The 124,750-nt window shown below is 39.1% G+C and overlaps 1 protein-coding gene, 1 long non-coding RNA gene and 1 pseudogene across 5 annotated transcripts; 1 reads left to right on the top strand and 2 right to left on the bottom strand.

Moving 5' to 3' along the window:
- The first annotated feature begins 10,380 nt into the window (after positions 1-10,380).
- Prkacb (protein kinase cAMP-activated catalytic subunit beta) lies at positions 10,381-102,955 on the top strand. 4 transcript variants are annotated; one of them, XM_036189962.1, is made up of 11 exons: positions 57,337-57,476; positions 57,957-58,068; positions 71,397-71,458; positions 73,285-73,413; positions 77,559-77,657; positions 78,636-78,718; positions 81,138-81,264; positions 82,465-82,560; positions 85,172-85,294; positions 95,023-95,187; positions 100,586-102,955. In XM_036189962.1, the coding sequence occupies exons 2-11, from the start codon at positions 58,062-58,064 to the stop codon at positions 100,709-100,711; spliced, it is 1,017 nt and encodes a 338-aa protein (XP_036045855.1). In that variant the 5' UTR covers positions 57,337-57,476; positions 57,957-58,061; the 3' UTR covers positions 100,712-102,955. The 4 variants fall into 4 exon arrangements, with proteins under 4 accessions (XP_036045852.1, XP_036045855.1, XP_036045853.1 ...); XM_036189959.1 differs by lacking the exons at positions 57,337-57,476; positions 57,957-58,068 and adding an exon at positions 10,381-10,949; XM_036189960.1 differs by lacking the exon at positions 57,957-58,068.
- Positions 99,257-99,817, bottom strand: LOC118585419 (annotated as a pseudogene).
- A 6,678-nt stretch (positions 102,956-109,633) lies between the features above and the next one.
- On the bottom strand, positions 109,634-111,757 carry LOC118585134. Its single transcript, XR_004945149.1, has 3 exons — positions 111,714-111,757; positions 111,461-111,644; positions 109,634-109,801 (listed from the first exon to the last, which is right to left on the bottom strand). It is a non-coding gene; the product is annotated as an uncharacterized LOC118585134 (long non-coding RNA).
- Between the last annotated feature and the right edge of the window lie 12,993 nt (positions 111,758-124,750).

The following is a 124,750-nucleotide window of genomic DNA, read 5'->3' as shown; positions in this document are numbered from 1 at the left end:
GTGAGTGTGCTGTGATGTGTGTGTGTGTGTGTGTGTGTGTGTGTGTGTGCACTTTCTTTGGAATTATAAAGAACATTAATTGTACAAAGTACTGTCTTTTCAATAGAGTAGTGAGAAAACTGGATAGCTATATACAGACAAATAAAAGTAGACATCTATCTCTCACCAGGTACAAAACTCAACCTCAAATGGATTAAATACTTAGAGGCCAGGCTTGATACTTTGAAATTCCTAAAAGAAAACAAAGATAAAATTCTTTAAGGCATTGCAATTGGTAAGGATTTGGGATTAGGAGATGCAAACCCAAAGCATTAGAAACAAAGAGAAAAGTAGACAAATGGGATGTCATCAAGCCATAAACTTCTCAGGAAAAGAAGCAATCAACAATGAAAAGAGACAACTTACACAATAGGAGACAATACTTTCAAACTATACATTTGAACAGATATTATATAAATAAACTCAATATGAAAATTTATAATATATAAACCCAATATGGAGTATAAAATAAACTAAAAGTTCAATCATAAAATCAAATAATCTGATTAAACAATGGGCAATAGACTTAAATAAAGACTTCTTTAAAAATACAAATGACCAGCAGGCATATGGGTAAAATGACTAACAGTAACTAATTATCAGAGAAATGCAAATTGAAATGAAGTATCATCTCATTCAAGGATGGAAAGTTATTATTAAATCTAACAAAGTTACATGATGATGAGGATGTGGACAAAAGGGAACTCTGGAACACTGCGGTGGGATGCATCTTAGTACTGTCATTATGTAAAACAACATAGAATGACATTAAAAATTTGAACTATCACTATCATGTGATCATGTAATTTCACTACTGGGTACACATCCAAATAAAAATTACATTGATATGCTAATTACAACTGTACTCCATATTTATTACTATTTACAATAGTCAAGAAATGGAAAACAACTTAACTGTCCATCAGTGGATGGATGGAGAAAGATGGTACAACATTTTCAGTAATGAAAGAGCACAAAATATTTGTCCCATGTGACAACATGTATGTTGGTTAGTGATGACTGCCAACTTGATGGAATACCTTGGTTTACTGTCATAGGCTCTGCTGGATTTGTACATTTATACTTGCACAGTGTTTTCAGGTGTGACTGGCTTCACAGTTTGAAACTATTTAAGGGAAGGGAAACAGGTAGGATACAGGGCAAAGTCACCCCTCCAGAAGAAATCTTAACACCTATAGTTCTGTATCATCTGGGGGTGGTGGTGGTGGAGAGACTATGTGGATGCCAGTTTATGGATTACATGAATGAACATAAATGCCTTGCATAGTATAGGGCCCAAGGTAAAATTCAACAGTACATTCCCTGATGATTCTCCAAATTATACACACACATACATACACACAAAGGAGGTGGTAAAAATACACTAGATGAATCTAGTACTGACTCCATAAGTTCAGTATGAACCTAAAGGCTTGCACAGGTTTCCTGCTCATGGCTGTATTAGGACTGCTGATCTAAGGCAATAAATAGAACATGGCAGTGCTACTTCATTAAAGTGAATGTAAGGATCACATCAAAATGTGTAAACATCAAAGCACATGGAGAACACACCTTGTTTTCTCCTCCTCCTCCTCCTCCTTGCCTTTTGAGACAGGATCTCTCCACATAACTCCAGCTGTTCTAGAACTTGCTATGGAGACCAGTTGGCTTCCAACTCAGAGATCTTCCTTCCTTTGTCTCCTGAATACCAGGATTAATGGTGTGTACCCCATGCTGGGTTCTAGATTACATTGTCTTAAAAGGCAAACTGTTCTGAGTCCACGTAAAATATTAATAGATGTGGATAGCACTTAATTGTGAATTATTGTTTTGATAGCGATGCTTGTGGTTTTGTAGACCAGAAATCAACCGACTACCAGGCATTTAACTTTCTGTAAATAGTTAACCCTAACCCCAAATACATGGATTGGCAAATCAAACTTTCTTAGTTATATATAAACTTTTGATTGGCTTATATTTTTCCATGGATCCCTCTGATTTTCTTCCTCTCATCAATTTCTGTTCTTTGTTCCTGGTATCTTATGATTATTTCTCTACCATTCTTTCAAGTCAGAGGTTACATAATCATCTTTATCATCTTGTTCAGAGCACCCTCAAAGACAAGGATGCTGCATGTAAGAGAACTTAAACTGAAGAACTGTGGGTGACCTTGAGTGCTGCCTTGGAAATACCTTAGAATCCTATGCTATGTCTGCACTGTCTGCATTGGCTGTATCACTACACAATTTGACACCTTACATCTTGCTAATTCTTTTGTTTCCTCCCCTTAGAGTGATTCAGTTCTTTCTGGTTGCTCCTAAACTTGCATAGATGCTCATGAAATAACCCTTTATTACGACAGTTTATCACTCTTAACAGAACAATTGTGGTTTCAAGTAGCACGTAGTATAAACTATTTTCAAATTAATAGAAAAGTAATTGTCAATTTCAAAGTAAAAAAAAGGAACACTACATTTATTTTCTATAAGGGTCATGTCATATTATGTAGATTTTATTCAAACAACCATTTGAGCTTTCAGGTCAGAAACCAAGAAGGCATATTTAACTTAATTTTTATTAATAGCAATCAAAAGAATTGTTTATTTACCAGAACAATTTAAAACAGGGTTGAAAGTACTTCCAGTGTTTATCCTCGCTGGGTTTCTGAATGTTAAGAATTTGTAGTGTATCCACAATGCTGTGAAGTTCACTGACCATTGGCTTTGGGTCTTAGGTCCTTGGTCAATTAGCAAATCATTTATCTTAACTTCCCTTGAGTCTATTTTCAGAACCAAGTGAAACAGATCAAACTGTGGTACTAGCATAGGAAATTATCACAAAACAATACTAAATTCTTACAGCTTGGTGGGTCAGAAGTCTTACCCATATCTCTGTTATAGAATATTATTTTAAGGTAAGTTACTTTTATTTATGTTGCATTTGTTTAACTCTGTGAAACTGTGTTATTGTGCCTGTCTAAAACACCTGATGGGCTAATAAAGAACTGAATGGCCAATAGCAAGGCAGGAGAAAGGATAGGCGTGGTTGGCAGGCAGAGAATATATAGAGAAGAAGAAAATAGATGGAGGAATGAAAGGAAGTAGTAGCTAGAGCAGGAGAAGGACTCCAGGGACCAGCCACCTAGCTACACAGCAAGCCACAGAGTAAGAGTAAGATTTACAGAAGTAAGAGAATGGGAAAGGCCCAGAGGCAAACGGTAGAAGGGATAATAAAAGTTAAGAAAAGCTGGCTAGAAACTAAGCCAAGCTAAGGCCAGACATTCATAATTAAGAATAAGCCACCATGTGTGATTTATTTGGAAACTAGGTGGTAGACCTCCCAAAAGAACAAAAACGATAGCAGATCTCCTTGGAATAACATCATTGTTATGTCCATAGGGGCATACATGTTTCTGAATATCTCCAGAGAGAAGTCATCCTTTGTTTTCCCCAGCTCCTAAGGGCTATTCCTATTCTGTGGTTCTTATCTTTTTCCATCCTGAAAGTCAGAAGAGGTGCCTAGTCCTCATGTCACACCATTCAACACATTCTTCTGCCTCCTGACCTACTTTTAAACAGCCTTTGTGATCACATTGTACCCACACGGATAGTGCAGAATAATGTCCTATTTTTTCTAACAATAACTAGAGATCTTAATTTCCCCGTCATTGAAGACATAATACTCACAGATTCTAAGAATCAATATACAAACATTCTGGGAACACATTAATATGATTTCCATAGAGGTAACAGCATATTTCTTTTATCTTTAACTTAAAACAACAACAACAAAACAAAACTATGACATGATAAAGTCAGGCTCATATGGGGGAAGGAAGGGCCACTCCAAGATAGTTCCACTAACACATCCTGGTGACTTTTGTGTTGTTCAGTTTCATTCCATCTTTTTCAGGTAATGGGAAAATCCTCCTCCTCCCCTGATGAGTCATCGTCTTCTGGGTAAGGAAGGGAAACTTCAGCCTTCAGGCCAATAGAATTTCTCCTTATTCATTAAACTGTGGCAAAGAAATAAGACTGAAAAGGGACGAGGATGGTTGTTCTGTTTTTGTTTTAGTCCCTTGGCTGAATCAACAGAAAGCACCAAGCAGCAACTGTAGCCGGAAGTTTCTCCAGTCCTGCCCTGCCCACAGTCAGAACGAATCTCTCCTACCTTCGTCCCACAGCCTCTTGCTCCCAAGTAAACATACAAAGGCTTATGTTACTTACAAACTGCTGTGGATATCGCTCCGTGTAAATAAAATTCTGATTGGCCAGTGGCCAGGCAGGAAGTATAGGCGGGACAAGAGAGAAGAGAATTCTGGGAATAGGAAGGCTGAGTGGAGAGACACAGCCAGCCACTGCCATGACCAGGAAGATGTAAGGTAATGGTGAGCCACGAGCCACGTGGCAAAGTATAGATTAATAGAAATGGGTTAATTTAAGATAGAAGAAGTAGATAACAAGAAGCCTGCCGCGGCCATACAGTTTGTAAACAATGTAAGTTTACTTGGTTGGTTCTGAGCATCTATGGGCCTGGCAGGTGAGAGAGATTTGTCCTGACTGTGGGCCAGGCAGGAAAACTCTAACTACAACAAACTGTATGGCCTATGGGTCAGACTTCTTGCTAGCTAGCTTTTATTACTTAACCCAACCCATTTCTATTAATCCATATGTTGCCACATAGCCATGGCATTCTTGTTGCTTCTTGGGCGTGGGTGGCAGGCTGGTGTCTCTCCCACTCTCCCTTTTTCTCCTTTCTCTCCAGTTCCAGTTTTTCTGCCTTGCCATTGGACAAACAGTTTTATTTATCAACCAATCAGAGCAACACATACTCATAACATACAGAAAGACATCCCACAGCACGTTAGCATTTTAGAGATGCCTGGTTCTTCAGCTTTTGCAGCTGCATAGCTTTCCAGAAAACATCTTTGTGTACAGGCCACTTCCATGAAGACCTTTCCTGACCTCTTCTGCATTTGTTTGACTATGAACTCCTACCATGGGCTCCTTTTCTGACCCCCCTTTTTTCCTCTTCTGTTTTATAGCACTCTACTCTTAGTTACTGTGATAGTTTGAATAGAAATGGCCCCATAAACTCATGTGTTTGAATGATTGGCTCATAGGAAGTGGCACAATTAGGAGGTGTGGACTTCTTGGAGGAAGTGTATCACTGTGGAGGGTCTGGGCTTTGAGCACTCATATATGTTCAAGCCAGGCCCAGTGACACAGTTCTCCTTCTGCTGCCTGGGGATCCAAATGTAGAACTCTCAGCTCCTTCTCCAGCACCATGTCTGCCTACATGCTACCATGCTTCTCTCTATGACGACCACTGACTAAACCTCTGAAACTGTAAACCAGCCCCAGTTAAGCAATTTTCTTTATAAGAGTTGCCATGGTCATGGTGTCTCTTCACAGCAATAGAAACCCTAACAAAGACAACTCCACTATACCACATTCTCTTTATGATTATAAATTCATAGAGTGGGCCAAACTTCCACCTTTGGCTTTGGTGAAAGAAAGGCTCCCAATAGAAAAGCTGAGAATTCATGAAAGGTCTTGCGTTAAGTTTGGGGATTTGACAGAGCAGTAGAAATTTTGCAAGTTTAGGCATTATCTTTGTTCTGGTGATACAAGTAAAAAATACACAGCCCAACAATCTCATGTGTACTTTCTTCAGATACATTTGTGAAATCAGAACATCCAAATCAAACATAAACCTTTTCTGAGCATGTTACACATGGGAAATGACAAATATATTGGTTTTCCATCTCCCTCTGGCTTCTCTTTTTTCCCAACATTCTGAGTTTGTGTACTAGTGCTTCTGCAAAAATGACATGCCATAATTCCATTTGGACTTTAACTATTGTTTTCTTCTTTGTTTGAGCAAATTACTTAATCATAGCCAGCTATCTTAACTTCCTTTTCTTGAAAAAATGAATAATAACCTTGGATAATAAATTAATCTTGAACAATAGTGGTCTAATTCTGACTAACAAGAAAACTTTATAGTGTCTTAAAATTATCTGAGCAATTTTCATGTTTCTAACTTATTATAAAATGACTTCTTCATTTGGTAAACATCATTATGCCTTGTATCTGATAATCAATTTGATATCCTTTGGTTTAGGACATAACTACACAATGATGAAATATTAGATTAAGTGAATTAAGATTCATAATAACTATAATTCTGTGATGACTAAATAAGTCCCTGTTTATACTTATGTGATATAAAATGATAGAACAGCAAAACAGCTTGGCCATACAAAGAATGACCCATTTGTTTATCCAGCCTGGTAAAAGAAACAAACAAACAAAAAAAGACAAGTGTTTTTTCCTTTGTATACATCATGTTGGAGGAATCTGTATTTCAAAAAATTCTTAGCAATCAACTAAACAATGTAAGAAGTTGGCATTATAAATAACATCTAGAATATAAATATGCATTTACTATTTTTTTCCTTTTTTCTCACCCCTGAGTCAATGGAACCTGGGGGCAGAAATGTTCAAGCCTCACTGTTCCTAAGCCATATTTCTCATCTGTAAGATAGACAATAAAATCTTAGCTGAATCAGGATTGAGGTCATGGTTGCTTTGTACAATGATGAAATACAAGGTACTGTTTCAGCACTTACCAACTGAATGACCTTTCCCAAATTACTTAATCCTTTTCAGCATCTATTTATTTGAAAAAATTCAAGTAATATGTATTATACTATATATATATGTATATATATACATATATATATATATATATATATAAAATTTCATATATAAATACGCTCCTTTGCTTTGGTAGGTTTTGTTGTGATGATGATATAAAAATGACAAAAATGATTTTACAAAGAATTTTAAAAACAAGGAAAAGAATTTCCAAAGCAGTTCCTACTGTTTTCCCCTACTACACAGCACCACATGCTCACAGGTTAGTAACAATATGTTATGGATGGAAATAGTCTTTCTCTGCACAACCCATTTCCTACTGTGATGGCCCATAGAGAAGCAAAGTACAAGTTTAACCCATGCTTGACTATGGTATAGCAAAGTGATTAGTAGCCAAAGACAGCAAGTGTTCCATTCTTCAATCATCCAGACTAGCTGGACTGCTAAAGATTTTTGCTATTTGTAGAATTCATAAAAATCTGATTATAACATAGTCTCTTATCTAGCACATGAATAAGGGATTCTCATAGAGAATGCTTTTCTAATTATCAAAAGTAACATGTATGCAATTATAAGTGATTATTAATAGTAACTAGCAAGTAACCATACTTTACTTGTAAAGCATATTTACCTAGAATACTCCTACTGCCCCTGTAAAATATGTATATATGTCCAATGACTAGCTGGAATGATAAAAGTGACTATGTATAATTTGACAATTTCTTTACCATTATTTCCAATCATGGGTCTCTAATAATAGGGCAGACAACAATTTAGTAAATCACGATGACTAAGTGAGCAGTGTAAACAAACAATGATGATAAAGATGACAAACATTCAAAATTGCTCATCATATTTTCTGTATTATGAACAAATTATTTACTTTACTATTTAAAATGGACAGAAAGAAGGGAGATGTCTCTTTTTTGCAAAGCTCAATCTTTTTGATTTACTTAGGGTATACATAACTTCCTTTCATGTATGTGTATATGCATGTTCACATGTATAAGATACAACTGTGTGTCGAAGTGTGTGTGCACATGCGTGCATGTGCAGATTCAAGACTGATGGCAGATGTCTCCCTCCATCGTTTCCTCTTACATAATGAAGAGTTCATGGTTTCCACCCTCTGGCTACCCTAGTCTGGCTAGTGAGCTTTCTCTCGGGACTCTACCCCTCCCTCCAGCACTGGTAGCTAGCAACCCTCCCAACTTTACTTATGTTTGAAAAATCACATTTTTTTCATTATTTATTTTTGTTCATGTGCACTCATGGTTTTGCCGGCGTGTCTATCTGTGTGAAGGTGTCAGAGCACCTGAAACTGGAACTACAGTTATAAGCTGCCATATGGGTGCAGGGAATTGAACCCAGGTCCTCTGGAAAAACAGCCAGTGCTTTTAACCGCTGAGCCATCTCTCCAGCCCTTCATCTAACTTTTAAGCAGTTGCTAGAAATAGAAATCTGCTTCTCAAGCTTGCCAAGTAAAAGCTTTACCTGATGAGCCATCTTTTAAGATCCCACCTTTCTAACAGGCGTCAATGGTCTCCTTTCCAAATGAATGATTTACTAAATGGATGGCTTCTCTCTTATTAGAGACTCATGACTGAAAATAATGTTAAAGAAAGAGAGAAATTGCATACACTTCTATCATTTAACCTAGCCTTCAGACATGAACATATTTTAAAAGTCAACATGATGGGATCAGCATGAGTATTCTAGGGGTCTAGGAAAATCCTTCTCAGAACAATGTGCATAAAATTTAATGTGTATGTGGTTTGTTACTGCATTTTTAAAGTATACAAAACAAAACATCACACCCACAAAGCTAAATGTAACTGGAAAAGGTATGAGACCTCTGCATGTCAACACCAAACCTCACATCACATTGTCTACTTGCCTCTCTGAGACAGGGTCTGTGTAGCCCTGGCTGTGCTGGAACTCACTATGTAGACCAGACTGACCTCAAACTCACAGAGATCTATCTGTCTCTTAGTGTGGGATGACATGTCTGGTCCACTTCCTTCCTTATTATTGTTATTTTATTTGTATTTAATGGAAACTCAGAAAACAATAGTAAGTATTCTCAAGTAAACTAATTAACTGTCTACTTTTTCAAGTCAGTGGAATTTCATATGGAGGGAATATAATTCACCACAACATCCAGTGTCTGACTTACAGTATAAATAACAAGTCACACCATTGAGCCCAGCTGTCTAGCAAAGGGACAGGACACTCTTGCCTATCCCACCTTGGATCTTTGTGGCTTCTTTGGTTGGACCTAGGACCATAACAGAGCTGACTGACAAGAGAAACTGGAAAGTTATTAACTTGACAAGTACATGAGGATCCTTGCAGAAAGTGAAGTCTAAAGAAGTGACTGATATAGTGGTTTCATACTTCTTAGACAAATACAAAATTTGGGAAGGTCTAATTGGACTAATACATATGTTGATAATGTAATTAAGTTCTAGGGATGCCCTTCAAACATACATCTGTGGGAGTATGTTTGAGAGTTATATCAGAGTACGTTTATTCCAGTTCATTGTGGCCCCAATTAGAGTGTCAATGATTAACGTTACTTCTTGTCCTTAGTATATAAAGGATACCTTCCCAAAACAGTATGGCTTGCTATAATGAAAGGGGACGAATGGTCTGTTCTGAGGATATAACTCTTCAATTTATTTTAAATTGAAATAATCAATATACCAATCTGGCATTTCTGAGATGGTATGTTTTTACCTTCTTCATTTCAAATTCTTCTAATTAGGTAATAGTTGTGCAACCTAGGATAAGTCCTTTAACGTCTCTGGGCCTCAGTTGGATCATAAGTAAAACAATAATGGTAATACTACATTTTCATAGGGACCTTATGAGATTAAACGAGTTATTCTTTGTATAACTCTTAGAATGCAACATACCTGGTGTGCATGCTTGGTAATTTAATATAATTGACAGTAAAAAATAGAATGATTTTGTTTAGAATCTTCCAGTCACCGTTGCCTTTTTTTCCAGTAACAAAACTTTAAAAAAAAAATACTGAGAAATCTCCTCAGCTTACTTTCCAGTTAACAGCCATCCACCCATTAAAACCAACTGTGCTTGGTGTCCTGAAGACTAAAAATAAATTTACATGTTTCCTGCCCTTTCAGAAATTAATCTTTCTGTTCTAAATTTGGATTGTATGCTTACATAGAAAAGTTCAAAAGAATACAGAACAAAAACTGCTAGAGGGGTATGTAATTACCTAATAGGCTCACTGAAAATTCAAGTATTCTAAGATGCATAAAAGCGCAACAAACAATTGGGAATGTGTTTATTTTGAAATCTGCACATGAAGCTGGTAACTGCGACGATGCACAGAACAGTACTTGAGTAAAATTAGTAACATTTCCACTTAGGACATTGGTGGGACCACGGAGTGCGGACTAGGGAAGGAATAACCTGTCAAGAAGTAAGTGGACCTGGTGGTGTGCTGGGAGCATACCTATAAGAGCGAAGGAAGAAGCTCCAGTTAGAGTTGGGAGCTGATGCTGACCTGAGGATCAGCAGGGTCCACAGGATGCAGAGGGGAGCAGGCAGGGTTCCTCCTGCCACCTAGAAGGATCTCTCTTGTGCGGAACCCGCGCCACCCGGAAGCAGGAGCAGGCCGAGCCCAGGGTCTGTGCCCCCCGCCCGGTTCTAGGGCACCGGATGCCTCGCCGAGGAAGGATTCGCAGTCCTTCCAAGCTAACGGTTTTCATGTCTCTCCGCTACCTCGGGAATGGCCTCGGAGCTCAAGTCAAGCAACCGCAGAGAGCTATCGATCACCGCTCCAGCCGGGCATAGAGGGACTCCGGCCCGCCGGGGGGCTCGCGCCGACGTCACTTCCGGCGCGCCCGCCCGTTCGCGAAGAGACGCCGGGCTGGAGGTCGCGCTCCGAGTGTGCGGCTACCGAGGACGCGCGGTGCCGGGGGCGCGCCTGGAGGGCGGGCTCGGGAAGGGGGAGTGTCTGCGCGCCGCCGCCACCGCCACAGTGTCTGTCGCTGCCGGGGAGCTCTCCGCATCTCTCTCCCATCTCTCTCCCCGACACCTGGCTGCTCCGCGCACCCAGACGCCGTGCTCCTGGGTCTGTGGGAGCTGAGCCAAAGCGGGAGTTGCTGCAGACTGCGGGGCGGTGGGACGGCCCCGGTCCCCTCCCCTCCGTCACCTCTGCTAGCCGGGTCATGGGGAACACTGCAATCGCCAAGAAAGGCAGCGAGGTGGAGAGCGGTGAGTCGAGTTGAAGACCGGGGCTGGGTTCCCGCCGGATGGGCCGCGGTGCAGCGCCCCGGGCCGGAGTCCTCCAAGGCCGCGAGGCACCGGCCAGGCCTCGCAGCGGCGCCCCTAGCAGTTCCAGGGGCCCCGGAGACCGGCCGCCTTCTTCTCTGTCCCCTCCCCCACTAAGGCCTGGGGCTGAGGGCCAAGCGCCGGGGCTCATTGGAAAGAGGGAGGGCGGACTGAGCGGTCCCTGTGATTCCCTTTCTTACTAGAGCAAGGAGGACTGCCGCGTTCTGGAACGCTTCCCCAAATATGGTCCTTGGAAAGAAGTCCCTTTTGTGATCGCATCCTTTGGCTCTTCTCCCTTCTCCCAGCGCCCCAAAACCCTGACCCTCTTTTAGGGAGCTACAGGTAGTGATTTTGGGTTAAGTTGGCTCTTTCTCCTCCATCTCCTGGATCCATCCCAATCTTACCACAAGGTGAGTGCTGGTGTAGGTCTCCAAAGGTGACATTAACCCTCAGCGTTGAAGGATCTATCTTAAATCCTGTTGATTAGAGCTGACAACCATAAACACAAGCAGCAACTTTTATTCATTCGAGAAAAAAAAAATAGTTAGGTTTGCTTTTACTCTAGACATCCAGGAATGTGTCAGGGTGCCTGTAAAACTTAAAGGTCTTTCAGAGTTGAAATGCTTCCAGACACGGTTGGTTGGTTTCTTTTGAGAGCAAGCATTCAATGCAAGTATTCAGTACTTTACATCAAATCTCAAGATAAAAAGATTGTGGAAATTGAATTTCTGTTTGGCAATATGGTTTTATATATAAGCACATACATATATCTATATACACGTATAGTGTAATAGGTTGTGAAGGAAAAAGTGTGTGCCATTGTAGGGTTCAATTAGATTTTATAATTCAAAATAATTAAAGGTACTTGCTGTTTGTTACATTGCCATAGGTAAATGGCATCTCAGCACTTGAAGTAAACCTGACGATTAGTTCGTTTATGTAAATAATATCTCCCATTGTGTCTGTGTCTATAGCAGAAGAATGAAGCTAACCTTGTAATTATCTTGAAGCGAGCAGCTTTTGGTCTATATGAATAAAGCGAATAGAGTTGACTGAAGAGGGCCTATCTATTTGTTTCTTGTAATGTAAAAAACAGAGCCAGATTTTATGGTTTATATTTCATCGATAAGGTTTGTTCCAGAAAGTTACATGAACAGCGTACAAACTGTTAGTGAGCATGTGACACAGAGACTTTGAAAAGCCAATGCAGAAGTAGGACTTCCATGTTCTTTATTAATTGTGCAAATGTAGTGCCTAATTGTACTGATTCACAAAGGATGAAGCATGACAAAGTTTTATACCCACTTGTCATTGCTGTTTCCCTATTTCTCTTTTGTACAATGTATATAATTGTGTTATGAAAATATGCTTGATAGTTCAATCAGCCCAATGATTTTCTTAGTAAGTGCTTATACAGTTCTTGTGTTTTTAATGGTAGTCCACTCTCCTGTAATCTATATATTTCTGCTACTAAGCTTCCAAACCAGTTTTCCCTTAGACAGTGTTAATTTAAACTGGTAGCTATGACAAAATCTTGTGTAAGTTTATTTATAGAAACTGAAGATCATTATACTAGTTTGAAAAAATGTGGAATGTCAAACTAAGATAGCAAACATTATCTCATAGGAAGATCATATGAGACTTGTGGATTGGCTTTTGTGGTTTCCTTTGGAGCAGCATTAGCTGATATGTGTTGATGTTCTTGTGTAGCGAAGAACTTGTGTTATGTTTTAAAGCTTAATGACAGAACATGTCTGATCATTACATACGTCACTGTTCTGTGTACTTTTCAAATGAATTACTCTTACAATTTTGTGGCTCAAAATTTGAATGTAATTATTTAAATTTCTCATGATACACAGAATAAACTTCTAGAAATATACATGATCTTAAGAGTTCAGGCAGTACATTCATCCCGTCTCAAGGCTCAAGTGCTAGACCTCGAGGAAGGTAGGGTTGAGGTCCTGTTATTAATAGTAAAGCACAGCTCTGATGCTCTGACTACATCCTGCATCCCTAAATAATTAATCCATCTTCTTTCAGAATATTTACCAGGTGTTTGGCGTTTAGTTTTGGACCCTGTGCATAAAACATTAAAATTTTACTATCTAGTGTCATCTGTCAGGTAAAATGTAAGCACTAACATTCTGAAAATAAAATTAGAACTCAGAAAATTATCAGTAGGGAAGTATTTGATTTGAAGAGCTAACTAAAGATATGAAGGTAAGATTTTTGGTTTGACGAGGAATAAGCCTCCCACAGACAGGTAATTCTAGAGCTTAGTTCTAAAAATACTCCCAAAGAATGAAGCTGGGCATAAAGATAAATGAGAAGGGATTATTGTGGTATTTCATTTTGTTGGCTTTTTTGTTTGTTTGTTTGTTTTAGCTTTGACTATCTGGGGGCTTGTGTTGTAATCATTAAAACCTTCCCCCTAAACTCACAAAATTAAAGGACTCCATTCTGATCTCCACAACTTCTACAGATAAATTAATTTGAGTTCTTCAGAGAATAGGGGTGTTTCAAAGAACAACTTTTGCCATTATATATTTCTCCTATGTGTTTTTAAAATTACTCTTGAAATAAATGCCTTTCAAAATTTGAGTGTACTTATTTAAACATCAGTTAATACACAGAACCATAAACTTTTAGAAACAAAAGGCCTAGAGTCTCAGAGATGTTTTCAATCCTTGTAATTCAAGAGGGTTTTAATTTGAATTAAGTATTTTGCTCACATAGCCTTAATAATACAAAACCACATGCTTTTCTTTTAATCTGGGAGGCATAGGAAGTTAGGTAAGCAGTAGTGACACTGTGAGACTTTTCCTCAAAGAAAGAGGAAGAGAAAAAAGACCTTGAAGGTCAATAGAAATTAATCAGAGAAAGTCATTAAAGGAACAGGTTCAACAAATGCAAACTTCTTAATATTTTTTGAGAATTAGTGAGTGTCTATTTCTCTAGGTGCTTTGCACTGTCATACATATCTTTTCAAATCCTATGGAGTGGTTCCAATATTTGTTATTTTCAAAAAATGGGAAAAGAAGTGATGTATAACTTGTTTAAGCTGCATAGTAGCTGATAAAGGAGTGACATTTGAACTTAGGCAAGCTGTCTCAGAACCTGTGATCCCAAGGGGTTATGCTGAGCAATCTGAGTATCCTTGCAAAGTCAAGTTCAGGACCCACAGAACAGCTTACACTTTGTTTCAATTTATCAGTTATATCACATTGTGGCTGCTTTCAATGATGACTTTATTTGGATCTTCTAAGTTTCTGAAATAAGAGAGATTATCTTTCTTGCCCCATTCTCTGGATTCATGTCATCATCTGTAAATTGAAGGGCTAAATTACCTTGCAGGTATTTCATTTTCCATGTGGTAAAAATTCTGAATTAACCATATATAACTTTATATCCTTAGGTCCTTCATTGCTGTATGTTTGTTTATTACTCATTTCTAAATGTGTACCTTACATTCCTATTAGGTAGCAAGCCAAAAAGTCATTTGAATTTGTTTAGAATTATTAATTATTATTATTATTATTATTATTATTATTATTAATGTGTTTAGAATTTTGTATCTTACTATGATTTCAAATAGTTCTATCTAACCCAGCTCCTATGATAATAGACATGTTCTTCACTTACAATGCTAAGTGAAGTGGTTTCTGCCCAGATGCTACTGAGAACTTAAAATGCAGCTGCTGCCTCTGAAGAACTGAGATTTTACCTTGTACTTACCTAATTGGTATTTGGTGTATTGACAGGCCATGTTTTTGACAGAGCTGTCTTTACATATAATAAAAATGCTATTCCTTCTTTCTCTAATTTTGGTAATTTGGTAATCATGAGTGTATTTAGAGGAACAAAATTCTAGACTTACGTTTTCCTCAAAACTGTCAACATTTCTTCTAAATAACAATTTATAAAGTTGGTGAACAATTATGGTTTAGTAATTTGTATATACTCATGAAGTTTCTTGAAGTTCCTTTTGTTGGTACTTAGTAATAAATATAAGAAAGTATACTTAAAGTTGAAAAATTTGTCTGGGATCAAATGTTGACAAGAAATGAATTTAGTATTCTCTTGCATCTTCCTTATGTCTTAGAATTTTTTATTTATCACATTGATTTTAAAAGGATAATTAGAAGCAGATTCTCAGTATATTATCAGAGGTATTTGGGAATAGTCTTGGGTTTGAAAAAAAAGTCAAATATTGAACTCAGTTTTGATTGATAACGCATATGATCTCATTTAGTTCTTGATTTTTAATTTTGCATGGATTACTGTTCAGTACTACCTCCTGTTTGGGAATCATTTTTCCTGTTCTGTGAAGGCTCCTCACACAGGACACAGACAGATTGTTGCCTTTGCTGGCAGCAGGATAATGGGGAAGCATGAAAGCCAGCTTAGGAAAGTCGGCCATGGTGGAGAGGCAGAGGCAGCCCTGGAGAAGAGTGTAGGTAAGCTAGAGTAGCTGTTAAGATCCTCACAGACAGTTACAAGTTAACCACAGTTAATTCTGATACTTGATTGAATTAACAAAATAAAGTAATTATTATAATTTATACGATTAAGAATATAGGCATAGACTAATAAATGCTGGCATAGATTTATGGCCAAATTTCCTCAGGTAAATATAAATTTCAGTGAAAACTTATTTTAAATAGAAAACTATAGAATTTACATATGATAAATATATGTACATCAGTACTGTATTATTTACTGGAGAGTCAGCTCAGTGGATGAAGTGTTTAGTCATGCAAGCATAAGGACTTGAGTTTCCATCACCAGAACTCATGGGAAGCCAGGCACAGTAGTGTAATTTCAGTTCTTTATGGGGGGGGGGGCAAGACAGGAAAAACCCTGGAAGCTTCAGCTTATCTGGTGTACTCTGATGCAAACAATAGAAACTTATGTCCAACAAGGTTGTTGAAGACTAACAGCTGAGGTATTCCTTTGATCTTTATATGTGTAGCCATACTCACATACATACCACATTCATGTACATGCCTCCAACAGAAGTGGTGGCACGCACCTGTAATACCAGTAATAGATAGACTAGGGCAGGAGAATCATGAATTAAAGGCTAGCCTGCCTTATATCATGAGAAACCTGAACACAGACATAAAACACTGTATATAATATTTTTCCTTATCCTTCCATTCATTTATTCAGTACACAGAGGTGAGCCAACATGTGTTAGAGTATATGTGATGAGACTGTAAGTATAAGGATTGGTTATATTCTCAAAAAGAAAGACAGAAAGCAACAACAAAAATATTATCTCATAAAAGGTTAGTAGAGGAGCCAAGAGAAGGAATGGTCTCTTCCACTGGGATGAGGTAGATGAGATTCAAAAAAGACTTTCAAAGAGATGGACCTGTAGTGGGATACTGAAAATGAGAAACATCTATGAGAGGGATTATAGGAGAAATTCAAAGGAGAGGAAGAGCATAATGTCAAGGTTAGGAAGTAAATCGTTATAGCTAAATGGTAGTTTATGTATGATAGAGGTTGTCTAAGGGAAGAACTGAGGAAAGGGCAGAGGCCACCTCGTGGGAAGACTCAGAATGGGAGCCTAAAAACAACTGTTAGAGACTCTGAAGTCAAGGAGGGAGAGAGATGTGATACAGTGTGGATTTTCACAATAAATCATTGGCCTTGATATGGTCATTTAGCTCCAGTGTCCTTTAGTGTAGTGTATGGGATTCAGGCAATGAGTTTCTTTATGAAAGACAGTATTTTGTCATAAATTAGATTGACTGTTCTATGTTTAAGCTACAGTTTTGGGAGTTAGATTTGGAATTTAAAAAAAAAAAGCACCAATTAAATTTACTATACTAGCTTAGTTGAAATGAGTTCTGCCTTAGAAATTCAATGTAGATGCCATGTCTTAATTGGGCTTGCTACAGCAAGCTAGGAATGTCACACTTTATGGTAATATTCCAGATTCACATGCTGACTCTTTTGGTGACTTCTGAAATTTTTGTTTCTTTTAAGGCAGTTGTTGAATTTCAGTCTGAAAGTTTATGGTAAACCTGACTTTTCTTTTTCATTTTTTTTTATTATTAAGAGATTTTCTATTCATGTTACTTACCAATCACAGATCCCCTCTTCTCCTTCCTCCTGCCCCTCCCAGCCTTCCCCCATAACCCACAACCCACCTCCCATTCCTACCTCCTCCAAAACAAGGTCTCCCATGGGGAGTCAGCAGAGCCTGGTACATTCAGTTAAGGCAGGTCTAGGCCCATCCTCCCTGCACCAAGGGTACACAAAGTGTCCCACCATAGGCACTAGGTTCCAAAAAGCCGCTTCATGCATCAGGAACAGTTCTGATCCCACTGCCTGAGGGTCCCCTAAACAGTTCAAGCTAAACATCTGTCTTGCCTATCCAGAGGTTAGTCTAATACCACAGGGGCTCCTCATTTATTGGTCCACAGTTCATGCATTTGCAGTAGTTTGGCTGGAAAAACAAAAATCTCAGGATAGCTAAAAGAATCCTGTACAATAAAGCAACCTCTGGAGGCATCATGATCCCTGACTTCAAACTCTACTATAGAGCTATAGTAATAAAAAGAGCTTGGTACTGGCATAAAAACCAACATGTGTACCAATGGAATGGAATTGAAAACCCTGACATTGATCCACACACCTATGAACACCTGATTTTTGACAAAAAAGCCAAAACTATACAATGGAAAAAAGAAAGAATCTTCAACAAATGGTGCTGGCATAAATGTATGTCAATATGCAGAAGATTGCAAATAGATCCATCTCTATTGCCATGCACAAAACTCAAGTCCTAATGGATCAAAGACCTCAATATAAATCCAGTTACACTGAACCTGATAGAAGAGAAAGTAGGAAGTAGTCTTGAACACATTAGCACAGGATATCACTCCCTAAATATACCACCAGTAGCATAGACACTGAGAGCAACAGTTAATAAATGGGACCTCTTAAAACTGAGAAGTTCTTGTAGGGCAAAGGACATGGTCAATAAGACGAAATGACAGGCTACAGAATGGGAAAAGATCTCCACCAACCCCACATCTGGCAGAGGGCTGATCTCCAAAATATATAAAGAACTCAAGAAACTAGATATCAAAATACCTAACAGTCCAATTTAAAAAATGGGCTTTAGAGCTAAACAAAGAAGTCTCAACAGAAGAATCTCTAATGGCCGAAAGACATTTAAGGAATTGCTCAACATCCTTCGTCATCAGGGAAATGCAAATCAAAATGACTCTGAGATACCATCTTACACCTGTCAGAATGGCTAAGATCAAAAACACAGAAGACAGCTTCTGTTGGAGAGGATGTGGAACAAGGGGAACACTCCTCCACTGTTGGTGAGAGTGCAAACGTGTACAGCCACTTTAGAAATCAGTATGGCAGTTTCTCAGAAAATTGGGAATCAATCTTCTTCAAGACCTAGGTATACCACTCTTGGGCATATACCCAAGGAATGCTCACCTATGTTCATATCAGCATTGTTTGTAATAGCCAGAACCTGGAAACAATGTAAATGCCCCTCTACTGAAGAATGGATTTAAAAAATGTGGTACATATACACAATGGAGTACTATTCAGCAAACCTGTCTTTTCTATGTAGATTTCATCCTTAAAAATTAAGACAGTGTTTGAGGTTTGACTATTTTATGGTCTCACTTTTTTGTCATTCTTTTTTAGTAGGTGCCCAGAGAGATGCAGGAGACTGTGTAAGCCACAGATTTGAAAAAGTGTGCTAGTCCAGGTAGTCCTTTACAGGGGCTGGCTCTGCTGGTAATGTAGTTCCTTGAATACCAGTTCAGCTTCCCTGTAGATCAGGAGTCATGTGTGTTCATAGGGGAGATTATGTTGCATCTTCAGTTGTAGTTCTGAGATAAATTACCTTGCAACTCAGACTTACACAAAAAATACTCATATCTATCATTCATTCAGCCCTTTGATCATTCTCAGTCAGTACTTACTGTCTGTTTCATACCAGGTACTGTGCAAGGCATAGATGCAACTAAAAGTGAGACTTGATACTTGTTCACAACTGTTTATGGTAAGGTGTAGGGCATGCGGGCCTGGCTAGGGCCGAAATGAAGCATGGGAATTTATATAGGGAAGAGTGCAGAATTCCTGAGTAGTCTATAGTTGTCTGTTGAGTTCTGTTTTAAAATGTAACACCTGTGTTTGCAGCACCCCAGCTACCTTGTTTTCCCGGTTGTTTTCTTTACTGGACAATGTGATCTGTGGGGCATAAACAGTATCTATCATTAAGTATGTGTTTAAATACAAATCTATTTTATTTTAAATAAAAAGGCTTACACAGCTTTCCCTTACAAACAAACTAATTAACTGGATTGCTGAGCAAAAGCAAAGCAAGACTCCATTCTGTTTTGATTTGTATTTGAGGGCACGTAGAAAGACACTATTTACAACAACAACAACAACCTGACCTTTCCTGAGGCCTATTATAGAAATGTGAGCAGTGTAAATGAAGCTACCATTACTGAATTGTTATAGGGTTGTTATAGGTCATACCATGCTACCTGTACATTCTGAGATTACACACATACCTACCAGTATATTTGGGAAGGTTGCTGTAACATAGTTACATGTGAGTCCGTGGCAGGCAGGTTGATGGAAGAAGAGTAATTTGGAATGAGTTTTACAGACAGTTTAGAAGAAAGTACTAGCCTCCTCTAAATTACCATGTAATGATCGAAAGATACTGCCCAGGAGTCCTCCATTTCACTTTGGTTCATTTCAGCTTTGTGAGTGCATAGCTGTTTGAGCCATCTGCTTATAGAGCAACCCTACCACAGAGCATTAACACACAGATACCCATCCCTTCAATGTCTGCATTATCTACGCCATATATTGAATATTGAATAGAAACACAAATGGGCAAAAGTCTTCTGAAACTGCCAAAATCTGTAGTTACAGTGGAACTAGAGGGGAAGAGCCAGCAAGAGAATGAAAATAAGCAAATATTCATGTGCAGGGGATGTGGTTCAAGTGTCTGGACTTAAAAACAAGTCCCCACAGAAGCTGCTGTCATGGAATTTCCAGAATATTTACTATGCATCCCAATATGGACCACAAAAGTCCTAATCCAAATATCTGAAAACTACAGTTATGGGATACTAAAAATCAGTGGTTCTCAACCTTCCTAATGCTATGATCCTTAATACAGTTCCTCATGTTGTGGTGACCTCCCAAACATAAAATTATTTTGTTGACACTTCATAACTGTATTTGCTTCTGTGAAGAATCGTAATATAAATATCTAATATGCAGGATATCTGGTATTCAACCCCCAACATTACCAGGACCTACAAGTTGAAAGCTGCTGCTATCAATGCTCACAGCAGTCAGAAAGAGAAGGAGGAGTATCATCCACTACACAAACTAGTTTGTAGTGTAACCTCTTTAGCAGCTAAGGGATCAGTAAAAGCCATGGAAGTGCCAGAAGTACTAAAAAGTGCTAAACAGATGATGTGTACAAAACAGTTACAGGACTTCATGGCTAGGAAGTTTTCTAGACAATAAAATAACTTAATAGATTGGTTTACCATTACATGTAGCAGATTTTTTAAAAAATATTTACACATATTTATCACATACAGTGATAACAAAATTACAAGGCAGAGAACAAACACAAAATCAAGACTTTACTGTAGTTTCAACAGCATCTATCCCACAATGCTAAAAGATGTTAACTTTTCTTTAAATGGCTCTCTTCGGTTTATTGCATGATAGACTAGTCCTTGTTAAAAGTAGACTCTAAATGGTTACATTACACAAACTGTGAGAGTTTTAAACCCGTGGCAAGTGACAGAAGGGAAAATTCACTCATTACAAGAAAATCCTCACTTAAGCATCAGAGTGCTACCGGCACTTGAAACCTGTGTACATCCAGCTGGGCATCCTTAGCCTGCCCAGTCTATCAGGAGCGGACATATGTTCTTAATCTGGTAACCCCGAAGTTGATTTACATTTATGGAAATGCTCAATCACAGTACCATTGCAGGCAGATTTCTTAATCACCTTCACTAGTTTGTTTTTAGTGTAATCATCAATTTCTTGGTCAGAATTGAGGGTCTTCCTGATGTTTCTCTGTTAAATTCTTACATGGACATAATCCTCAGTGCCAGCAGGAAGCAGGTCATCACCCTTATTTGCATCAACAAAGGCATTGAAAGAAGAGCTTCTGGATAGTGGATGTACCACATGATTCCTTTTCCTTGGTGGAAATAGCCTGCAGAAGGCTGCTGTGGAGAAGGGGGTGGGCACAGTATCAGCAAGCATAGGTACTCAAAGGGGAAGACAGCTGAGTTCTAAGAAACGTAGACCTGTTAATTTCGTTAACTAGGAAACTGTCACTCATTGTTTATAAGTCACTTACTAGTTGTATGATCAGACCATGTTGAATTCTCTTCCTTTACATGCTGGAGATACCTACATAGTCAGCTTTCTGCACTCTGATTTTACAAAGCTCTTTGGTAGTTTGGACTTCATTAAAGTCACTTATTGAATCCCATACCTCTCCGTATGACTAAAATTGCCATCTTCATCATATGGAACCAGAATCTAGCTACCAGAGCTGCAGGTAGTGTAATTGTGATGAACTTCCACTCTGACCTCCAATAACCGTTTTAGAAGCTTTTATGCTGAAACTGTGACTTTCAGTCCCTGCTGTAATAGTCTGCATTCTGTCTTCACTTTAGATAAGTAGTAGAGGAGCTATTGATGTAAATCGTTCACATGGCTCCTAAAGCACTGTCACAAATCCTGTCTGAGAGTTGTGGCTCTATCTATATCCTCTGGCTGGGGGGATGCTCACTTGCTCCTTGTGGCTACATCTACATCTTCTGGCTGGGGCGGGGGGGGGGGGGATGCTCACTTCTTTCTGTAAGTGATCAAACTTAAAGGAAGTTTTGTTTTATAGAGTTAAAACTCTGAGATTGCACACATCACTGTGCTCTGTCATCCAAGCCTGCTCTGCATTTCCCCTCTATCTTCATGGGTATTAACTGACCCATGTTATACTAGGCACTTGTGCCCCTTTCAGGGGAGATTGTCACTATTAAGTAGGAGCTAGACATTTACTACTTCATATTTCATTAAACTCTGGGAGTGCATAGGTGATGAATCTAGCAGCTGTGCCTAAGGTTCCTGAGGGATGGAGTCTATCATGGTGGGAAAGGCATGGTATGGCTGTAGGTCCAGCAAAATGACTGATGACAATTTCATCCATACAAGAAGCAGAAAGCTCGAGTTGTTGGCTCATGTTATGGAGAAAACTAAATTCATGCATGGTTTAATGGGTAACAGAAATAGGAAATTCAGGGGCTGGAGAGATTGCTCACTGGTTAAGCGTACTTGTGCTCTTGCAGAGGACTTGCGTTCAATTCCTAGCACCCACATGGTATCTCAGAAACATTTGTAACTCAATTTCCAGAGGGTCTGTCATCCTCATCTAGCCTTCACAGGCACCAGGCATGCATATGGTGCACAGACATTCATGCATGCAAAACACCCGTGTACATACAGTTTTTAAATTAAATTCTATTTTGGAAATGTTTATAACTCCCACCTGTTTACCCTCTCCCCCCACCATTTGGGGGGTACTCTACTACATTGACCATTTGGGGATAATAGCTACTTTACCTGATGTGATTGTCTTTCTTTGATAGAGAACAGTTTAATGTGTCAAAGCCATATCACTTCTTTTAAAGGTGTGTGTGTGTGTGTGTGTGTGTGTGTGTGTGTGTGTGTGTGTGTGTGTAGGTGCCTATGAAGCTCAAAAATGTCAGATCCCTCTGGAACTGGAGTTATAGGCAGTCTTGAAATGGATGCTGGAAACCTAACTCATATAATCTCTTAACCACTAAGCCATCTCTCTAGACCCCAAATTACAACACTTGAATTGGGAGAAGAAAATTGGTCTTAGGAAGGTAGGTAGATACTAGATTAGAACAATTGTTGCCTTTTGAAAACTCCTCCTTTTTAGGCATCCATCACCCATCTGTACTACTGCTACCTCTTGTTGCTGTTATTTTAATCTTTGTCTTGCTTGCTCCTCATTTACCAAAAACATGGACATCTCACTTACAATCTCTTCAGTTCTTAAGGCCTGTATTCATTTGAGTGGTTTCAAATTCTGGGTGGATAACCATCCATCATCATTAGGTCTCACAAATCTGGCTTTGTTATCTGTAAACTCCTTCTTTGTCATAATTTGGATACCTCATTTCATCAAGAACCTTGTCGTATTCATGAACTGCTCCATAATTGCCTGTCTGTGTAGCTATCATTCTTTGAACACAGTGCCTTTTTTCTGATTGCCTTTAAAAGGCTCTTATCTACTCATCCACTAAGCCTCTCACTTCATTTTCCTTCTTAACCAGTCGAGATGACAGGGTACCCAAAAGCCTTTGCAATTCTTATTATCATATGTGCTTGATAAAACCCAACTCTGAGAGACTCAGCTATCCTCCTCCTCCATGCTGTCAGCCAAGAGTTGAGCACTTGAGAAAGCCATGCAGAAGGTGCTATAAATCCATTGTTTTCTTCAAGTGGGCTGTCAGCATAATGACAGTTTACCACAGTCCCTGAACTACTCTCTCACTCTTCGTGGTTTCTGTTTCAGTCTTCTGTCTGCCTTTTCCACTGTCTTCCTCTTCTAGAATAATCATGTCTCATGTGTCACAGTGAAAATCATATACCAGATGGGAAGTCACGTATGTTCATAAGAGAGAATATGTTTCATCTTCTCCTTGAAGTTCTGAGCTATTTTATATTGACCTATTTAGGAATGTTGGTAATTCTGTTAATTATAAGTTGTGTGTGTGTTTGTGTGTGTGTGTGTGTGTGTGTGTGTGTGTGTGTGTGTTTGTGTGTGAGTGAGTGTGTGTGTGTAGCATTAGATTATTTTTATTGTTACTGTTGCTGTGTCAGAATACCTAGAACTTACAAGGAGGAAAGATTTGTTTTGGGTCATGGTGTCAGATGTAGCAGGACAAAACTTCACCTTGTAGCCCGAAAGCAGAAGGCTATATAGGAAGGCTCAGGATCTCAATGTCCTTTCAGGAGTGTTCTTCTAATGACACCTTTATCTGATTAAAGAAGGTCTATTCTTTTTTTGACCTATGCAAATTGTATATTGTGTCTCTATCATGTACATATATGTATATAATCTCATATACACATGTGAGTATATAATATTATTACTTATATGTATAAGACTCTGTACATATATAATAGAGAATGGGTGTCCTAGTTAGCTCAGCTCTCAGATATAGCCAGAGTCGTTTGGGGATTGCCCATATCCGATTGTCTTGTGGCTTATTTGTAGAAGATTGTCTTGATAGATGATTGATTGCTATGTGAGGGTCCAGCCTACTGAAGGTGGCAGCATCCCTGAGCAGGTGGAACGGCACTACAAGAAAGCTGTTGGCGCACAGCTAGAGAGCAAGCCTGCAAGTAGTATTCCTCCATGATTCTTGCCTATAGTGCCGTGCCTTGAGTTTCTCTCCTATTTCCCTCAATGATGGACTGTGACCTGCAAGTGGAAGCCTGTGAGCCCATTGCTTTCCAAGTTGCCTTTGGTCACGGTGTTTACATAGCAACAGAAAACAATTTAGAACAATGGATAATCTATTCAAAGTTACTTTTCAGCTATGAGTTTTGAATGTTAAACCAGTATTTCACATTTAGGAAAAGCTCAGCTTAGTTGGGAAATACCATTTTGTATCCTTTCTGTAGAAGTGAGTTTAGTTTGCTGAAGTTTTCCTATATATTTAGATATTTATGACATTTTCTTTGACTTATATCTTCTAATATTTTGTTTTCAAATCTTTCTTTTTTTTAGTTTAATTTCATTGAGATGAGAATGTATTTTGAAAGACTTTCATTCTTAAAATTTTTGGACTTGACATATGAGCCACTATATAGGGTATAATTATTTCTGGTAAATATCCTGTTGATTTTGAAGAATATATTTGCTGTACTTACGGCTTACATTCTTCTCCCAATCCTCAAACATCGCACAATTTTAGGTAACGTTGGTCACTATGTGGGTCAGTATTATTTATTTTTATTGATTATCTTTTAATCTGTTAGTTATAGCTAAACATTTAAAGTATCTCACTGGGTCTGTGTGTTTCCTGCTGGTCTGCCAAATTTCATTTTAAATATATAAATTCTGTACTTTAACATGATGATTTTGGGATTTTTTTCTGTTGGTTATTTGGGGTCTTTGTTAAACTTCCTTCTTGAGTTTGTCAGGCATTAGGTTTGTTCACCCATTAATTCTTACTAGCATATATATGACATACTTTTCCTAATAATCTTTAAGCATCTCAATACTTACATGTAAGAACTATGCTAGAATAATTGAGATTTTGCTGATCAACTCTTTAACAATTTTTGTTTTCTGCTGTAGTTTCTTTATAGACTGAAGTATCCGCTAATATATTTGGTTTCTGCTTGTCACTTGTTTCTGTGGTTTTTGTCATAGATCATTTTCTCACTTTGTTTCAGATCTTCCTGTTCAACGCTTTGTGTTCATTTGTTGGTTTTAAGTTGGGCTCTTCTCAGTTTCTCTAGACATGACTTAATACACTGTAATATAAGACTATTACTTCATAAATTCCAGTAAGTATTGAGAGCCATGCCATACTGTTGGTCACCCATTTCTAGAATCTTAGCTGTATTTTTAAATGTATTTTAATTCTACATATAATTAGAATTCCATCATTGTTATGGTTATTCTTTGCCATTAACTGTTTGGATACTGGGGATAAAACCTGTAATAACATACATTGGTCCCTCAGGTCTGTTTCCCAAGCAGCAGCTGTCTGTCAAGGTCCCTGAGCAGCAGAAGATACTGGCAGTGGCCACAGCAGGAAGATCTGGGACTCTGCAGGACAGATCTTAGGGTCATTGTGTTTTATCAGTAGGCTGCAATGTCAGGTCTTGAGTCTAATACTTGGAATAGTTTGCAGCCATTTTTGACATCTTTGCCGCCCTCTTTTGTTCATTATTCACAACGTGATCTGTTGGTTAAGTTTGCTCATGTGTGATTTCAAACCATCTATAATACGTATTTCTTTGATTGAAGAAATTGATGTAGGCTTTTTTCCCCTCATAACTTAAAAATAAACTTATAAACAGAAATCAGTTAATACTTAAAAAAGTAGAATAATGTAAATTATTCTTGATTTTGGAATTAAGGTTTTGTTGTTACTGTTTTTCATTTCAATTTGCAAACACTTACTCAAAGGACTGAAGCAGACAGTGTTGGGAAATACCTGTAATCCTGTCACTAGGGAGACAGGAGTCAGGGGGACCACAAGTTCAAGGTCTAGTGAAGTTATATAATAAGATCTTCTCTCAAAAAAAAAAAAAAAAGAAAGAAAGAAAAAATAACTCTCAGTAATTTGAGAGCAAAGGTAGTAAGATTGACTTTAGACATCACAATGTCCAGAATCTCAAATACTGTAATTATACTTTGTCTTTGTCTCTGCCCCTGTCATCTTTGTCTTAAAATACTAATGTGACCTTTCCCGTTACTCAAAAGGTGGAGCTAAAGTAGCTCACACACTGCTGTCTGCTAACAGAAGTCTGCAGACAGTATAGAGGGGCTCACAGTACGCGGCTTAATTTGTATCTCAAACTTTAGCAATAGAGAGCCCAGGAAATGTACTTTATAGCTTTCCCGCTTCTACCATCACAGGAGAAGGGAATGGTGTGGGGCATTCACCGAATGCTCCACCTCAGAGGCATGCTACCATTGTTCATATAAATGAAAACACAGCTTTGAACCAAAAAGAGACACCCCAGATATCATCTGTCCCTTTTGTCAGTCTCTAGATATTTGTTCATGTCATTTCCTCATGATACTTACCGTGATTTCTTGCATTTCTGGTAAGTTGAAGCTTCCATAATCATACCTTATGTAAAATTATTGAGGGAAGCAGAAAAGGACCTTGGTATTTATATAAACAAGCGAATATGTACATACACGCAAAACTGAGAAAGTACTATTTATAGGTAGCTAATACAGTCATCTTGTTTGGGAATTGCTGTTATATTTATAACTTTATCATTGATCCTATGTTCCCACCAACAGTGTATAAGATAGAATGCTTTGTCATAGTAGTAGTTCAGACAGTTACTCTTAAATCATTGAGAATTTGGTAGTGTTTCCTGATAAATCCATCTTAAGCTGAAAATATTTTAAGTAAGAATGTGTTGAGCACTATGATCACTTAACAACACAGTGTATGAGTATCATGTATCATGTAGTAGATTGGAAGCAGGACCTCACTTCCATTGCCCAGCATCTCAAGAACGTATCTTAATGCATATTACCAGCCTGGAAAACAATGAAAATTCAAAATTTAAAATACCAGTTTCTACTGAGTGTGTATTACTTTTACGCCCTTATAATTTGTACCTTGGTCAATCAAGAGTCATCCTATTGGACTGCTGAATTCATCTGTTTTTGTCATCAATATGGAAATTACCAGATGACACTCTCAAGATTGCATGGATCTACAGCATGCTGCACATCTCCTGCATTTTATAGTAGGAGATGGTGCTTCACTGCTGAGTCACCCAAAGATAGGAACTCCTCTAGCCTACTATTTCAGTGAAATGAGGCATCCAGAACACCCAGGTGGCACTTTCAACTTTGTGTTAAGGAATTTATTATGTCTCCCTGATAGAAGCCATCTCTTCTGAGGACTCAGCTTTTTAAACATCAGAGGGCATAATTACAGGGCAGAAAACACTTTTTTTCCCAGTGGATAAGTACATTTGGTGCTATATTCCAGTGACTCTAACATGCATAATTTTTTTAGCATTAGGTGTTTTGGTATTAGACTGCTTTCTAAACCTCATAGTTTTATAGATATGGTCAACCAAACATCTGTGACAGACTTGTCATTGCTGTATACACAGATACTGAATCAGTATCCACAGCTAGGAAGAAAACATAGGAAGTGGTAATAAAGCCATGCAAGAAAAACTTCAGCAAAAAAAAGAAAGAAAAGAACAACTTTAGCACTGAATGTTTGAATGTTTATAATAGTTTTATGTCATAAAAGATAATAATTATTGTTGTAAAAACTTAGCAATGACTGAGTCACAGAATGATTCAAAAATTAGATTCTGAATGTAAAGGGAATTCTTGAGTATTTTTGTTGAATTTTTTTTCATTGTATTTGTGTTCTAGAGCAATATAAAAAGTTATATCAAAGTCTAAAGAGTTCTCAGTAACTGACTCTACAATTGGAATTAGTAAATCCCACCATGGTTAAATCACTAGCTTCTATTTTCTCTTAGCAGTGCATGAAGTAATAAGTCTCAGAATTTCCAATCTTAACTTTAGTGATAGAGTATCTGCCATTTCTGTCTCCAACATGTAGTCCCCAGATACATTTTTGCATTTGAAGAAACATCACTATTTTCTGGTCCTTGGTAAGTTTCTTTCTTATGTGAGTTTTAAGATTTCAGAGCATGTCAGGATTTCTTGGTAATAACTTATTTTAAATTAATTTTGAATTATAGTGTTCATTAATCCTTATCTTTGTTGTTCTACTGACCATTGAGGTTTGTGTGTCTTCGTCATTGTTAATCATCTGTGTCTGTTATCAAACGATATAAAGATGTTGTTCTAACATGTTCATATTATTTTTCTTAAATTGATATAACCAAGTGTGTATTCTGTTTGGAATTTTGCCCTACTTAATACTTTGATATGATCTGCAAACTTCTTATGATTAGCTTTTCTATGCAAGAATATTGATGGTTTATTAATCTGTGGCTCATCTTCAATAATCTGACATTTCATTGTGTTTTTAATTTAAACTTTTATTTGAGTTTTTCATATGTAAATTATACTCATGCACATTCAAATTAGGCCTTGGTAACTTACACTTTTCATCAGCAGTTCCAAAGCGTCTTCTCAGTTAGAACTCAAATAACCTCTTCCATCTCAGTTCCCCTGCAGAATGCTTTAGCTATTCCCTTTGTACTTGGAAAAATGGACAGTGTGAAGCAGAGAAGTCCAGTTAAAGTATTGTGTGTTATCAGAAACTCCTTTTGAACATAGTGCCAGAGTTAGAGGAGACCTGAAGTTTCTTCTTTAGTTGTCTCTGCATCAGTGTTTCTATCTTCTTTCTAGAGGCAGCCTCTCCTCTGGCTGCCTTCCCTCTCTATTTCCACATGACACATGTGTCTCTCCCTGGGACTGCCAGTGGGCCCTGTCAGCTCTTTGATTCCACTACTAGGTAGAGACTGCTTTGTCCTCCATGTAGTGCTTAAGTCTGATAGATTTGGTGAATCCCCTAAAACAGACCCTGGCTCCTGTGGCCCTGGAGGTCACCATTGCCCTTTGGAGCCCTCAGGTGAGACCTGTTGAAGCACCTGCTCCCCTAAATACTGCTGCAGACCTCACAACCACCCCTGTCTAGTTAGGGTTTCTGTTGCTGTGAAAAGACACCCATGACCACAGCACCTCTTATAAAAGAAAACATTTAATGGGGGTAGCTTACTTACAGTTAAGAGGTTTAGTTCATTCTCATCATGATGGGACATGGAGGCATGTAGGCAGACAGGAAGTGGTCTGAAACACTAGGTGTGGCTTGAGCATTTATGAGACCTCAAAGCCCACCCCCATAGTGGCACACTTCCTCCAACAAGGCCATACCTACTCCAACAAGGCCACACCTTCTAGTAGGGCCTCTCCCTATGAGTTTATGGGGTTCAGTTACATTAAAACTACCACAGCCCCCTACTAGCTATTTCCTTCTGGACCCTTCAATCTGGCTTTATGTAAACTGGCTGCTGTTGGCAGGTCTAGTTTTAAATTCTCCCAGTCTGTCTCTAGGTGGTTCCATCCCTACCAAAGAGCTGTTAGCACCCGTGTTTTATTTTCAGATGAAAAAATTACATGAACTACTTTAATACACACTAGTGTCTTAGGTATCTGTTCATTGGTTTTCAGTATTAGTTTTCACCTTGATGTTTGCAATTGAGCAAAAACTTCTAGGGTTTGTGTGTTCTAGGCCCTATAGGAATCAGCAATGCAAAGACAGGTGGTATTTGAAGAAAACTATAATTAACCTTATTAAAATACTCAATATAAAATCAACTTTTCTTAATAGTATGAAATTTTATAAAGGATTTTACCTTACTGTTGCTCATACCCACTATCAGCCTTACCACGTAAAATATGTTAAATGGCATATAGCATTTGTAGTAATTCTCCAAGGAATTCTTAGTGAGTTCAACTGCAGTATTGGAATGATATGAAGGATGTGAGAGGGCCTTATTTTTCTTAGCTTTGTATAAATAGGTTTCTGGGAGCAGGAAAATGGAGATTAGCCTTTTGATAGGATGGTCTATGTGAGAGTTTTATAACATGATTTGTGTACATCAAATAATGTTCTTGTGTATTCCTAGCATATCATCTGGAGATGGTTCTAAAATTGTGTTTTTCATCTGTTGTTCAAACCTACAGAAATGAAAATAGAATTTTGGAGATTTGAATTTCAGTTCTACATAGCCCCATTCTGCCATCTTCTGGTTGACTCCATTTCTTATACTGCTGTGAGCTAAGTGTTATCTAATTATTCCTATCATGGCACCAGGTTTTTTATTTGGTGGCTGAGATACTTCAGATGGGGGTCAGTTTAAGGTATAACCTCATTCTCACTGTGAGCCTCAGAGTCTCAGACTCACTTATTTCTTGGTTGTAAATGTGCTAGAGTTATTAGAAGAGAATATATGGTAGCACATGGGGCTGTTTATAGTATAGCATATACTCATAACTACTTTTGATGTTTCCATAATCCCAAAGTTCCATCAGGTGTCACCTGATATGAAAACTATTGTCAAGTTGGTAGCCGTTTATCACAGTCTCAGTAAGAAAATAACTTGGAAATAATATAGAAATGAAAATTAGTAAAGTCATTAAAGCCTTCTCCTAGAGAAACTAATGTGGTCATTTCTTGTTAGAACTTTAAAATAAAATGAGAATAAACTTAGAAAATATTAGTGCTTTTTATCCCTAGTGTCATGGCATGTTAATGTGTTTTCACATTTCCAAAGTATTTCCAAGTTACTAAAACATTAGGGGAAAGAAAAGCTGAGGGCTTAGCTTTGTGATTAGAGTACTTACCTAGCAAGTGGGTGACATAGACTCAGTCTTCAGTCTCCATCCAAAAAGAAAAGAAAACTTGAAAATGCTGTTTATTTAAAATAAATTGAAAATAGTGGAGTTCCTAGTACCCTAAAGTAGTTGAAAATATATATGCTATAGTGAGAACTAATAAATTCCCTTGGGAGCTGAACAGATAGTTCGCTCTATCAAGTTTGAAGACATGGTTTCAATCTCCAGAATGAATTAAAAAACAAACAAACAAAAAACAGGACATGGTGATACATGCTTGTAGTCCTAGCCCTGGAGAGATGGTTGGATCCCTGAGACTTAGTGGCTGGCCAGTCAGCCTAGCCTGCTTGGATAGTTCCAGGCCACTGAAAAACTTTCCTATGAGGGACACTGGAGGTTATTTGTTGGCCATCACATGTACACATACATATGTGTACACTTACACAAACTTGCACTACCAGTCAAATACCTAAGTCTAAAGCTTGCCCTTAGGCACATTGTCAGGAGCTCTCCTCTGCTGCCTTGTTTCACTAGTGCTACAAGGGTCTGGGAGAGAAAATTTCCTTTCACTTCTGTTTCGGGTATTTAGAGAACCCCTCCATGGTGTTGCCTGGCCATAGTCTTGGCTATTGAGTTGGTAAATGAGCTAGAAGTTTCTCACCAATGTAAAGGGCTTCAAAATGTTTGATGAAGATAATCCTGTGTCTGCCATAATCTGGAGTTTCAACTTTCCATACTTTATTGTTCTGATGCTAGAATCTCATTTTCCCAACTCCTTTCATTTCTCCTGATTCTTCCCAGGCTTGGAAACATGACTTCTTGCCATGTAATTGCTCTTCTGCTTCCAATGAAGAACATTTTCCCGTTAAAAGCCAATGTGATCAGCTCAGGGCACCTGAATAATCTGTCTGTTTTAGGGTCACATGTCACTCACCTCAATTTTATCTGCAAAAGCTTTTTGCTAAGCATTGTAACATACTGACAGGTTCCAGGGGTTCACGGAACTAGTAGGAAGAACGGAACATGCTACTTTCCAGAAGTGTGCTGTTTAAATCCCAAGTATGGCTTTGAATCAAAGCAAGAAATTGAATTTACAAACATGGCTTAGGAAAGGACATGTTCAGATTGGCAGATTATGTTCATAATGTTGTTTTAAGATATGACTAGGTGACTTGGACTAGATAGAGGCCTGTTGAAGGTTGATGATAATGCTTGATTATTGTGCTTGGGTTTTGGAGGCCGTTGGAAGTCATTTGAGTTTTTCTTTGGAATGAGAGAATATTAACCAAGATTATAAACTGTTTTTTGACTACTATACTTTGAGATTTATAGTTGTCTGTTATGCTAGGCATTAAGGAGCTGAAAAGTATGGAGAGTGATTGTGAAAATTTGTTTAGTTGAAAAGTCTCTTACATGTTAAATAGTAATTCTTCACTAGTAACAGCATTACCATTGTTCAGAGTTGTTTCAATAGAATTTATATAAAATTACATTTTGAAAGGAATATATTTGTGTAATTTTTTTAAAAAGATTTTGTTGTATATGTATGAATATTTGTATGCATGAGTACCATGTGTGTGCCTAATTCCCACAGAGGCCAGAAGAGGGCATCAGAGTTACAGGCATTTATGAGCTGCCCTTGGGTTCTAGAACCCGAGCCTGGGTCATTTGCAAGTACTTTTAACCACCTGCCCTCTCCAAGCCTATGTGTGCAACTTCCTGTACATAGTCTGTGACAAAAACACTACCTCTTGATTGGGTTTATTTTAAAAAGTATATGTGTTAATTCTACACTGAAATCATACTGAAAGTTGAGAATTTTTAATTTTTAATTTCTAAATCAGTTATCAATTTACTAAAAGAAAAGATGAGATTGGCTTCTAGTGTTGATTAATAAGATGAAGTAAGTTCACATCATCCTATGTCTCCCGCCAGAATACATAGAGTAGCAATGGAAACACTTTGAAGAGTAAATGACAGCAGGCAATTGGGCAGGGAAACCAAACATGCCTGGAAAGAGACAGGCATGGTGGTGAATTTCATGGTTTTAAAATCTCTCCACTCCCCAAACACACCTTCCAGTTTATACTCTAGGCAACCTGGTCCCAACACTGTGTAGTGGGTTTCTACAGAATCTACTCCAGAAGAAAGGGAAGGATAGGGTGAGTGATACTTTTCTCCTGATCTCTCCTCAAGCGAGGTGCACACTAAAACACATGATTGAAACTTCTGTCTCGAGTAGCAGTGCACAACTGTGTAAAACAAAGAGAATGGAGTTAACACAGGACTCCTTGCAGTAGAGCAGAGGACATTTGTTATTGCTAATAATGGAAAAGTAATGCAAACAGGGAGAGACCCTTCAGCACTATGATTCATTGTAAAAAGTTGTAACATGTGTGGGCACCAGTGTCTGCAAGGGAAGATGGTTGATCATTGATCCAAGTTTGTGCTGTCCATATGTCTGGTTAAGATCTGAAATGTATGTCTTAAGTTCATGTGTTAAAGGCTTGTTCCCAATGTCACCATATTGGGAGGTGAATGGATCATGAGGGCTGTGACCTCATTAATGGATTGATGAGTTCATAGTTTAGTGGACTATTGGGAAGTGATGAAAACTTTAGGAGTTGGAGCCTTAGGAACTAAGAAATTAGGGGATTGCCTTTAAAGGGTATATCTTTCCCCAACCCCACCGCCCTCCTCAAATCTTTCTCTCTTTCCTGGTTACCACAAGTTGGCTTTGCTCCACCATGTCCCCCACCTAGATGTTCTCCCTGACCTCAGGCATAAAAGCACTGGACCCAAATGTCTACAACTGAACCTCCCTGAAACCATGAATCTGTATGTGTTCCTTTGTAATATATTCCATATATGTATGCAATACACATACTTATTCCTTTACATTGCTTATCTCAGTAATCACTGTGGTTTCTGTGACTTCTTTATATCCAGTCATTTCTTAACATGTTTAGTGATGGAACATGGACTAACACAGCACCTTACTAAAAGAGAGCGATATGATGTTTTTTTAAAACTGAACTTAGATTAGATAAAGATGTAAATTGAGAAATCTAAGTCAGCCAGTGCTCAATCTTTCTAAAAATTTGAGCAATCATGTTGAGAGGACAATGAATGAAATTATGTGAAATTAAAGTTAAAACAAGAAGAGGCTGAAAAGGAGGGGGAAAATAAGGTAAAATAGAAATAGTTACAAAGAATAAATATGAATCTATGTCAAGGATCACTTTTAAGAATGAGTCAATGCACCAATTACAGGACAGGACATTATCAGGATAGATTAAGATGAGACTCAAATACAAAAGCAAAAGCAAAATCCAACTGTTATTTTATCTAGGAAACCCACACTAAATACAGTCCGATGGATACAAGGGGAAGAGAAACACTACCTTACAATCACTAACATAAAGGAAGTAGGAATGGCTACGTTAGCCTCAGAAATTACCTCAGAACCTGAGATTGAGAATGATCAAGGACAAAGGGGTATTATATACTTATGATCAGTCAGCTTTCATTTGCATTTCTAAGAGAGCTGAAAGGAGCATCACAAACCCTTGATCGCAGTCAGGGACTCCAGCACTGCTCTTAAAAACTGATCAGGCAGGTTGAATCCCTCAGTGTATTGATCACCTGAGTAATGATGACAGTCAGCTCCATTCAGTTGACATGGATAGACTGTTTGATTCAGTAACAACAGAACATCAGCCCACCCCATCCCACTATGTGGAATGTTCACCAAAAAAACTACATTTTACTCCAGAAATCAGCTTAGCAAACTACAAACAAATGTTACTCAAAGTATTTTGTCATACCACAGTGGACTTTTAACTAGAAATTAATACTAAAAAGCCTCTAAATATTTGGAACTTAAAGAGCAAACCCCAGTAATAATGAGCATACCCATTTCCCTGTCTTGGTTTCAAATATTGTAGTCCAGTAAAAGGGAAACATGGGCCTTGGAGAAAGTGCTGAATGTAGGACTTGGGCAGGGGTGAACATGGGACAACTGAGTGCTTGGGTAAGTGAGGAGGTGTTCAGACACGTGCATGTTTAAGCATACATACATAAGATGAGGGATATGACAGGGACACAGAGGCAATCAAAAGAGCGTCCAGTGGCAGAGTATAAATAAGTAACATGTTGAATTAAAGCCCAAAATGTAAATATACAAGTTAATGACAGTACATTAATGGGGGCCAAGATTCGAATTGTCACGCAGAAGAATTATATTTAGCCCTTAGGGAGGTAGAGTGTAGCTCCTTAAGTGTGTTGTGCACAGTGACTTCCTTGCAGAAGATTGCAATATAGAAAGCATGGGTGAGAGAAGAATTCTAACTGTTCATTACTAGCTACATCTGATGGTCAAAGCTTCTGCAGTTCTAAGTTATATTGATGCATAAACTTGATATAACATGATATAAAAAGCTGAGTGTCTTAGCCATCACTCCAGACTAATCACAAAAGCAAGAAAATTCTGATGAGGGAAATTTTTCAGTATAGGTGATCAATGCTTCCTAAATTAGTGAGGAAAAAAAATCTAGAGATTGTTACAGCCAAGAGAAGCATAAAGAGACATGAGAACTAAATGTAGTGTGGCATCCTGGGTGGAATCCTGGAGCAGAAAAAGATACTATGTAAAATCAATGAACTTTTAATTAACTGGTTACCTTTAGTGTGTCATTCATTATTGATTGATTAATTATAAAAATACACTGTAAATGGATGGTTCTTTCTGCCAGTTCCCAAATAACCATGCTTGGTACTTTTTCTCAGAAGGGCTTTATCATCTTGCTTCCTGTGCATCTGGCTGGTGACTCCATGACTCCACCTTTCTTCCCATCATTCTCAGTTTGGCTTTCCCGCCTAACTTCTTGCTTAGGTACTGGCCAATCAGAGTTATATTAAACCAGTTTGAGTGACAAACCTTTACAGTGTCCAAGAGGATTGTTCCACAGCAATCCACTACATAAAAGCAAAATATCAGTAAAACTGGAGAGTGAGAATTTATGCAACATTATACATTTCAATCTGTTATAAAAATAAAATCTTACTTTAAAGAAAGAAATTCTGTTTATGTAAAAGTCTGTAAAATGCAGATTGTCTGTATTGTGTAAGGCACTGCTTGCCTGGGGATTTTGAATGGCATGAAAGAGAAATAGTGGAGAAGCATGAGAAAAGTTACAGAGGTGATGGATATACTCATCTTTGTTGTGGATCTGATCTCACTATTGTATGTGTATATCAAGACAATTGAAACTAATGCATTAACCTCAAAGATGAGTAATTTCCAGCATGTCAACTCTATTCATTTAAATTTAAGGGGTAAAACAGAAAAGAAATTGTAGATCTAATTCCAGTTATGCCAATAATTACATTAAATGTAACTGGCCATATAAGATCCAGCATTGTGCTGTTTTCTTCTCCATTAAATACTTTGAAGATGATTATTTAAAATTAGGAGAACTTGGGAGAATATATCATGTAAACACTGTCATGGTTAACCATAACTTGACAGAATCTAGCATTACCTAGGTAACAAGTCTTTTGTCATGTTTCTGAGGAAGGCTCTAGTTGATTCTATGCAATCCCCATCAAAATTCCAATGGCATTCTTCACAAAAATAGAAAAAATAATTTAAAATTTTAATTTTTTCCTTTTAAAAAATTTATTATATTTGTGTTTTACACATCAGCCATGGGTTCCCCTGTCCTCCCCCCTTTCCCTCCAGCCCCTCCCCCCCATTCCCATCTCCTCCAGGTCCAAGACTCCCCTGGGATTCATTTAAACCTGGTGGATTCAGTACAGGCAGGTCCAGTCCCCTCCTTCCAGGCTGAGCAAAGTGTCCCTGTGTAAGCCCAAGGTTCCAAACAGCCAGCTCACGCACTAAGGACAGGTCCAGGTCCCACTGCCTGGATGCCTCCCAAACTGTTCAAGCTATTCAATTGTCTCACTTATCTAGAGGGTCTGCTCCAGCTGGGGGCTCCATAGCCTTTGGTTCATAATGCATGTGCTTCCTTTCATTTGGCTATTTGTCCCTGTGCTTTTTTCAATCTTGGTCTCAACAATTCACACTCTTACAGTCCCTCCTCTTTCTCAACAATTGGACTCCTGGAGCTGCACCTCGGGCCCTGCAGAGGATCTCTGCATCCACTTCCATCAGTTATTGGATGAGAGTTCCAGCACGACCCTTAGGGTGTTTGGCCATCTGATCACTAGACTAGGTCAGATCAGGCTTTCTCTTGACCATTGCTAGCAGTCTACAGAGGATGTATCATTGTGGATTTCTGGGGACCTCACCAGCACTCTGCCTATTCCTGTTTTCATGTGGTCTTCATTTATCATGGTCTGTTATTGCTTGTTCTCCCTTTCTGTTCTTGATCCAGCTGGGATCTCCTGCTCCCCTAAGCTTTCTTTCCCTCGAACCTTGCCCTTCATTACTCCCACTGTCGTCCAGGTTGTTCATGTAGATCTCATCCATTTCTCCGTCGTTGGGTGATCCTTGTGTCTTTCCTAGGGTCCCGTTTTCTAGGAGTTGTGTAGCAGTCTAGTCATCTTTGTTTTACATCTAGTGTCCTACTATGAGTGAGTACATATCATGTTCGACCTTCTGAGTCTGGGTTACCTCACTTAGGATGATTTTTTCTAGATCCATCCATTTGCCTGCAAACCTCATGCTATCATTGTTTTTCTCTGCTGAGTAGTACTCCATTGTGTATATGTACCATATTTTCTTTATCCATTCTTCAGATGAAGAGCATCTAGGTTGTTTCCAGGTTCTGGCTATTACAAACAATGCTGATATGAACATAGCTGAGCAAATGCCCTTGTGGTATGATTGAGCATTCCTTGGGTATATGCCCAATAGTGCTACAGCTGGGTCTTGGGGGAGATGGATTCCCAATTTTCTAAGGAAGTGCCATATTGATTTCCAAAGTGGCTGTACAAGCTTGCATTCCCACCAGCAGTGGAGGAGAGTTCCCCTTGTTCCACATCCTCTCTATAGCCCATTTCTTAATTGGACTGTTGGGCATTTTGATGTCTAATTTCTTGAGTTCTTTATATATTCTGGATATCAGCCCTCTGTCAGATGTGGGGTTGGTGAAGACCTTTTCCCATTCTGTAGGCTGTCACTTTGTCTTGTTGAGCATGTCCTTTGCTCTACAAAAGCTTCTCAGTTTCAACAGGTCCCATTGATTGATTGTTTCTCTCAGTGTCTGTGCTACTTGTGTTATATTTAGAAAGTGATCTCCAGTGCTAATGCGTTCAAGACTACTTCCTACTTTCTCTTCTATCAGGTTCAGAGGAACTGGATTTATGTTGAGGTCTTTGATCCACTTGGACTTAAGTTTTGTGCACGGCGACAGATATGGATCTATCTGCAGCCTTCTACACATTGACATCCAGTTATGCCAGCACCATTTGTTGAAGATGCTTTCTTTTTTCCATTGTACAGTTTTGGCTTCTTTGTCAAAAATTATATGTTCATAGGTGTGCGGGTTGATGTCAGGGTCTTCAATTCGATTCCATTGGTCCACATGTCGCTTTTTATGCCAGTACCAAGCTGTTTTTATTATGGTAGCTCTATAGTAGAACTTGAGGTCGGGAATCGTGATGCCTCTAGAGGTTGTTTTATTGTACAGGATTCTTTTGGCTATCCTGGGTTTTTTGTTTTCCATATGAAGTTGAGTATTATTCTTTCCAGATCTGTCAAGAATTGTGTTGGTAATTTGATGGGGATTGTGTTGAATCTGTAGATTGCTTTTGGTAAGATCACCATTTTTACTATGTTAATCCTGCCTGTCCATGAGCGTGGGAGATCTTTCCATTTTCTGACATCTTCAATTTCTTTTTTCAGGGACTTAAAGTTCTTGTCATATAGGTCCCTCACATGCTTAGTTAGAGTAACCCCAAGGTATTTTATATCATTTGTGGCTATTGTAAAGGGTGATGTATCTCTGATTTCCTTCTCAGCCTGTTGGTCTATTGTATATAGGAGGGCTACTGATTTTATTGAGTTGATCTTGTATCCTGCTATGTTGCTGAAGGTGTTTATAAGCTGTATCAGTTCCTTGGTTGAATTTTTGGGGTCACTCATGTATACTATCATGTCATCTGCAAATAGGGAAAGCTTGACTTCTTCCTTTCCAATTTGTATCCCCTTAATCTCCTTATGTTGTCTTATTGTTCTGGCTAGAACTTCAAGTACTATATTGAATAAGTATGGGGAGAGGGAACAGCCTTGCCTTGTTCCTGATTTTAGTGGTATTGCTTTGAGTTTCTCTCCATTTAATTTGATGTTGGCTGTTGGCTTGCTGTAGATTGCCTTTATTATGTTTAGGTATGTTCCCTGTATTCCTGATCACTCCAAACCTTTATCGTAAAGGGGTGTTGGATTTTGTCAGATGCCTTTTCTGCATCTAGTGAGATGATTATGTGGTTTTTTCTTTGAGTTTGTTTATATGGTGTATTACATTGACGGACTTTTGTATGTTGAACCACTCTTGCATCCCTGGGATGAAGCCTACTTGATCATGGTGGATAATAGTTTTGATATGTTTTTGGAGTCTGTTTGCCAGTATTTTATTGAGTATTTTTGCATCAATGTTCATGAGAGAAATCGGTGTGTAGTTCTCTTTCTTTATTGCATCTTTACAAGAATAACCAAAATGCTCCCTAAAAGAATATCGACATGCTGGAATTGACTTCAGCCCTACAACAATGAAATAGGTAGAAAAATATATGCATCTGGAAACTATCAAGTTATATGTTGGTCTCAGACAAATAGTGTATGTTCTTCTCATAAGGATCCTTGTTTCCAATGTCTCGTGTATGTTTGTATGTAGGAATGAGTGTGAGTATAGGCTACGAAGCTAGAAAGGCGACCAGGAGATGGGGGAAATGTTGAGAGAGTGAGGAAGAACAGAATGTGACAGGAAAGCATGGAGGTGAAAGGGAAAGGAGATGTAAGATGGGGTGGTGAGTGTAGAGGAGGCAGGAGAATCAGGAGTGCAAACTTTGTTTGAAAGTACCATAATGAAATCTACCTGGACATGCTGGCTAATTTTAAAATTAAAACAAAGGCCAAATATTTAAACAAAATTCAGGCTATAGAAGATAGTAAACAGCACTGTTTCATTAGTGCTCCCTAGAAGGACAGAACCAATATAATGTGTATATATACTTTAAAGGGTATGTGTTTGATTGGCTTAAATGATAGGGACTGAATCAACGATCATCTGCACTGAAGAGAAACAGCTGGATTCACTGTCCAGAAAGCCCTAGGTCTCAGTCATCCCGCTCCAGTGCTGGAAGCAGAAAGCTGCCTGAAAGTCAGTGGTATTAAGTCCATGCTAAATGGCTGCAGAAACAGGCATCTGATGTGAGCCCAGTAGGTGCGCTCAAAAGGGACTTTGCTGGCCTGTGCTCTTCCTGTAACTCCTTTCTCATCTGGCTGTCAGCTTGTGGGAAAGCACTGCCACATCCCCTGAAGATCTTCCTGCCAGACACTATTCCACATCAGTTTTGTAAAAATTCCTTCATAAATGTACAGGGGGGCTTCAGTCGTATTAGACGTCTCTTAATTAATCCATGTGTGTACATGTACACAGAGAAATAGACAATTCAGTTGTACTATAGCTATTGAAGAAATTGTATTGGTATTTGTAATCTTTGAATGGAAACAAAACTTTCCTTGCCTGTGTAGTTTCACAGGAAAGCGTCTCCAACTTTTAATGGAAAAAATGAGTTTTTTCAGAATCTCTTCTTGAAAATGGAAGACATACATCTCAACTTACTTTATGAATTCACATCATCCTGCTTCCAAAAACATAGACAAAACTGAAAATAAAACTGTTAAGTAGTGTCTGTTTTAAACATAGACACAGAAATCCCTAAAGAATTATTAATAAATTAAATCCAGTAGTATATAAAAAGAGTGGGGGTTGTTTCTCCTAGACTGGTTCAGACAAAAGAATTGAAATCATGTGATCACATCAAACAGTTTCTCTTTAAGTCGTCCTTAAAAACAGGAGGAAATTTATTAGCTCAACAAGGAACAGCTACCAAAATTTTCTCTAGAGTTAGCACAGTAAATGAAGAAAAACTTTCTTCCCAAGACATGAAGGAGGACAGAGTTATCCTGTGCGCTCTTCTCTTGTTGAGCATCGCCTTCAGTATGGCAAGGAAAGCAAAGGTCCAGAAATCTCAGGGAAGCGCCATCCAAAACTGAGTTAAATCTGTATGGAAAACCCCAAGAAATCTACATAAAAAAGGTCAACTATTCAGTGTCAATATATAAAAGCCAGCAATGAACAATATAAAATATTTGAAAGTATCACAAAAACATTCAAAATTGATATGTTATGTTCTGTTTTAATACGCCATAGTATGTGTAATTCCATGTTTTTATGCACCAGTTAAAAGCAAATTTAAACCTTTATAAAGGCTTGAGTATACATCTACCAAATTATGTGTAAGTTCTTCATATAGAAAACTGATTTGAAAAAAAAAAATTATACACCCAAGGTTAGTGCCAGGAAACTCTGGGATCACAGACTGATTTTACAGAGTTAAGATGTTATTTCTCTCATTGAGCAACATTTCAATAAAACCTTACCGTGATTATGTTTCTAAAGATGAGTAAATTGATTTAACCCAGGGTTTACACACACACACACACACACACACACACACACACACACAGGGTGGGGGGAGAAATGTGTTGAAACAGGGAAATGATCGGCTGAGAGTTGGAAGATTCACACCATATTTCAGTTGATTAGCATGACACAGGTGAAGGGCCCGACACAGGTAGATCAGGTAGCAGACCAGGGCCCAGAGGTAGATGTGCACAGAGGTGGCCACTTGATTTTGACAGTGCGAATGCAGTTTAGTTGTTAGTGGATGTGTAAACTGTGGCCAATCCACACAGTGGAATACTTACTCATTGAAGGTGACATATTCAGATTATATGGATATATGTCAGTTACTGTGCTGTGCTAAATGAATTTCACAATGCGCTGTATAGAGCCACTTAGATAACATGGGAGAAAAGACAACACTATACTCTCAAACTTTTATTTGAGGAACAAGATCATGGTCATGTCATTTGTCCTCCATGTGAAGGCAGCATCATTACATATTAAGTATGATTCCATGTCTTCCTTAATCTTCAAACTTCTGTGCATAATTTTGCTTGGCACCAGCATGGCTGTAAACATAGATAAGGACAACAAAACTGAAGAGCTACAAGGTGACCATCTAAAGGAAAACATGCCCATGGCAGAGTCTTGGATCCCTGAAGGGAGATCCAGCAGCCTGCCATGTCTACCCCTCTCACCTCCCCTTCGCACCCATAAGAGACTGCAAGTGACCTGAAAGGTGTCTCTGGAGAATCATGCTCATGCAACCCAGCACCTCAGAAGTGAGGCTTAAAACATCTGGATGACTCTGGGCAAGTTGCTATGGTTTGTACGTGTGTTTCATGTTGAAATGGGGATTGGCGGCTGAGCACAGTGCTGTAGTGCTGCAGTCTCAGCACTCGGAGTCGGAGATACAGCCTCAAATCCCAGGCCAGCTTGAGCAACGTAGCAAGGTCCTGTCTAAAAATACAGTCTTTGAAATGTCTGCTAATATGTCTCAGATGGTACAGTACTTGTTTGGAATGTGGGAGACCCAGGTTGAATCCCCTGTTTGGGACACTGGAGTGGGTGGTGGGAATCACATAATATTGGTGCTATTACTCATTTGTAAAGATTTTATGGACCTTAATGTCATAGTGCAGATCTCATGTATGGTAAAGTGCTTAGCAAATATATCATTAATATTTGATATTAAATATAAGAAACATGGATGCGTGCGTGCGTGCGTGTGTGTGTGTGTGTGTGTGTGTGTGTGTGTGTGTGTATTACATCTCACAGCTATCAGAGCAGGTTCAGCTATGAAAACTGCTGTTGTTTCTTGTGGTTCCATTTTGGTTGGAGCTGCAGTTGTTTCTTTCAGGCAGTAGATGCCAGTAGAGGTCTTTTTCAATAAAAAGCAAATCCTCTGAGCACCTCCGTACCAATAGCTTCCTGGGCACATTACCAAGAGAAATAGTTCAAAAATTGAATATTCTACATTCTGCATGGTCTTTTAAACAAAAGGAAAGTCTTATTTAAGTAAAAGAAGAGAAAAGCTTTCAAACAGCATTTTCAAGATTCTTAGTTTGTGGATTTTACTTTTTTGCTATAATAATTTTATATCTTATATGTTTTAGTTAAACGAATTTCAGTGTTCTTGTTCGAAATGTAAGACTTCTGTATTTAAGCAGCATTAACCGTAAGTCTGGCTAGCTGTCTGTTCAAAGTGAATATGGGCCAGCTGAAATGTTATACTTGGTTGTGTTTGACAAGGAAACACCATGGGTATCTGGGGAGGCCAGAGAAGCAGAGATGAGTAATTGTTGATGCTGATTGAAAGCAGGGGCAACAGGAATGATTTTGGAAATCTGCTTTTGCACTTAATAAGCACAAAAGCATGAAGACAAACTTTGATTGTGCAAAACTATGCAAAGTCCAATAAGTCACTTCTGTTGTTATCTCTACATAAGTTACTTAGTGTTTGCTAGTTTATTTACAAATATGGTCCTATTGTAAATAATATTTTCTAGTATCCAGTGATTTTACTCGACCTTTAGAAGCTAACAGTGAATACTGCAGTTACATGTTTATTGATCTTGTAATAATGTGCATTGCACTTAACAAATCCAGGTAAGACAGCAGGGACATAGGTTGATAAACGGCAAATATTAATATGAAATGATAAGGGCAGTGGAAACAGGAGAACAGTTTACTTTTCTAAGAGTTGTGTAGAAGTGCTATGCTGACAAGGTGACATTGGTGGTGAGCCTGATAATGAATAGAATTCTGTTAGGAGAGCAAGTCAAAGAAATTCAAAGTTTTTATCCATTTTTGCCTACTGGTCACTGTGTGCTCTCAACACTTTTAAACACTGCAGGCTCCCAGTCTGTCTGTTTTGTGTAAGACATTACCAGGTATCAATAAATCACTGATTATACACATTTGATGATTTTTTAGAGAAAGGTACACATTTTAAGGTTAGTCATATAGGTCCTGTTGTGTACCTATCTATTCTGATTGTATTACACTATATCAATCCACTTCGGAGTTTTTCCATGGTGAGTTCACAGCTCAGAGTTTCCCCAGCAGACCTGCTTGTGAACCTGCATGTGTGTTGCCATAGTTTAATTACATTATTTTTCCTGCTTATTTGTCTTACCATTTTGGTTCCTATTTATTATATTAAAACAACTAATGGGAAATATGGACTGTTATTTTCAGAAAGATTTTTTTTAAAAGTCTTTCCCTTTATTTTCCCTCTTTCCTGTATTTGAACTTCCAAAGGAAAAAAAACCACACATCCCTGACACAGATGTTATCAAAAGGCAAACACTAAAAATCCTTGTTAAATGCCATCGAGTACCCTTTATCCTGAAGACCGGAGATTTTAAATTTTCTTCATTGTAGGTGATGTTTCTAAGAGATCGTTGAATCAGAAGATGAAGGAAGCAGCAGTTTAGTAGGAGTTTAACATTCATCAAACAATTGGAAGGAATTATTTTTCTCTGAATGAAAATTGCTTAATGTGGCTAACGGCCTATAAAATTACAACTTATGGTTGCTATATATCTTCCATAATATAAATATTTTTTCCAAATGTTAGAATGTTTTGAAATTTACTATTTATAGACAGGCACATATCCATAAATAAATTTGATAAGCAAAAATGGTAAGCTAAATTTCTGTAATTCCCATATGTATTAAACTTAAGTGCATAAATTAGCAACTTTGAGTTCTTTAGAATTAGTTCAGGTTTTTTTCTTAGTTATGACATGTTATCAGTTGTTTTTCGAAAGAGTCTTGTCACATCTATTCATACCAATTTTGATGGAAAGTCAACTGCTTATGAAGATTCATAAAGTCTGTATACCAGCTGACTTCCTGTAAGCTAATTCTAGCATGTTAATATTTGGCCTCTGGTTACATGGGGTTGTAATACATGTTTAACTAGTTTCCCATATTTTGAAAAATTCTTTTTACCCTGCTCTATATGTAAACCTTTATAGTTACTATGCTCACTCTCATGCATATTACTATCAGAATAGTAAAAATCTAGAGCCTTTTAGCAGATATTGTAAGTTTTAAAGTGTGCATCTCTAGCTGAGATGAAAAGTTTCACAAAGGAAGGCTCAGTACTGTGCTGTTTTATATTAACAGGAAGCAGCAGCAGTAGTGGTTTGTAAACCCTGCAGACAGGAAGTTTAACTCATGCAGAGCTCTTAGCTTCTTGGTAGGAAGTTGAGCTCCCTCTGGAACCATTTGCAGTGACTTTAAGGTGTAAATGCACGTGAATGGCAGCTTACACAGAACTGTCCTGCGGCCAGCACACCGGCACACCCACCGCCCTGCAGAAACTGGAAGGCTTTGCCAGCCGACTCTTTCACAGGTGCTCCAGAGGCACGGCTCCTGACCAGAGGGCGGCTCTGGAGGATGGTAGCCTCCGGGCCTCTGAGCAAGCTGCCTTATGGGACAGATCAAGTAAGTGGGTTTTGAACTGATATGCAGTAATTCGCAGCTGAAGTACTTGAAGTTTCAGGATGAAGCACATGAACCCAGTTTTGTCTATTGTTTATGATTTGCAGAAGGACATTTTTCAAGGTGGTGAGAATTCTGTAAAAAATTAACAAGTTGAGCTGAATCATGTGTAGTTCATTTTAAAAAAAATTATATGACTACCTAGGTCAAATATCAATGATTAAATTGTCAGTGGTATTCTTAACAATTTCTAATATATGTCACTGTATTTTTTACTTTTTATTCTAAGGTTAAAAACAAATATAAACAATAATACTTTTAAATTTTTTTACTTATAACTTTATATTTTGAATGTGACAAATTTGTTTACAGTTTGGGTTTGTTGCCTGTTTTGTAATGCATATGTGAAAGTTATTTCAATTATTACAGAAAAATCTTCTAAAATAAAAGTAAATTATTAATCTATGTAAAATTTTACATTTGTTACATGATAGACATTAAAATCTTTCATATTTGCATTTTACATCATGCATAACTATGACTAGGTTAAACAAGTTGTGTATTGTATTACATTTCTTCAGGACCTGTTAAAATGCTCAGAGGTACTGTTTTGCTAAAATGACTTAGCAGCTTTGATGGCATGAAGTTTAAAGGCTGAATTTCACATATACACAGCACTGGTACCTCCATTTCCCACATTAGCTAGGATTCCTTCCTAAGGAATCCTCCCTGTGGTTCAGGAGAGGCAATTACCCTGGGCATTATAGCTTTTTCTCGTGTCATCAAATAGAAGTAGAATTTGCCTCTTTGTATTCTTGGATCCCAAAGCAGTTAAGGAAGAAAACTCATTTTTAAAATAAAAATATATGTGTAGATGGCTGTGGAAAAGATTAGGCTCTGTTTTACTGCATCAGAATTGTTTTTAAACTCCTTGAAGCTACTCTAGGAAGAAAATGAAAAAGCATGTTTTTGTACAAAACTACCTTCATTCAACATACTCTCATTTTCTCTCCCTCTCTCTCTCTCTCTCTCTCTCTCTCTCTCTCTCTCTCTCTCTCGTGTGTGTGTGTGTGTGTGTGTGTGTGTGTGTGTGTCTGTCTGTCTGTCTGTCTGTCTGTCTGTCTGTGTGTGTGTGTGTGTTTTCACACAAGATTTCCTGCCTCAACTTCCTGAGTGCTATGGTTATAAACCTGCACCATCATATCCAACTTTTCAAAAGATCTCACTACTTCGATTTAATCTTCACTAAAAATTCATGAACTGCTAAGAACTGGAATAACAGCATAGGATCACAACCTTCTTTGTGACAAAATCTTGATGGCCCCGCTGCCTGCTCTGTAAATTACAGTCTTCTAAACCCTTTTGGAGATAATTTTATTCTTTAAAGGTATTTTTAATTTCAAACAAGGAACGGGTAGAGTTGATTTTCTGCTTTTGGAACAAATACAATGGGATTTAATCAGAAGTTATGTTTGAATTTGACTGAAGGGCTGTAAATGTACAAGACCTGCATACTTTCTGTAATGTTTTTAAGTGCAACGATAGAATACAGTACTGTGACATGATTTCTTGTAGAAAAAGACTCAAAATGCTGGGTTTTTTCTCTATCGAAAAGAAAAAATAAAGATGGTGGCAGGATCATGGCATCCAGATGCAATTATGACCCAGTGTTGTAGCCCTGAATAATGAGCTTGGGTAGGAAATAGTTAAGAAGCAACTGAAGTTCAGTACATGTTCCTCCACCCTCTTCTCCTTTTCATATCCTCAAAATATTCTGATAGTCCCCCTGATTTTGTGTAAGGAGGAACACAGTAGGCGTGCGCTCTTGGCTGTTGACGTAGACGAGAAAATGCAGAGACTAGAAACTGCAATCCTGTCATTTCTGTGCTCTGCATTTATTTATTTTGTGTGATGAACACATTTTTTATTCAATTGTGTGTGTGCTAACAAAGAGCTTTTAAAACTTGTTTAGGGGTGTGGGTGGAAACGCGAATGTGCAGAAGTTGGAGGACAGCTTGGAAGAGTTGGTTCTTTCCTTCCCGTCATGTGGGTCCTGAGGTCAGGGACAAATACCTTCTTTCCCTTTGAGCCATTCTCACCTGGCCAAGGAGAAGCTTTGGACAAGAACAAGTGTTCAGGCAAAAAGCACTGTTGGCAGCTCCTTCTATGGAGTTCACTTGCAGGGCTTGTTTGAGCAGAAAAGGGACAACCTGAGTCTCCTGATACACCAGGAGAGCCTTACCCCAATGTGCTATAGTAAGAAAGTCAAGTGTGGGAATCACACTTAAGAATTAGGTTCATGGACTGTTGGGTCAAGATTGAAGGCTAATTTAGGCAAACATGGTTTTGGTTTTTGAAACAGGTTTTTTGTTTGTTTATTGGTTGTTGTTGTTGTTTTTAATGTGGCAGCTCTGGTTGACTTATAGGACTCACTATGTAGCCTAGGCAGGCCTCAAATGTGCTGAGATCCTGCTTCAACCTAAGGATAATAGTCGTGTCCCTTTCCTTAGATGGCAGATATAAAATGTGATAAACTTTAATCAGAGTTTCTCTCTTCTCCAGGAACATTATCTGTGGGAGTAAATAGAGAGCATAAGCTACAGAGTTGTTTCTATAGGTTTCAGTTTTAACTACCAAATTAACATTAATTCCTGACTAGTAACTTAAAATATGGAATAGCTATTTCCATGCACACTGAAGTACATCAAGTTCAAAGTAACAACACAGAGGAATTCTGCTTTTTATCCTGACTCAGAATAAATGGGGTTATTGACATCCATTGGCTTGTCTTCCTTAGAAAATTTACTGTATTTCCCTTTTAAATCATTTTTATTATAATTGCAGTTATATAAAATTGAAAGTAAGTGAAGGTTTGATTGTTGTGAGCATTGATTTTCACACTTAACAATGTCTAAGCTGCAGCATTTTTAAAGAGCAAATGCGTTGATACCATCCAGCTTATTACCTGGTCAATTTCTATGGTGTCTATAAGTTCATTTTAATAAGTGTATATTTAAATACTGTAGTGAATAAGTAAATGATTTAGGATATGAATTTCCTCAAAACTAGATAGCTAGATTGACTGTAATAGACTAATTTATCACTTTTACTTTTTGTTCTTTTCTGTAACAGGGTTTCTCTATGTAGCCCTGACTGTCCTGGATCTCACTCTGTAGACCAGGCTGGCCTAGAACTCACTGGCTCTGCCTCCCAAGTGCTGGGATTAAAGGCATGAGCCATCACCACCAGGCTCCTTCTGAAGCTCTTTAAACCCAATATGTTAGGCCTTTGAATTTGTATAATTGTAACTTCTAAATTGATTTAACTCTTTTTCATTCAGCAACTATTTTATGAGCTGACTGATTATAATCAGTTTCTACTCATATGAAAAGTATTTTTGAATATTTATTATATCATTGTTTGTTAGCTGTGATTATAGGGGTCATGGATAGTGCTCAGGGTTAAGAGCACTTGGTGTCCCTGCAGAGCCTTCAGATCCCAGCACCCATGTGTAAGCTCACAACTGCCTGTAATTCCAGTTCCAGGAGATCAAAAGACCTCTTCTGGCCTTCTTAGGCATCAGGCACACATGTGGCGGTGCTCATACATATATGCAGGAAAGCATTCGTACACATAATATAAAAATAAATCATTTTTAAAACTATGAATATAAAGATTTGGGGGGAAATTAGATAATTTTTACACTCAGAAACAAGAGTAAAAGTAGCAGCCAGAAACAATATAATATTTAAGGCACACAAATATGCAGAATGTTGGTCTGTAATAAAAGGAAGCCAATACAGAGTCTCTATTTCTCACCCCCACCCCATATCTGTGTATGTGATGCTAAGCATATAACTCAGGGAAATGAGCATGGTAGGTAGGCAAGCAATATTTCCAGCCCATTTACAACATTTTTTTTAATGGAAAATCATAATATAGTGACACCTTAAGATAAAAGAGTCAAAAGAATTTGAAACATGCAATTCAAAAGTTAATTTGCTTATTCTTCTAAAAGGAAGTGATATCGCTAGCATAGTTTTCTGTTTGTGTTCCGTCTTTAATTCAGGCTAACACTTTTATTACTATGGTAAGTAATAGCCAGATAGTGAATTTATTCTCATTCTCCTCTCCCTTTCTCCCTTTCTCCCTTTCTCTCTCTCTCTCTCTCTCTCTCTCTCTCTCTCTCTCTCTTCTCCCCTCCCCCTCTCCCTCTCCCCTCTGACCCCTTCCCCTGCCTCCTCCTCTTGCCTCTCTTTCTGTCTCTCTCACTCTCTCATTTTTCCAGCTAGGTTTCTCTGTGTAGCCCTGGCTGTCATGAAACTAGCTTTGTAGACCAGGCTGGCCTGGAACTCACAGAGATCCTCCTGCCTCTGCCTCCCATGTGCTGGAATTAAAGACACCCCACCACTATCCATCTGTGAATCTCCTTCTTAACAGTATTTGTTCACAATACTCTGATGGGAATTTCCTTTTAGATTTCTTCCAGTGGTGAGATTTGTTAATGTTAATGTTTCTTTCAGATAACAGCTCTTAACAAGACTTCCAGGGCACCATGTTCCTCCATCTTTCATTCTTGCTAGCATTCACGATTCCTTTCTTCATATTCTCTTCATCATCCTCTCTCACTTTTAGTAAGACTTATGGAGTTGGAGTTGTGTTTCTGTTCATCCTTGTGTTATGTCTGTCTGTACAGTTTGATTTTTAACTCCCTAGAGGCATAAAGAATGTGGGTTTATTCTGACATTGCTACCCTGTTCTCAATAAATGCTTTATTTGCTGTCTTAACATTTTATAGTTTTTAGACTTATGTTAATGGATTCTTTCTTTGTTATTTATTATTTTTGCAGTGTCTTTGAAAGGTTTATGGTTATTCACTTAAAAATATGAAAATACTCTCACCCAACCCTAGCAAATACTGTATTTCAGAGCCCAGGCACTTTCTGCTGTTACCTGTGCATTTATATTATGATTTGTAATAAGAGTTCAAATAATCAACAATTTCATTTTCATCACATCTCTTTGTGTCTAATCTCCCACTCTTCCCTCAAACTCATAAATACTCAGCTACTTCCTCTTTCTATTAATTTCTTTTCCTAGATGTTTTATATCACTGGACTTATATAGCATTTAGCATACTGCTTCTGACATCTTTCATTTATGTGCAGAATGTAGCAATAGTTGCTGTGTTGTGTGACTAGAACACATTTGCTTTATCTGTTCTGTTCTGTTATTGACTAACCCACGCATTAGTTCTCGATTTTTGGTTATTTGGACAATATCATAAACGTTTTTTAAAAAAAAAGTTTGTGCAGACAATTCTTTTTGTTTTTGAGTAGATATATAGTAGACTAGGTATAAAATAATGGTGTCATGCATTTTTATGTTTTTAAGAAATAGCCAGCATATACTCTCAAAGTAACTGTATTATTTATAACTTTACCTGTAACGTAAGAAGAGTCCAGTTTCTTCATATGTTCGTCAGGACTTGGTATGGCCAGTCTCTTGGAGGTTTGAACTGGTATTTCACAGGGTGGTTTGAACTGGTATTTCACAGAATGGTTTCAGTTTCTGTATGCATAATAACTAGTGGTATTGGTTTATTTTTATAGTCTCAGAAGCCATTTGTGTATCTGGTTTGGATACTTGTATATTTAAATATTTTTTCACTTTCAAAATTAAATTGCCTTCTTTTTATAAGTCTTAAGAATCCATTATATATTCTGAATCCAGATTCTTTTGAAGGTTTGTAATTTGCAAATATTTGCTCTCAGCTTCCGACATGTCTCGTCATTCCTTAAAATGACATCGTTGAAGAAGGAAAGTTTGCCACTTTAATGAAGTCAGTTTTATCTGTTCCTTTCCTTTGTGTACTGTACCTTTTGTGCCAGGCCTTAGGAAGTCTTTGTCTTACCAGAAGTTAGTCATGTTTTTAATTTGTACTTTCTCCTACAAATCTGTCTTTTCAGTTTTATATTTGATGTGAAGTATTGAGTGTGTTTGTGAGTGTGTGTGTGTGTGTGTGTGTGTGTGTGTGTGTGTGGTTTTTATTACTTCATTTGTTACAAAAACTTTCTTTACTTCATTGAACTATTTTAATTCCTTTGTCAAAACTCATTGACTCTCCAAGTATAGGTTCCTCTGTGAATCCTCAGCTCTGGGCCAGTGAACTATGTATGTTTGTTTTTATGCCAGCCACATTGATTTGCTCACTATGAGTTTAAAGTAAGTTTTGAAATTAAGTAGTATAATTCCTCTAATTTTGTTATTTTACTAAAATTATTTTAACTATTTAAGGGCTTTGTCTTCCCATATAAATTTCTTGATTAGCTTGTCAGTTTCTAAAGAAAAGCCTGCTGAAGTTTCTGTGGATACTGTGTGGAATCCATAGGTTAATTTGTGGAAAATTGTCATCATAACAGTAACATGCCTCTCCATCTCTTTAAATGGTCTTTATCTTCTGTGGTCCACATGTCTCTGTGAGTTCATATCTAAGTACTTTATTTCTACTAATTCTCTTGTGAATGAGACTTTATTAATTTCAGTTTTGGATTCTTTCCTGTTCTTTAAATTATTTGTATAGTTTTTGTTTAGAATTCTCTTTGGGTCATGTTGTCTTCACATAAAACGTCTTCTATATGTGAGTGTTGTATTGTCCTTCATCATTCCTGTAGCTAGCCGTAGTCTGTGCAGGTAAGTGTTCTCTGTGCCCGTCTTATGGGAAAGACTCCATCTCTCCCTGTCAGATGTGATGTTGGACCACTGCAGTCTTCTCTCCTCATCAGTCTGAGAAAGTCCCATCTAGTCTTGCTTGTTGAGAGGATTTTAGACTTCTGGAGTTTATGGGATGCTGCTGCTGCACATGCTCGTGGTCATGAGGTCGGTCCTTTGTTCTATGAATGTATTTTACTAATTGATTTTCAGTGTGGAACTATCTTGCTTCCTGAGATGAGCATACATGGTCATGGAGTATAATTCCTTCAACAGACTTGCAGGCATCTTTGTGTCAGTGAAGTACGCTGATCTGTAGTTATGCTTAGGTCTTTGCCCAGCTTTGCTTTCAGCCCTCATAACATGAGTCACAAGTGCTCTTTGCTCTGAATTCTGTATATTCTGAAAACTCTGTGCTTGTTAAAATTGGTATTATATTTGACAACTTCATGGTATTCATTCATGAACCCATTTGAATTTCAACTTTAAGTTATGGGGAAAAAACTTAACTATTTTAGTACTTTTATGTGTCTATTCGTGATTTCTACTTCTTTCTGGGTTAGTTTTTGATCATTTGTATTTGTAACTTTCAAATAATTTATCCATTCATTCAACTTAGTTCTGGTAATATGTACTTTTTACTAATTTATCTAAGTCATATGCTTGGCATGTATCTTAGTTACGGTTTCTATTGCTGTGAAGAGACAACATAACCATAGCAACTCTTATAAAGAAGACATTTAATTTCAAAGGTTCAGGCCATTATCATCATGGTGGAACATGGTGGCATACAGGCAGGCATGGTCCTGGAGAAGCTGAGAGTTTTGCATATTAATATGCAGGTGACAGGAAGTAGCCTGAGACACTGGGCATGACTTGAGGGTATGTGAGACCTTGGAGTGACATACTTCCTCCAACAAGGCCATACCTACTCTAAAAAAAAAGCCACACCTCCTAATAGTGCCACTCCCTTTGGGGGCCCTTTTCTTTTAAACCACCAGAGAATGAAATTGCAATCAATAATGGTTTCTTATATTCTTGTTTCTCTAGTCTCTGTGATGATACTGGTTTTTAGTCTTTAATTCAATAATTAGTATTTATGTCATATTTAAACGTTACTCAGTCTAGCATTACTGTAGTTCTATATTGTTGGTGAGACCTGCATTTTTAAATCACTTTTGTATTTTCAATTTTATTAATCATTTCTTCCAATTTTGTTAGTTTCCCCCTTAAGAAAGCAACAAAATGGAAGAAATTACCACTTTGGGACTTGTTAGTCAACCCATGATCTTGTATTTTCATAGTTGGTTCATAGCTGGTAACAGAGTTCTCTGAGGTTGTGGCACCTCTTAGACATAGGAAGCATGTGGCCAGCATGGATCCCCAGGAGCATCCCAGAAATGATTGTAGGTTGTTTCATTGCTGTGCAGAACATTTACTTATTTCCCTTGGGAATTCTTTGTGATTTGAGGATTTCCAAAATCCTTCTGTTGTTGATTCTTTAATTATGCTCTTAAAAATTATTGACTGTATGCATTTATGGGTGTGTGTGTGTGTGTGTGTGTGTGTGTGTGTGTGTGTGTATGGTATGTGCATATTATTGCACAGATATGGAAGTCAGAGAACCAGCCAGTTACAGAGAGTTGGTTTTCTCTGTCCACCTTGTGGAGTTTGAGGATAGAACTCTGGTCATCAGGCTTGGTACCAAATGCCTCACCCTCTCGGCTATCCATCATATGAGCCCTTAATTATACTTGATAAGAGAATGTATTTTTAAAAAATTGACTGAGCCTTTTGAATTAATTCACTTACTGTATTACATATGAAAATAGAGCATTTCCATCTACATGGTAAAAGAATCACATTCTGTTGACTTTGGATGCTGTATTTTATGGATTGTGCAAATTTAGTTTGTCCTTCCTCACTTTCTGTCTAGGTTTTCTATGATTTATTAAGAGAGTTTTGAAATCACCAACTCTAGTCATGCTTTGCATTCTGAGTTTCAGTGACTAGTGACCCACCTCTGTGGTAGTAGTTCCATTAGATCATAATGGAAGTGAAACATTCATATTGCTCAGTGATACTATAGCTGTCCTAATTCCATAGTTCACTGCATTGTTCCTGCGTTTATAGAAATACTACCGTCAACAAATCTCCTGCTCCGACAGTTGTATAAAGGGGCAACACATATAATTGTAGACCTACACAGTGTTTGGTCATGAGAGTAAACTGACTTTTTGCTGGCTTACGTGATTTTGCTGCTATGCTGTTTATTGTTATTTTAGAACAAATCCTCTGTTTATGTGTTGAAAGAGTCTATTCTGAAGCAGTACACCAGGTTCTGTGACAAGCAACCTCATATGGCTCCTTTTGGTTTTTAATGTTTATCTGATAACAATCTACTTTAGGATATAACTGACATAATTTCTAGTAAAATAGAACTTCTTTGCACTAATATAATAAATTTATTGTCTAAATATGATGTTTTCATATAAATTGCATTTGTACCTTTTGTAAATTCATACCTAGCAGGTTTAAAATTTGATACTCAGCACTACACACCCTCACATATGTAAGACTATGTATAACCATTATGTGTGTATCTATGCACACATGTGTATACATACATATTTCCATAGTGGGTTGTATTTTCCTGTAGTCAGCTTACCCTGTTGTGGTTTTCACTAGCGTCTGAACTCCATGTGCATTTGCACGACAGCTTGTGTCCTCTGTTGTGGTTTTCACTAGCGTCTGAACTCCATGTGCATTTGCACGACAGCTCGTGTCCTCTGTTGTGGTTTTCACTAGCGTCTGAACTCCATGTGCATTTGCACGACAGCTCGTGTCCTCTGTTGTGGTTTCCTTTGGGAATGTTTAGGTTTCCTTTGTGGGAAGTAGTTTTCCTTGATACACAGCTCTTAGCTGACAGTTCTGTTTCTTATTTCTTGTAGCGTTTTCTATGGATCATTTCACTGTTTCCTGGTCAATCTTCTTTCTAAAGAGAAGTCAACACTCACTGTATTGCTTTTTCCTGGGACATGAGCACTGACTTTTCTCTTCCTGTTTTAAGATTATTCACTTTATTTTTATTTTTCGCTGAATATGAAGTGTCTAGATGTGGGTCTTTCTGCTTGACCTAGTTAGCATTAGCTTAACTCTTTGCTTCACTTGGCTCACGGACTATGAGTTATCATTGTTTTTTCAAATTAGGGCACTTTTAGTTATTATTTCTTTAAACACTTTTCCACTCTTTCCTCCTGGCTCCTGTTAGATGTGTGTTACGCCTTCAGTATTAAGTATATTTCTGAGACTGTTCACTTTTCTTGATATTGTTCATATTTACAGTCTATCTTCAACTCACGTTTACAGGTTAGATCTTTTTTCTTTCTGAAATGTGATGTTAGCATTATAGTGAGTTTAAATTTTTTGTATTGACTTGTCAGATCTCTACTTTCTGTTTTTCATATTTCTCTTTCTGTATTGAAATTTCCATCTGTTGTATCGTTCTTTAAACAGTTCCCCTTCATTTCATCCAACATTTTACTAAATGTTTGCAAATATTTTCTAAATTGTACATAAATCCCATTTCTGGGACACTTTCTGTTGACTGCTTATTCATCTCATTATGAAGCATATGGGTTTGGGTAAAAACCGAGTCCTTAAAATGAGATATTTGTATTGCTTGTATTTGGCTTAATTTTTTTCTCCAAGAATTGTTCTTTTTATTTCTACATCTTTAATCCAGTTTGTGGACTTCATAGTTTGTGTCCTGAGTCCCGGAAGTCAGTTGATATATACTATCAGAGGTCATACTGGTGGGACTGTGTATAGATGAGGAAGCACACGTTTGATCCACAGTAGCTTCAAGTTTTGGATCTCAAATGGGGTTATGATGTCCTGTGCATCCAAGGACTTTGAGAACATTTCATTCCTTTCTGTCTTGTTGCCATTTTCTTCCTAAGTCTCTTGCTGTACCCTCAGTCTGCTGTCCATCCTGCCAGGGCATCAAGCTAAGGGAGCTGGGCATTTTCCCCAACAATTCCTCACAGCTTGCTTCTTTACTGATAGGGTGACATTGTGGGGCTTTGGTTTCCTCCAACAGTGCAGCCCCTAAGCCTTCCAACCAAACTGGAGGGATCTGAGTGGACAAGAAGAGCACAGATTTCAGTGTTCTTACCCAGAGTCTTGTGGTGCCTCCTGATGCCTCTCAACTTTCTGTGCTTGATCTGTACCAGAGCAGTGAACCTCATTTCCAACAATTCAGTCCAGCTTGCTAGTTGTTTCTTGGAGCAAGTCCCTAACTGGATGTCCATCACCACAAGTCCTGCCTCTGCTGGCAACTTTAAAGGAGCAGATTCATCTGCTAAAGTTCTGCCACATGGACGTGGTTCTGTAGGCCCTTTGTATCATTAGTGGTACAAATCTTAGGTCTGTTGAGACTAGAATCCGCTCATCATCCTATCCAGCCTACCCACTTAACCGTACAGTCTATCCTCAGAGTCCTGTTTAATAGGAGGAATGTCACATGTTGCCAGTAAATGTCACAATGGTTGCCAGTAAATTTGTTGTGTTGTCTTTAAAAAAACAAACAAACAAACAAACAAGCCAAAAAAAAAAAACCTGGTTAATATCAGATACTTCATGCTGAATTTAATGGGAATTTACAAGTGTTATTCCCTAATTTTCCTTTATAAAAGCAGGTTGTGGATAGCACTATATTGTGCCTTTCCCGGATACAGAATGTTGAAATGGTTAACATTTGTGCTGCAGTATAGCTGCTTTTGGCTCGTGAAAAATGAAAGCCGTCAGCGATCTGGGCAGTAAGATTCATCCCCAGTAGTCACTAGCAGCGGCACACAGCACTTGAGTCTCAGTGAGGTCCGCAGCTAGCAGTAGGAGCTGCTGTAATGAAAGGCGTTTAGGTGCAATCATTCTGCTGTTTGTTCCTCACCGCATTCAACATGGGATTGTGTGAGTATTTAAAGAAAAGGGCATTTAAAAAATACCTTTAAAAGGTGTATAAAAGGGCTAGTTCAGTGCTTAAGTGTATAGAATGTCGTCATTTGGAGATCATGTTGCCCTAGAATAAAAAGGCATTTTGTTTTGGTTCATTAAAGCTTTAGGAAAGCTACCTCTTGGTTAGAAGGAAACTGATAATGCTGGTCTAATGTTGCCGTGGTAACAACTTGTGCTGTTACAGTTGAGAATATCGTATACATCCTGGTTCACATTTTCTCCCTGCCATTTTGAGTTATTCTGGAGGTATATGAAGGAAGCTAGGATAGCTAGCTTAGGAAAAAAAGAAAAAAAAAACTAACCGTGGTTACATAAAACATCTTTGGCATTATCCTCTTGTCTAGGGGTACCTCCTACGGGGCATTTAGGCTTTGCTTCTGGGGGCTTTTCTTTTTAAAACAAAAGAGAGCTCTTGATTTTCTGCTCCTGCTCCAGCATATGTGTTTACACCATCGGCTCTGCCTCCAGAGATTAGCATAACTCCCTTTGCTGCTGGGCTGTTGTTCTGAGCAATATGCTCTGGAGAGGTTGGCTGTCATCATGAATGGTGAGTATGGTCTCGGAGACTCTTCAGCTCTCTCTCTATATATATATAGATATATATTTTAAATATTTAACTCAGAAGGAAAAGGTATTTATGTAGAGGTGGTTATAAAAGCCAGAGCTGTGGTAAATGGCATTTGTGTTGATGCTTTTAAAGTAGGCATTATTGTGAAATGCCTTTAAAAGCCATTAAGAACTATAAACAATAACAGTGTTGATAGCACCAGCATTCCATTTCTGATTTTCTTTATGGTTTGATTTCTTGTATTCACTACCAATGTGGTTGACTGTGTTGTAAATTAATAAGTAGAAGACCCATACACTACAAAGAGGTTATTTTAGAATATGATGCTTGAAATCATTATATTTAACTTGACTTTAATTAGTTTTGTCATCCAAATACTATTTTTTGTTGGCTTCTTTTGGGCTATATTTTTAAAATACTTATACTGAAAATAAGATGCTGCCAAAATTTTATTGATTTTTGGGGTGGTTACTTTTAATTATGATTGGTTTATAATAGTGAATTAAGGATGAAATAAATATATGTATTTGGGGGCTTTGTTGATATTATTTTGGAAAAATGATTTATGAGACTAAATACATTTGTGAAAATTAATCTTTTGCTATGATTATTCATTTTTTCAAGCGTGTCCAAAAGTGATTTTATTTATTTTTTCGAGAAAATCTGCTGTAGTATATACTGCAGCTTATCACAGAACAGGAGCTGTTCACTTCAAGCAAACCTGCAGCTAAAAATAGACATGCTGCTGTCAGAGTGAGTGTTTGCTCAGAGCATCACTCATTAGCATCTCTGCTGAGGCAGAAAGGGCTGGTCCAGGTGTCACTTATGGGGAGCATTATGTGCCTTGTGATAACAAGGTTCACACTTAAGACATTTGGGATTAGATTCTAGGTCAGAAAGATTTGGGATTTTGTGGTATAGATAAGAAATTCAAAGCCAAGGAACCTTTCTTCCATAAATAGTGATGACTTCATTGTAATTAGGAAATGTTCCTTATCCTACTGCAATAAAGCTGTTCACATTATAGAGTGGCATTTGATACACAAGGGGCTGTTTTACATGCAGAATATTAAAAACTGACTGGATAATTATGTTCTTGTTTCCAGAGTAGATATTTCTGATCTAGCCCTTGAAATTTGGGCTGATACTGTGAAATCAGTATGTTGACATTTCTTACAATTTCTACAAATATGAAACTGCATAGACCTGGTTATGTTGCTTTTTATTTAGTTAAATAAAGCTGTGTTTCCTTGGAAAGCTTGAGTATAACCTTAGAATCTTTAGCAACCACTGTAGTGTTGTGGGGAATCTTAGAGTCTGATGTGTTTAGCTGGAGACATTGCTGCTGTTTCTTGTTTGTTTTCTTTTTCTTTCAAGAAAGCTATGGGTTAAAGAGTAGGTCATGGACTTGATCATAGATGCCTTCCCTTCCAGCCTTTTCTGCCGCACTAAGTGTGGTAAAACAAATAGATGTTGGCTTTTTGAAGAATGTTCAACCTCAAATGATTTCACTCATGCTGTGACTGAATTATCTAGCTATTTCAAAATATGAAAAATTACAAGAGAATGTGGCTTCATTAGTAATACTAATCAAATGTTGGGCCTTTTTTATCTGAAATTACAATGTATTTATGTCTGTTGTACACACATAGCTATGTTTGTGGAAATAGCTGTAAAGCTGTCCCTTTCTACTTCCTGATAATTAGAAAGCCATCTTCTCTGGAGATCTGGCTTTGGTCCTCTCAGTGCTGTGTTCTCTGAGTGATCTCATCCATGCCCACGCCTCAGTCACTACCTGAAACATCCATTTCAAAAGACAGTTTTCTCTTTCTCTCTTAACATCTGTTTGTTCCATCATCTTGGGTCCATGTTTCTGTTAATGACCCCATAATCCATATGGGAAATAAAAGCCAGAATCTTAGGGTTGTTTATAACTTGTTACCCCTGGTTATGTATTGAATCATTTAGTTCTATTGATTGTACATCAGGAGTCTTCTCCAGACCCAGTATCACCAGGAACTCCTTTGGAGCTGGTCACTCTGTCTCTCTCCTCAGCACCATTTTCTGACTAGTTAGCTGTTCTCCTCCCAAGCCTCCAGCGTCATGTCTCTTCAGATGACTTTCCACACTGATTCTTAAATTGAAATAAGTCCGTTTCTTAACCCACTGTGAAACTTGAAATTCTGTAATTGCCGCTGAACTAGAGATTGAACTCCTTAGCAGGCCAGGAGAGATCCACAGCCTTCCTTCCTGGCCTATGCATCAGGGATGAGTAATCTTCCCTATTTATATTCTTTGTAGAAATCATGAGAATCACCATAGCTTTCAGTACATCCATTATAAACTCTGAAGGTGCAAATGTGTGATATGTAACAGTATTTTATTAGAAGTGAGTTTCTGACCTCTAGACCTGGAACTTCTTGGTGAAAGCCTTCATTTGGCCATATGGATGCTTCTAATAGTTATTCTAGTATCCCAAGTGAAGCAAGGAAGCCGAGTTAGGAGGCTAAGTGAATAACCAAGTAATACACACTTGTTATGAGTCTGAACACTTTGGTTACATTACCAGTGAAAAATATCAGCTGTATGAGCTGTTTCAGAAAATACATCATCACAGTGTTCACATGTCCATCTTGAAACATAAAGACAAAAATGATCAAGAAGCTATAATGTACTCATCTACTCTTTCGTCTTTCTAGCATTTAAAAACTGCTCATAAATGTAAAAAGAGCCTTTACCGCCCCTAATAAATTTTTTCATTTGGTGAAGATTTTCTCTTACTAGCAAGTTTTGTGAACAAGTTCTAAAGGAATTCTCCCAAAATTCTGTTGAGTTACAAAAGGCCCTTTGACCGGAAGACAAGGGAGCCTCCTCAGACAGGCAGAACCATACAAGACACGGGTGTTGTCAGAATGTTGAGCTGTTGAGTCCCAAGGCAGAGGTGGAACTAAGCTCTGATGAGGCCCAGCATTTGGGCTGGTGAAGGAGCCTGGAATCACAACACCTATCTCGGTTTTTATAAGATCACATGGCTTTTTCATTTCCTTTGTCTGATATGCTGTCATCACAGCATATAGTGTAGGTTTCTGTGCTGTTTGTGCAAGATGGAGCTCAGTCATCTGTCAACAGAACCAGCATCACACTATTAGAATGCCATGTGAAGAACGGAGGATGGGGAGCGTGCAGAAAGTGAGTTAACAGGTGCTTGGTTGCAGCTAGATAAGGGAAGCAAGAGCTGGGGTTCTAGTCACAGTAGGGTGGCAAGAGATGATGACTCCGTATTGTGTTAGTTCATTGTGAGAAGATGTCTTATGTTCTCATTACAAAAAATAAGCCATTTGAGGAGACAGGTAAGCTCACCCTGACTTGCACATTATACATTGTATCCATAGAAACATCTCATGGCATACTGTAAATATGTACAAATTTTATGTGTCCGTTTAGAAAGGTGTTCTAGGTGAGCTTGCTTCTTGGTCCAGCTTAATTAAGGGTGAATCTGAAGAAGAAATCTTGATCTTCTATGGCTCCCAGAAATGCTGCAGACCTAAACAGGAATAAGCAGCTGGTTAATTTAACTGAAAATGTAAGAACAAAATTATGAAAGCAGTGTAGGAGCCCTCCAAGTGAGGAAGGGCATTTTCCCAGAATGTACTAGACCAGATGATGACCACACTCTAAGTCTGTTTTACTCTGGATTATTTGCCTTCAAGAAAGAGAAACAACCCTTACCAACTTCCCAGGATGAGGCTTGTGGGAAAGGCTACCCTTTGCTTTTGTACTCCATCAGCTCTGTTGGGACGGCCAAGAATTTATTAGGTCATTGCAAATTGAAAAGATGGCCTTTTGTTTTCCTCATATGACAGAACTCTCCCTTGATGTGCCTGGCATCAATACCAGCAAGTTTACCCTGTAGTCCTGAATACTTACACATTTTCTTTATGTTGTTGTATACTTATGTTTTGCCTTATGTGTGTGCACTGTGTGTATACAGTGACCAGAGACCAGAAGAAGGCATTGGATCCCTGGGAGAGAGAGTTTAGATGGTTGTGAGCCTTCATGTGGGTGCTGAGAACTGAACCTGGGTCCTCTGCAAGAACAGCCAGTGTTCTTAACTGCTGAGCCATCTCCAGCTCCTACAACCACTGAAAGTTGCTGGATTATTTAATAATGTATGTGCATACAGACAAAATAGCACCTACAATAGAAGGTGGGAGGTCAAAAGAAAAACCAGCTACCTTCTTTTAGATCATGTGTGAAGAAGATTTTAAAAGCTTCCCATAGTTTATGGAGATAAACAAGCAAAACAACAATGGAGCCTATAAAATAGGGTTATACAGTCTTAAAGGATAAAGTCACTGCCTTCAAGAGAAAGAAAATGAACTTATATTTAGAAATATTTGTTTAAAAAAATACAGAGATCATCTGAATTAGTTCTTCAATATTTCAAGTGAATACGAAAATGGGCAGAGGAAATCAAATAAACCCACAAGGACTGCAGAGATGGTTCAGCAGTTATGAGCCTTTACTGCTCAGTCATAAGTACCTGAGTTCAAGTCCCAGCACCCACATTGGAGCATACAATTTCACCTGTAACTCCAGCTCCCAAAGCACACTTATGTGTACATGTACTCATACATACATATTTGCATACACATTCATAAATAAAATAAATCTTTTAAGAAAACAGCAGAAGACTAGGATGAAAAGAAGGGGCTGAAAATCAGGTAAGAATAGAAAAGAAGCATAGTGTTGTGATAAGGAAAGATTCTAAGAAAATGTACCTGGTGCTTGAAAGTAATGAGCAGGCTGCATTAGATCAGGGGATCCCACAAATGGCCGTGGTCGGAAAGTAAATTAGCTAGTCTGATAAGCCCTTCCAGGATATGGAGGAAATGAGCAAGATAAGAATTTTTGGTGGACAGGCTGGAGAGGTTGCTCTGTGAGTAAGAGACCTTGTGCAAGCATGAGGGCCTGAGCTTGGATCCCAGAACCCACATCAAAGCTCAGCATGGCATCATGTGCCTGTAACCCCCAAACTGAGCAGAGACAGGTAGCCAGCCATTATAGCCAAAACAGCTTCCTTGTGGTTCAGAGTGAGTCTATCTCAAAGCAATAAGGTGAGGCTGAGAGCCTTCACATGCACCTGCACTCACACTCACACATATATACATCTCTCACAAATAAATAACAAATATGGGGGAGGACAGGTGTGGTAGTGCAGTCTGCAACCTAGGTTCAGACTCTACAGCCAGAAACTGCCTCAAAATGTACAGAACAGCAACTGTGCAGCAAAAGTGAGATTGACTCAGAAAACAAACAAGGAAGCCTGTGACGTGAGTACCGTGTTATATAAGAGTAGGTCGTTCTACAGATTCATTGAGCAGTGTTCACACAGGACATAGTAACGATAGAACAGTTTCTGTTGTTGTTTACTTGTTTTTAATTAATGGAGAAAACAAACTTTTTGTTTTGGTGCCAGGGACCTCCAGCACACACGACGTACCACTATGCTAATACAGCATGTAAAACTTCTTAAAGAAAAGTCTGAATGTGCCAATCAGGAGCAGTCATTGTGCATTGACAATTGACGAAGGTACCAGCACCATGTGCTTACTGGTGGCAGTTTTGAATTTTAAGGGAAACAAATCAATCTTCAAATATCTTGGTCTGTACATCTTAAAATCTCTTGTGAAGCTTTTCTGATAAGGAAAAACAAACAAAACAACAACAAAAACTTAGAATTGGAGGCCACACAACTTGGAGCTCCTTCTAAGGGAGGAAAAATGAAGATCCAGTACCTCAGGATGCTGAAGGCTCTGTAGCAAGCATCCTGTAAGTCAGTTCTAAATTCACAGGAATTAAAAGAAATTCCCAAGGGGGAGGGGAAAAGGTGGGAAATGGAAGCAAGATTTTCATACCTTGTGGTATTCCTTATTTTGTTCTTTCTTTTTTTGTGGGGGGGGGGGGGGGGAGTGGGATGAGTGGTGAGACAGTCTCCTTATGTAGTCTCATTATGTAGGTCTGGCTGTCCTGGAACTGACTGTGTCGACCAGGCTGGCCTCAAACTCACAGAGACCCGAGTGCAGGGATTAAAAGTGTGCACCACTATGGCCAGCTGAGGACATTCGTGTTAAATGTCCTCACAAAAGAGAAGCCAGGTCCTTCCATCTGTACAGCCTGGGATTGTGTGATTAGGACTCTGGAAGAGTCTTCCCAGTGCAGTATGAGGTAGGAAACTGACTCGGCTCACATCTCTCCGCTTGAGTGCCTGGGTCAGGGCTGGGATATGTGTGTGTTCATTCATATGGGATGTCTCTTCTGTGAAGTCATCATCAGCTGCTTTCCCTAAGGGAGGCTTCAGGATTTAATGTATATTAATTTTGTGGTCTAAGGAGCTGCTAATAAAACACTGGGGGCAGATCCTGGCTGGTAACACTCAGACCAGCAGAAACGAGTACAGAGCCTCTGCTAGGATTTGTCCTTCATGTTTCCTGCAGAAAAAAGCAATAGTCAAGCTTTTATTCACCACCTTAGAACAAAACGCCCACACTTGTGAGAGTCTGGGCCTTCATGAGAGTATCACATGGTAAGATCTCAGAGATTAGAGTCATTGTGTGGATCACCATTTACCACTGGAGACAAGGAGAAATGAAAACCATATATGCCTCTGAGTCTCAAAATGCATAAAACAAAACTGACCTATTTGGGAGAAATTATAAAATATAAAATTTATGGATTATATAGAGATTTCTTATCTAGTAATCACAGAATAAATATTGATTATAAAATTGATTCTATACTTAAGCATATTCAACAAATTCCAAAGACATGAGATATATTTATTTATTTATTTACTTGTAGTCTTGGACATGAAGTAATTGAGTTCAGACGATAAAGGCTCATTCATAAACACAAATGTGTTTGCTTATGGATTTACAAAATTCCAATAACTCATGGACCAAGAAGTAACTTAAATAATTAAAATTTAACTATATATTGAAATGTATGGAGTGTGGCTCAAGTGGATTTTGAGATACATTTTAAGATAGATTGTGAAGTGTTCAGGAGAAGAGCTACAGAAGCAATTGTGTTGGTGCAAGTCCAGTGTGGGTAAAGAGCACAGAAGGAAGCGGCAGACAGGAGTGAAGGGCAGCAGAGTAGAAATACAGAGAAGAGCTCCATCTTCTGATGGGGAGCCAGCCATCACTTACATTACAGTCTTACTCATTTCATTTACATCCCAACTGAAGTTTCCCCTCCCTTTGTCTCCCCATTTTCTCCTCCCCCCTCAACCTCCTTCTTCTCTGTTTCTGTTCAGAAAGGGGCAGGCCTCCCGTGGGTATGAACAAAGCATGGATGTCCTATCAAGTTATGGTATGACTAAACTCCTCCTCTTGTATTGAAGTTGGGCAAGGAGAGCCAGCCAAAGCATCAGGGAAGCCCCTGCTGATGGAAAACAGTTTTAAAGAAGAGATTAAAACCATACCCATTTATTCAAGCTGAGGTTGTGGATTCTAAGATCACAGTGAGAGTCTCTTGAATTTTCTGTGTAAACAACCGTACATCCCTATGCATAAGGAGAGCTCTGGCCTTAACCTCCTTGTCTCACTGTTATAACTAATAGTGCAATGATATAGAGAAGCAATGGGAGTGGGTGCCTTTCTCCTATTGTCACTAAAGAAAGGACGCTCCCAGGTTCATTCTCCTTGCTTTCTCTCAAAGGCATTAGACAAGGGTTGGGGATTTAGCTCAGTGGTAGAGTGTTTGCCTAGCAAGCACAAGACCCTGGGTTCGATCCTCAGCACAAAAAACAAAAATCAAAAACAAAGACATTGGATAAGTGAATTTCATGCCTTTTATACAAGATCACCTCGGCCTGGGATGTCCTCTCTTCCAACCTCACCTGCCAGAGGACTCTGTCCTTGGAGATTGAACACAGATGTCTCCTCCACGGTGCTTCACCTCTGTCCAAGAACCTCTGGCAAACTCTAACAGACCTGGACTTTTTTCCAAGACGGTTTTTCTGTCTAACAGCTCTGGCTGTCCTGGAACTCACTGTGTAGACCAGGCTGGCCTCAAACTCACAGAGATCAACCTGCCTCTTCCTCTGCCTCCTGAGTGCAAGAGTCAAAGGAGTGTGCCATCATGCCCAACTAACACTTTAATGTAAGGAAAATTAGCATGAAACAAATTTTGGCATCAAATAGTAGTTGTTAGTTTTATTTCTTGATTCTTTGAAGTGTATTATTTGAATATGTACAGTCAAATAAATGAGTTTTTGCATTAACATTTTATTTCTACAAATATTGTTTTAGAAATATATTTTAGAAACTGTTTTAGAAAATATATAGACATGACTTTATTCTAACACTACTTTATGAGTGTATTTTAATCATCATTTATTTTATCATTTTGTACACAAGCTTCATCTTCTTCAGACATATCTGGTAGGCAACTCCTTTTTAATAAAACAAATGTTTACTTTAAAACTTTCTGTTCAGTTGTTTGTAAATTTTTATTTTTCTCATAGTTTGATTTTATTATTTTGGCTTAATAAAATATTTTTGTAAGGAATGATTTAATTTTATGTTGGATTTTTATAAGATCATACAGGTATTGTAGTCTTTGTATGATACTTTACAGATAATAAATAGAACACCATTTGAAACAGAGAAGGTTGTAATCGAGACAGAAGACAAGAATGTGTATCACTTAAGATTATCAAGGTTGATGAGTAGCTTTTGAAAAGATACAGTGTTACAAATTTGAGTGAAACAATATTGTAGTTGTACATTTGTCCAGGAAGTGTATATTCTGTTGGTTCTGTTTTCTAATATATTTGGACTGAAAGTGGTCCTTTCGTTGTGCAACGTGTCATAGGGGAGATGAGATGCATCTACTTAGAGACTCTAGAGTTCAACATCTATAGCAATGTTGTTGCATTTTCAGTAGTAAATCTACACATTCTGCACATGAGATGCTCTTGATAACATCTGGCAGTTAGACCTTGGCATAGTGTGACTCACAGTGTGTCACGATAGATAAGCAGCTATCAAATCTAACAACGCCTTGTGGATTTGTTTAGTGTCGCCACTGAAACATTCTTGTTCATTGTAAAGCTATGTGAATTGCATGGATAAAATGATTCCATACTTGAAGTTTTAGTTAAATATCCTCTTTAAAATGAGCTTTAATCTGACTTTCAAGTTGTGGCTTGCTTTCAAGTAATGTACAAAAACATCAGTGTGGGAGAAAAGAGTAATAAAGAAATGAGTATATTTTTCTGTATTTGTGGAAATGCATGATTTTCTTTGGTTATGAGAAAAGATAAATTAGATATGAAACTTTAGACACACAAATATAGGATAGATAGAATATTTTCTTTAATTTTGCCAAATATAAATAGACTAGATATTATAACTAATTCTTGCTTGATAAATGTTTTGTTATAGGTAATTTTACTATATTAAAGTTAAACGTTGCCTTTTTGATTAGACAGAAAAGAGGAGGTACTGCGGGATGTTCTGTATGCTGTGAATGTGTTGCTCTGATTGGTTGATAAATAAAACACTGATTGGCCAGTAGCCAGGCAGGAAGTATAGGTGGGACAAGGAGATGAGAATTCTGGGAAGAGGAAGACTGAGTCAGGAGATGCCAGCCTGCAGTCCAGGGAGCAGCATGTAATGGCACAAAGTAAAGCCACGGAACATGTGGTGACATATAGATGAACAAAAATAAGCTGAGTTTAAGTGTAAGGGCTAGTCCATAGTAAGCCTGAGTTAATGGCTGAGCGGTTTTAATTGATATAAGCATCTGTGTGTTTGCTTGGGGAACACGAGTGGAAGAGATTTGTCCTGACCGCCGGCTGGCTGGGACACAGGAAATTTTCCAGCTACAGACTTGCTTTCAAGAAATGTACAAAAACATCAGTGTGGGGAAAAAGAGTGACAAGAAATAAGTATATTTTTCTGTATTTGTGGAAATGCATGAGACCTGTCTCTTATTGCATCTTTCTTCATCCCTTGGAAAGGTGAATAATGAGAACAAACCCTGGGTGAACATATAGATTCCTTTGGTATGCTCTTCTAGAGTGTAACACGATAGACTCTAGATAACAAAAATTGAAGAGAAAAATCATTTCATTTGGGTAATAAGTAAAATTGTAAATGAATAAATTGAGGTTTAGGTGTGCTATCTTTTCTACCTAGTTTGCTCCATTATTAAATGATACAGAACAAAATACACTTGCAGAAAACCCTTCCCTGAAGTGTTTTTCCTAAGGGTAGTTGTTAGAGACTGTCTGAAGCTTTGCTGAAGGTTCCTGTGGTCACACAGGTAGAACTGCTAGTCTTGTGATGTACCAGGTTCTACAAACCATCAGCCTGCCGCACTGGTTCAAATGGTTAAGTTTCTGTGTGGATTATATAGTGAACAGAAGGAAGCTGAAGATTGAGAACCGCACAGTCCGTGCTCCATGACACTTTGGATTGAATGGGGTACAATGTATGAGTCTGCCTGTCTCCCCACCTCTCATTTTGTTACCTATTAATATGTAGCAATGTTGGAAATACCCATAGAAAAACAGTTAGAACTTAAATCCACCCATATCTGAAAATAATAAAATCCATGACAAATACATGTTCTGGATTTTCTATTGTTTAAAGATATAAAATATTTTATTTTTGTCATTTTTAGTTTGTAATATAAATATGTATGTATATGGCAGCTATTTTATCAAGAGCTGATTATATTTGTCTTTGCATATAAATAGTGCACATACATACTAGCAATTCCATATTTGTACATATTGTATATGATAAAAGCATGTTTCAGGAACAGAGTCTTCTTCATGGTATTATTTAATGATATTATAATTAATGCATCCCTAATTCCAACGGGAAATGCCTTTCTATGTTAAAATGTTACTGAAACTTACTATTTTTAATCATGTGTATTATACATATTGATAATGGTTTTCCCACACAACTTTTCTGTGGTGTTTGCTTCCTCCAGTATGACTTGTCAGTGAACTCAAACTATTGATGAATATTGGGAATATTTCCAATCACTTTTATTATCAGATTAACAAGAATACTGAGTAGCAACAGAGGTCTTTCTCCTAGCTCATCACCAAGAAAGGAGAAGTTGTTTTTCAGCTCTGACCTTTGTCCTGTACTCCCACTTCTGCTGACCGACCGATCAGTGTTGTTTACCTTCAGGTCTGCTCACTGTAACATGACAGGGGCTGGGGCAGGACACTCGAGGGTCTCCTTCCTTTCCCCAGTCTGTCTAACTCAGGCAGGAGTCTGCAGAGTTTACACCATAACTTGCACAAGTTCTATATATAAATGAGAACGAAAATATTTTTCAGAAGAAATTAGAAATATATTTTCAGAATCACCAGTGTGGTTTCTCAGAAGCCACAGTTGTATGTTCCAACTTATTTTGTTTTTAATTTAACTTACAGCCATCACTTCCAAGTCATGGCCATGTGCAGACATCTCTATTACATGCAAAAATAAAATAAAATAAACAAATAAATCTTACTTATAAAACCAGCTTTCCTGAGCCTCGGATGAAGCTCAGTGGAGAGCACCTGCCAGTTATATGCCCATGTTGGAGTCCTGGAGCACAACAAACCACCCCTCTTCAGGGGCAGCCAGTATATTCACTTCCTGAAGATCATGCTAAATCTCAAACCAGGATCCAAAACCTCTTGACTTTTCCAGTCCTGGAATGTATTAATTCACATGCTGATAATCAGGTGCAACAGTAAATACTGTTGTGGTACATAAGGATCCTAACTTTGAAAGTTAATTTTCTCTAATTTTTTAAAATAGGTATTTTGGAAATATTGTATAATACAATTCTTAAAACCTAAAAAAGTAATATTCCCAGAAATGCATGAGCCAGTGTTCTTTTTAAACAGCTGTCTACTATTGATGCTTTTCAGCATCATATTGAAATGGCAAAACAGTTAGAATGCCAAGCACCATTTTGGTTTTTGCTGGGACACATGTATGCTATAGAAAAAGTGAGAAAGAATAATTCATACCACAAGATGCCTCAGGTTCCCACTGCTCATTCTAAATCTGTTTTGTTTTATTTTGGTTTTTGTTATGATAGTTTTGTGGTTTATTTGCTTGAGACAGAGTCCTCTCCCTGTAGACTAGATTTGCCTGGGACTCACTGTGTAGCTCATACATACTGGCTGGTCTGAACATACTACAGTGCACCTGCCTCAGCCTTCCACATGCTGGGATTATAGACCTAATCAGCCATGTCTAGCATAACTGTGGCTTTAGTCCAGCCCATTCATTGTTTCTAGAGGCTTCCCCGCATCTTACTGTTCCCTGGCTTTCAGTCCTGTCCTCTAGCCTTGCTGCTCCATTGAGTCCGACATTGAGCAAAAGAGAAATAGTAAAGTGATCTTGTACGATCCAATTGTATTTTCATTTTTCACATAAAACGTAAGAAGACTATATCAAAATTTAAAAAAATGTTTACAATTATTTGTTTCTAAAGCATAGAAATTTGTTTTAAAAACAAAAGCCCTTGTTAGTAGATTTGTGGGAGGAGTGTATAAACAGGGCATACTCTGAAATGACTCATCTTTAGTTAACAAATTTAACAATATAAACCACAGTGCTATACAAATACAGCTGTTATTAACCATTATGTTAACACCAGCTTTTGTTTGGCTTTATTTTCATGTAAATTTTAAATCAAACATTCAGATTATTTTCGATACAAGTTCAGAGCTAGTTTTTAAGTAGTTTGGATTATTTGGGTTTTATGGGTTTGTGGATCCTGTAGCTGTTAGTTGGGCTTTCTCCTTTGCTCTCTGCTGATAGAGAGCACAGATGTAAAGCACAGATCCTGTAGTGGGAACTGCCCTTCACCACAGCCAGTTGTTCTTGAAACCCATAGGCCAAGACATGTGACTATCCTCAGCTTGTGTTTCAGACTCCGTTAATACCATTTCCAGCTTAGTAACACTCACCTTTTTGTCCTGGATTGATATCTTTTAAACAACTTTCAGATACGTTTCCTGGGACATGGGTGTTATTAGGTTTGAAGTTAGCAGAGTAGTCCCTATGTAGAGTAGTATTTGAGGCTCTTAGAAGCTGGAGCCACTCAGTAGCTCCCTGTGCATCACATTGATGGACACACTTGTCCTTACTTGTCCTACAGTTGCTCACATAAGGATATAGAGCCATATAACCACATGTCATATGTCTTTTTAATGTGATACAAGCGTTCTTACAAGACCATCTATTTTCTTTTTTTTTTTTTTTTTTTTCCAGTGAAAGAATTTCTAGCCAAAGCCAAAGAAGACTTTCTGAGGAAATGGGAGAACCCTCCCCCGGTAAGGAAACTGTGTTTTCTGTGATTCACAGTACCTGTGTTAAATGCAATCACAATTCTTGCTTACTTATTCTACTCCAGAAAGCTTAGTTTTTAAGTGTTATTAGTAAGCATATACTATGGTGGAAATTCTATCCTAATGCTGTGATGTCATATGTTAATTGATAATCTTAGAGATAGATACCTCTGTTGAAGAAGCTACCAACTTCGTCTAGAATCCCTAAAGGGCAGATAGGTTGATGGTTGTTGTCTTGTTTCTTGGCACAGTCCTGGGAATTGAACATAGGGTCTCACATATCCTAGGCAAGTTCTTTACCACCAATCTGTATGCCAAGACTGTTGTTAAATTATGATACTAATTCCAAATTGCATGATAGAAGCTCAATATGTTCTGAAATACTAATTTTTAGTTACACAAGTTGTCACATGAAATATTAGAAAGGGGGCAAGGGAGAAGGCATTCTTTTATCATATGAAGAAAAGCAGTGATCAAACATAAAGAAATGTCCTGTTGAACACTGTTTGTTCCCACTAATTGAGTATGGCTGTATTAACCATTGCAACCCACCTGTGTCAGTAAAATAAAAAGTTAGATGTAAAACCACAACAATAATTCAGTCAGAATTATGAAGACTTTTTCTTCTTTGAGTTCCCACAAATGTGAAATGAACAATGTCACAACAATTTTATAAGCAAGGTTTACTGTTGTTTTCCTTATGTAATAATGCAACTAGAAACTAGGATGTATCTCTAAAGCAACATTTCCTTTACTGTGGAGATTCAATTACTGTGGTACACTCCTGCAGCTGTCCAGATCTGTCACTTGTAGAAAAGTTATACCACATCAGGTTTTGCTTAAGCTAAACACTGCAGATTAAGCCTTGGAAATATTTTTCCAAGGTTTTCATGAGTGTCTTCATAATGAAACCTATTAAATAGATGGGTCAGCAATTACTACTTGTTGCTAGCACATAATTTGTTCCTAGTAATTTTCGTTTTATTGTGGCAGCAACAAATTTCATGGATTGATGCCTCTAATTCTTTGCTTCTATGCACTAGTCAAAGTCAGACAAACATGTTTGCTGGTAACAAAACAGCTACTCGAGGAGGAGAAGGATCTGGTTACTGTTCTGAGACTTTAGCTTTGCTTCTTTGTGGAATGAAGACTTCTCTCCTTCCTGATGTAGGTGATGCTAGGTTATTACCGCATCAGGAGAAAGCCTGGGACTGCACAGTTCTGAGGATATTGCCTAGTTCTGTGGATCTAGCTCAGGCTGTTATCTAGCTGTACAGCTGCTCTGTAGTTCACTGGCTCTTATTTCTGTGGCTGATGTCTGGTTGTTGGCCTAACATCTAATTCTGTAACTATATATAAAGACACAAAGAATACCACTTTCCCTGAGGTATGAAAACTGATCTCTCAGTTTGCATTTTATACAACTATTTACAGGTGTTCTGTGACCATATACATTGTTTGACTGTGGGTTTGTAACTCTTAAGATGTACAAGTAGTTCATTAGCTGTGTTAGGAAATCATAGTGGAATTGAAATATGACCATTTATGTTTTAGTCAAGGCTTTTATTTACTTCATTATTTTTATACTCCATTTTACAAAATTATTCTCTTATTATTGGACTTTTGTTATTCAAAGGAGAATATAGAATGAATAACCTGAAATATGAAGAGTGTGTATATGTGTTATTTCCACATAGATAAGCTACAAATTAAATTATCCACTATAATTATATGACACTGAGTGATAATAATTGTAGCCCTGTGGGAATTTCTAATTTAAAAGTTTATTGTATTTTTTTATGCTTGTATAGAGTAATGCTGGGCTTGAAGATTTTGAAAGGAAAAAAACTCTTGGAACGGGTTCTTTTGGAAGAGTCATGCTGGTGAAGCACAAAGCCACCGAGCAGTACTATGCCATGAAGATCCTAGACAAGCAGAAGGTGAGCGTGCTGTGCCCTAGTCGCTCTTGTGTGAAGCAGTCAGCGGGGAAGCTGCTGCTGACACCACAGAGGCACAGAGCTTGCTGTTTGCATTTTCGTTGCTTCCTGTGACTGTGATGTGTGGTCACTGGAGGCTTTAGTATAGGAACATGCCATTGCTAAGTCCACTGAGAACGCGTATCATGCTCACTAACAAAATGGAGACCTCCATGTGTGCGGAGCAAGCACCTCTTACACTGCATCCACAGACAGAGGAACAGAAATGTCATGACTTCAGTTCATGTCCCATTTTAATTTATAGCAGAAACTTCCATGCTTGACATGACTGGGTTTGGTCAATGTAAAATATCACTTAAGGCATGGAAAAACTATAAAGCCTATGTTCTGTATAAAACAACTTTTAATTGTTTCTATCTCAATAGAATAAACCAGGGTATCTGAAGTATTTAGTACATTAAATAGTAAGCATTTTTTGTTTGCTAGCAATCACTAACAATTTAAGGGAAGACATGGGTAGATATTGCTCCATGTTCTTTAGTTGTTAGCTGACAGGGACTGGCTTCTTGGTCTCCTGGGATCCAGGTAGGAAACTGGTGTGAGCATCGAGAGGCAGTAGCAGGGGACAGACAGGATGGAGTAACTGTCCTGTGCGACTATATTGCCAGGAGACAGGTGTGGCAAGGTAACTTGCTCTTAATAGGCTCCTAATACAGAAGCTGGACTTGTAACTCTACATTACCTAATAGCCACAGTTTAAGAAATAAAAAGTAGTTGAAATTAATTTTGAAGTCTGATTTATTTATAATAGTCCAGTGTTTAGTGCTTAACAAATATAAAATTATTGTGGTTCATACTGAGTCTTCAAAATCTGTTATTTTACATTTCGATTAGCCATATTTTAAATGTTAAATAACCACACTTTGGGCACCATAGCATCAGGCTGTTCTATCTTTCATTTTACTGGAAACCAGATTACTCTTTCACACAAAATAAGAGGCTTAAGTGCCTCTAAAATTAAAGATACTAATACATACATTTATTTGAACATCTTTGGCAGCTGCCTTCATTCACGGGTTTTCCAACCATTCTTCTTGAAGCAATGGTTTCACTAACTCACTTTCTATTGATTCCAACCCCACGTTTCACTGTTCCTTATCCATCCCCTGCCTCTCACTGCTCTTACTGCCTGTTTCTGCCAAGGGTCACTAGTCCAATAACCAAATCACCAACTCCAGTGGACTCTGCTCCCCTTATTTGGCTTTTTTTTTTTTTGAGCGTGTGACTGGGATAGCCTTTCCTCCTAACATGGCCATGCCTCAAGTGTCTGAAAATCCCACTCTCCTGACCCTGCCCTACTTCCGTGGGTCTTCCTTTTGTTTCTTTCCTGTTTCATTTTGTTTCTCCATGATCTTTAAGGACTCCTTGTCCCTGGGCTCTGGCTCACTCACTCTCTCACTTACCTTCCAACCCACCCCCATTGGTTCTTTCAGATTTTCTCCACATATGTTCTTATCCACCACCCTCAACTCTTTCTCAGGCTTTCTGTTCCTGTGCTGTACGGTCTGAGTATGGAGCTTTTCCACATGATTTAATTTGTGTCTTCATTCAGTAGATGATTAATGGTTCTCAAAGGGGGTTAGCAACTCACCTGCTCGTGCTGGCAATGAAAAGACAAGAGGCTTTGGTTTCATCTTGTATGTGTGAACCTGCCATTACAATGCCTATTAAATGCTGTCAGGATGGCTTCTAAGATGATGTCATCTTTCTGAAGAACTTATGAAGTTCTTTACTTCAAAAATATTGAGAAGATGGTGATATTTACCATCTTAAAATATTTGGAAAGACATTTTTAGCTTCCAGAAATCTGTTAAGTAAATTACCAAGGTGGCTACCTCATGGATAAGTCATGGTAATGGATATTTCACAGAAGAATAAATTAGAGTTTGATGTACTTTCTATTACTGCAGAATACTGGGTGTTGACATAAATTGGGATGAAAAATGTTATATTCTGATTTTTTTTTGTTTAATTTGCTTGAGGTAAGTAATAAAATAACAGACCATAATAACTCTTTTTGTCAGTAAGTTCATACAAATCATTCAGTCAGGTAAGCTTAGCTTCTCCAGTCTTAGTGTACAAGGCAGGGGGAATCAATACAGAAATTAAAGAGATCACATTACTACAGTGTATCAAATATTGCTAGGATATATATAAACATGAGCCCAGGCAAACACATACATACACATGTGCAAATATATGTATATGCACATGTACACACAAGTAACAGCTATGCACCTGTTGTGCCAGTGAGTCTTCACAACTCCCCCTTAAGCTGACCATCTCAGTTCCTCCAGTGTCTGGCAACTAGTAAGTTAAGCTGGTGTGTTGGCCAAGGTTTATCTGATTTCTGAGCCTGTGCCTTATTCCTTATTAATTTTCCCTTCAAAACACATCTTGTCTCCGGGATCTTTTCTTTCAGTCCCTTCTGTGATGCTCGGTTAACGTTAGCCAGTCTTTATAGTAGCACCATGATTTCCGTGACGCCAGACTTCCACTTCTGCGGTTCTTCCTCTGACCACAGCTTTCTTACTGTCCCATAGCTTCACTCTGACTCATCTGGAAGGTTTTGACATGAAGACAGAGCCTAGCCTGTCCCTCCTCCTTCCTAACCTGTCAGAATTTAGTCTTTCCTCATGCTGCCCATACATGGTCTATACCTGCGTCTCTGGCTTGAAGCTGACAATGAAAAGGATACAGTGATTCCGGGGGTGAGGGCTGTACGGCTCTACAGCCTGTCTCCTTCATTACTGACTCCTCTAATGTCTTACTTGAGAGAGCCAGCTCGTGACTGCCAGTGCTTTTCCACCAGTGTATTTAAGCTAACACACATAGTAACAGTAAATATAAATTTTATATGAATTCTGAAGATAGGATGTGATTTATTGTGATAATTATGCACTACCTGATTCTATAACTAGTTAATACGTGAACAGCAATACCAAACGGCTTCATTGTATGGACTTTAAAGAGTTGAAATATCATTCCACAAAGGCCAAAGCTACTTGAAGGTCTAGGCTGGAACACAGATCTTGTGATTCCCAGTCAGTTATTCTTCACTCAGTAGTGTTCATTCCCATTCTTACATAGGGTGTCAGTCTCTGTGTGGTGTCAGTACCCTCTTCTTCAAGTCCAGGCAACTGATGTCTGTGGCTGCCTCACCATGGTAGTAGACCTCTGCCCAGGAAGAAGTCCCCTGCCACTGATGTACACATTCATTCTGTCCACCTCCCTAAGACCATCTGCTGTATGGCCAGTTTGGAGTGTTTGATGAATCCCAAGTAGTGTTGGTTATAAAGATCATATTTTTGCCATATTCTGATCTATGGCGATGTAAATTGAATTTCTAGATTTTAACTCTGTTTCTTCAAGTACAGTTTGAACAGCTTATCTTCTTTTGCTCACTGTCACTTTTGCAGTTTTTACTTTTCCTTCATCTTTAATTTCCTGCTACTGACTGAGATGATAAGTGATTTGATCATGTCATTAGCAGCAAATATTTTCACATAGTAACTTTGAAAGCAGTCTTACAGGTCTATTTTCGTTCCCATTTAACTTTTGTTTCTTAACTTGATTAATAGCTGACTTTTTGGGGGAGGGGCAGTAGTATCTCACTGTGTAACCTAGGCTAGCCTTGAACTTATGCTAGTCTTTTTTTGTTTTGTTTTGTTTTTTGTTTTTTGTTTCGTTTTAGAGACAGGGTTTCTCTGTGTGGCTTTGTACCTTTCATGGAACTCACTTTGGAGACCAGGCTGGCCTCAAACTCACAGAGATCCACCTGCCTCTGCCTCCCCAGTGCTGGGATTAAAGATACGCACCACCACCGCCCGGCTATGCTAGTCTTAATATTGGGATAACGGACATGCATCACTGCAGCTGGAACACTGACCTTCTGAAGACCAAGGCTAGAATTCTCTGTTAGGCTGTAAATGTTTGACTCTTATCAACCTGGTTGATGAATTTGTTTATTGAAGTCTAGTAATTCTGCTTATCCATTATAATTATTATATGGAAGACTTTTTCTTTAAAATGATAAGAGCTTTTATAATTGTTTGAATACACTAAAGTCTATCTGTTTTCACTTGTAGGTGGTTAAGCTGAAGCAGATAGAGCATACATTGAATGAGAAACGAATACTGCAGGCAGTGGAGTTTCCGTTTCTTGTCCGACTGGAGTATTCTTTTAAGGTTAGTTGCACTGCTGTCCAAGGAAGATATTTTCAATCAAATATGTGCCTTCTGACATATGAAACTGTAATAGAATTCTAGTTAAATGGTAAAACTGGACAATGAAAATGAACAGAAAGAAATGGCACTAGACATTTTGTAGTAGCCCTTGTCCGTGAGCTTTGGGGCATGGGGCGGTAGGGAGGTGATGACCTCTGGGATTTTTCATGGGAAGGCAGCAAAAACAGATGTTACAGTGATGCAGAAACAAACATCTTACTAGTCAGCCTTACACTCAATTCAAATGAAGATACTGAACACACTTGCTACATCGCTGAAACCCTTCTCCGTTACGACCTGGATGTTTTTCTTCACCTAGTAATGTGTATTCTGGACTTTTGTGGGTTTGGTTTTTTGCTGTTGTTATGTTGCAACAGGGAGGGCAGCCTCTGTGCGTGCTTATGAGTCAGATAAAGTGGAAAGGTTGATCCTTAAAATCCAAGCCTCCTTGGTTCTTTAGAATAATGGATAGCTTGACATCTCTGCACTGCTGAATCACAGGCAGCATTTTGGGTTTGCTTAGTCTTTTGTTCTATAAATCTAATAAAGCCCTATATACTTAAAATATTAAAGCCATCCATCTTGCAAATGTAAGATGTCAATATTCTTATTAGCTTTTCCAAATTGTTTTTTAACTTTGTTATTCCTTTGCATGTGCTTTGCTAGTCTGTCATTGCTACAGTAGTCCATTGTTCAGTTGGTAAATGTCCCTGCAAGAGCAGGAACAGACCAAGTCTTGGGCTTCCTCATGACTGGAATACTAAGGGAGTAGAGATGGGTGTGGAAAAGCCAGAGCATTATTTATTTAGTATCTTTCCCCTCAATTTTTTGATCTGTCAATGGATTTGACTTTGCCCTTTCTAATTTAATGATGTTGTCATCTCAAAATGTTTTTTACCCAGATTTTACAATTGGTACTTATTTGTTATTTGTTCATAGGATAATTCTAATTTATACATGGTTATGGAATATGTCCCTGGGGGTGAAATGTTTTCTCATCTAAGAAGAATTGGAAGGTTCAGGTAACTGCTGCTCCTGTCTTCTTTCCTTGAGTCTTCACTTGCTTATGTTTACTTTAAATCAGAATACACTTGATCTCATTAACCCCTATTTTATCCATAGAAAGTATTAGGTAGAAACAATAGGAAGCCATCTATATATGAGCTTTAAAACCAAATGAGAACACTATGAAGCCAATTTAAATATTCTACCACTGGTAAGTATTGTGAGATGGTTTGAAGAATTTCCAATAAAGTACAAATGTTAAATTTTAAAATATCAGCATGTATTGAACATAATTGTATTTGAGACATATTAACAATATATGCTATGTGATTTAATTATTTAATAACAATATCATTTATGGTAGAAATTTGAATAAACGTGAATATGAGGAAGGAGATGTAAAAATAATAGTGATAAGGCATTCAGGATACAGAGGCAGATGAATCTCTATGAGTTAGGGGCCAGCCTAGTCTACAGAGTGAGTTTCAGGACGGCCAGGGCTACACAGAGAAATCCTGTCTCAAAAAACATAAATAAATAAATAGATAGATAGATAGATAGATAAATGAATGAATGTTGCATCCTGATATATTATAAAGTCTTTTATAATATAATTAAAGCTTTTTTATGTTGAGTTTCTTAAATATATACACAATTTAAGAGGTTTTCCATGTACTAAGTTATTACTAACACAGCTTTTCTGGTAGTGTACAAGGCTCATAGCTACTAGTATACGCTAGTAATCCTTCTGAAAGGAATCTAAAATTAAGACCGTAACTAGTTTCACTCAGTATTCAGAATTCAGTTAAAACCTTAAGTGTGAGTTCCCCTTGGACTGATGACTCATAATAGGATGATCATAGAGTTGGGTTATCACAAGAGAATAACAGATAGGCAGCCATTCTTTGAGTTGCCTGAGGCCTAGGCCAAGGTTTCATTTATTGACCTTTAATGTAAGGTGAACCTAATATGTATAGAGACTGTGTAATGAAAAGTGGCTTCTATTTGTTTTTGATCATTTCCTTTTACTTCCTGTTTCATCTCTTTCCTCTCCCCCTAAGTAGGCCCAGAGTCCTCATGTTCCCCTGTACATATCCCATGCTTGCACAAAAATGTCTTACCCAGTCCTGTCCTCAAACACATTGCTTCCTTTTCTGGACTGCAGCTACCCACATCTCTTTCTTTAACGCCCCACATAATGCTGTAAAGAAAGCAAGTTGATTGAAATAATTCAGTGGGATGTTATCTTTCCTGAACTCCCACAGTTGTGTCAAAGCCCTCCTACATAGTTTTGGTTCTGGCCGTCCATTGAGGAAAATCATATTAATAGTTGAGGTTGTTCATTAAAGACACAAATTTGAAAGTTGTTAAAGTCAAGCAAATTAGCAAACATTCAATGAATGTACTAGAAAGTAACTAGAAATTGAGATTAGACATTGATACACCATTTTCAAATAATACTAAGATTGTAGCATGAAAATTACATGAATTTGTCAAAGTTAGAGCAGTTTGTAGATACATGGCCTATGTATAAGAACCTTACCTGGTTTTTACAAACATACAGATTGTATGTATGTGACTATAAACATACCTAGTACAAGATCTGGAAATTCACTTGACAAGATTGCCTATGGATTTCCAGATGTGACTGTGTGTGCTCCTCTTTCTCTGTACTTTTGGGTTATGCCTTTTCTCTGGTAAGTGTATGTCGGCCATTTTTGTAGCAGGAACTGCTTCAGAATAGGTGAGACAATTTTCATCTTTAGATGAATACAATTAGGAGATTCTATATAATGAAATTCTTTTTTGTTTGTTTGTTTTGGTTTTGGTTTTGTGAGACAGGGTTTCTCTGTGTAGTTTTGGTGCCTGTCCTGGATCTCACTCTGTAGACCAGGCTGGCCTTGAACTCATAGAGATCTGCCTGGCTCTGCCTCCTGAGTGCTGGCATTAAAGGCATGCAACACCACCACCTGGCTATAATGAAATTCTTTAGGCCCTTGAAATGTCTGAGAAAGTAAATGATGCCTATGAGTGGGTAACTGTAGTGGTGACTCGTATAGACTGTGGAATGGGCACATTTGCTCTTCAGGCCAGCTGTGATTATAATGGTATCACCAACTCCATGTGGGCAGTGATGATTTGCAATTAAGATGACCATTTTAAGGTTATATTTTCCTCAGTATGAAGTAATATCTGAGTGTATCCTGTATTTACAATTATATAAAGGAAGTATGTCCCATAAATGTACAGCAATGTTATTTGTAGGCAATAGATATTTGTAAAATGATGAGTTCTTCACCAACATTTCAGTGAAAAACACCTCACCCCAAATGCCTCCACTCCATTCACATTTAGCAAACAATCTACTAGCATTGGTAGCATTTCGTGAGCATTCATTATCATTTTACAGAAAACCATGATTTTTCTCTTTTCCAGTGAACCCCATGCTCGTTTCTATGCAGCTCAGATTGTGCTAACGTTCGAGTACCTCCATTCCCTTGACCTCATCTACAGAGATCTCAAGCCTGAAAACCTCTTAATTGACCACCAGGGTTACATCCAGGTAGGATTTGAATAGATTGCATGTGCATATTTGGGAAGCACTGGAAAACAGCTTCACACGTTTTGCCTCTATTGTCAATGTTTGATATTTTTTTTGTTGTTTGAAGGAAAAAATCGTCTCTATCTAAAATGCTTAAAGTATTCATAATTCTGCCACTGTGGAGAAGTAATTATCACATCATGGAGGAGCCTGTTTATATCTCCTAAAATCAGATGCCTGAAAAAAGAAACATTAATAGCTAAATGTGGGAGTAGTAATGAATGCCAGGAAGCCCTGTATGTACAGACAGGTTGAGCAACCCTCAATCAGAAAATCCAAATAAAGAAGATTCCAATGTGAAAACTTCCTCAGGTGACTTCATGTTCCGAGTACAGTCAGAGCATGTACACTAACGATGGTGTTTGGAATCCCGTCTGACGGTGGCTGTGAGGTGCTTCGGAAAGATGAAGTTTTGTGTCTGGACTCTCACCAACATCTCACTAACATTTAGAAATACTAAAAACCTGGAAAAACGAAACCCTTTGGTCCCAAGTATTTTGGATAAGGGATACACAACCTGTATCGCCTCTTTTAATACTACACTGTGAATTATAAATATTCTTATTGCCACAGTTTTAAAGCTAATAAGACTCAGTCATAGACAAGTACACAGCCAGAAATGGAAGAATTAGAATTGTAATCCAGACAGTTGAGTTCTGAGTCCAGGCCTTTACCACTCACATCTGTTGCAGGATGAGACCTAACTGCAGAGTGCGGTTGGTTGCTGTGTCTTTCCCAGTTCTTTCCATAGCGCAGGGCCACGGCTCTCCGTAGCTTGTGTGGCAGAGGAGTGCTGCAGAGCCCTCCCCAATGATACACTTCCGGGCTGGAAACACATTGGACTTGAGGGATGTTTTCATCAGCGCTTACTTTGTAGTAAAACTATTGCTTTTACCCTTCATTTTCACTTTTTAAATTATGTACATCTAATACCTGTCACCCTAGATTTGTTTATTTGTTTTGAGAAGGGGCTTCTAGCTTCACTGTTCTGATCTTCATTCACTAAAAAGTTGCCTTCATGAGTTACTGTTAGTCACATTGACTCTTTTTTTTTTTTTCATGGATTTTATTTTAATTCTGAAATTTTAACTTTGAATTTCAGTATAGGGCCTCTCTTCTCTGTCCAGTGATCACTTTACATGATTCTGTTTCCTGTTATAGGTCACAGACTTTGGGTTCGCCAAAAGAGTCAAGGGCAGGACTTGGACATTGTGCGGCACCCCAGAGTATCTGGCCCCAGAGATCATCCTCAGCAAGGTACTGGGTGCTGTTGGCATACACAGAGGAAGAGCTCTGTGGAGTTCTGATAAAACAGTTTCTTGGCAGGAGCTGGAGGTCTTTTACATTACAAATTTAAGTCTACCAGTGCGTGATTCCTAGACAGCAATCCATCTAGAGCTTATCATAGACTTCTAATTTGTGTTAGTTTTGACTCTGGGTCCTAGAGAAACAGAGGAATGACCTAACCTTCAGACTCTGGTTTTGAAGTCCCCAGTTAGAACCCTTCCCTAGCAGGCCAGTGTAGGAGGCTTTTTCCAGGTTCCTCCAAGACAGGTCAGCTGTCAGCTGTTTGTTCCAACTCAGCACTCAAGTGATGGGGAAAGCTGTTTTTAACTTTAGATTAATAGTAATAATATAGCAATTAAACTCTTTTAGCCTTGCTAAAGCCTGGCCTACTTTCCACTTGGTGGACTGTGGTGCTAGTACATTTACATTTAATGTAACAAATGTAGCCACACTTAAAGGAATGTTTCCGTTTTCCCCTTTCTTCTTTGCATGGAGAAAATGGGAAAAGACTGAGCCCAGAAAGACTGAGCCCAGAAAGACTGAGCCCAGAAAGGAGCTGGTGGGGAGAGAGTGGCCCAGGCCTCACAGACAGCAGAGACTACGTGAAATCAATGAAGAATTAAAAACAGCCTCCTTGCTCTCGTTCATAAATTTGCCTCTTAGTCTCGCACCGTCTAATTCATCTTTAAAAATTAAATGTCATTGCTGGTAACTTTACACATCTCTCCCTTTCATGCACTTACAAATAATACGACCACACAATAAGTGTGAGAACTTGTACAGGCTACATGGTAGAGTACACTGAAGTGCTCATTGCACAAAATTTGGAGGTTATAGGAAAATAAAGAAACACCAAAATCCAGTAATCCTACCACCCCCAAGGCAGTCTTTAAGAAAAGGTATTTTGTATGTTTTTCTAAGCATGTGTCCTAGTTGAAATCATGGTGAATGTATAGTTTGTGTATGGATTTTTTACACTAACACACATGTCCATGTGTGTAAATGTACCATAAAGTAGTCACTCTCCTGTCGTTGACTATTTACAGACCTGTTTGGTTGTTTGCAGAGTTTTCTGAGATTTTGTATATAGTAGAGTTTTTCTGTATTTTCAGAAGAGGAATTGCTGGGTCAGAGGGTATGAATGTGTTTAAGCCTTTTGATAGACTTTTCCAAGTTGCTTTCTGAAAAGATTGCAGCATTTTATACACTTACCAGGAGTATGTGGTGGTACCTGTTTTGCTACATCCTTTCCAGGACTTAAGAATATTTGCTAATTTAAAAGACAATAAATGATATCTCATTGTTTTATTTGATTATGAGTTATATTTTTAAATATGTAATTACCTCTTAGTATTTCTTTGTATATGTATATAAGTTAAATTTCAAGTATATATACTTATCCTTGCCTCTTATCTATGTACAGTGTTTTACTTAATGATTTTTAAATTCTGTCCCAAGAGTGTTACCTTGTAGCTGGTGGATGTGTTTACTGTAAACACTCCACAGAATGTAAAACAGAAGTGAAAGTGAGCAGTTGATTCCATTCCTGTTAGGAAGATGTCGTCCCGCTTATAACAGATCTCCTTTAAAATATATAATCAGAGGAAAGAAGGAAGTCCCCCTATTGTATTGTATTATATTTTACCTGATGTACCTTACCTGATGATTAGAAAGCTAAAGGATTTCTAAAGCTAGCATCTTGACAAAATGGTGGAATGTGGGCTTGTTGTTTTTCCCCCACATAATCTTTAGTTGATGCAGACCATGACTGATAGCAAACTTTATATAAATGTATTGATGCAAACATTTCAATAGGTATCCTCTTACAAAGTGTTCTGCTTGATATAAAAAAAAATACCATATGAAATAGATCAGAACCTTTGAGTTGTATTTGGCTTACGATATACTTTTAAACATGCCTTTTCTTTTGATATGCTGCTCACAAAACCCTATGCATGTGCTTTCCTTCCTGCGCCTTTAGGAGATGAGACACAGATACACAAAGAGCAAACTTCACATATACTTGAATGTTAATACTGATTAGAGGGCACTAAAATGTTAAGTTTTCAAAAAATACTGAAGTAGACATGATTATCTCAAATATTTTCACATTTCCAGATCCAAGACTACAGGCTGCTCTGAAGTCAGCTTCATCATTTATTGTTCCCATAATCCAAGTGTGTCTTAGAATTGTTTCTCTTTCTAGCTCTGCTATTGCAAACCTAATGCATAGGTCATGGCCTAGGATGGGCTTCCAGAGGTAACTTGGTCTACTTCCCTTTCTGCTGTTGAATTGCAGCAAATGTCTCCCACTGGAACAGAAGAAGTTTCACTGTCAGTGTTATTCTCAGTGATTTTAGGAATAAAATTTAATAGTCCTTCCCAATATCAGACTCCAGTATTCATTTAATTAAACCTGCCCCTGGTGGTTTTGTTCATTTCTGATTTCCATTTTTCATAGCTGCTAACAGCTGCTGCAATCATGTTCATACATTCCCAGATCGTTTGGAAATGACTTGTCTCCTTTGTTTGCCCCTGAGTGACTTATGTGGTGATTGGCCCTTCTGCTGCTCTGTTTCAGGGCTACAATAAGGCGGTGGACTGGTGGGCGTTGGGAGTGCTGATCTATGAGATGGCTGCCGGCTACCCCCCATTCTTTGCAGACCAACCAATTCAGATTTATGAGAAGATCGTTTCTGGAAAGGTAAGTGATAGGTCTAATTCTTCTGTTCTTCCTCATTATCTGTGTGTAGTTTAAAGGTGGCAGACTAGAACCACAGCATGTTGTCAGTCTATGACCCTAAACCAGGGGACTAGAAGTACTCAGTACTGCTGCTCTAGATGATGAGCTGCTCTGCAAACACATCCGCAAGGTAATAAACGGCAGCTTCTATTTTCGGAATGTCGGTTTTGTTGATTAAAAAACAGTGTGATATTCCTGGAAATCAGAATTATGATCTCCTGTGGATTAGTACTTGGAAAGCAGTTTTAGGGACTGGTTTTATGTAACTATTCTAAAAAGCAGACTTCTTATTTGAATTACATCAAAATTAGAAGTAAAAATAAAGTGGATGGCCTTTTCCAAGAATTCACAGAATTGATTTTAACAGAATTGCTTATGCTTAATGTGATTATAATTGAGACTTTTAACAAATAGGAAATAGCAATTATCCTTGACCATGAGTGGACTGAGCATGTTACACTGTGGTAAATTACTCCATAAACTCTGCCTTTGCATTTTCAGTCTCTAGTTTTTCTTCCAAGTGTCTTGCTTAGTTAGTCAGTCTCACCTTGGCTCATGCTGGAGAGCTTTCCTGAGATTGCAACTGTCCATCTCCATAGAGAAGAAAAGCACAGCTCTTGAACTTTGGGAGCTACAGAGATAGCTCAGCAGGGAAAGGTGTCTTCTCTAAGCCTGGGACTCCAAGAGGAAGGAGAATGTCAGCTCCTGTAGATTGTCTTCCCAGCAGCACCCATGCGCCCATCCCCGCACATAACTTGCTATTAACCTGTAAGCGTTCACAGGAGGCGGCTTTCTGTGCCTTGTGTAAGGAAGGGCCTGCCCTTCTTGCTCATGTCGCTTAACCACATCCTTGACCTTGTCCATCTCTTTGTGTGAAGAATGTGCCATGGAATGGGCCGTTGGCTTTAAGTAACATTGTCTTGGGAAGGATGCACTTACCTTTCTGGTTGTTGTGCATTATGACCTTCTTAGGTAGAGGTAAGTCTAACCGTCTATAGACAAGAAGGAGCTAGAAGTGAAGTTCTCCATTTATTTCTACCTCAACCAGATTCATACTCTGAATTTTTGTTAAGCTGAGTTCAGCATCCATGAATTTAAATTTTATAGTGTTAAATATTCATAAGGTACCATGAATATCCAATAACATAATAATTTAGCCTTTATGCTAGGACACAGATTTAAACTGTAGATGCTCCACAGTGAGGTTGCTGGGAAAGACACTAATAAGTAACTGTCTATCCAACCATTGAGGATTCCTGCCTCCAAATCTCACAGCGTGTATGCCATGTACAGGGGTCATGAGATTTTTTTTTTCCTTGTATTTTATTACATTTCCTGGGGAGGCTTTGATATTAGATTAGTATTCACAAATTAAGGGGCTAGCCATAGACATTAATCCTAACTTTGTCACAGGTGAAAAGCAAATGCCTCTTGCAAGGTCAATCAACTAAGTGTGATGGTCAGGAGTGGACAGTGATGAAAGCAGTACAGGGGATGGAGTGCAGCATTTATTCTTAGTGACGAAACTCTTTGCTGGTCTTGTTACACGTGTAGGGCTGTACTTCAGGCTCCTTACCTCTGTAATTGTTTTCTCCAGGAAACTTTGGTAAAAGAACTTTTGATGTGCACAAAATAAAACATGGCAAAAAAAAATAGTAGAGAAGGGAGTGCTTTTGTTTTTAAGAATATGGGAGAGGTAGAGAGCTGGAGAGCTGGGTCAGCTGTTAAGAATACTAGCTGCTCTTGCTGAGGTCCAGGGTTTGGTTCTCAGCATCCACACAGCAGCTCACAACCTCTGGGAACTCAAGCTCTGGGGGGATCTGATGCCCTCTTCTGGCCTCCACAGGCTTCTACTCACATAGGGTACACATAAACTCGTGCAGGCACACACATAAATATGCACAAAAATAATAATTATTTAAAAAAGAAAAAATGTGAGAAATGAATACTTAAATTTCATAAAAAAACTAAGAGCCAGGGGTCATGTGAGGCCTGATAAGAAAATGGAAACACATTAAAGCCAAAGGGGGAAGTGTTTTATTAATGCAGAGTAGAGACGTAGGCTGGACAAAATGTAGCTGTTAAAGGAGTGTTTCAGATAATCTAACTAGAGCTGATTAGAAAGTTCCTGAACCTTTACTGTACTACTTTTATACTTCTTCATAAAAGAAATCAAATTATGAGAAGGATGCTGTGCAAACTAAATTTATGTTCTCTAGTTGAAATGAGAGCATCTGTCTTGGTACCAGTTGACCTCAGCTTGACAGTCATTCTCCCTGGGCCAACAACATTTTTTCACCTGTTTGTGAGTTTTTTTTCACTTCATTTCAATTTTTCATATTTTGTATCTAATAACTGAATATGTTCTAAAACTATAACCATTTAAAATGTAATCACTCTATTAAAAAGCTAACCTGTCACACCATGATAGAAATTATTTTCATCATTTATTTGGAAATACAACATCTGTTTGGTACTTTTGGATTTAGCTGAAGGTGTCAAATTCTCTCTCCATATTGGATAGATTTCTACCCTTTAGCCATTGAAAGCAAAATTCATGACATGGAAAGTTGCCATTGTGTCATCACTGATTCTGACAGTGCTGAGAAGTGCCTGAATCTGTGTCATGTGAAATATAAGTCACATTCACCAATTCCTCCATAAAATTATTTCAGCATTCGGATCCAGACAGAAGGGGGTCTCTGTCCTTACTGCGAGACTGTTACTGCCTCCGTTAGTGGATAAAGCCGAATTGGAAGTTAACTAGCTTTTAATGTTTTAATAGTTCATGTCATTAAAACTCAATTTTAGTCATATATTTGGGGAGTCTGTATTTGTAGTTTTCATTTTTTTTTCATTCAAGGTTTTTTTTTTTCTTCTGGGAGAGATGGTAAATCCCTATATGCTTAGCACTTGGGAGGTAGAGGAAGAGGTTCATGAGTTCAGGACCAAACTGGGCTACATGGGACCATCTTAACAACAAAAAGAAACAAAAAGGAATAGCTTTGTCTGATCTTTTCAAAAGCATATTACATAATGCAATAATAACTCATGTTGATTCTGTTCTGAAACAATGTTATAAAATAGGTGCAATATCAAAGTTAAAACAAAAGTTATTAAGTGATTAATTCACTTAAATGCTTACATTTGAACATTAAACTATTAAGTAATTTCTCTACCACAATATTTTAACCCAAACTGGTATTTTTCAATGCACATAAAGATGATCAGTCGGCTTTTAGACTCTCTTCTGCACATATTTAGCTTTTGAAGTGACAGAGAAGGTAGCATTGAAATGTCAGATTATTCATGAGTATTAAGGTTTGGGTTTGGAAATGCAGTTAACAAAAGGGTTTGCAACCCTGCAGTACTGTGCCCCACCCTAGCAATGCATGCACTGTGCTTAGGTATATAATCTTTGCATTTCATGTCTGAGTGCCAGGAGTCTATAATAAGAATCAGGTATGGTTTCCACAGCAACTCTAGCTCACTGTGTTACCCATGGGAATATAAAAATCAATATTGTGTTTTAAAAAATGGTATGTGAAGACAGAGTAATCAAGTAACAGCTATTACAGAAAACATAATTTTAGAGTCTTTGACTTAAATAATTTGAAAAAACATCTTAGCTTCACTATATATAATGTAAATATTATTCTGCTCTCAGTGAGCAATGGGGGTACTGCGGAAATATTAAGACATGAGCCTCACTAGACACTGATTAGAGCGTTCACCAATTTGCTAAAGAGAAATCAGCATTTACATGAAGGGTAATTGATTAGTAGCCCAAAGGTCAATTCCCTTCTGGGTAAGGATCCCCAAGTCTGTCTCCAGGTTTGGGGACTCTGGGAGGACTCAGACTACACTGGTAGTTGGACTTTGATTTGTTAAAGCCAAAGGATACAGAGCCAGGTGAGCACAGGGAAAAGGCAGTCCAGGCAAGTCCAGAGAAGATCAGGCACAGATCTTCAGGAGCCTCTCTAGAGAGCCACAGGGACACATTTAACTACCCCAGCATCAGCTTACTAAACACACCTGTGGAGAATGTCACATGTCAGTGGCAGCCATGAGAGACTCGGTATGCCGCATTTTAATTGGCAGCTCATCACTCACACACCCTCTCCTTATCATGCAGCAAAGGAGTAGACTGTAGACTCGCAGAATGAAAGCACACACTCAGATTATGTTATCTATAGTAGGTCTGTGCACAGTGACCACACTTGTTCAGGGAAAGCTTCTTACATTGTCGGGAACTGGCCCCACTCAAGGTCCCAGATCTCTGACAGACAGGGAACTTAGAAGGAGCCGTCTGTACGGCTGGTGATCTCAGGCTTACTATGCTGTCTTTTCTGCATATGTCTGTATCCTAAACAATAAACACACACGCAAATACACTGCTACATTTTTAAGGTATCTTTGTGACTGCTTTTTTAGGAAACGTAAATGTCATTTTCTGCCTAGCTTTAGCTATCGTTATATTGACCTAGAAGTATTCAAATGTTACCTTCTTTTACTAGGCCTCATGTTTTGAAGCTGGCCTCCAGCTCCCTGTGTAGCCAAACAAGACTTTGAACTTCTAATCCTCCTCTCTCCACGTCCCAAGTGCTTGTAGCAGGAAGACCAGTTTTATGCTGTAGTGCTTGGACAAGACCTAGGGCTTCCTGCATTCTAGACAAGCCTGTGGCCAACTGAGCTGTGCCCCCAGGCCCAGCTCATGAATACAAGAGAAGTTGTGCTATTTTCATAAAACCCAGGGCCATTTTTAACATTTTTGTCCTGGTGATTTAATAATCCTATTGACACCTGCTTCCAGATAGTCTTACTTGCCTGGGGAGCAGCTGGTTCTAACAGTGCTGAGAAGAGAGTGAATGTAGTCCTCTGCACCCATCTAGATGTGTATAGTCCCCTTAGAGACTGTACTTATAAATATATGATAATGCACTAGCTCTCTTCACTTATGGAGTGCAGGTTGATGGGTGCTCCCCTGAGGACTGGTGTGAATGTTGATGCACCTGTAGAAAGCTAGTGAGTGAAAATGGCTTATCTTTAGAAAATTTAATTAATGTATAGCTTTTTTTGCTAGATAAATGCTTTACTGAAATTGCAATATTTCATTTAGAGATATGGTTTCTTGAAATGTATTCCAATCTGCTGTGACCAGAAGTTAATAGAGTACCAATTGATGCAGCATGCAAACTCTTTTTTGAGTCATTTAAACCTAATGAGTTTATTCTGGTGCATAAAAAATTGTTACTATGTACATAATCTTTCCCCCATGACAGTAACTGCAGAATATTAGCAAGACTCTCCCTTCATCAGCCAGAAATCAATTTTATAACTTCTGTAATTAATCTTGGTGAAGACAAATTTGATTCAGTCTTATTTTATTGCTAAATGAGGGAGGGGGTCAATAGAACCAGTTAGTGAATTTAAATAATGGATACCATAACAACATGCATTGATTTACTTTTTGAATATAACTTTACTTTTGAGAAATAATTGTTTACATTAAAATATGTAGAAAATAATAGTTATTCCAGAATTGAAATGAAGGAGCCTGTAACTGGTGCTGATAGCAGAGTAGTGTATCCCTCTGATCAGCTCAGACTGAGTTTCACATGTTATATGATATAATTTGATAAAACCATTTAGGATATCATTTGTGTGTACAGTGCTGCTCCTATAAAACAAGGCTAGAGTCATCCATTCTATCAAAATTTCAATATAGACTGCATTTGGATATTTTGGATACAGATTATGGACTATCTTCCAAGCTCCTTGATTAAAATTTTTTCAGCCTCAGAACATTCAAGTGGTATTCTAATAGGCTGAAAACATGGTAAATGCATTACTATTAGGAGTAATAAGATAAAAGCCATAACATTTTCATAAATATTGTGTAAATTTTCATACTGTCAAATAAAATATCTTCCCTTGAATTACAGTTGGATAAATTGAGATTGAAAAAGGTTTCCCATGGATCACAGAATATGTGTATAATTCCAGTTGAGGTCGAAAGTTGGGAATTATTTCTGCTGAGGAGATTTAACCAGGTGTGGTGGTAGCTGTCTGTCATCCTTGAGGCTCAAGAGATTGAGGCAAGATTGTTGTTAGAGTTTTCCTACCTGGCCCAGAGTCAGGACAAATCTCTCTCACCCGCCAGGCCCATAGACGCTCAGACCCAACCAAGTAAACACATAGAAACTTATATTGTATACAAACTGTATGCCCGTGGCAGGCTTTTTGTTATCTACTTCCTCAATCTTAAATTAATCCATTTCTATTAGTCTATACTTTGCCACATGGCTCGTGGCTTACCTGTACCTCACATTTTCCTTGTCATGGCGGTGGCTGGCAGCATCTCTCTCCAGCCTTCCATTTCATCTAGTTCTCCTCCTCTTTGTCCCACCTACCCTATCCTTCCTGCCTGGCTACTGGCCAATCAGCAGATTTAACATACAGAACATCCCACAGCACAAGATGATCACTGGCCCCCAGGAGTTTGAGTCCAGTCTGGACAACATTTCAAGAAACTGCCTTTGGGGTCAGGGGTTGAGAGTGTAAAATAAGTCACGTGATAGCATTTTTAACTCCTGAGCCCACATCGAATACACAGGAAGCCGCCATTTTGGCTCTGCCTCTGGTTCTGCTTCTTGCTGTCTGCACAGCCAGCCCTCTCATCTCACCTGAGTCACTAGATGTTCCTTCAACAAGCCCATCTTGCCACTCCTATAAAACCTTGCACAGATGGCCTAAGCTGCAGTCAGTGGCTACACTCAGGCTCAGCGTGCTTGAGGTCCTGGGTTCAATCTCCAGAACCAAAAACAAAATGATTTTTTTTTTTTTTTAAGTAAAAGCTTCTCATTGATTCCCCATATTCTTCAGAGTGAAAATCAAAGATCTCACAATGCTGTTTGTGAGGAGTGATGTCACATTTTTAGAAGATCCCTCTAGTTTTTCTCATTTATCATCTGTCTTTCTCAGAATAGAAATTCCATGAAGGCAGGTCTGTGTCCTACTTTGTTTTCTGTATGTCCCGAGCACATCAGTGCCTAGCACAAAGTAGATTTACATCAAGAGTGGATTCAAATTCATGCATTTATTAAGGTCAGTGCCCATGGTCAGGCCAGGTCTACCTGTTGGATACGGCTTATCAATTGTAATCTCTGCCCAAATGATGTGGTTTCTTTCTTTAGTGCCCCACCCACCCTAAAGGCACTAAATAGTTCTGTGTATTTTAACATTGCAGATAATTCTGGTGCTCATCAGCTACTGTGAGCTTGATCTACAAATCTGTAGTTCATTCAAGAATCAGATCCTACCTGAGCAATGCATGATTAGGAAACTCATAATTAACGTGGTCTCAAGGTTGGAAAAGAATCACAGGAAATTAAGGAAAATATTAAGGAGGCATATGTCACATTCTAGATGCCTTTTCCAGGCCAACCATGCTGGTTATCAGTGACCTCATTTCACCCTGATGGACTGGTGGATTTACACTTCCTCACTTCAACATCTGCCTTTCTACAACTCCTCCAGTGTTATCTGCCCTTTTGCAGACTGGCAGAAAGCTCATAAATATGCATGTCAGAGGACTGAGTTATTTCCCCAATAGTCCCAGGGCCTCATTGTGGCCTCACTAGAGTTCACCAGCTCCAGTATTCTGAATGTGGGATTTTACTTTCTGAAGTGTTTTGAACTAATAATAATGACAAAAATAATTCTCTTCTTGATACAATTTTGAAGGAAAAATTAGGTATTCTTCCCTTCATAAAAACTGTTGTTGAATCCAGGTTATTGTGCCACTATTAGCATGGACCATAGAAGATATGGGCTACCTGTCAACATCTTTGGAGAAGAGGATGTGATGTGGCAGTGGGGGTACATCTATAATGGGGAGAGTTCCCAATGAAATATGGCTCAGTTTCTCAAACTACCGCCACTGCCCATTTGAGAGTCACTGTTAGGAAATTTAAACACACACACACTCATTTGCCCATATTGACTAATCAGGACTGTTGCTCTGTTTGAATTGCAGAATAAAGAACTGCTTTATTTGGGTACTTATTTGTTCATGCATTATACTGCATACTACCTGAATTCAGGAAGTAATTTATGTGCAGTCCATTACTGTCTGCAGTTGTGAGCATCGTGGACGGGATCACTGGCACGTTACACCGTACACGTTATGAAAATCCCACTCTAAGCCGAGTTGGAGCCACTTGAAAAGAGTCATAGATTGACCACAGGAAAAGCCTGATCCTCCGAAACCACAGGGAGGAAATGCCCTTCATTTTTAATGGCAAATACTCATTGTACAAAGTGATGAAGACAGCTGCCATGTTCTTTAACCACATTCACACCCTCATGCATCACACCCTCATACGTCTTCTCATAGTGTCCTTCTTAACTTCAGGCTCATTTTTCTCATCTCATATATACATACATATATGTAGTTTATGTGCCTATATGAAAATATGGGATTCACAGAGAGAAAAAATATTTTTGAGTGGTGCTTATGGATCACATTTTCCTTATCCATTCATCTATTGATGGATACCTAGTGCTTAGCAAATACAGATGTGCAAGGATCTCAGTGATAAAGTCTTGACTTGAGCTGTTTGGTCAAATACCCAACAATGATAAAGCTGGGCTATACAGTAGTTTCCATTTTGTTACGGAACCTCCTTACTGGTTCTGTGGTGATGAATTGACATTGCCAGCAGCAGTGTGTGAGGTTCTCTGTTTGCCATGCTCACCAGCATTTCTTAATTGTTGTCATGACTGCCCCCTTTCCCTTTGTATTTTCCTTTGAGAAGTTCCTGTTTGTTTCATAAACCCCTTATTGCTGTCTTGCTGTTTTTAAGTAGAGAGTAGTTACTCATATTTTGTTGTCATTGTTTTTAGTAGGAAATATGGAAGTTAACAGAAGAATTTTCAGCTTAAACTGTCAGCCATCTAGACGATTCTAAGCACTGTTTTTAGTCTGTTAGTCAGGGAGTGATGGAAAACAATGAGAAGGGTGTGTGCTGAAATCCAAATGTCTGTTTGGAGTTCAGCTCTGCCTCTCCACTCTGCAATCTTAAGCCATTTGATTATCATACATCTCAGTTGCCTCACCCATGCCTATAAAGTGGACGCAGCAACATACCTAAGCCCCCAAATCTGCATTTTAATATTTAATATTTAATACTTCCTGAATTACTCTTGGCATTTCTGTGTTATTTCTCAATAGCAGAATTCAGCTTTAAAGTTTTTCTCTAACAAATGTAATAGATTCGCAGTGTGAGTGTTTACAGTCTTGCTTTTCAGAATGCATTACTGATATTTTTCATGTGTTACTTATTCCACTTAGATCACAAGTTTAAGTTGATATCTCTGGGAGGGTTGTAATGAGGCATAAAGAAAGGATTCTTTCCTTGAAGATGGCTGAGCCTTCTGATAGTGTTCAGTCCCTGGAGACCACTCTATGTTCTTAAAGCCATGAAGCAAGGCTCTCAGAGAAGTTTAGCTCTTTGCCTAATGGCATTCATCCTTGAAGAGTGTGGTATGTCATTGAAAATGTCTGGAGTTGCCTCCACCTTCTTTTGTTGCCATGATGAGCTGTGACCTCAGTAAAGCCTGCGTGAGGTCACAACAGAGACATCCAGCACTTGGGACTGTCCTTCACCACTGCTGTGTCTGTGCAGGTCCGCTTCCCGTCCCACTTCAGTGCTGACCTCAAGGACCTTCTGCGGAACTTGCTGCAGGTGGACCTGACAAAGCGCTTCGGGAACCTGAAGAATGGTGTGAGTGACATCAAGACCCACAAGTGGTTCGCCACCACCGACTGGATTGCTATTTACCAGAGAAAGGTGTGCCTCTGCTCTTCCTTAAAGCTTTTGAAAAGTTGTGGTTGAAATCATGTAGCAGAGATGCTTTTATCTTCAGCACAGTTAGAATTGTGTTACCTCCTAAACTAATCCTCCACAGGATCTCTCAGAGAGTCCTCTTATGTAAAAGAGAAAACCTGTATGGTTTCCCTCATAGATTTTCCCTGTCCATGCTAACTCTTGACAATACTGTGGAATTGGATTTGAGGCAATATTCTACATGTTTGCATTTCAAAACTGATAAAAAGTCACATTAAAAGGATAATGTATAGATGAATACACTCCAGAATCAGCCTGTAGCCAGACAGAACACTGAATCAGCTTAAATTCTGGGAATGTTTTCAGCTGTGTTTGGCCTTGCTGTGGACATGTACCAAGGCTGCAGCTTTTCTCCCTCTTTCCCGGGAAGATCCAGCTTTTCACAGTCCTCTTGCCTGTCTGCCTCTCAGCTACTACTCATTTGTTTACTGTGCATGTTCCAATGACTGCTCAGAAGTTAAATGATTGCCTCACTGTGGGATTTTCTCTGAAGCATGTCCTTCCTTACTACTTGACATGCTCACTCCCATTTTAACATACTTCATGAGTACAGGAACCTTATCTTCCTTGTCTCACACATAGCCAGTCTCTGGTAAGAGCCACTGACACATGGACCTGCGTGTCGCCAAAGTGCTAACTGAGCATCCATCTTTAACAAAGGCAGCTGTCCCTCATCCATTTGAAAACCTCCTTAGGAGAGATTAAATTCCTGCCTTGGGAAAAGTCAAAATAGATTATCTGACATTACTGTATTTTGTCTTTTAGGAATCATTGATTTACTTAGCATTCCTCCAAATAGTGACTGGGTCCCTGTGCTGGCCCTAGGCACTCTTCAAGGTTATTGAAATGGTCCTTACTCCTCCAGTTCAAACCTCAGAGTTAAAGGGGTCAGTGGCAAATCAGTCTGCTGTGCTCATAAACATCAAAGGAATCCAGAGAGAACTTTGCCCCTGAGAGCCTGCATGGGGGCAATGTGAACACTAGTTGTAAATAAAAGTTTAGCTCACCTTAGCAGTGGTGCAGTACACAATTAAGTAGAGGACAGCTCTAGCTGGCCAATGGCAGACTTCACAGAGACTAGCTTTATTTCCCAGGTAGTCAGTGGGAGCTGCCACAGTAACAGCAGTATATTACTTAATAGTAATTGCTTCACTGTGGTAATAAATTGTGAAATTTAAGAAAAGATTTTGCTCTGTTAACTTTCTCCTTTCCCTCTTGAATACTGAATTAAAAATAACTCGCATGAAGTGTATATATTTAGTTCCCTCCTCCCAACCCCACAAAAACCACAGCTTCTGATGTTTCAGAAGCTTGCCACATTTCATGATGAATAGCCACAGAGCACATTTCCTGAGGGAAGAGAATTTAATGCTCTATTTCATATTAAAAGCAGTTTTTCTAATTCATTAAAATTTTAAAAGAAACAAAGCTACAAAAGAATTTTAAGAGTTGGCTAACAGAAAGCAGAGCAAGGCTGAAACAGTGTGAGCAGTGCAGCCGCTGTGCCTCAAGGGCTCCAGCGCTCGGAGCCAAGCTCAGTGGGTGTGGCCCTGGCAGCCTTAGCTCCACATGTGTTGTATAGTCACAAATAAGGACTCTGGTGATGGAAACACTTTCCAGCTCATGAAACAGGCTTATGCCTCTTGTAGACACTTCTTTATGGTTAACAAAACAAATTCTCATCATTTTGACATGTTCTTGTGAAAAAGAGAATACGTGTTTTTGGGGATTTTTGTTTTGTTTGTTTGTTTTTTCACTTTACTGATAAACAGATTAGCCTGGCTAGGATATCAGTGCTCCCACACAGCTTCTGAATTTGATCCCAGGTTCTCCAGGCTCAAATCTCAGCATGTTAACATTTTAAAATCAGTCTACTCTTTCTGGATTTTGTATGGTGTTTGTTTGTTTGTTTGTTTAAGATAGAGTCTCACTCTGTAACTCAAGTGGGTTTGGAACTATGTAGGTCTATCCTTAAACCTGGGCAGGGAGGGAAAGGGGTGTTCTCTGGCTGTGGCTTCCCAGGTGCTGGGAGTATAAGTATGAGCCATAATATGGGCTTTAAAATTCCTTCTAACATTATTAAAAGGAAGGTACACAGTGTTGACTAGCACATTGTTTCATAAAACATTCGGATTTTGCACACCACCTGTTTAACTTGTAGCTTTGGGCCTTTATGAGAAGGGAAGGCTGGTTGAACAGGAAGGAGAGATGGGAATGGGGTGGAGGGGTAGAGAAGGAGACCTGAACTCTGGACCTAGGTAGTTGTTAGCCTGAGTCAGATCAACTGTTCATTGCGGTGTGATCTTGAGCACATTGCTCCAACTATGTAAACATAAGCTTTGTCATCTTCTAGTGTGGGTTAAGATAGAGATACAGCAGGAAGCTCAGTGTGTTGAGAAAGACTAGATAGGTAAGTCCAGGCTCCTTCTATACTCAGGGAACCTGGTGAGTAAACAAACATGGAGTCCTCCTGCCCCGACCTCAGCCATGACTTCTATTGACTGTTTCCATGTTCTCCTCACTGTGTCTCTGCCGTGGCTGTAGGCCCAGCCTCAGTCTCAGCCCACAGTCCACTGAGGCGACTTACTACTACCAACAGAACCACGAAAAAGAGTCTGCTTGACTCCTGTCCCTTCCAGCACATAGAGATCTAAGTCCCTGTTTGTTGTTCAGTCATTAGCCTGTTGTTCCGTTAGTGTTGATGAGTAACCTTGATTAAACCTTGTTAAGTACCCCTTATGATTGCTAAGCCATTATACATTTGACTCTCTTTCTGAACATAACAGGCTTTTGTATTTATTCAACTATTTTCTGGCCCAATAGATTTGCAACTTTTCTTATACAGAATTACCTATTTATCCCTTGTAAATTTTAGCAGAAAAACCTCTACTCTTCTCCAGCCATTTTTAGAAATTGACATTTTCCTGTAAAATTATCCCTACTGTTTATCATTACTGTTTCTATCATCTTTATTATTATATTTATTGTTAGTCAGTGTTGTACTTAAGTGTCTATTTCTGTGATGTGTTTGTGATTTCTTAGTATTTTAATGAGTTCTGATGTATAAAGCTGGGCATCATGGTGCGTATCTTTAATCCCAGTAGTTGGGAAGCAGAGGCAGGCAGACCTCTTGAGTTCAAGACCAGCTTGGTCGACAGCCAGGGCAACATAGAGAATCCCTGTCTTAAAAAAACAAAACCAAAAAAAGAAAAGAAAAAAAGGAGTTCTGATGTAGTTTGAATGTATCCGTGTTATACAGGAATTAGTAACCTTTCTAAAATCCTGATAGAACTGAATTGCTGCTGCTGCTGCTGCTCGTCTAGACTTTGTATATCTCAGATAAGGCTTGGCTCATCCCGGATAGTAAGCTGTTAACCAGACCACCTGTGAAGTGCCTTTAGCCTCATTTACCAGTGAGGCAAGGGGTCAGGAGCGGCAGCAGTCACCAGGAATAGTCAGTAGTACCTTGATATAGACAGCGGTTTCAACATCTTTCTGTTTGCAGAAATAAGAGAGTAAATTTAAATAGCTCACAGCCTTTTGTTCCCTGGCTGGTGTTTATGAGCAATGAAATAGCCAAATGTACCTAGCAGGGAGAAAATTTGTGTGTGTGTGTGTGTGTGTGTGTGTGTGTGTGTGTGTGTGTGTGTTAAAGAAGTGACCTGGACAACTCAGACTACACAACCATCTCTAGAGATGGTCTGATTCTAAACATCATCTGGCTAGAATGAAGCAGTTGTCTTGCCTTCCTGGCTTGTTCTGTATAGGATAAAATGTGGTCACAAGCACAGCATGCCACACAACCAGCTGGGGAACTGAAGATAATAATTGAAATCTCAACTTATACTTACTTCTTACCTTGTTCTTTTCAAGTGTCTTTATATTTTCATGTATATATCTTATCTGTAACCTATGATATACTGATATAGTCAGGCATGGAAATAATGTATAAATAGCTATACTTGTTTGTTTGTTTGTTTTAAGAAAAGTCCTTTGCAGTCCAGGTCTTTTATTTCTTTTTGTACATTAGGCCATGAATTCGTATGGAATGGGCTTCAGCAGCTCAGGCTCCTTCCCCTTAGTCCTCACAAAGTGTGCTTCTCTGGGTGGAGCGGGCTGGCACTTCAGCTGAACCCAGGTGCCCTTCTCCTTGGCTTCCTTTTTCTTCTGGTCGTTCTCCTTCATGCACTTCACGAAGCTGTCTTGGCTCTTAGAGTGCTTGATGTACTCAATACGCACGTTAATTCTCTTGGCGATAATCTTGCCCTTAACCTGCTTGTTTATAATGATGCCCATGGCATGCTGGGTGACATTGTAGACTCTTCCGGTTTTGCCATGGTAACACTTATGAGGCATTCCTTTTTGAACAGTGCCCATTCCCTTGATGTCTACAATATCACCTTTCATGTAGATTCACATGTACGTGGCCAAAAGAACAACTCCATGCTTCCTAAAGGTCCTGGAGAACATGTAGCGGGTGCCTCTCCTCTTTCCCTTTGTGTTCGTCATTTTGGCGAGTTACTGGAAGATGGCTGCCGCGGCCAAAAGCAAATAGCTATACTTGTAATGATGAGGTATACTGGAAAATAGTTAATGAGAGAACTGCTGTACGAAGAAAAAAGATCCCTAGAGAGTGTGCTGTCTGCTTCAGTCATTGGTGATGAAATGTGGTTAATGCTGTTTTGTCATATTTAGAATCGGAGTGAGTGCCTTTCTTGCAGAGTGTGCTGAAGTGGAGGTGGGGCGGGAGACAACTGTGTGGGGTTATAAATCCGATAGCTACCATAAAAACGTCAGCAATCATTTTCAGATCTTCTCCTCACACATATTAAGCACACTGTAAAATTATATGGAAAGACTTTTTATTTTCAGAGTCAAGATAAAGAAAATGTTTGGAATTTGACAGTTCTGTGATTCCATGAGATAATTTCAATTTGGACTTTTGATATTCAGAGATTTTAAGTACACTTGGGAATTAGAAAAGAAAAGTTTAAATGCATAAAATTTATTAGTTAATCTCAGGAGAAAAGAATTTGAAAAAATAGTAACCGCTTTGGAAATAAATTGATAAAAATAAAATAAAATGCTAAGTAATTTTCTAAGCTTCGAGCCAGTGTTTTGATACTTATTCCCGATTAAGCTGGAAACCTTGTTAGTATTTTGTTGCAGTTCTCAAATGACAGTGTGAGAGTCCAGCTAACTTGTATGTTGTATAACATTGCATATCAAGGACTGACTTACTTAAAGATGCCAGAGTGAGTGCATGCTGGGATTCATTGTTTGCAAGTCTCTGAGGACTTGTTCTTTGTCTTGATGTCTCTCCTCTTGATGTCAATTATAGGTTGAGGCTCCATTCATACCAAAGTTCAGAGGCTCTGGAGATACCAGCAACTTCGATGACTATGAAGAAGAAGAAATCCGTGTCTCTATAACAGAAAAATGTGGAAAAGAATTTTGTGAATTTTAGGGAGGAAGAAGATTGTCTCGTGCTCACACTCAGTCTTTGCACGCTGTGGAGGTGGAAAGTGGAGCCGAGCCCTGCTTGGTGAAGCAGTCACCAAGTTCCTTCATTCCAGCAACTGAGTGAGGTCTTATCGTGTCATCAGTGTGTGCTCTGCACCCACCTGTGTACCAGGCACCGCTCCGCAAGCATTGTCTGTGCCATAACACGGTGTACACCACTTCCCACTGTTCGGTTGTTTTTCTCCACCCTCTACATCCTTCCCATTAACTTCTCTGACCAGAGCTCCATTTGATTTTCTTGGTGTTTCCCATGGCAGTGTTATGGCTGTGTGATATTTAAAAGGAAAGCTACGTGTTGCTTTTTATAGTTTTGAGCGATTATTTTTGCTGACCAGTGGCTTGAAGATAAACTCTCTAATAATTATTTTTATTTTGAGTAGCTCAGACTGAGTTTTGCCAAATTTTTTGAAGATGGAATGTCTTATCACCAAGGGAATTTGCATAAGTGAAGATAATAACTTTTCAGGAGTCACTGATGTGGCAGTACATTCAGAGTGGCTAGCCTAGCAGTTTGGATTCCTGGACCAGAGGATTCATTTCCCTTTGCCTTTTAATATTCTTCTCTCCATGAGAAGTTAAGTGACCAGGCAGATGCTTCATTGTCAGGAAAAGTGAGGGACGTGGCTCCTTGCCGGGCTATTTTCCTTGGTACCGACATCTCTGTGGGTCAGAAGACTTGGAAGGTTTCTAAGCCTTCCCTCTTCCATGAGGGTTTTAGCCTGTATTTTAGGAAGGCATGCCTGATAAAGTGACACATTGTGAAATTGCTCAGATAGTCCTCATGTCAGTTTCTTCAGAGAAACTTGCAAACTCAAAGGAACCTGGATTTGGATAAATACTAAGTCAACGAGAGCCTGACCCCGCTTCCAGCTTAGAGGCACTCCCTTTAAGTGAAGTTTTCTCTCTGCTTTGGTTCATAAAGGTAAGACTAGAGGAGTTGCTGTTGCTTACTGTTCTGATGTTGAGATGAGGGCACTGTTGTAACTTGGACTTTCATCCCCAGCAGTGGGAGAAGGAGATAAAGCTTAAGAAACTGCCACATTTGTATGTTAATTTTGAGGTGTGATATCTTTAGATACATCAGAATTTCTAACCTCTTTTTCTTTGTAGACAGAGTATATGATCATGCAGATACAGTTTTAATATTTGTGTTTCCTTGATTTTTTTTATACTTTTTGCCAATTGACTTCACAATGTTGCCATCATGAGAAAATTTCAAGCACTCTTGCACATTTAGTTCAGTGTTCCTTTGTGAATAAATGGCTTACCTTTTCTTTACTATTTTTTCATTGCTTTAATTTTCCCATCTCATTTTCTCTCTGTATCAGTGACCTACCTTAAATGATCAACTCGCCCAAATGGTTTAAAATATGCCATTTCATGAGCAATCTACAAGCATATAAGATTGTTTTAAGTCAAGCAAACCCTAATGTGTACATATATATAACCTCTATCTGCTTCCTTACTGGTGCAGGTAGGTCATTGACACCACTCTTGTTCATATGCACCCACCCCTCACTAAACCCTTGAAGACATTGAAAAGTCCTATCTGAAACGTTCTCTCCACCTATCTGCATGTCTTTTGGTTGTCAAGTGTTTCTGCATGGTAATGTCCCACAAAGACAAAATTATTTCAGTCAGTTCACCTGTATTTAAAAATGTGCAAGAAATATTGAAATACTCTGCTGTAGCAAGTTTTATGTAACCAAGATATATCATCGTGTTAATAAATTAAAAGCATCATTTGTACAAAATACTTTATTTAGTTTTTTTGTATTTCATTTAAACCCAAGAACATGCTAATCATTGTGGTTTATATATGCTACAAAATCTCTGGTAGCATTGTTGTATATTATTGTAAAATTACTTCAATAAATCATGGGGATGGCAATTTGATTATTACAATTTAGTTTTCAAAAATTGAACAGATTTCTATGAATCCTAAAAATATTTTTTTCTATGAAATTATTAGTAGCCAACTAGAGTCTACCCAGGTAGATGACCCCTAGACATACATTGGTTTCTGAGGGCTTCTCAGCCATTCCATTTTACTGTCTGTTTGAAGTACATGAGCAAACTGTCAGATGTGTCAAAGGGGTCTATTTCTGATTAATCAAGTACACTAAATTGGAATATTTTTAACATACCTAAAATTCCCATTTTTAGCCACAGTGTAGCCCAAAAGATTTTCTTTAAAACTTGAAATAATAAGTCAGTGGCAAAAAAAAAAAAAACCAGTATTTTACTCAAATTATATTACACAAAACAGAAGAAATGATGTTGTGGCCCAGAAAATAAAGAAATAGCATTATACAGGGAGGAGCCCTGGATTGACAGTGAAACCATACTAGAGTGATGTCAGCTGCAGACAGAAGAGCTGGACAGGTATTTTCTGGGGTCCCTTCCAATTCGCTGTGTTAGCTCAAGGTTCCCTCTTTATCTAATACTCGTAAGGGACATCATACTTTGAAGTAAGTTTCTGTACAGTGATAAATTTCTGTGTGTCCTTCCTCTTACCTCTGACAATGTTCTGAATATCCTTTGATTATCGTAAGACCTTTGTCTGTCCCATTCCTTACTCCCCCCTGATGCTAAAAAATACACCTGATATCAAACTGTCAGCCTACCAAAAAGATACCGTGGCTTATGGGTATTGCTGTCTTGTTCTTGGTATGTTCCTGTACTGATTGCCCCTTGGTCTGAAGAACCTGCTCATTGTAAGCCTGAGACTAGATGATCATCCTTCCCAACTGACTGGTTTTCTTTCCTTCTGCTTGTTGTAAGAGTCCAATGAAATCATGTATGTAAAAGCACCTTGTAAACTGTAAGCTTCCGGTGTAAGACGTAAGGTGTGTTGTTATTTCATTAATTACTTCTCTGTTTAGAGTGGAATTTCCTATGCACTACTATAGCTAGGAAATGCTGAAAATGTGTTTTTTAATTCATCAATAACCGCAAAATTAAAGTTATCTTCAAAGAATAAAAGCTGTTGAGCCTTGAATTCTATCCAAAGTCCTTCATCCTAGACCTCTTTTCTGCTGATGGTGTAGATTCCTACTTTTCAGGTTGTTGGAGTGATATTTGGGGCTGAGAGCTAAGCAGTAAAAGGTGAGTATCGGCTGTTCTATTCAAATTAGACCTTCCTTGTAACATTGCCAGGTGTCACCCGGTTGCTAAGAAGGGTTTCCACTTAGATTCCTCCTAACAGAGAAGTCCATTGGTGGGTTTGGTGCTGCGAGGGAGACCCTCATTCTCACTATGTGGTGAGCTAGGAGCTGTGCTTTGTCCTTGGGGCCACTCCAGAGCTTGCCCTTATGGTTAGACCAGTGTGGGTGGCTGCAGTGGCAGTTTGCCTAGAGAGATCAACAGTTTTAAGGGAATTGTTTTAATACCTTGCAATTTTATTTGATAGTCATTGCAAACAGTTAGAACTATTAATGCATTTGCTAATATGTTTCTTATTGTTTCTAGTGCTAATTTTTTAGTCATTATCAGGGCTTAATATAAATCCTAGTTTTCTCATTTTCTTATAAAACTCTGGGCATGTCTTTATCCTATAACTATTATTATTTGAGGTCCAGTTAACAATAAAATTTCCCTTGTGCACAAATGTTGGATGTGAAGATAAGTATTTGTTTTCATTTTAGCTTTCCTGAATATGTGCTTAGTAGTCTTTGTGCTCAGAGGGGCTCAGTTTAAATTTTGCCATGAACAAAATCCACATCATATCCCAGCAGTCAAGAGGCTGGAGCAGGAGGATCATGATTTTGAGGCTAGCCTGGGCTATGAAAGAGAGGCCTCATCTCCCAAAAGAAAAAAAATATATGTGTGTATTACATATATATGAATCCTGATTCCCAGTACCTCAGAATGTAATTATAGTTCAAAGAAAGATTTTGGGTGGGATTAATGAAAAAGCTAGGTTGTATGGATGGTGCCCAGTCCAGTACAGCTGGTAGCTCTCTGGGAAGTTAGGGCAGCAACATACCAAAGATCAGCTGAAGAGCATGGGCAACACAGCACTTTGAGCCATGAAGAGGCGTCTCTGCAGAAGTCAGTTTTGTCAGATCCAGATCTTGGACTTGTAGACTCCAAGCCAGCAGCTTGCAATGCTCTGTTAGGACAGGCTAGCAAATTAAAGCACCCACAGAACTGCACATGCCCATGCTCTGAGAGCTTTGTACAGACCTCCTAGATGGTCGGTACTTGGCCACAATTGAACTGTTTTTAAAGGTTGGGAACAGGTTCACTGTACTCAACAAGCTCAAGGTACCTTCTCTCCTGTTTCTAATCTTGTTGGAATACAGGATAGCTTTGGGACACTAAGAGTTAGAGAAACCATGGCTCACTCAAATCACTACCCACTCCCAGACAGATTTTCTCTGAGCATTAATATGAAAAGGCACAGCAAGTTCATTCCATGGAACTTAGAGTTGGCTCACCTGTTAACAGTGATGTTGGCAGTAACTCACTGGATCATCCCCTCCTGTTTTCTTTGGGAAAAGGCTAGTGTGCAGTGGGCCATGATCTTAGGGTTTTCTGTTGCTGCTCTAACGGGTCTTCAAAAGTTGAGTGACTTAAACGAAGAGGTGTATTACCTTGTAACCTCGGCTCCCTAAGATCCACAGTGAAGTTCATTGGGCTAATGCTGGGACAGAAGCAAGGCTGCTTTTCTTTCTGGGGCCTCAGAGGATTCTGTTTCCCGGCCTTTCTCCACTCCTTCCTATAGGTCACCTACTTCCCTTGACTTAAAAGACCATTTCTCTGTCTTCAAAACCAGCAACATTGGGTCATGTCCTCCCTCACACTATGTTAACTGGACCCTTCTGTTTTCCTGTCTTTTGTAAAGGCTCATGTGATAGGGCTGGTGGTCCAGGTCAGGGATGTTCTTTCCTGTGTGTACAAGGCCCAAGGTTTGATCTCCAGCACCAAGAGAGAACACTGTTGTGATCATCTGAGGTCCATCTAGCTAACTCAGGATCATGCTGCTTTGAGACCAGCTGATGAACATCCTTAAGTCCATCCACCACCTTAATTCTCTCTAAAAGAGTAAGTCTAGAAAATCAGTTTTTTCAAGATTTATTATTTTACTTCGAATTGTGTCTAAGTGTGCCTGGGGAGGCCACAGGCAGGCATTGGGTCCCATGATACTGGAGTTAACAGGTGCATTGGAGGCTACCATATGAGAGCTTGGGACCAAATTTGGATCCTTTGCAAGAGCAGCAAATGCCCCCTAGGATGAATATTTCAAAGGAATAATATGAATAAATATGATAATTTCACTCCAGGACATAGTTATCTAATTGTTCTAAAGGAGGAGGTAAAGTGGCAATAAAGAACCTAGAGAAGAAATGTCCAAGATAAAGGCTCTACTCTGAATCAAATGGCCCACAAACCATGTCTGTATTTCTAGCAGGCTTTCTAAACTTCTTAGGTAACTTGTACTCATTTTTTGTCATATGAAGTACAATTGTTTGGCTGTGTAATCTGTCTCTTCCATTCATAAATCTCCTCTGTTAAAGAGCTAGAGTGACTTCTGTTTTCCTGACTGTTGTTCATGTGGTCACAATTCCTATTAGACATTGTGTCTGATGATCAGATACCATTGTGAAGGGAAAACTTACGGTATAAAACAAAATGACTGTTCCAGATGAAAAAGTTTTCTGTGAACAGACCTTTATTAGAGACCTAACTGTATTCCAGGAAAAGGAGTCTCTGAGAAATATGAATGGAAAACAGAAAGAGACAAGAGCCTAAATATGTTTATGTGTTCTTTCGGAGTAGGACCAGACATAGCTGCAGAACTGCTTTTCAGACCTACAGGATGCATGTTGGGCAGATCCATGAGGGTGTTCAAACTTTCGTTTTCTTCTGCTGTCTCTCCCAAAACAAATGATGATGATAGCACGTTTTAAACATTTTTAAGTTCATAAATCACAATGAGAACAAACATCTCCCCAGACCATAGCTGAAGGACAGACTCACTAACATGTAGAAACCATTCTGACTACATTGAGGTCCTTACAGCCAACACAAGGAAAGGATAAGAGATGACGGAAATGGCCAATGATTCAGACAATGAAGATAATCTACTGTTGACATTCCTCGACTAAGAGACTAGTGACTGGAAATAGAAAAAGCATTCAAATTATCGTAGAAGCGTTTCTCTAAAATAAGGAAGATCTAAATCTACATATTGAAAGAGCACTCTGTTTTTCTCAGGGTAGATTGTCAGATCTTCCAGCACTAAGTCATATCTTGAGAAAGATTTTTAATTTTGACAGTTAAATTTGTATGCATATCAGTCAATCCACCGAAGCTAGCAAAGTAGCTGGGTTGGTAGAGGGTTTCCTACCTACCACTCAGAAGGCCCTAAATCTGGTCCCCAGCACTGAATAAAACCCAGCATAGTGATACACAACTGTATTCCCTACACTTGAGCAGTGGGAAGGGAAGGATCAGATGTTTAAGGTGATCCACAGCTATTTAATAAGTTCATGGCCATCCTAGAATGCATAAGACCACCCCATACAAACAAAAAAGCAGTCAAGCTACTTCAAAACAAGAGGAGGAAGGATGTTGTAGCTTAAGATGCCTCTTGATTAATGTCCAAATTATACAATGACTGCAAAGGTCCAGGACAAAATGTATGAGCCAAGAGTATTCTACCCAGCCAAGCTGCACCGCATTTAAAGGCACAAGACAGGCTCCTGTAAGGGAGCAATGGAAGATCCTTCAGTCCAAATGGAAAGAGCCTGACAGATGCAGTGATAGAAGCCAGGGTCAACATGAACCTGAGAAAAGAAAGCGCTCATTAAAGCAGGTCTGGTCACTAATTATAGAGCCCATGTGTTTCAAACCTTGGCAAACACTAATACAGCTGAAAAGAAAATTTGAAGGTCACACAGGGAGAAAGTGTGAAATGATAGGAGTCTTCGGTTTCTCCACTTAACTATGGGAGGCAGGCAGCTGCCAGTCTAAATTTGAGATGACTCTAACCCCACAAGTGTTTGTTAGGATCTTGTAAGTCTTTTGTGGGAAAGGGAATGTCATCAGTTTTGATTTCCACTTCAACTTTTTACTTGTGTTAAACTGGTTACAGTGCTAGCAAGAAGGCTCTGTAAATAAAGACACTTGCCTCATGACCTGAGTTCGATCCCCAAGAGCCACACAGTGGGAAAGAGAGAACCGGCTCCTGCCAGTTGACTTCCGACCTCCACATGTGTGCCATGGTACATATGTGACACAACACACACACACACACACACACACACACACACACACACACACACACACACACACACACACCATACACAGACAAAATACATAAATAAAGTAGCTTTAAAATTCCATTACAATTTTCATTTCAGTTTCTTCCGGCAAACTGTCTTTTGTACTATTGGAATATATAGTATAGTATATGTAGAAGGAAGTTGAATTCTTTCTAATCTACTTTCTAATATGTACAGTTTTGTAGAATTGCTACTCTCTGCTTATTCTTCAAGCTCTCTCTTCAGCCCACTCTCCCATGTGTTCAAAGAGAAGGCTACATACAGCAAGGTCACTAGTGAGCTGAAATCTGAGGCTATGTGATAGTTTCTCCTTCAAACTTGGCTGGACTGTTTGCATTCCTTATAATTTTTGCTACAAAGAGTGGGACTCTTGAGGCTCATTGATATTTAGGGAGTTGGAGGTAGACCAGAGCGCTCACTGGTTAGTGACAGACCAACCAATCTGTGCAAGGCAGCGTTGGTAAGGAAAGGGAAGCAACTGATGCATCACCCCCAGTCCACTTGCTGTGGTCTCTCCAGTGAGCTCTATCTCAATCAGAGCATGCCCCCAGCACTGTGCCTCTGCCTGCCTCTGCTGTCTGCTCAGAACTGACTGATCTCCAGCAGACACTCTGCGGGCTGACTAAAGCAGAGACCACACTGCAGGCTTGCATTTCAGAAGGGGTGGTAGACGGCTACCTCTTCTTCACAGGCCTAAGCCCCAAGGGGACTCTAATGTCTTCCAGCATCCAAGCCTCCTCTGGCTGAGAAGAGAAAAGACATGAATGACAGCCTGGAAGAACTACGTGGATGGAAAGAGGGAACCGGGGAAATAACTGATGCTCACTAACACTTCTGCGTCTTTAGAAATAACCTTCAGTGATCCATGCAGTGGGGCATGCCGAGAGTCCCAAAACTTAGGAGACTGAGGAAGACTTGTGATTTCCGAGCCAGCCTGGCCTATATCTTCCATCCCAGGGTAACCTAGTCTACAAGGCATATCCTATCTCAAAATAATAATTTTGTAAAAGTAAATATGTTCTGGGGAAAGGTGGTGGATTTGCCTAATTTCAAACTAAAGAGGTATTGTATCATTAATTGTTCCAAGCAATGTTATGCACAAGAGGATCTGGAATGTTCACTCCTCCTAAGTTCTTCTTTGGGGCTTTCTGGTTTTTCTTCCTCCCCTCTGTGACTTTTCTTCTGAGAAATCATCAAATTCTGAGAAATAAGGGTTATGAGAACAAATAATAATATATAAAGACTCAGAAAATACAAATAATAATGAGTGACAAAATTTATCTTATACTAAATTAGTCATGGGTCTCACAGAGCTGAGAGAGAGAGACAGAGAGAGAGAGAGAGAGAGAAATCATATAGAGAGAGATCACACATACCTGTGCACATGTGATTTATTATTAGAGCAACTTATGGGCTGTAGTCCAGTTAAAGAAACAATAGTTGTCTCCTGACAGAAAGGCCAAAAAGCAGGCAGTTGTTCAGTCCACAACGCTGGGTGTTTCTGCAGTCCCAATCTGGTTCTGGAGTCCTGGAGGATTCCTAGAGAGCTGCTGGTCTTCAGTCTATTTGGAATCCTGAAGAAGTTGGTTCTAATACCAGCAAAGGAATACCACAGCAACAGGAGAAAGGCACTTGCCCTGGAGAGTGAAGGCAAGAAGGCAAAGCTAAGCTTCCTTCTTCTATGTCCTTTCATGGAGGCTGCTCTGGAAAGGCAAAGCCTGCATTTAGCATGGCTCTTCCACCTAAAATGATACAATCAAGAAAATCCCTCAGACATGCCCAGCTGCTTGATTTGGGTTGATTTTAGGTGCAGTCAAGTTGACAACCAGGATTAGCCCTGCTACATACCCGACTCTGAACAGAGAAAATGGAGTCTACCTCTATTAAACCTTCATCCCCAAATACCCCCAACTGTTTGGTCAAGGGAAGAAGTAGTTTGCTTTTATGCTATTCATTTTCAACTACAACCCATAATTCAACCACAGTCTGATAAACTCAAGTTACTTTAGAAAACAGTCTCTCAGAGGTCATCCATAAGACTGAGACAAGGTACTACGGATCTTCAGATAAAAAGAAGGGACGAAGTTACACCATGTCCTTATTGCATCAAGGAAGGGGTGGCTGGACTTAGGAAGTAACTGGCCTGCAGCTCTGGCATGAGGCTGTAGCATGCTTTGAATTTCTCAGTTCATTTCTACTATGTCAGGCATCAGGTTAGTGTAGACACTAGTCTAGGTTGCATGAGACACCCCAGCTTACCCAGCCTAGCCTCCACCATCCCCTTCCCTCACAATTTTGTCCACATTAAGCTTCTGTCCCATGCAGTGATTCTCAGTCATGATAACTCTGAACACATGGCATCATCTGTTGTAATGGTAGCAACTGGTATTTAGTCACAAATAATTCAGACACCAAAGATACTGATGGATATATTTTGATTTAACATTACAGCATATTGGAGTGGTGTAACAGTCTCCCAGTCGCTTGCACTCTAATACAGTGTTGTTAGTGATCAAAGAGTGATGCCTTTGAACTCAGATACCCAGGGGTATGCATCACACATAAGATCAGCCCCATCAAGTGAGTCATGTAGATGTAACCGGCTTGTTAAATAAGAAACACAGAAGCGATTGCAGAGTTAAAAACCACGAGGTCAGAGCAAGAGCAGAAAACCTTACCCTTCACTGCTTCTGCTGTTCTTCCTCTCCGTAAGAGACCTACATCTGGGCGTCCTGTCTATTAAAAGACTTTCTGTTCTGTTTTCTCATTGGTTGTAAACCCAGCCACATGACCTCCTTGTCACTGCCTGTTTGTACAGACCTCCAGGTCTTCTATGGTTGGTATTGAGATTAAAGGCGTGTGTCTGCCATGCTGGCTGTGTCCTTGAACACACAGAGATCCACCTAGTTCTGCCTCCCAAGTGCTGGGATTAAAGGCGTGCCCCACTACAGCTCAGCTTCTCCTCTGGCTTGCTCTGACCTCAAGGCAACTTTATTGACATACAAATAAAATCACATTTCAATACAAATAAAATATCACTATAGAGTCATGCCAGGCATCAGGCATTGCTGATTTGATTGCCTGAGGCAGTTCCTGTGTTGTTCTGTGTGTCTCCTTGTTGGCTTCCTCTCATTAGACAGAACGTGGTCCTGGCAGGTAGGGGCAGATATTGGGCCTCTTTGTATCAGCCTGCCAATACCTTCCCCTAATGTGTTGATTGACTGCTCAGTTGTTGCACTGAGAAGACTCTGGACACATTGGCCCAATGAGGTGTTATAATAAGATGAGCTAAAAGAAGCCATTGGTTATGACACAGCCATGTTCTGCAACAGAAGCAGCATAAATAACATGAGCATAGATATGAAAGTCATAGCTACCTAGAATTGAAGTCTTGACCCTACCTTCTGCTGGTTCTGTCAAGTTGAGTAAGTGGCCAAGATTGTTGATCTTGTAAAAAAAATAATAATACAATTCATAATTCAGTATGTTTCCTTTCAAAGCAGCCAGAGCATCAAATGCACATCATGAGTCAAGGTTGGATGTTTCGTTCTTCCCTTTCTCCAGAAGGATGAATAGATAATGCTCCTATGAAAACGAGAGGAAAACTCAGATATTTTAAAAATCAACTACATTGGGTTGTTTTGTGTTGTTTACCTGATGTCTGCCTGCCCTCTGCTTGGGACAACAGTGAATCAGCCCTTCTCTCTTGGCTGGTCTACTAGTTTTGTGTGTTCAGCTCCCTGTGAAGACAAATATCCCTTTGTGCTGTGGCTTCTATCTTTGGAAAAATGACCAGTCTTCTCTCAGTCTAAAAGAGCAATGCTTTGTGATTTGTGTCCCATGTCTAGGTCTGGGACAATACTGCAGAAGCCTGCAACTTTGACAGGGTGCTGGCACTCCTTGGAACTACTTAATGAAAAGCCTGCCCTTGAGTGTCTTTTGCCTGTGCACTCTGAACAAGGGAATAGCTTGGGGACACCTGTGGAACACCAAGGGAGTAAGCAAACTTCAAATTTGTTCCTGTTAACTCCCCTCCGTCCTTGAAAAAAATCCCCTTAGCCAGAACTGGTGCTTTCCCTGGGTCACAGGAAAAAATCACATTACTCTGGAAAGGAGATGAGGTGGCATTTCTTGGCAGCCAATTTTGAATCCCACATCTGAAATCATTCAAAGAGCTCTGCAGCTGGCGGAAGGCAGCAACTGATTTGGAAAGAGGAATGAGAAACACGTCAAAGAGTGACACCTCCCTGGGAGTGATTTGATCGTAAATAGGACAGATACCATCTGCCTAGATGGCTTCTTATTCATTCATTTGTTCATTCAGAGATTGCACTGTGTGTGTGTGTGCTCTGTGCTGAGAAGTTGGGACACAAAATCGATGCAAAACAAAGCTGAGAACAAATAAAATCATATGAGACAGTGGTGTAAAAAAATAAAAATCACATCAGGAGAGCTCATAGCTACTGTGAAAAAACACAGGGGCAAAGCCAGAGAACAGTTTCCTGCACACAGGCACCGTCTGCTTTACTTTAAAGATGCAGAGGCTCCGGTGTTGATGGGGAAGGGCATGCCCGTTACAGAGAGTGCTCAGCACCATTGCTACGGTTACTGTTCTGCCAGAGCAGCAAGCACTGACAAAGTCTGGTTGGACAGACAGCCTTGCAGGTTGCCAGGCATAGTACATGTTAATAGTTGAATCAATGGCCATGATGAGATCATTTCCATGCGGGGGGGGGGGGGGGGGGACAGAGGGGAGGTTATAAATGGATTTCTCAAGGCCAGATATAGGAATAGATGCAGGTGTATTAGCATATATAATGTTTTGATATATTCAAGTCCATTGTTAAAATTTTGACGTTGAAGGATGTGGCAAAGAGTGAAAATTTTAAGTCCTTGCTTCTCTGAAAGAGAAAAATCTGGGAAAACTGGGTTCCCATTCTAACATAACAGCATTTAGTCAAGCTTAATCAAATTGTTGCCCTTTTAAAGGGGACTGTAGTGGGTAGCCATTCCAGCTATGACCTGGAAGTACCACCCCCTTTGAGGCTTTGGTAACTGTCACACCTACAAGGTGGAGCTGAGAGAGGATGCCTGAAGACCTGAGATCCCAATGGGCCAGCTCTCTTGGTTCCTGGATCCTGGATGCTGAAGATAGACTGAGCAGAGTTCTCCAGAGAACATCGCTGGACTGTGCTACACCTTTCCCAGACCCTGTTACCTATCCCTTCACTTGTAAGTTACCCACAAAATAAACCTCCCTTTTAACTACATGGAGTTGCCTTAATAATTAAACCAATAGTGGACATCCAACTCCACACCCCTATCCTCTCTCCTGCCTCACTGTTGGCCTATCTGTCCCCACATAGCCTAAATTTACAAAGACGGGGCAAGAAAGAAACAGCAGTAATAAGGCCCACAGTAACAGAATGGCTTCCAAGGATGCCCAAGTGCAATTCCTGGAACCTGGGATTTAGCTGATGATAAATAGCAAGAGAAAGTAAGTAGAGAGAAGATTAAGATTGTTCATCAGCCATCCTTAAAATAGAATGTCTGGGATTCTCCCAGTGAACCCAATATAATCTTTGAAGTCTTAAACTATGGAAGATGGAGGTAGAGGAGGAGGAAGAGGAGATTGACACAGCTTGGGAAGACTTGGCCCAATGTTGCTGCCTTTGAAGATAGAGAAGTAGAAGAATGTTTGAGAATGGCAGTGGAAGACAGGAAAAGACGTAGTCAGAAGCATTGTGAGACCAGCATGTTGTGAGAAATACCTGGCCAGTGATTACTGTGAAAGGAGAGAAGAGCCAGGCCTTCCCCAGAGGCTGGAAGTGATTCCCCTGGAGCCCACAGAGCAGAACTCTGTCCACCATCTTCACTTTAGCCAGTGCAGCCTTCTAGACAAAACTAAGACCACACGCTTGTTTCATTTCAAGCCACTACATATGATGTGATTTGTTCCAACACTCAAAACTTACAGAATAGTCATGGGTAGAGATTGAGAAAAACCAAGTGGTAACCTCAGATAATATATATAAAAATCAAGACATGGCCCATTTATGTGTGAATGTGTGTAAGTGTGTCTGTGTGTGTGTGTGTGTGTGTGTGTGTGTGTGTTCAAATAGAAGTGAGAGATCAACCTTCTCCAGTGTCTTTCCTCAAGAGTTGTCTACCTTGCTTTTTGAGACAAGATTCCTCACTGGATTGGAAATTGCTGATTGGATGTCCAGTGAGTCTTAGGGATCCATTTGTCTCTCCTTCCCCAGCATTGGGAATACAAGCTTGCATAGTGTGCAAACAGCAAGCACTTTAAAATAAGCCTCCACCCCCACTTGATGCCATCAATAGACAGTGGTTTTCATGTCCAGCTATGAAAGCAAACTGTAGCAGTATCCGTGATCAAACCAATGGCACGTCGTTGGAGAGAAGGATTCCCCAAGGGTCACACCAAACTACTGCACAAGATTCTGATATGCAGCCAGGTTTGGCCACTGGAGAACAAAATGGCCTGGTGGTTTATTAGTTAAATGCACACCTCATACTCCCTTAACTCTTACTCCTAAGGCTCCATGGAGCTATTTTATAGGAGAAAACCCGTTTGGTTTTTCTATTAAACAATACATTCTATTAAAACTATCTATCTACATGAGTTTTTGTCTCTGTGTAGGTAATAAACTCTTTGTGGGATGGAGGTGCTTGCTAAATATTTTCTGGCCAGATAGATTAAATGAACACTGCTACTGGAGAGCTGTAATGTTTCCCAATGCTTGCAGATTGATTTAAGCCTCTGAAAATTAAATAACTTGAGTTCTTTATGCACATTCATTTGTTGTATAACTAGGGCCCCTCTAAGGTGTCTGGAGTCTTCTGTGGCTTCTCAGATTATCAGAACCAGCAAGGATTAGCATTCAGAGGGATTCTTGAATCAGTGTGACAAACTATCTCCTTCCATAACTCCTCTCCTGAAACTACTGAAAAGTGGTCCTCTAGCCTAGGTCAAATGAAATCCATCTCACTCCAAATGTGCCTACTGCAGACAGTTTCCCCAGTTCTGAGCTAACCTCTGAGCCTGGCCTCTGGTACTAGCTGGGCACTAATCAAGGAAAAAGACTGAGCCAGCAAATAATTCGCAGAGTCATAATGTGATGTCTTCTGGGCCCTGGACATGGCGTATGATGGAGGACTGGTGTGCTTTGGAACTTGAGGAAAATCACTGAGGCCAAGGAGAAAGGACATAGTGCTTCCACAGTCCAGAGCAAGCAAAAAAAAAAAAAAAAATCCAAATATCTGTTAACATGTGGCTGGAATCCTAAGATGAACTTTCAGACACCCAAAAGAGCTTGGAATTAAGATCTGAAGGCTGAGAAGTGTCCTGCTGCCTAAGGGAATAGTGTCAGTTGACAACGGAGGAAGTAAGAAGAGTAGCTGGCAGAGCACGCCACGTGTTCTCATGCCAGTGACATGACAACTGCTACAACAGGGCTGGAAGAGCTGCAACCGAAGCCAGGCTGCAGTGGGTAATAAAATGCCTTAGAAAATCTCAGACAAGATGGAAAACTGGGTCAAGAAGCTAGAAACAACCAGGATAATGAAGGAACATTTTTTTATGTTGTCATTTTCTTGTTTCTATTTTCAGGATAAAAGAGAAATGAGAAATTACCTTATCCAAGAAAGGAAGAAATCTGAAACACAAAACAAAACAATAACAACAATGGAAGAAAGACTGGGATGAGGTGAAACAATGTGATCAATGTCAAGCCCAGGTGGGATTAATCAGTAAATATTACCAAGCACTTACCCTGGGTTAAACACTCTTCTACATGCCACACAGACGTAGTCCTTTCCTGATGCTATATAAAGTCCAGGTGTCAGTATGAATTTTATCCTCCTTAGCTGTGAATAACAGAAAAACCAACCAGCCAAAGAGAAAAAGAACTGGTCAACCCACGTATCTGAAAACCTCCAGGCATGGCTGCCTCTAACAGAAACAGTCAAGATTCTGTCAGTTTCTGTCTACCTTCCTCTCTCCTTCTCCCTCCCCTCCCTTCCTCTTTTCTTTTCCTTCCCCTCATTCTCTCTCTTCTCTAACTTCTCTCTGTTGGCTTTGTAACGAGGCAGTTCTGTTTGTACATGGACTTGCAAGGCTCCCAGGAAAGATGCTGAAGAGGCATAAAGAGTGGGTCTTTTTGCCAGAGGGTTTAGGTGACACCACGGATCCACATCTCAAGTAGCCACACACAGTGGACAGGAAACCCATTGGTGATGTAAGAATGCCTGCTCTGTGGCACTTCAGCAATGAAGAACGTGTAGGCTGCACCTCTGGGAAAAGTTCCTTGTTCTGTAGCTCATAAAGAACTGTCTTGTGGGGTTCCCACTGAATAGGGCATGTTATAGTTGACATTTGAAAGCCCACTTAGTGCTTTCATTACATTGATATATGAGTATCTTGACTCCCACAAAGAAGGAGGACACTTATGATGTTGATAAATGTGCCTGGAGTGACCACAACATAGGGGCTGGTATGTCAAGGCTTTGCCCCAAGACTATGTTATCTCCTGAAACACCTTACTACAGTCATAGGATGAATATCATGACTCTAATTAAGACCTAAATATTGCTAGAGGTCGTCAAATATGCCACCAAGGTCTGTGCAAATATTTTTCTGCTTTAAAGACCCTATACTCACGCTTCAGACACTTGGGCCTGGATACTACCCAGAGAACAGTGCCTGCATCCATCTCTGAGCCTAGAGAAAGAAACTTTGAAAAATAAGTCTGAGCTCACTGTGGATCTCAAGGGATAGAGTCCTTCTGGCTCAATTCTGCATCACCTCTTTCAGAGGCACACTGAAGGAGGCACTCAAGCAGCCCAGTGGAGGTCAAGGATTACAGAGAAAGAAAAATGTCATTCGGCTTCAAAGGGCAAGATCCAGGGCTCAGAGTCTCATTACAACACTAAAGAGGCTTAGACTCAATTCCATTGCAAATGTCACCTACTCCCTTCCTTGCTTCTACAACAGAGAACATGCAAAAATGGGGTCTCAGCAGGACTGCAAAGAACAATTTCACTTAAAAAAAAAAAAAAAAAAGCCAACAAAACTTAGTTACTCCTGTCATAAGCCCTTCCAGGGTGATGTTATTTCTCCTATTTTGTAGGGAAGAAACTGATTTACAGCAATCACTAGGCCTGGCCATATAGTTGAGGGGCCAGAAATCACCATAGACCCTTTCAGGGAGGGTGCTTTCACTGAGACACTTGAAGCCCATTTCCAGGCAAAAGCAGAGGAGATCGATCGGTGCAGGGGTCACTGGTCACTGCTATCTTGAGGTAGCTGTGTGTTCCACATCTGCATCTGTAGTCTTCTTCTCTTAAGAATCAGTCAGCACAGTCAAGGAGTTTTTTTTGTTTTTTGTTTTTTGTTTGTTTGTTTGTTTTTGTTTTGTTTGTTTGTTTGTTTGTTTTGTGAACGTTGTATAGTAAGCCAAAGGGTTCAGCATCTTTCCATGATAAGAAATTTTCTCTGGTCCCCTACCACCAGGGGAGGCCCTCCCTTAAATGAAGCCAAATATGTCATTTGCTTCCTGATTAAGTACATGCCAGGCTTTGGTGATAAAGGGTGGGAGATGGGACTTGGAAGAGCATGAGATGAATCATGATGAAGGGCACAATGCAAATGCCCATGATTAGGTCTTTCTCACTGCCCTCTTGTTTTCTGGACCACACTTCTGTCTCGGGGGAGGGGAAGAGTGGAGACTGGGAGCCCTTGAGATGATAGAGCTGCCTGGACACTGTGAGTGAGAGGACCTCCTCTGGTGTTTTCCTGCTACAGTGTTTTTTAAAAGTTAAATTTCTAGTAATTAACACTTGGGAAAGAATTTAAAACTTGAATTTTTTAAATCTTCAAATTAAAAAAAAATGGATTTCTGAACCAACTCTGCAACAAAAGACCCAATTAAAAAGCAGGCAAGAACATGGGCTATGGTGCCAAGTTTAAAATCCTCTATTCAAAGAGGCCAGGACAGATTAAATTATAACCTCTTAGAAGTCAATCACTTAATAGCAATTTAAAATCCCGAGTACTGTGTATGTAGAGTATCTATATTTGACCACAAAAAAATCAACGAATAGTCAAAATGTTATGTTTCTGAAAAATAGCATAGGACTGTAGAACAATCAGTGTGGGCTTTGCACTGTCTCAATTAGCATGTCCAATTATCTAAGCAGCAAGCTTCATTCCTTTATAGGGATGCTCTACTGGGCCTCTCTGGTCAGGTGGCCCTCACTTACCATCCATCCTATGTCTCATCCAATGCCTCATAATCAAAAGTGCCACAGATTCCTTCAGGTAGAGTTAAGGACTCCCTGCAATGTTGGATGGTTCTCACAGCGGCAGCTGGCTCCCAGGGGCATTTTGTGGGGTGGATTAAAGACTTTGCAGAACAGGCCAGTTACCAAGACTGGTTTTTGAAACAAGCAGCCAGATCGAAGAACAGCAGACAAAGCAATTAGGCAGCATTGAGGGTGGGGCAGACTAGCGGAAGAGTTCCACACGTCCGCAAGTTGAGGGAGAAGATCGGAGCCAAACCAGAGGAAATAGAGTGAGATCTAGATTTCTGTGGCCACTTCCATTTGGACCTCAGAACACAGAGTGCCAGCTGAATACTCCTGCCATCCATAAGTGTAAGAAGCATCCTCTCCAGGGCTAACTGTGCCCTGCATAGAAGAAAAACAACAAATATTCCGAAGATTCTACCCTGAAATGCATTTATATAATTTCAGTTCTCTGAAACCTTTCAGAAAATATCTCTCACTAATGTCATCAAAACAATTTTAATCAGTCAAAGTCAATATGAAATGTGGACAAGTTTAGCAAATAGAAAATTGTTCCTAAGATTGCTAAATCAACATTTGGTGATGACTAGGAAGTACTGGCCATTGAGAGCCTGAAAGAATGAATCTCTTGATTGTGGCAGATGGATGAGTTTCAAAGGGAAGGCTGAATTTGCCCATCAAATTCCTTCTGGCCCTCGGCTGTTTTGCCATGGTTGAATTAGTAATTGAATCCGTGTGGATTGTTTGCCAGGCTTGTATACTATGGGTCTTCTGAAATGAGGATTAATTTTCAGTTAATCACCCTCTTCACATTTTTTGTTATCTTTATTCTGTCTGTAGGCCTAAGACTGCAAGACAGTTGTGTAGTGTGCTGCCAATAGCACAGCTAGAGAGATGGGGCTACCCAGAAAATCACTGGTGAGTCCAAATATTGGATACTGACCATTTACAATATGGGATTTTGTTTCTGCTTTGATCTCATTGTAAGTAGCACTCCTCCATGGTCTCTGTTTCAGTTCCTGCCTCCATGGTTCAGACTGGAGTTATTTTTCTGACTTCCTTCAATGATGGGCTGTTGACTTGGGAGTTGTAAGCCAAAATAAACCCTTTCTTTCCAAGTTGCTTTTTGTCGTGGTGTTTATCACATCAGGAGAAGCTAACTGAAAGATGAAGCTGTGTGCTTTTGCATTAGCACTAACAAGTACACCAACAGGCACCTAAGCACCTACTGACTACAGTCAGATGAGAAGTTTCACAACCTTCTTTCTTTCATTTAATTTACAGTTCATCTAGCTGAAAAAATTAGAGCAATAAAAAGAACTATGTGTTAAAATTAGTTGAGAAACTTAGTTGCTGAGTTTGGATTAAGTTCATTTTAACTAAGTCCTAATATTTTGAACCCCCAAATAAGAACTAGTAATTATGCTAAGGTTCATGCTTTAAATGGCAAAGAGCTTTATATCGCCCAAATTGAAGGATGACCGTGCTCAGAGTCTCCCAATCTGCTTCTTTAACCTGGATAACACATGGCACAGGAGGCTACTTTCCCCTCTAAGTTATATGGCAACTGGATAGTCAAAGGGACCTAATCCTAAAGGTCATTCATTAACAGTATTTTGAATAAAGCTTTGGGGAGATGATTGGGCCATGAAGACATCTGCTCTCAAATGTAATAGATTAATGAATTCATGGGTCATTGCTCTTGGGCTGGCAAGGTGGCTCAATGGGTAAAAGCGATTACTCCCAAGTCTGATGACCTACTTTAGATCCCTGAAGCTCACACATAGGAGAGAAGCCAGCTGTCTTTAGACTCTACATACTCATGTACACACAAATGCACGCACTTATGCCTAAGAGCTAAATTGACTTTAGAAAATACTTATTTATTGTGGATATATTTGGAATACCTGTAGAAGCCAGAAACTAGAAAGGAGCCTTTAGAGGAAGAGAAAGTTCTTAAGGGAGGGATATAGTAGGATCCAGGTGAGAGGAGGGTACAAGGGAAATAATGTGGTGGGAAGGCTTAAGTAGGGAAATGTGATGGTATTATGTTCCCCAAAATATTGTGCACCCTAATAAACTTATCTGGGGTCAGAGAACAGACAGCCACTAGATATAGAGGCTAGAAAATGGTGGCACTCACACCTTTAATCCTAGCATTCCAGAGGCAGAGATCCATCCAGATCTCTGTGAGTTCAAGTCCACATTGGAAACAACCAGGCATGGTGATACATGCCTTTCATTACAGGAAGTGATGTCAGAAAGCAGAACAATTATAAGGTGTGAAGACCAGAAACTAGAAACATTTAGCTGGTTAAGCTTTCAGGCTTTTGAGCAACAGTTCAGCTGAGATTCATTCTGGATGAGGACTTAGAGGCTTCCAGTCTGAGGAAACAGGATCAGCTGAGGAACTGGCGAGGTGAGGTAGCTGTGGTTTGTTCTGCTTCTCTGGTCTCCCAGCATTCACCCCAATACCTGGCTTTGGGTTTGATTTCATTAATAAGATCTTTTAAGATTCTTGCTTCAGGGACAGGACTGGGAAATGAGAAAGCGAGAAGCATAGAAAAGGAAGGGATGAGCCACAGAAAATCTGTAAGAAACCCCACTCTTCCATGAGCTTCCTAGGAAATAGTTTTTAAGAGTTTGAATGGAGTTGCCTTACATTTGGGGAGGGTTGGGATTGTACTCCTCCTGAAAGCCACAGATTACCAAACAAAAATCCCAGTGCCAGATATGGGATATCTCTGCCTGAATTATTGGTCAGAGGGATCCTAATGATTACAAAATAATACAGGACTTTTCCATTGCTCTTGGCTGCCCAGAAGAATATGACAGTAAGACCCTGTTGCTAAAGACATGAAGCACAACTGTCATAGGACACAGAAAAATCGAGCTGGCATTGATCTGGAAGCCTCTAACCCACTGTCTAGCTTTCACAGAGTCAGAAGGTGCCATGCAGTGTACTGGAAGAGAAAGATAATCAACAGTCTTACCTAACTGTGGGCCAAGGCAAGCTGTAATAATGACTGCCCTGGAAAGACATACCCACTGATGCAATTGTGGCATGAATATTTTGGGAGTAACCAACCATTTTCTGACTGGATTTAAGGCCTGTTCAACAAGAGAGAACTTGTGCTTGTTACTATAAACCACAGCTAAGAACCTATGGCTGAGAATGTCATAGGTCCTGAGGTAGAACCTGTTACTATTATTTTGACAGTGTAGTGTCAGACTTCCTCCTAAAGGCTTACTTCTATTCCCATAGACTGGTGCAGCTCTCAGCCTTCATCACAGATGCTTCTGTTTACAGTGGATGATGATTAATGGAGAGACTCACAAATGTTCAAACTTCAGAGAATTGGTGACTGTGGAGTGCTCAACAAGAGAGAGAGAGAGAGAGAGAGAGAGAGAGAGAGAGAGAGAGAGAGAGAGAGAATACTCAGGGCCTATCATAGAACAGGGAGCAGAAAAATTTTAAGATGCAGAAGTTGGTGAGAACTGAAAAGCAAACAAAACAATCTTTGACTGTGACAGTCAGTTCACTTGTGATCTCACAGCAGTTGCAGTTACCTGCACAAGATCAAGCCAGTTAACATTCCAGCATGGCTGGGGCCAGGGGAACTCACCAGGTCCCACCCCTAGCTAAGGAGCTATTGACAGTCTGATGGCTGTTGGGTGGTGAGGTTATTTTTCTTTGGGGCTATGGCCCCTGGTAGGCTTCCTTTGACCCCAGTGGATGACACTACACCCATGCATACACAGGAAACAATAATTTGACTCAGTGGTTTATAAAAATATTTTTTTAATATGAGAAAAAAGTTGGGAGAGTAAAGTATGGAGTGATAAGCCAAGGAAGAATTGGAAGAGAGGTATTGAGGGTGGTATGATCAAAATACATTGCATACATATATATGTACATATGTATATATGAAATTCTCCAAAATAAAAATAAAATGAGTTGAGCTTTCTCTGCCATGTACACTATCTCAGGGCTTTGCAGAGGAGAGTCCTCACCAACAAGAAGTCCTACAGCAGAGCCCAGTCCTAGTAGATACATCTATAAAACACTCCCACACCTAGGGCTCAAGGAACATTGTGGAAGATGGTGTGGGAAGACTGTAAAAGCCAACAGACCAGGGACTCCGCTGTGAGATTGTGTCTCCTAGTAACATCAGCAGCTGCACCCATAAAGTCTCACCAACAGGACCACACAATTGTGAGCTGAACAAAAAGGACACCAGTGAACACGACAAGCTGGACAGGGAAAGCCCACAAGGCTTCAACTCTACACAAAGAACTGCAAGTGACTGAGGAAAGCTGGGAGCAGGAGAGGCAGCCCTCCCCAGGGAAGAGCATGCCAACTGGTTGTCCAGTGCCAACTGGTTGCCCTGGATACCTACATACAAGTAATGCTATAGTAACATTATATGAATTCAACTGGTTATATTTATTAATATAAATGTATGTATAAATGCATAAGTGTATATAATAATGATTAGTGAAAAAGAGGCCATACATTTGAAGGAGAGTTGGGAAGGGTATGTGGGAGAATTTGGAGGGAGGAAGGAGAAACGAGAAACATTGTAAGTAAATGACAATCTCAGCAATAAATTGAAAAATAAATTTAAAAGCATCTCCAACCAACACATAAACTGACAGATACATAAGTTCAGCCATCATTCATCTACTGGTGTTGGCTCAATGCAGTGGGACACCAAAATTCCAAGTCTACAAAATTGTGAATTAAACTAATTATTATCAATTTTTCAAAAGAAAGGAATTTCCACATCAAGTGTAGCCTTTTAACTTTTGGCCTCCCACACTCTAGAACCATTACCTGAGGAAACTTTTGTTCTTTACAAGTCACACAGCTTGTGGTATTCAGTTATAGTAACAACTAAATAAAAAGCAGACGAAGACAGGTGTTATGCATGTCCCTGACTCAGGGAAGACAGAGACGTATGCACTGGATGGACAAGTTAGATTTATAGAGACATCACAAGGTCCTGAGCAGAGTGAGGAGGAGGTAAAAAGGATGTTTGGCTGGCAAGACCATAAGGAACAGGAAGTGGAGTTGGCTGTAGATAGAACCATGGATGGGGCAAGCAGCTTGCTGTGTTCAGAGCTGTATTTGGGCACTAATGTGCCAGCACCGGACTCTGCTGGGCCTGTCACTCACTTCCTTTCTTCTCTAGATTTGAGCAGCTCTGTTGCTTGGAAACTCACATGAAACATGAAGGAGAAGCATTGCAAACCACCTGTCCTAACCTACTATACCCTACTTTTATTGCCTTTATGGCTTTCAAGGTGAAAGTCTATATTTATCCACATCTTGTTGCTGCCTCTGAAAAATTTCAGACCACCTCAGAGAGGCTGTGAAGTTCCTCTTGACTGTTCATGACCCTGTGCTCTCACACTCTGACCTATTAGAAGCGGCTCTTCAGGGGTCAGATTCTCTGGGACAACGAACGGCCTGGGAGCTGTCAATGACTATGGCCATATCTGCTGCTCCTTTTGACTCTTATATTCCACTGTACACCCCCAGATGGGAGAACCCTTTAAAATCTGGCTTTCACATAAATAACTAGTTTTCCCAGCTAATATGCTGCCATTGTGAGAACCTTCCCTGGGAACAGCATGCTGGCCTCTGACAGCTTTCATCCACCCACTCCTTTCTCTCTTTACTTAGGGAAAAGGCCACAGTGGGAAAACTCACTTTGTAAGAATCCTACGCCTGAAGGGCCGTCTGGCTATTGCAGAATGCTTTCCTTTGACAGGAAAATGAACAATTTGATAGTCTTTAAGAAAATAAAAGCAGTTCCTCACTTTTTTTTTCAGAAACAGGAAAACAGGAGGAGAATTCAAAGGGTGGGAGCATATTTAAGTATTGCCAATGTGTGTGTGTGTGTGTGTGTGTGTTGGGAAGAGGGCATTTGACTCTTCCCAGTACTACAGGCAAGGATTCATGAATGTACTCCTGTTTCATGTATTTGCTCTCCCTCTCTCACACACATATCAGCTTATAAACCACAGATCAGCCAGGGAAGTGTCTCTGCTGCTGCTGTAAATCACACGGGGGGGGGGGGGGGGGACTGTCCAGTAAGGACATGGGGCTTAAGACATGGAGTTGAGAACTGGGTTCCTCATTACTCACTGGGTAACTGTGGGCAATGTTCTTGACACTATCAGCAAAGTGGGGAGAGTTTGCCCATTTCCATTGCGTTGTCTATATAAGAACAATACGAGCACAACATTCTCAGCGGGATTGTTTGAATGGGAACTGAAATCAGTGCTGCACAGTGTGAAGTGAAGAGTGGTCTACAGAGGGGTGGAGAGTTGGAGAGAAGGAGAAGTGGAACAGA

Source organism: Onychomys torridus, chromosome 6 (genome assembly GCF_903995425.1).
Source record: "Onychomys torridus chromosome 6, mOncTor1.1, whole genome shotgun sequence".
NCBI classification, from domain to species: domain Eukaryota; kingdom Metazoa; phylum Chordata; class Mammalia; order Rodentia; family Cricetidae; genus Onychomys; species Onychomys torridus.
Note: the sequence above shows the minus strand (reverse complement) of the source record. Positions and strands in the feature narration are given on the sequence as shown.

Excerpts from the sequence above, each read along its gene's own strand:
- Prkacb (XM_036189959.1), top strand. The coding sequence starts at position 10,904 with ATGGGGAACACTGCAATCGCCAAGAAAGGCAGCGAGGTGGAGAGCG. Across the intron at positions 73,414-77,558 it reads AGATCCTAGACAAGCAGAAG|GTGGTTAAGCTGAAGCAGAT; the intron begins GTGAGCGTGCTG and ends TTTCACTTGTAG. Across the intron at positions 95,188-100,585 it reads TTGCTATTTACCAGAGAAAG|GTTGAGGCTCCATTCATACC; the intron begins GTGTGCCTCTGC and ends TGTCAATTATAG.